At 51.0% G+C, this 101,027-nt stretch overlaps 8 protein-coding genes and 4 non-coding genes across 53 annotated transcripts; 4 read left to right on the top strand and 8 right to left on the bottom strand.

Moving 5' to 3' along the window:
- Window positions 1-413: 413 nt before the first annotated feature.
- TRAF4 (TNF receptor associated factor 4) lies at window positions 414-6,529 on the bottom strand. Its single transcript, XM_024235022.3, has 7 exons — window positions 6,247-6,529; window positions 3,231-3,282; window positions 2,548-2,652; window positions 2,316-2,477; window positions 2,070-2,231; window positions 1,827-1,982; window positions 414-1,546 (listed from the first exon to the last, which is right to left on the bottom strand). Exons 1-7 carry the CDS (start codon window positions 6,387-6,389, stop codon window positions 914-916), a joined length of 1,413 nt encoding a protein of 470 aa, XP_024090790.1. The 5' UTR covers window positions 6,390-6,529; the 3' UTR covers window positions 414-913.
- A 518-nt stretch (window positions 6,530-7,047) lies between these two features.
- On the bottom strand, window positions 7,048-24,931 carry NEK8 (NIMA related kinase 8). Of its 5 annotated transcripts, none has more exons than XM_063718558.1 (15): window positions 24,519-24,931; window positions 16,337-16,542; window positions 15,530-15,762; window positions 15,164-15,295; window positions 13,016-13,224; window positions 12,794-12,855; window positions 12,530-12,711; window positions 12,285-12,435; window positions 11,786-11,862; window positions 11,331-11,448; window positions 9,922-10,072; window positions 9,550-9,713; window positions 9,299-9,457; window positions 8,964-9,122; window positions 7,048-8,576 (listed from the first exon to the last, which is right to left on the bottom strand). In XM_063718558.1, the coding sequence occupies exons 2-15, from the start codon at window positions 16,470-16,472 to the stop codon at window positions 8,548-8,550; spliced, it is 1,962 nt and encodes a 653-aa protein (XP_063574628.1). In that variant the 5' UTR covers window positions 16,473-16,542; window positions 24,519-24,931; the 3' UTR covers window positions 7,048-8,547. The 5 variants fall into 5 exon arrangements, with proteins under 5 accessions (XP_063574628.1, XP_054392495.1, XP_024090789.1 ...); XM_054536520.2 differs by lacking the exon at window positions 24,519-24,931 and adding exons at window positions 22,232-22,392; window positions 23,139-23,307 and having other exon boundaries at window positions 15,164-15,762; XM_024235021.3 differs by lacking the exon at window positions 24,519-24,931 and adding an exon at window positions 21,627-22,221.
- On the top strand, window positions 23,669-26,148 carry TLCD1 (TLC domain containing 1). 2 transcript variants are annotated; one of them, XM_003778776.5, is made up of 4 exons: window positions 23,669-23,736; window positions 24,926-25,008; window positions 25,106-25,188; window positions 25,603-26,148. In XM_003778776.5, exons 1-4 carry the CDS (start codon window positions 23,684-23,686, stop codon window positions 25,984-25,986), a joined length of 603 nt encoding a protein of 200 aa, XP_003778824.1. In that variant the 5' UTR covers window positions 23,669-23,683; the 3' UTR covers window positions 25,987-26,148. The 2 variants fall into 2 exon arrangements, with proteins under 2 accessions (XP_003778824.1, XP_002827224.1); XM_002827178.5 differs by lacking the exon at window positions 23,669-23,736 and adding an exon at window positions 24,194-24,587.
- A 414-nt stretch (window positions 26,149-26,562) lies between these two features.
- RPL23A (ribosomal protein L23a) lies at window positions 26,563-32,126 on the bottom strand. Its single transcript, XM_002827180.5, has 6 exons — window positions 31,167-32,126; window positions 30,449-30,988; window positions 29,591-29,774; window positions 27,595-27,771; window positions 26,857-26,926; window positions 26,563-26,630 (listed from the first exon to the last, which is right to left on the bottom strand). The coding sequence occupies exons 2-6, from the start codon at window positions 30,471-30,473 to the stop codon at window positions 26,616-26,618; spliced, it is 471 nt and encodes a 156-aa protein (XP_002827226.3). The 5' UTR covers window positions 30,474-30,988; window positions 31,167-32,126; the 3' UTR covers window positions 26,563-26,615.
- LOC112129788 (small nucleolar RNA Z17) lies at window positions 26,744-26,815 on the bottom strand. The gene has a single exon (XR_002912141.1). It is a non-coding gene; the product is annotated as a small nucleolar RNA Z17 (small nucleolar RNA).
- Window positions 27,005-27,068, bottom strand: LOC112129779 (small nucleolar RNA SNORD42). Its single transcript, XR_002912133.1, has one exon. It is a non-coding gene; the product is annotated as a small nucleolar RNA SNORD42 (small nucleolar RNA).
- LOC112129787 (small nucleolar RNA Z17) lies at window positions 27,841-27,912 on the bottom strand. The gene has a single exon (XR_002912140.1). It is a non-coding gene; the product is annotated as a small nucleolar RNA Z17 (small nucleolar RNA).
- On the bottom strand, window positions 29,865-29,931 carry LOC112129778 (small nucleolar RNA SNORD42). The gene has a single exon (XR_002912132.1). It is a non-coding gene; the product is annotated as a small nucleolar RNA SNORD42 (small nucleolar RNA).
- A 65-nt stretch (window positions 32,127-32,191) lies between the features above and the next one.
- On the top strand, window positions 32,192-36,183 carry RAB34 (RAB34, member RAS oncogene family). 16 transcript variants are annotated; one of them, XM_054536553.2, is made up of 11 exons: window positions 32,192-32,352; window positions 33,156-33,234; window positions 33,476-33,567; window positions 34,415-34,480; window positions 34,572-34,673; window positions 34,768-34,832; window positions 34,964-35,015; window positions 35,191-35,248; window positions 35,345-35,435; window positions 35,567-35,674; window positions 35,757-36,183. In XM_054536553.2, the coding sequence occupies exons 1-11, from the start codon at window positions 32,207-32,209 to the stop codon at window positions 35,822-35,824; spliced, it is 927 nt and encodes a 308-aa protein (XP_054392528.1). In that variant the 5' UTR covers window positions 32,192-32,206; the 3' UTR covers window positions 35,825-36,183. The 16 variants fall into 16 exon arrangements, with proteins under 16 accessions (XP_054392528.1, XP_054392527.1, XP_024090787.1 ...); XM_054536552.2 differs by having other exon boundaries at window positions 35,191-35,272; XM_024235019.3 differs by lacking the exon at window positions 32,192-32,352 and having other exon boundaries at window positions 32,611-33,234; window positions 35,191-35,272.
- A 1,825-nt stretch (window positions 36,184-38,008) lies between these two features.
- On the top strand, window positions 38,009-46,812 carry PROCA1 (protein interacting with cyclin A1). Of its 20 annotated transcripts, none has more exons than XM_054536527.2 (5): window positions 38,009-38,938; window positions 43,548-43,631; window positions 45,455-45,590; window positions 45,866-45,994; window positions 46,089-46,812. In XM_054536527.2, the coding sequence occupies exons 1-5, from the start codon at window positions 38,848-38,850 to the stop codon at window positions 46,747-46,749; spliced, it is 1,101 nt and encodes a 366-aa protein (XP_054392502.2). In that variant the 5' UTR covers window positions 38,009-38,847; the 3' UTR covers window positions 46,750-46,812. The 20 variants fall into 20 exon arrangements, with proteins under 20 accessions (XP_054392502.2, XP_054392507.2, XP_054392503.2 ...); XM_054536528.2 differs by having other exon boundaries at window positions 38,402-38,938; window positions 45,866-45,985; XM_054536524.2 differs by having other exon boundaries at window positions 38,584-38,938; window positions 45,803-45,994.
- A 1,185-nt stretch (window positions 46,813-47,997) lies between these two features.
- On the bottom strand, window positions 47,998-88,184 carry SUPT6H (SPT6 homolog, histone chaperone and transcription elongation factor). Its single transcript, XM_024235017.3, has 37 exons — window positions 88,016-88,184; window positions 76,808-76,947; window positions 75,877-76,035; window positions 75,705-75,781; window positions 75,159-75,351; window positions 74,836-74,920; window positions 73,891-74,164; window positions 72,490-72,591; window positions 72,115-72,231; window positions 71,673-71,762; window positions 71,344-71,486; window positions 68,837-68,985; window positions 68,265-68,363; window positions 67,387-67,516; window positions 67,151-67,301; window positions 66,821-66,975; window positions 66,427-66,622; window positions 65,511-65,650; window positions 65,271-65,388; window positions 63,814-63,890; window positions 63,440-63,575; window positions 63,004-63,141; window positions 62,758-62,925; window positions 62,020-62,147; window positions 60,677-60,884; window positions 60,009-60,156; window positions 59,179-59,321; window positions 56,400-56,540; window positions 54,691-54,886; window positions 53,156-53,394; window positions 52,481-52,594; window positions 52,184-52,308; window positions 50,332-50,444; window positions 49,975-50,052; window positions 49,713-49,879; window positions 49,097-49,284; window positions 47,998-48,788 (listed from the first exon to the last, which is right to left on the bottom strand). The coding sequence occupies exons 2-37, from the start codon at window positions 76,914-76,916 to the stop codon at window positions 48,602-48,604; spliced, it is 5,181 nt and encodes a 1,726-aa protein (XP_024090785.1). The 5' UTR covers window positions 76,917-76,947; window positions 88,016-88,184; the 3' UTR covers window positions 47,998-48,601.
- A 5-nt stretch (window positions 88,185-88,189) lies between these two features.
- Window positions 88,190-99,671, top strand: SDF2 (stromal cell derived factor 2). Of its 3 annotated transcripts, XM_009251431.4 has the most exons (5): window positions 88,190-88,312; window positions 88,419-88,632; window positions 92,778-92,974; window positions 96,736-96,792; window positions 98,998-99,671. In XM_009251431.4, the coding sequence occupies exons 2-5, from the start codon at window positions 88,482-88,484 to the stop codon at window positions 99,283-99,285; spliced, it is 693 nt and encodes a 230-aa protein (XP_009249706.1). In that variant the 5' UTR covers window positions 88,190-88,312; window positions 88,419-88,481; the 3' UTR covers window positions 99,286-99,671. The 3 variants fall into 3 exon arrangements, with proteins under 3 accessions (XP_009249706.1, XP_063574636.1, XP_054392530.1); XM_063718566.1 differs by lacking the exon at window positions 96,736-96,792; XM_054536555.2 differs by lacking the exons at window positions 88,190-88,312; window positions 88,419-88,632 and adding an exon at window positions 88,912-89,040.
- Window positions 99,672-101,027: the final 1,356 nt, after the last annotated feature.

The following is a 101,027-nucleotide window of genomic DNA, read 5'->3' as shown; positions in this document are numbered from 1 at the left end:
GCCAGTTACTGTGATAAAAAGTATTTCACTTGACAGTTCTTTTCAATGAAATAATAATGCACGTAAAGTGCTTAGCAGTGTCGGTACCTATTACCATTAGACCAAGAAAGCCCTGCCTAGGTCTAGAGGCAGTAGTCTGGTGGGGCTGACCAGGGACTCCAGCCTTATGAAACATCCAGGCCATACACTTCCCGCATTTCATCGACAGAGGGCAGTAGCAGGGACCGTCTTCCACACGAAGCCCGATGCAGTTTTCCCGGCGTCCATCAGAGGGCGAGCCAGCAGGGCAGCTGGATCCTGGGGCCAGACCCAGGCAGCGGCCCTTCTCTGACTGGTCCTTTCTTTCTTTGCCTTCAGTTTGGTTGAGCCTCCCAGGGACCTAACCAACCCAGGTAAGTCAGGCTGGAAGCAAATTAATAAATACAATTCCAGATTTATTAAAAATCAGGGCTCCCCTGCTGTGCCCTCCTGGCACTAAGGAAATAAATAACCAGAGGGGCACAGCTAGGGAAAGGGGGAAAAAATCAGATCTCAAGACAGACTCTGAACTACCCTTTCTCCCTCCCCAACTCCCACCCCCTTATGGCTCTTGGGACATAGCACCTGAGCAGGCACCTCAGTCCAGGTAGAGTGTGACCGGCACCAAGGCATGTCTGCCCTACCCAAGAAGGGAGACAGGCCCTGGGGTCACTTGTTTCCAGCCCTTGATGACCCCAAGACCTGTTCCCCACAGGGGCCAGGGCGGAAGCACCAATTGGAGGCACCTGAGGGTGGTGGCTGGGGGAGGGAAAATGGGGTAACAGAACCTAGGCAGCAGAAGCAGCTGACGGGGGTCCGGCCCCCTCTCCAAGTTCAGCCAGTGCCTGACTGAGGTCATGCCCCATCGTCCTTTCCCCTCGAACCCCGCCTGCACTCAGCTGAGGATCTTCCGGGGCAGTTCAACAGCAGCACGGATGAAGACTGCATCATCCCGCACATAGTTTCGCTTTCGAATGTCCTGGTGGGAGATGAACTTGGGATAACCAAAGCCCAGAGAACTCTCATCCAGGGAGCCCCGCCATGTGCCCGGCTTCTGGAAATTCTTCCAGTTTGGGTCGGGGTGGAAGGTCTCGGTGACGTGCTGTGGTTTAGCCAGCCCAGGGTCGCTCTGATCCAGCAGGGAGAAGGTGACACGGCGGGCAAAGGGCCACTCAAGGAGATTGTCAAAGGCACCAGGCAGCACACGAATGTACAGCGAGAGGTGTGTGCCCTCGCCACTGCCATTGCCATTGAGGAATGCAGACACCTGCAGCTTGTAACCATACTTATGTGTGTAGAAGGCTGGGCTGAAGCACTCAAGGTTGGGCTTGGCCTTGGCCTCCTGTAGCCGTCGTCCATAGCTGCCAATCTTCCAGATGAGCACGCCATCACTGCCCACTGATAGCTCCTCCAGCTCTCGCCGAAGCTCCTGCAGCTCCTGCCGTTGCCGGCTCACCAGGGCACACATCATGGCCAGATGTGGCTTCACACTCTCCTCCACATGCCGTGCCATTGCCAGCTTAGGGCACTGTTGACAAAGCCCCAGGCCATGGGGGAAGGGAGGAGAGTTATCAGTAGGGGGAGGTCCAGAGAGAGGAGAGGAGTGGGTACAGGGTAGCAGGCACCCAGCTCTACGTGAGGAAGACAGAGGGTGTTAGGAAGAGGCTGGAGCTGGCAGCAGAGGGAAGGACTGAGGGTTTCAGAGCAGCACAGCAGGGACCACCAAGGCCTAAGTGGCATCAGGAAGCTGAGCCTCTGTCTAGGGCTTCAAGGGCGAAAGGGGGCTGACAGGAAAAGGGGCATCTCACCCTGTGCTTGCAGCCGGAGTCTTTGAATGGGCAGAGCACCAGGGCGGTGTTACAGCTGTCCTTCAGATGGCCTGGCAGGTCCTCCCGAGCCACAGTGCCCACACCACACTGGTTGGGGCAGGCAACAGGCAGCCTTGGGCACTGGTACTGGTGGCTCTGGGGTCACAGAGGCAGAGAGGCAGGAGTCAATATCCTGACTCCCTTTCACCTACCCTGCAACCCACAGTTCAGGAGGAGCCTCACCTGGATGGTGTCAAAGACGAACTCCTTACTGCAGTAAGTGCAGGGCTGAGTGCGCTTGGGGCACTCAGAGGTGGCATGCTGGGCCAGCAGCCGCCGCATCATGCGGGCACCACACTTATTCTCACAGTAGACACTCTCCTGGGGGCACATACCCTCATGGCTCTGTGGAAATGTCAGAGGGGCTGAGTTAAGGGATGCCTAGGCCATCAGGTAGCCCTCCTCCACATTCAGCCAGACCCCACCCACCTCATAGGCCTCCCCACTGAAGTCACAGCCACAAAACTCGCACTTGAGGCGCCGCTTGGGGCAGTCGTGCTGCAAGTGTGCAGGTAGATCACGGCGGCTCAGCTTCATGGGGCAGCGATTAGGGCAGGGAATGACGTTGAAGCTGCAGGTATTCAGGTGGCCCTGGGTGGGAAGGCTGCAATTAGTGCCTGCCAAGGGAGAGGTGGTGCCCGCCCTCACATCAGAGCCTCACCTGTAGATGACGTAGTGGCCCACTCCAGCGGCAGCCCTCCTCACTGTGGATGCAGCGGATAGGCAGGCCCAATACTTGTACTTCCAGCTCCGGGTCTGGGTAGATCTGGGGGTGGGGATGGGGGAACTGGCCAGGGTCAGAGCTGACTGCAGTGCCCAGTTCCCACCCCTAGACCCAACTGGGCTGGCTCTACCTCGGAGCCTGTAATAGCCTCTCTTGGGCTCTTTGCCCCTCTTGAGTCCAGGGATGAAGGGCACAGCAGGCAGCATCTGCTCTGATGCTGGGTCCTAACATGCCTGCACAGGACGCTTCCTTTGAAGAGGCAGCCAATCAGCCTGCTCGATCCCAGGCTGTCCCCGGGGCTCTGCTTCCTTCCCCCTGGTGGAGGGATACTGGCCCTCAGCCACAGGTCTGGCTTGCCACCGGAAGGGGAGGGAACACTTCTTGTGGGCACAGAGCAGCTCTGTGCACCCCTACAGGCTGGGCATTGTGCCTGCCCTCCAGGGCAAACAGGGGCCTCGTTTGCAAACTGGCCTGGTGGGAGGGAATAGGCTACCTTTGTGGAGGCGCACCATCCCAAGGCTTTTGGTTGACACTGGCCCTGAGCCCACTGGCTGCCAGCAGCTCCGGCCTCCAAGGGCAACAGACTGTGCTTGGGCTTCTTCCTGGCAGTGTGGACTCACCTTGGCATAGTCCAGAGGAAGCTGGTCCTCAGGGCACTTGAAGACTCCTTCACTGAAATGGGGGAGGGGCAGGGTCAAGGCTTCTCATTAGGGGAAAGGGAGGCCTGGCCCCACCCCCTCCACCGAGGCAGCCTCCCTTCCTCACCCGACCGGTTCCCAACCAGCCCAGGTGAGACAAAAGGGCAAGCAGAGGTCTGAGGGGCTCTACTTCCCCAGGATCCCAGAAGACCCTAGCCCATGCCCTGGGAAGGGGGTCTGGGCCTAGAGGAGGCACAGACAGCTGCCTCAGTCAGGACTTGGCCAACAGGTGGCAGCTGGCACCCCCTCCCCCAGGATGGCAGCTGGACTGGGAAAGGAACAGGCTGCACAGTTACCCCCTCCCCCTAGGTTAGTTTTCATTGGCTTGGCTGAAAGCTGACTGGGAGGGGGAACAGGGATGGGCTGAGATTAAGTGCCAGGGCTGCCCAGTCCCCAGGAAGGTCCTCTGCCAAGAACCAGGGCAAAGGTCAGCTTGCGGCCACCTTACCCTGCCCTGCTCCTTTGAGGGTGTGTCTCCCACAGAAAAGGGGAGGAAAGGCATGCTCCTTGGCACCTGTTTACACTCCCACCTGGCCCTTGCCACCTGCCTCTGAGAAGGGGTGGAATGCCCCCATTTTACAGATGAAACAAAGAGGCTTACAGGTGAAGCAGCACCTGGCTATGTGTGTCTGACTCCACAGCTCAGACAGGCTCTACTACACCACACACACAAGGAAGAGAAGCTGGGGCAAGGAAAAATGTCCAGCAAGCACAGCTAAGACTCTGGGCACTGCTCAGTGGGCTTCTGAAGCCTGGTGACTGTCCCCTCCTGCTAGCTGCCTGCCTTCTCCTGCACCAAACCCTACCTGGCTGTCAGCACCCAAGGAGCCTGTTGGCATGCTTCTTTCTGTCGACATGGCCTTGCTGACCCCAGCCAGGGCCAGTCGCACATGCCTGGTATGGCTCAGGCAGAGCAAGGGCTCACCCAGCAGGACTCAGGGCCCTGGGGCAGGGCATTCCTGGCAGGTCTGAGTCAGGTAGGTGGAAGGCAGGCAAGGATCGAGGCGGAACCAGAGCCCGCATGGGAGCCCAGTTCTAGAGGCACTCTCCAGGACCCGGGCAGTCCATGCCCCAACTGCCCCAAGGATTTCTAGCACCCACCTCCTCCCCTTGATCCCACTACCACTGGCCATGCTTCAATGCCAAAAACAATACAAGCACAGGCACTGAAGGGGTGTGTCTGCCCACAGGGCAACCAGCCTTCCTGGGCCAACCTAACAGCTCAGGCAGGAGTGGGGAAAGAGGGGTGGGCCCAGGGGGAGGGGGTCCACTTGGCTGCTTCAGGAATGTGCTGACTTCGTGGTTTTGGAGAAAGGGAGGGGATGAAGGCAAGTCCCTAGGCTTCAGGCAGAAGCTTAGCCTGCAGCTTGGGGCCCAGCCAGGGCTGTGGACACCCTCACTTGTGCTTGTACTATGGCGGGTGAGGAGCAGGGCCCACCCAACCACCTCTCTCCCCTTCAGAAGCCTCAGCAGCACAGCTCAGGCACTGGGGGATGGGGGACGGGCAGGGCAGAGGCTGGTCCAGCCTGTGCAGTGGAGGCCAAGGCCCAGGGAAGAAGACAGGATGGGGGGAGGGGGTGTGGGAGTGGGAGAGGAAGAGGGGATTTCCGGGAGGGGGAGGGGCAGAGAGGGGGACAAGAAAGTGGTGGAAGGAATCGGGCCTGACGGCCCCCTCCCCCGCTCCTTCCCCGAGGCAGTCAGGGTGGGTCAGCTGTGGGGGGGTGGGTCAGGGGGCTCAGCTGGCCTCATCTGGAACCCAGAGGGCCGGGGAAGAGCAGTGGCGGAGACAATGGGGCTGTGTCTGTAGGAGAGTAAATGTGTACACTGCCGAGAGGGAGGGGGCAGTACTGCAGCTTGTACCGGAGCATATGTGAGGGCAGGAGCCGGCCCAGGCTGTGGGGAACAGAAAACAAAGGGCCTGCTGAGATTTCCGCCAGTAGGAGCTACGGAGGACCGAGCGGGGGAGGGAGGCACGGAGGGAGGGAGCACTGAAGGCAGGCGTCTCTGAGGTACTATCCCTGCCGGGCCCTCGATCCCCTCGTCCCAGCAAACAGCCAGGCAGTGGCCGACTCGGCCTTCCCCTGCGCTCTGGGGGTATGACCTCCGAAGAGTCGGGGCTCCTTCACCCTGCTTCCCACACCCAGGCCTGAGGGGTTCCCTGCGTGAGCAGGAGATTCAAGACACCACAGGGCGCCCAGAAACTTGATGGATGTCCAAGAGTCAAGGGCTGACCTGCGTCCTGAGAGGGCAGCGGGAGTTCAGCAACAACACGAGTGCGACCCCCTTCTTCATGACTCATGGACCACCCGCCTTACTCCAGCCCCCGGGAGAGAGGGGAGCCGCCTAGAGGGGTCCTTCTTCGGGGGAGGATTCAGTCCTTCCTCCATTGTGTGATCATAAGCAGTCTGGGTTTAAATCCTAGTTAAGCCTTTAAGTAACTATGTGACCCTGGGCAAGTCGCAGCCTTTCTTTGAATCTCGTTTCATGATCTGTGAAATGGGAGAACAATAGCTACCGTTCTCTGAACGTTCGAAGAATCAAAAGAGGTTAGATGGGGGAAAGCTCCGGAGACTCAAACTGCCACGCGGGAGCGGGTTCTGTCCTCTTCCCCCGGGATTCAAAGTTCAAGGCTGAGGCTGCGCCGGCTCTCAGGTGATGGGGAAGGGCCTCTTCCCCTCCCGACCCCGCGAGAAGGCGCCGAGGGGTCTTCCGCCCCGGGCCGGGGAGTTGGGACCCGCCAGGACCCCTCGGATTCCTGCGGGGGGGGGGCCTCCCTCGGGGCTTGACGTCATCCATCCCCGTGACGTCACGGGGCGCCCCTGAGGTCACAGGGTCGCAGCTCAGACAAAGGCCCGCCTTGCCCCGGGCCCGAGCCCCTCCCCAGGCGGCGCCCCCCGCCCCGCCCCGCCCCCGCTGCCTCCTGCTCCCCGGCCCGCACCTGAGGAACTCCTGCAGGCAGGTGTCGCAGAAACGGTGGCCGCAGGTGGAAACCTGCACAGGCTCGCGCATGGGCTTCCCGCACAGTGGGCATAGCAGCCGTCGCTTGGGCTTCTCCAAGAACTTGTAGTCGAAGCCAGGCATGGCGGGCGAGCGGCCGGCACGGGCGAGCGGGGCCAGGCACGCGGCGGCCCCACAGCCCGCGCCTCGCTGGAGCGGCGCTCCCGGCTCCGGGCGGCGCCGACTGGCGGTCGCGGCCAGGGCTCGGCTGTGAAGCCCGCCCGCCGGAAGAGGGGGCGGGGCCGCGGCCGCGCGGTCCTAATGCGCGCCCTCGCGGCCCCGCCCACCCCCGAGTGCATGGTTTTTGGGTCCGGTGACCGCCAGTCTCGCCCACCCAGGGGAGCATGGGCTTTTCTTTCCCCTGGGGGAGAGAGATCGTGGCTCCGCTTCTCCCCAGAGCCCGCGGGCCCCGGGGGAGTGCGGGTCGGAAAAGGGGACGGGCCGCGCCACAAAGGTTTTCTTTTCCAGAGGCAACAGCTCGGCCTCCGGGGCCGTGAGCAGCCCAGGAACCGCGGCCCCAGCTTCCAGGTGCTAGGCAGCCGAAGCCTGGCAACCAGCTCCGGGGAGCCCAGCTGGGGCGGGGAGGCTGAACTGGGCGCTGGGCCAGAGGAACCTTGGCCCCAGCCTCCGGCTGCGCCCACATTCCTCCCTTGGCCGCAGCCCTGCCACCGAAGTCGGGCCCAGCCCAGTCCTGGGGTGCCTGGTCGCCACCCCCACCCCTGAAGACACCACACTCCAGGCAGGCAGCTGATATTTTTATTGGCTTTACTTCCTGTCCTCTGGGAAACCGGTCTGGTCCCACCAGCTACCCATTCTCTCAACTGTTTCTGGGGAAAGGCATGGGGTGACGGGCAATCTCCAGCGCGGATCTTTTCTGCAGCACTTAGTGGTTCCTGCCCTCCTGCTGGGGAAGAGAGGCAAGCCGACGTCTAGCAAATCCTGCCTCAGGATGAAAGTGTAGGGGAGGTGGCAGCACTCCCGGGGACCGCCCTGCCCCAGGCTATGCCGAAGCTAGGCAAGCCCAATGGCCAGTCCAGGCAGGCCCTGGCTTGACCTGCTCCAAAGCATGGAGATAGAGTCCCGGTAAGCACCAAAGACTTTTTCTTTGAGAGGGAGTCTTGCTCTGTCATCCAGGCTGGAGTGCAGTGGTGCGATCTCGGCTCACTGCAAACTTCACCTCCCAGGTTCAAGGGATTCTCCTGCCTTAGCCTCCAGAGTAGCTGGGATTACAGGCGCCCGTCATCATGCCTGGTTAATTTTTGTATTTTTAGTAGAGACGGGGTTTCACCATGTTGGCCAGGCTGGCCTCAATCTACTGGCCTCAAGTGATCCGCCCGCCTTGGCCTCCCAAAGTGCTGGAATTACAGGCGTGAGCCACCGCACCCAGCCTTATTTTCTTCTTCTTCTATTTTTTTTTCTTTTTGGTGAAGACAGCCGTCTCGCTATGGTCCCCAAGCTGGTCTCCCAACTCCTGGCCACAAGGGATCCTCCTGGCCAAAGAACTGCCTATGCAGGTGTGAGCTACCGCCGCCGGCCCAGACTTATTTTCTAACTGGGCTAGGGGAAAGGATAGGGTCTGTGTGGAGCTACAGCTGCCTTCAGCCTTTTTTGTTTTTTTTTTTTTTTTGAGACGGAGTCTGGCTCTGTCGCCCTAGCTGGAGTGCAATGGCGCGATCTCGGCTCACTGCAAGCTCCGCCTCCCGGGTTCACGCCATTCTCCTGCCTCAGCCTCCTGAGCAGCTGGGACTACAGGCGCCCGCCACCACGCCCAGCTAATTTTTTTGTATTTTTAGTAGAGATGGGGTTTCACCACGTTAGCCAGGATGGTCTCTATCTCCTGACCTCGTGATCCGCCCGCCTCAGCCTCCCAAAGTGCTGGGATTACGGGCGTGAGCCACCGCGCCCGGCGCGCCCGGCTGCCTTCAGCCTTTTTATGGCAAGGCTCTGGAGGCCACCCTGCTTCCAAAGGCTAGGTCTGACTTCTAACTCTAGCCAGGCTGGACCATGGGGACACTGACTGAAGGGAGGAAGGGGTAGGAAGGGCAAAGAGGTGGTAGGAGAACAAAGTGGTTGAGGTTTCCATATCCAAGGCCAAAAGCAGAGCAGGGGTTTTGCCAGCCCTGATACCCCATGAAGACACAATCCAGGAGACGGCTGCAAGTCATGCCTTGGGCACCTGCGCTTTTCAGAACATTCAGAGGAGAAGCAATATCAGGGTGGTCCAGAGGTGTATCCGGGTGCCTCAGGGGGGTACCGGCTCATCTGTGACCGCTGGAGGGTACCGAAGAGAAACCCTTGCAGCTTCTGAGGGCAGTGCCTCCAGAAATCATCACCCACCTCCCACTCCCACTGGGCCCTGGATTCTGGACCCTGTTAGGCCAGAAAGAGAGGTTCAACATCAACGGGACTCAGCAGTAGGAGAAAGAATGCATGTGAGCCCTGGGGAGCAGTGGAGGCAGCCCTTCCATGAGGCCCAAGAAGCACCTGCCTTGGCCACCCCAGGCAGGAAGCTTCAAGCTTTTTACCCGCAGCTTCTGCTTTTTTTATCTGGGGGCTAAAGATGCTTTTGGTGACGTGGGCATCTGTGAACACTGGGGATGGGAGTGTGGACAGGGGCCAGCTGGGCTGTGTGGTGAAGTGGGAAAAGTTACAACTCACGTCGAACAGCCAGGAGGGTGTTTCCATGGCAACAGGACACGGAAGTCACCGTGTAAGGGTGTGTCTCATCCAACTGCACTGGCCGAGGGAGTCCGGCATCCTCATCCCTCCTTCCCAATCGACCTCGCGCCCCTTTGCCCCAAGAGTACACTTCACCCTCTGCCAGGAAGAATCCCCAGGAGGGAAGTGGGAAGTGGGCACAGCCAGAGCAGGATCTCCCCTCCCACATTGCCAGGATGGCCCCTGGGAGGCTCCAGAGTCCAGTGGCCCTGAATAGCAACCCCCAACCCCCACTGCTCATGGCACTGTCTGCCCCCACCATGCTCAGTCCTCACCTGCCCCAATAGCTACAGTGAAGGCATCCCCGCAGGCTACCATTGCCATCTTGATGCCCTCAAGGCCTTGGACCTTACAGGGTACTCGACTGCCTCGGCGAGCATTGGTGCCCAACTGCCCGTGCTGATTGCTGCCAAAAGTGTAGCAATCACCCGAGGCTATGGGGGAGAGGAAGGAAAGGGGTGCTTCAACAGGGTACCAAGGAGACCATGAGTCCCCCTCTGACCTCTAGAGCCCAAGTCCTGCTCACCAGTCACAGCAGCTGAGTGAGCAGTGCCCAGGTCTATACTCAGCAGAGGCTCCTGGTCCAGGGGTGCAGAGCCTAGTAGTGTGAAGCTCAGGGCCTCCTCCACTTGCTGGTGGGGGACAGGCTCCTCCCCCAGGGAGAGGTGGTCCAGGCCCAGCTTGTTGAACCTGAGGGCAGAGCCAGGAGCCAAATCCAACTGACAGACAGTTTGGGTAGGAGCTGGTGTACCAGGAGACAGATCCCACCCTGGGTTGAACCAATAGCACCCTCAACCCCCTCAATTCTGGTCTTTGGTGAAAGGTAGGCAATGATGGACGGAGCACTTGCAGCCAAGGAGAGCCGGGGGCAGCTTAGTCATCCTGATGATCTATTCACCTGTTGCTCCCACAGGCTAGGGCTTGGCCAGGCACAGTAAGGATCATGGAGGAGTCAATGCCACATACAACTCGCTGAGCTTCCTGTCCTGGGGGCATGGGCACCTGCTGGGGGCAGCTGTGGGACTCCCTGGTGCCTAGCCCCAGTCTGCCTACAAGAAGAAACCCAGAAGGAGTTAATTTGAGCTTTAGTTGGGGTGATGCTGGAATGAGGAGGGCCCACTGAAGGGAGGGAACAGCATGAGTTCTCTGTTCTCTCAGTCCCAAATGCCTTTCCTAGGCCCCTCTGCTGGTTAAAATCCTCTTCCTTTATTTTTTATTTTTATTTTTCGAGACTGAGTCTCACTCTGTCGCCAAGGCTGGAGTACAGGGGTACGATCTTCGCTCACTGCAACCTCCGCCTCCCCGGTTCAAGCGATTCTCCTGCCTCAGCCTCCTGAGTAGCTGGGATTACAGGCATGCACCACCATGCCCAGCTAATTTTTTTATTTTTAGTAGAGACGGGGTTTTACCATGTTGCCCAGGCTGGTCTCGAACTCCTGACCTTGTGATCCACCTGCCTCGGCCTCCCAAAGTGCTGGGATTACAGGCGTGAGCCACCACGCCGGCTCAAAATCCTCCTTCTTTAAAGCCCAGTTCAGATGCCATCTCTCTCCTCCAGTTGACATTACTGTTCACTGAATTCCACACCTCTGCACCGGGGTGTAGCCCTGATGCTATCTGTTCGCTGGCATGCTGGCAATGTCATCTTTCTCCCACTAGACTGCGTCCTCCAGGAAGACAGGAACCCATCTGTGTCATCTCTAGTTTCAGTGGCCAGCCTGATGCCTGACCCAAAGAGGACCTCAATAAAAATTAGTAGATGGGTCAGGCGCGGTGGCTCACGCCTGTAATCCCAGCACTTTGGGAGGCTGAGGCATGTGGATCACGAGGTCAGGAGTTCAAGACCAGCCTGGCCAAGATGGTGAAATCCTGTCTCTACTAAAAATACAAAAATTTGCTGGGCGTGGTGGCGGGTGCCTGTAATGCCAGCTACTTGGGAGGCTGAGGCAGGAGATTCACTTGAACCCGATGGTGGAGGTTGCAGTGAGCTGAGATCACACCACTGCATTCTAGCCTGGGTAACAGAGCAAGACTCCATCTCAAAATAAAATAAAAAAATAGGTAGATGAATGAAATTTCCTTCATTACCTCATAAACACCTGAAGGAAGACACATCTCCATCTCATCTCAGCACCCAGCACAGGGTGTGCACATAGTTGGTGTAAAATAAAGGTTTGTTGAATGAATGAAGAGAATTTGAGAGAAAAGAGGGAAGAGAGCATGTGCTGTGAGGTGGAAGGTGGGTATGAAGGGGAGCAAGTCATGGCTGAGGATGCTGTGAGATGGGGCCTAAAGGCTGGAGCTTACCGCTGTCTCCACGGCCCCAGGCAAATAGTTCTCGCTCAGTGGACAGGGCCAGCACGTGAGAGGCCCCACAGGCTACCTGCACCATCTCATAGCCCAGCAAAGCCTCCACAATGGTGGGCTAGAGAGGAGAGGAAGCAAGAAGAAACTGGGCAAAGGGTCTGGAGCCATCTGGCTTCAACACCCCCTGTAGGGACAAAGCTGGAGGCTACACATTTTCAGGAGGTGGCTGTGTCTTTAACTCCAGCCATACACACTGCCAGGCGGGCAACCACTGGGGAAGCCTGGTTTTTCTGTACTTCCCCCGATGTAGGTGGCCCAGAGCAGGTGCAGCTGGGAAGCTAGAGGAACCTGTGGTTGGCTGGGAACTCCCCTGCCCCCAATCTGGTGTCAGCTCACAGATGTGGGCTCCCTGCCATCCCCCGACGTCCCCTCCCCAAGGTACATGTGACACCCACCTGGCTGATGTCAGTGAGGCTGCCGTGGCCTAGGCACCCATTGCTGCCACTGCCGAATGTCATGATGATGCCTCGGTCTGGGGAGAAGGGCAGTGAGGAAGGAGAAGGGAAAGAAGTTAAACAGTCTTTCCAGATAGCCCGGTCCTCCAGTGGGCTGCAGCAGCAAAATAAAGTTGGGGACCAGGGCTGGAAGGATGGGATAGGAAGAGAGAAAAGGATATGAGTCTCTTCAAACATATGTGACTTTGGACAAGTGACACCCTCTCTGAGCCTTAGCGTCCCCACTTGTCAAATGAGGATAATATAATAACTGCCTTGCCAGGCCTGTCTGTAGGGTAAAGGAGGTTGTATAAGGAAATCTCAATAGTTACTAGACAGAAGCAATAACTCGATAACTAGTAGACAGAAGCATTCATTAAGTGCGTGTTTTGCAAGAGAAGAGAGAAGGTGCTCTGTGGGGCCTGAGAGCAGGTCCCACAAGGTAGGCCCGACAACTCACCGGTCAGGCAGGCAGTGAAGAAGTCCCCACAGGCCACGTGCTTGATGGTCACGCCCGACTGGCCCTCCAGGAAACGCGAGATGAACTGGGGCTGTGGCTGCTCCACTGCCCCAGGGAGGAGACTGCCTCCGCCTGCACCTAGGGGTGGGGCCTGCAGGGGCAGGGGGATGGGCAGCACCTGAGCACCCCAACCCTGCTGTGGACCTACACCTCCACCCATCCAGGCCACCCCCTGGCCTGCTCACCTCCCACAGGATGAGACGCCCAGAGCGTGTGACGCCGGCTTTCTGCGTGCGCCCAATTGCCACCTGGACCACCTCTGTGTTGAGCATTGGCAGCCGCAGGGGGGTGCCCAGCCCACCACCCCAGGCATACACTGACGACAGTGGTGGTGGGATGGCTGGCCTCACAGGTCCCCGGGGGATACCTGCAGGTACAGCGCATGGGGACTATTAAACTGATGGGAATGGTGTGGCATCCATGGGGACTGGCGGCCTCTTCCCACTTACCTCTGCAGCGGACACTGGTGGTCCTGCTCCCTGTGCTGCTGGGGGCCACGGACTTCTCTGCCCTGCAGGACAGATGGGGGCCTAAGGACAAAGACCCTCCTGACATTCCTACATGCAGGAAGGGAGGACTTGCTCCAGGTTTCCCTCTGCCTCAGACCTCCTGTGCTCCCACTGGGTGCCCACACCCTGCCACCCAGGACCGCTCGCTCTCCCTGCACAGGCCTCCGCATGCAGACACTGCCCACGTCGGTGTGGAGGTTGAGGAGGGCACGGATGCAGAGGGGCTGTGCCATGATGTGGCTGAGTGGTGGCCGCTGGGCAGGCTCCAGGCTGAGTAGACTCAGGACCAGCTGGCGAAGCTCAGGGCTGTACCGGTCAGAGATAGGTGCAAAGGTGCCACTCATGATCTTCAGCACCAGTGCTGGCAGGTTCTGTGAAGGCACCAGGTTGAGAATTTGGGGAAGTGGGGGCAGCACCCCCCAGCTCCAGCGCCTGGTCTCCTGGGATAATAACAGCTTTGCCTGGAGGCATCATGCTACCTGACTTCAAACTATACTACAAGTCTACAGTAACCAAAACAGCATGCTACTGGTACCAAAACAGAGATATAGACCAACGGAACAGAACAGAGCCCTCAGAAATAATGCCACATATCTACAACTATCTGATCTTTGACAAACCTGATAAAAACAAGAAATGGGGAAAGGATTCCCTATTTAATAAATGGTGCTGAGAAAACTGGCTAGCCATATGTAGAAAGCTGAAACCAGATCCCTTCCTTACACTTTATACAAAAATTAATTCAAGATGGACTAAAGACTTAAATGTTAGACCTAAAACCACACAAACCCTAGAAGAAAACCTAGGCAATACCATTCAGGACATAGGCATGGGCAAGGACTTCATGTCTAAAACACCAAAAGCAATGGCAACAAAAGCCAAAATTGACAAACGAGATCTAATTAAACTAAAGAGCTTCTGCACAGCAAAAGAAGTGAACTACCATCAGAGTGAACAGGCAACCTACGGAATGGGAGAAAATTTTTGCAATCTACTCATCTGACAAAGGGCTAATATCCAGAATCTACAAAGAACTCAAACAAATTTACAAGGAAAAAACAAACAACCCCATCAACAAGTGGGCGAAGGATATGAACAGACACTTCTCAAAAGAAGACATTTATGCAGCCAAAGACAGATGAAAAAATGCTCATCATCACTGGCCATCAAGAAATGCAAATCAAAACCACAATGAGATGCCCTCACACCAGTTAGAATGGTGATCATTAAAAAGTCAGGAAACAACAAGTGCTGGAGAGGATGTGGAGAAATAGGAACACTTTTACACTGTTGGTGGGACTGTAAACTAGTTCAACCATTGTGGAAGTCAGTGTGGCGATTCCTCAGGGATCTAGAACTAGAAATTCCATTTGACCCAGCCATTCCATTACTGGGTATATACCCAAAGGATTATAAATCATGCTGCTATAAAGACACATGCACACGTATGTTTATTGTGGCACTATTCACAATAGCAAAGACTTGGAACCAACCCAAATGTCCAACAATGATAGACTGGATTAAGAAAATGTGGCACATATACACCATGGAATACTATGCAGCCATAAAAAATGATGAGTTCATGTCCTTTGTAGGACATGGATGGAGCTGGAAATCATCATTCTCAGCAAACTATTGCAAGGACAAAAAACCAAACACCACATGTTCTCACTCATAGGTGGGAATTGAACAATGAGAACACATGGGCACAGGAAGGGGAACATCACACACCGGGGCCTGTTGTGGGGTGGGGGGAGGAGGAAGGGATAGCATTTGGAGATATACCTAATGTTAAATGATGAGTTAATAGGTGCAGCACACCAACATGGCACATGTATACATATGTAACAAACCTGCAAGTTGTGCACATGTGCCCTAAAACTTAAAGTATAATAAAAAAATTAAAAAATAAAAAATAACAGCTTTCCCCTCAGGAGACTTCAGTCTGATGAGGAGACTCCCAGACTGACAGGGGAGTCCAACCTGGCTTTCAGTGATCCCTAGTCTGATAGGGGAGCTGCAGCTATATCCTCAGAAACCCCAGGATGCTGGGAAAACTCAAGTCTTGCTCTTGGGAGGGTCTTCTGGGAAAGCCACAGCCCTGCCCTCAGGAGCCCTCCGTCTAATGGGAGGCAAGACCTACTCTCAGAAATCCATAGTCTGAGGGACACCCATAGCCCTCCCCTGGGGTAATCTGATAAGGGAGAGACATGACTCAGCTAGAGGAGAAACCTGAAGTGGCTGGAGCCAAGGGCTGCTGGGCGAGGCAGTAGATTTCTCAGTTGTCCCCTGGAGGGTGCGTACACTCACCGCAGCCTCGAAAGCCCTCTTGAGGCTGGCCAGCTCGTAGAGGACACAGCCCAGGGCCCAGATGTCACTCTTCTGGTTGTAGGGCTTGCCCTCACACAGCTCAGGGGAGATATAGCATGGGGTACCCACCACCTGCAGGAGAGAAGCTGGGATCACAGCCCTGCAGGGAGGGAAGACCGGGGCTCTGCGCAAAAGCCTATTTGCGGACAGCTTCTTCTCAAAGCAAGCCAAGGGGCTTCCTCCTGCAGAACCATGCAAACAGGGGCTAAAGGGCCAAGGGTTTTTTAGGGGGAGGGGAGGAGGCAGGGTTAGGTCCTGGGCCTCAAGACTTCTAGCACCCTGGAGGTCCCCTCCATGCCCAGGCACCGTGTAGGCCTTGCTCTTGCTGCTAAGGATCTTGGAGATGCCGAAATCACCAATCTTGACGACCATGCGATGTTTGTCAAGCAGGATGTTCTGGGTCTTGAGGTCTCGGTGCAGGATGAGGTGGGTGTGCACATGATGCAGTGCAAGCAGGATCTGCACGAAGAAGTGCAGGATGGTCTCCTCCTCCAGCAGGGAATTACAGCGCTTTTGGATGAACTCAGCCAGAGTGCCGCCTGTGGCCCAAGGGACTAATCAAGATCCAGGCTTTCTCACACCTACGACAACCCCTCTCCGTTTTTTTTTTTTTTTTTTTGAGACGGAGTCTCGCTCTGTTGCCCAGGCTGGAGTGCAGTGGCACGATCTCGGCTCACTGCTGCAAGCCCCCGCTCCCGTGTTCAAGCCATTCTCCTGCCTCAGTCTCCTTAGTAGCTGGGACTACAGGTGCCTGCCACCACACCCGGCTAATTTTTTCTTTTTGTATTTTTAGTAGAGACGGGGTTTCCCTGTATTAGCCAGGATGGTCTCGATCTCCTGACCTCTTGATCCGCCCGCCTCGGCCTCGGCCTCCCAAAGTGCTGAGATTACAGGCGTGAGCCACCGTGCCCAGCCGACAACCCCTCTCCTTTTATGTATGGAACAGGGCACTGGGACCAGAGGACAAGGGGCTAGCCAAGGTCAGATAATTGGGACCAGAACTCTAACCCTTGGCCATGCCCATTCCAAGGAGGGAAGCCAGGTGATCTGTGTCTGCCTGTCCCAGAGATAAGAGGCCCCTCCAGCCAGGCCACTATAAGGAGGCTGGCCCACCTGGTGCATATTCCATGGCGATCATGAGGGCTTTGTCTTCTAGGAAGTTCTCGTAGTACTCAATGACATTGGGGTGGTTGAGCAGCTTGAGGACCTGGCACTCATTCTGGGCTGCCTGCCGCTCTTCCTTGGTCATCTGTTCCACTGGAATCTGCTTGATGATCACCAGCTTCTGGTCAGCCTTTCGCAGGCACAGGTGCACAATCCTAGGGATACGGAGGACAGGGACAGGTTACCAGCTGAGCCTCCAGCCACATATCAGGCAGGGCGGTGCAGCCTGGTGACTGATGTCTCTTGGAAGAGGGTTCTAGACTAAGAGGTCATCTAACCAAGCGCACAGAACACTGAGCTTGGGAACAGGAAGAACTGATTACAAGCTGTGTGGGACTTTAGTTTCACCACAGGCACTGTGAGGTAAAGTTAGTCTTGATCTCTAAGTTCCCACAGACTGCCTGGGTTCAAATCTGGGTGCCTCCTGTTACTAGTTATCTGGTTTGATACATTAATTGACATCATTGTCTGGAAAATGAAATGGGCCTCCCAGGGTTGTTGAGAGGATGGAATGAGAAAATGCATGTAAGGCACTGAGTGCAGTGGCCAGCACAAAGAAAATGCTCAATGAATAGAAGCCATTCATTTATTTTATTTTAATTCTGTGGTCAGTCTCCATAAAAGCAGGGACTACAACATTCTTGTTCACCACAATAACCCCAGTGCATGGCCCAATATTTAGCACACAATAGGCAGTCAATAAGTATTTGTTGAATGAGTGGACTATAAGCTGATCTAAGTCTCAAATTTTTACCTCCAGATCAGACTTCTCTTCTGAACCTCAGACTCAGATATCCACTTGAATGGCTCACAGTCATCCTAAATTTTAACAAATTCAAAATAAAACTCTTGATTCCTGCCTCCAAACCTTTCCTTGCTCAGTCTCTTCCATCTCAGTAAATGCTACCACCATCCTCCAGTTATTAAAATCAGAAACTGCCAAAATCAGAAACCTGAGGCAGGGCCAAGTGGCTAAGGCCTGTAATCTCGGCACTTTGGGAGGCCAAGGCAGGTGGATCACTTGAGTCCAGGCGTTCAAGACCAGCCTGGGCAACATGGTGAAACCCACTCTCTCAAAAAAAAAAAAAAAAAAAAAAAAAAAAAATTAGCTGAGCATGGTGGCAAGCCTCTGTGGTCCCAGCTGCTCTGGAGGATGAGGTGGGAGGATCACCTGAGCCTAGGACATTGAAGATACAGTTAGCCATGATCGCGCCACTGCACTCCAGCCTGGGTGACCAAGTGAGATGGTCTCAAAACAAAACAACAAAAAACAGACACTTGAAAATCACCCTAGGCCGGGCGTAATGGCTCACACCTGTAATACTAACACTTTGGGAGGCCAAGGTGGGTGGCTCACTTGAGGTCAGGAGTTTGAGACCAACCTGGCCAAAATGGTGAAACCCCATCTCCACCCAAAATACAAAAATTAGCTGGGTGTGATGGTAGGCGCTTGTAATCCCAGCTACTTGGGAGGCTGAGGCAGCAGAATGGCCTGAACCTGGGAGGTGGAGCTTGCTGTGAGCCGAGATGGCGCCACTGCACTCCAGCCTGGGTGACAGAACGAGACTCCATCTCAAAAAAAAAAAAAAAGAAAAAAAGAAAAAAGAAAATCACCCTAGAATCTTTCCTCCATTTCACACAAGCACATCAGCAAATCCCATTTCTACCTCTGAAATACTGTAAATCCACCCAATTCTCTGTGCCCTCTCTACATCCCTTGCCCTATAGTCATCATAATTTCTTGCCTAAAATACTGTATAACTCTCCAAAATGGTCCCTTTCACTCCTGTCACCCTCAAATCTAAATTCTACATGAACCAGAATGACATTTATTTTTTATTTCTTTTTCTTTTTTTTTTTAATAGATATGAGGTCTCACTATGCTGGCCAGGTTGGTCTTGAACTTGTGGCCTCAAGATATGCTCCCACCTCGGCCTCCCAAAGTGCTGGGATTATGGGCATGAGCCACCATGCCCGGCCCCAGAATGCAATTTAAAAATCCTACTATCCTGGCTAACACGATGAAACCCCGTCTCTACTAAAAATACAAAAAATTAGCCGGGTGTGATGGCAGGGGCCTGTAGTCCCAGCTACTCGGGAGGCTGAGGCAGTAGAATGGCGTGAACCCGGGAGGCAGAGCTTGCAGTGAGCCTAGATTGCGCCACTGCACTCCAGCCTAGGAGACAGAGCAGGGCTTCGTCTCAAAAAAAAAAAAAAAAAAAAAAATTGGGGCCGGGCGCGGTGGCTCACGCCTGTAATCCCAGCACTTTGGGAGACTGAGGCAGGCGGATCACAAGGTCAGCAGATCCAGACCATCCTGGCTAACATGGTAAAACCCCGTCTCTACTAAAAAATACAAAAAAATTAGCCGGGAGTGGTGGCGGGCGCCTGTAGTTCCAGCTGCTCGGGAGGCTGAGGCAGAAGAATGGCGTGAACCTGGGAGGCGGAGCTTGCAATGAGCCGAGATGGTGCCACTGCACTCTAGCCTGGGTGACAGAGCGAGACTCTGTCTCAAAAAAAAAAAAAAGAAAGAAAGACAAAATATAGAGGAATGGTCTGATAAGATTTTTTTATTTTATTTATTTTTATTTTTTTTGAGGAGTCTCACTCTGTTGCCAGGCGGGAGTACAGCGGCACAATCTCGGCTCACTACATCCTCCGCCTCCTGGGTTCAAGCGTTTCTCCTGCCTCAGCCTCCCGAGTAGCTGGGACTACAGGCGCGTGCCACCACGCCCAGCTAATTTTTGTATTTTTAGTAGAGAAGGGGTTTTACCGTGTTGGCCAGGATGGTCTCAATCTCTTGACCTCGTGACCTGCCCGCCTCGGCCTCCCAAAGTGCTGGGATTACAGGCATGACCCCCGCGCCCGGCCTTTTTGTTTTATTTTATTTTATTTTTTTGAGACAGAGTTTCACTCTTGTTGCCTAGGCTGGAGTGCAATGGCAGAGTCTCAGCTCACTGCAACCTCTGCCTTCCAGGTTCAAGCGATTCTCCTGACTCAGCCTCCCAAGTAGCCATCACAACACCCAGCTAAATTTTGTATTTTTAGTAGGGACGGGGTTTCACTGTGTTGGCCAGGCTGGTCTCGAACTCTTGACCTCAGGTGATCCACCCACCTCGGCCTCCCAAAGTGCTGGGATTACAGGCCTGAGCCACCGCGCCCGGCCCCTTCTTTCTTTCCTTTCTTTCTCTTTCTTTTTCTCTTGTATTATTTTTTTTTTTTTAGAGAGGTTCTCACTCTGTCAACCAGGTTGAAGTGCAGGGGTCTCATCTCAGCTTACTGCAGCTTCCACCTCCCATGCTCAAGTGATCCTCCTACCTCAGCCTCCTGAGTAGTTGGGACTACAGGCACATGCCAATGCCACCACACCTGGCTAATTTTTTAAGTTTTTTGTAGACAGGGGGACTCATTGTGTTGCCCAGGCTGGTCTCTAACTCCTGAGCTCAAGCAATTGCCCACCTTGGCCTCCCAAAGTGCTAGGATTATAGGCGTGAGCCACTGCACCCTGCCCCTTTTCAAAAAACTCTGCCAAGTCTCAGGATCACTCTTCCTCTTTAAAACCCTTCCTGGTGGCTGGGAGTGGTGGCTCACGCCTGTAATCCCAACACTTCGGGAGGCAGAAGCAGGTGGATCGCCTGAGGTCAGGAGTTCGAGACCAGGCTGGCCAACATGGTGAAACCCTGTCTCTACTAAAAATACAAAAAATTAGCCAGGCATGGTGGCACACGCCTGTAAGGCTGAGGCAGGAGAATTGCTTGAACCCGGGAGGCGGGGCTTGCAGTAAGCCAGGATGGTGCCATTGCACTCCAGCCTGGGCAACAGAGGAGACTCTGTCTCAAAAAAAAAATTAGCCGGGCGTTGTGGCGTGTGCCTGTAGTCCCAGCTACTCAGGATGCTGAGGCAGAATTGCTTGAACCCGGGAGGCGGAGATTTCAGTGAACTGAGATTGCCACTACACTCCAGCCTGAGCGACAGTGCAAGACTCCGTCTCAAAAACAAAAACAAAACAAAACCGTTTGTGGCAAATGAACCATTTTATCTCAGGTTATCAGGCCATAATCTAGTCCCCACCCTTGACAATTACATTTTATACCATTCTCTACCTTGCCCACTACATTCCAACTATTACTAGTCTTTTTCTCGGTTTCTTGAATGCTCTGTTTTCCCATGTGAGACATTTCACATATGCTATTTCCTTTGCCTGAAAAGCTCTCCCTTCACCTGCAGACTACTGGTCCTCATTCCTCAAGTCTTGGTCTTAAATCTCACTTCTTGCCTGTCGCGGTAGCTCACGCCTGTAATCCCAGCACTTAGGGAGGCCGGCGCGGGCGGATCACCTGAGGTCAGGAATTTGAGACCAGCCTGGCCAACATGGCGAAACCCCGTCTGTACTAAAAATGAAAAAAATATTAGCTGGGCATGGTGGCGCGTGCCTGTAGTCCCAGCTACTCAGGAGGCTGAGGCAGGAGAAGCGCTTGAACCAGGGAGGCAGAGGTTGCAGTGAGCCGAGATAGCGCCACTGCACTCGAGATCGCGCCACTGCGACAGAGTGAGACTGTCTCAAAAAAAAAAAAATCCAAAAAATTTAGCCGGGGGTGGTGGCGCACACCTGTAATCCTAGCTACTCGGGAGGCTGAGGCACAACAATTGCTTGAACCCGGGAGGTGGTGGTTGCAGTGTGCCGAGATCGTGCCACTGAACTCCAGCCGGGGTGACAGAGGGAGACTCTGTCTTAAAAATCAATCAATCAAGCAATCTCCCTTCTCAGAGAATTCTTCCTTGACCATCTCATATAAGTATTCTCCCTGGTAACGTACTCTACCCTCACAACCTGCTAATGACACTTCATAACTGCTATAACTTCTTACTTCATCATGTTTTGTTTATTGTATAATTTTCCCATAGTAAGTTCCAAGAGGGAAAAGACCACGCCCGTTCCGGTTCTAACTGTATACCCAGCGGCCAAAGCCTGACATACATAGCTGGCACTCAGTATTTGTTGAACGAATGAATAAAGAAGCTAACAGAACTCAGTAGGCGGGGCAATGGGCTTGTCAGGGGCGTGGCCTCCGTAGAGGCGGAGTCTCCCCGCGGGACTGGGACCGGAAGCTTGGGCGGGGCTTCCCAGAGTGGCGCTCACGCCTTGGGGCGGGACTAGGCGGGCGGCGACTTCGCGGGCAGAATTGGGGCTTATTTTCCCTATCCCTTAGCAATTTCCTCCCCCAGAGCCCTGGCTCACCCGAAGGCACCTCTTCCCACCACTCGGATGCGCTCGTACTTCTCCATCTCATTTCTTAGAGTTTCACTTCCGTCCCCCACGCGGCGCGTGCGCGGACCCACCCACTCGGGGCCCCGCCCCTTCACGGCGAGCGGCTTGCGGGGCGGAGCCGGCGCCCTAGGTGTGGGTTCAGCCACGCGTCCGTATTTGTGGGCCTGCACCACACACCTCCCGCTGCGACACGCCGTCACTTTTCCCCTCACGACCCTGCCCCACGCAGTGTCTAAGAATAGGGCAAGAAAATAGGGCGCGCCCCGCAATGGCGGGCACGGTACCCGCCCCTCCCACACATATATCCAGCCCTTGTAAAGCTTGGTAGACTAAAAGGATGTCGCGTTCCCGAAAGTTAAACCTCACAGGCCGGGAAGGGGTGGGAAGAGAAGATTGACCCCCTTTTTGCCCACGAGTGACGCTATTTCAGGAGAAAGCAGGTTCTCCTTGGCACGCAAACGATAAACACACCCAAAACGACCGAGACCAGCGCTCCTGGGAGAAGGCACCAGGGTTGGTTTCGTGTTTGTCTGGGGAGGGAAGGGGGAAATCCCAAGTCGTGCAAGTTGATTCACCTGGGGAGGACATGACACGGTCTCGGGCCGTCCCGACTAGTGAGCACCGCGCTCGTCAGCACTCTCAACTCCTCTTTCACACACACGTGCTGCAGGAGGGTAATCTGCCCTCAGTGCTCATCTTCCCGTGGGGGAAGATGGGGGCGGAAGTGGATCAGTACCTGAAAGCATCAAGGGGAGAAGGAAAGACCGCGGTTTCGCCGAGATGAGCTCAAGGCAAAAGCCTAGAGGCAGGGGGCTGGTTAGTGTGACCAGCTAGGCTCTTTACTGGAAGTGAGGTTAATTCCAGGTTCTCCCGGGCTCCTGCTCTGCGGGAGCTCTAGAAAAACTCAGTATTCGGCCAGGCGCGGTGGCTCACGCCTGTAATTCCAGCACTTTGGGGAGGCCAAGGCGGGCGGATCACCTGAGGTCAGGAGTTTGAGACCAACCTGGCCAACATGGTAAAACCTCGTCTCTACTAAAAATACAAAAATTAGTTGGGCATGGTGGCTCGCGCTTGTAATCCCAGCTACTCGGGAGGCTGAGGCAGGAGAATCGCTTGAATCTGGGAGGCGGAGGTTGCAGTGAGCCGAGATCGTGCCATTGCACTCCAGCCTGGGCGATAGAGTGAGACTCCATCTCAAAAAAAAAAAAAAAGAAAAGAAAAGAAAACCTCAGTATTCAGGAGGAGGATGGTCACTAGCTGAAGGTTAGCGTCCCTGTATCAGAGTGGGCAAAGGGTGTGAGGAAAGGGGCGTTTTATCTTCTGCCCCTGCCCTGGCACTCGCAAGGGTATCCAAACCCACCCATGTGGAATGACTGCTGGAAGGGCGCTGGCTCAGGCCGGTGTCGGCCGGCGGACAGAGCAGCTCTGTGAGCCAAGGGGAGGGGCGGGAAAGCCGCTCACCCGGGACACCCGTGCTCTCACCTAGAAACCGACTGGGCCTTGGTTGACCTAGGAGTCCCACAGGGGTTAATGTGTAACCTTGGAGCCATAGGGGAGGAAAACACTCAAATGGCTTGGTCCCTGGGTCCTGGCGCCTCAGGTTTTTGGCTTCTTCCTCCCGCCCGCAGCACCTTTCCCCTCCCCCGCTTCTTCCCTCCCCTCCTCTGTTACCACCCTCTTCTCCCTCCCCGCTCTCATCCCCGCTTAACTTCCCTCGCTGGCTCTCAACTGCTCCTCCTTTCGTCCAGAGTTTATACCTAAACTTTCCCCGAAGGCAGCTACCTCGCTCGGAGGCGGGAGGGGGAGCCCACGCCACAGTGAGGGCAGGCTGACACCTAGTGGCTAGGAGCCGCAACTGCCGCAAGCTACCGGCTTGGAGAGCGCGGGTCACCCCAGCAGTCCCGGCAAATCGGAGGTCTTGCTTGCCCAGCCTCCAGGGAGCCGGGCCGAGGGCCGGAACTGTCTGAGGGAGGACTGTGACAGCCGCCCGGCCCCAGGAGTTTAAGAGCGGGCGGGAAGAGGTGGCGATGGGTTACTCAGCAGTTCCCAAATGCCCACCTCGCGGGCGCGGGAGGGACGGGTAAACACGGGACTCCGGCCAGAAGACTGCGAGTGGTGCGGTAGGGGCACTGGGTCTGCACGGAGACCACTGTCGGACGCGGGGCTCCCGAGCCCACCCCAGGACCAGGACTTGGGGGGGTGGGCGTGTCGGGTCCCGTCCAGCTCTGCGCAGAAAGTAGAGGGCGGAGAGAGCTCTCGCGGTACCCGCCCAGGGCGGGGGAGCCGGTCGCCCGGGGAAAAGTGGGGACGCGGGTTAATGAGGCCAGGCGAGCGAGGGCAGCGGGGACTCCGTCGGCAGTCGGGAGGCGCCAGCGAGGGGTGCCTCGGCGACGACGCCCCCAGCACAGCTCCTAGTTACCCGAAGTCCGCGGGAGCCGGCCGGTGGCCGAGAGGCCGCGGGGACACCCAGCTCGCGCGGCAGCAGCGCCTGAGGGGCGGGGGCAGGCGGACGGGGCGGGAGCAGGCGGGCGGGGCGGGGGCGCGGGCGGCTGGGGGCGGGGGCAGAGGCCTCGCAGGGAGGGCGAGGAGGATCGAAGGGGCCTAGAGGGCTTCGCCAACTGTGTGGGGCTGGCGGCCGGCGAGAGAGGCGGCCGTACTGGACTGGCCCGAGAGGGACCCCGGTTCCCAGAACAGCCCTAGGAGGCGGCCTCGAGGGCGGACGGCAGGGAGGGCCAGCATGCCCCCACTGCTGCACCCCGCCCTGCCGCTGCTCCTGGGCGCCACGCTGACCTTCCGGGCGCTCCGGCGCGCGCTCTGTCGCTTGCCCCTACCCGTGCACGTGCGCGCCGACCCCTTGCGCACCTGGCGCTGGCACAACCTGCTCGTCTCCTTCGCTCACTCCATTGTGTCGGGGATCTGGGCACTGCTGTGGTGAGTGAGCGACTGTGGAAATGAGGTGGCCGGGGGATCCTGAGCGGGGAGCCGGGGCCGGCCCTTGTGTTACTACCCCCATCGCTCACCGGCGGGCTGAGGCCACGCAGTCTCACATGATCCCGTTTGGTATCCTACCCAACCAAAAGCCGCAGTAGCCCCAGGGGAGGGGGATCGCCCCTGGGAAACTGGAGGCTCTTGGGTTTTGCCCAGCCACTCTTAGCTTCCCAGTCAGCCACTAGCGCGAGCCCAGGCTCCCCTGGGGCTGGGGAAGGGTAACCGAGGTGAGGGTCCTTGAGGGTGCCGAAATGCAGAGCCTCCTCTTCCCTCCTTTCCAGTGTATGGCAGACTCCCAACATGTTGGTGGAGATTGAGACGGCATGGTCACTTTCTGGCTATTTGCTCGTTTGCTTCTCTGCAGGTAGGTCTTGCCCAGGAAGCGGGAGGCAAATTGGGGACAGGGAGAAGGAAGCTGCTTGTTCAGTTCTTCATGATCTCTTGCCCCATCCCTCCACTAGGGTATTTCATCCACGATACGGTGGACATCGTGGCTAGCGGACAGACGCGAGCCTCTTGGGAATACCTTGTCCATCACATCATGGTAAGAGAAGCAGACTATGTGGTATAGGCCTGGTGTCAGTAATCTAGTCTCAGCTCCACGTTTCTGAACCTGGGAGAAGGCCGTGTTTTCTTACCACCCGCCCCCAATCTGTGTGCTACTTCTTATGCTAGGATGCTGGAGGATGGCAGTCTGTGCTTGTTCACTGACGCCAGCAACCCATGATCTCACTGCCTCTTTAGACTAAACGTCACCCACAGCCAGAAGCTGTGAGCAGGGATCAAAATCTAGTAATGTTGAACTAACAAAACAAAGCATTTTATCCACTATAAACTATTATTCCAGGGGTAAATTTGGGATTTTCCAGCCCTCAATCTGATACCCACACCCCCCAAACTTCCAGGAAAGCATCTGCATCTGGGTTCCCTAATTCCTATTCTCCCTTCTTCCCTCTAGGCCATGGGTGCCTTCTTCTCCGGCATCTTTTGGAGCAGCTTTGTCGGTGGGGGTGTCTTAACGCTACTGGTGGAAGTCAGCAACATCTTCCTCACCATTCGCATGATGATGAAAATCAATAATGCCCAAGATCATCTCCTCTACCAGGTTAACAAGTATGTGAACCTGGTCATGTACTTTCTCTTCCGCCTGGCCCCTCAGGCCTACCTCACCCATTTCTTCTTGCGTTATGTGAGCCAGAGGACCCTGGGCACCTTCCTGCTGGGTATCCTGCTCATGCTGGACGTGATGATCATAATCTACTTTTCCCGCCTCCTCCGCTCTGACTTCTGCCCTGAGCGTGTCCCCAAGAAGCAACACAAAGACAAGTTCTTGACTGAGTGAGAGGCACAGAGCCTGGGACAACAAAAATGAACAAGGCTAGAAACAGCTTCACATGGACACTGGGACTTAGCCCCAAGCCTGGGTGTCCTCTGGGGCCAGCCTCTCCACCTTCTGAGCCTGCGCCCACACTGTTGAAAACACTAATGAAAGTACTCCTCTGAAGTCCTTGTCCTTTATTGGGCAAGCGGTGAGGGAAGCAGACAGACCGGTTCGACGTAGTAGATGGGTGTGTGAAGACAAAATGCTACCAGAAAGCCAGCCAATCCACACTCCCCTGAAATGCATGCTAACGCCCTTCAAACCCTGGGCATTGGTTTCATACACAGCCTCTTCCAGGGATAAAAGGGGTTCTTGTACAGCTTCTTGTTACCCTCAACCATGGAGGCAAGTTCTGAGTTCTGGTTTTCCTAGGACACTAACTCTAGTCACAAAGATCTCTGGAGTGATCACACATGGTGAAGTGGCAGGGTGAATATTTCAAAAGGATAAGTAGAACAGGAGTCTTGCCCAAGCCCTAGTCATGTCAGTGTCTGTGTGTGGCCTCCCAGCCCAACCAGAAATTGACAAAGGCATGTATATGGTGAAAAGATATATATATATATATTCAGAATTAGGCAGCTGGACTCAGTTTAGATGATCCCAATCTGAAAAACAAAAGGGAACCTCGTTACTGGAGTTGAAATATGAAGATTAAGCTGGAGTGTTATTTTTAGAAAGCAAAATGAGGAATGTGAGGATAAGGTTTGTTTAGGATAGGGGTGCAGTCAGTTAATTATGACTAATCAGCAAAAATCAGGCTTTGGTCACTAACATATGCATCATTTGCACCCAAGGGGTGAGCATTAAGGGGTTTGCAGGAAGGAAACTTACTTTGTTGGCAACATCCAAAGCATCGTAATCAGGAGCCAATCGAACATATGCCTTCTTCTCTCCATCAGGCCTAGGGTAGAGAAGGAAGCCTTAGTCCCTGCCACCCTCACTGCCCCCACACCCTTCCCCTTCCTCCTCCAGTCCTCCGGCACTTCAGTGGTTCCTTTGTTCATGTCATTCTTTTCCAATAATGATTTTTCCATCATTAGGCCAGAGGACACCATGAAGCCACAAAGCCAATTCTCTTATGGGAAACACCACAGGCCACATTAAGACTTAAACCAAGGTAATCTGCCACGTGTCGCACTCTAGTGGCCTTTGCCAATAGAAGTAGGGACCCAGAAAATGAGCACCAACCCCCAATCGAGTCCTAGAAAGCATTGCCTCAGGTCCACACAAAGGTCTGTAACTAAGGCAGCCTGTAATTCCTGCCTCAAGGCTCACACACTGCTAAACCTACGCCAAGTTTAAATCAAGGAACCTTCTTCCCCTGCTGAAAGGTCCAGGGGATTTTTTTTTTTTTTAAAGGGCCTTGCTTGGTTGCTCAGGCTGGGGTACAACAGGGCAATCATGGGTGACTCCTGGCCTCAAGCGATCTTCCTGCATAGCTCGGACTACACGTGTAGTCCTGCATTACTAGGACTATCTAAACATCAAAGAGCTTCATGAAATGCAGGGTTTTTTTTGGCTCCAGACTGCTGGTCCAGCCTGCTCCCCATCCCTTGAGGCCCAACTCACCGAATCAGGGTGTTGACCTTGGCCACATCAATGTCATAGAGCTTCTTCACAGCCTGTTTAATCTGGTGCTTGTTGGCTTTAACATCCACAATGAACACAAGTGTGTTGTTGTCTTCTATCTTCTTCATGGCAGACTCGGTGGTCAGCGGAAACTTGATGATAGCATAGTGGTCAAGCCTGGGAGAGGCAAAATGGGGTCACCTGGCCTGGGCCCACTCTTTTGGAGCCCAGAGCCAGGAGAGCCTAGGTGCATCAGACAACGAGGTACCAATCACTTTGTTCAGACTTTGGTCGCTTTACAGTGTCATCATCTGCACCCTGAAATCTAAGGGCCTGAAGCCCCAATCCCAGGGGCAGAACATTGTGCATTTTCTTTCTCTTGAAGGGCTCTTACACCTCAAGTGATTAAAGAATCATCTCTGGGCCAGGCGTGGTGGCTCATGGCTGTAATCCCAGCACTTTGGGAGGCTGAGGCAGGCTAATCACGAGGTCAAGAGATCGTGACCATCCTGGCCAACATGGTGAAACTCCCTCTCTACTAAAAATACAAAAATTAGCTGGGCATGGTGGTGCACGCCTGTAGTCCAAGCTACTCAGGAGGCTGAGGCAGGAGAATCGGGTCAGGGGCAAATTCTTTTTTTTGAGACGGAGTCTCACTCTGTCGCCCAGGCTGGAGTGCAGCGGCACGATCTCGGCTCGCTGCAAGCTCTGCCTCCCAGGTTCACACCATTCTCCTGCCTCAGCCTGGGACTACAGGTAGCCTGGGACTCAGCAGCCGGGACTACAGGCGCCTGCCACCAAGCCCGGCTAATTTTTTTTGTATTTTTAGTAGAGATGGAGTTTCACTGTGTTAGCCAGGATGGTCTCGATCTCCTGACCTCGTGATCTGCCCGCCTTAGCCTCCCAAAGTGCTGGCATTACAGGCATGAGCCACCGTGCCCGACCAGCCAGGAGCAAATTCTTATGCACAGCAGTGGCTTAAGCACAACTGTAACACAGCTTTCCCCACTTAAAGTCACACTCGATTCTAGGTCCAGCTTGGTGGGGGAAGGGGCAAGAAGACAGTCTGTGAACTGCTTTCCTGTATGAACACAGTCCACTCTTTCCATGAGGAAAGAGTAGAAACAGCAAAAACCCATTGGTACTAACTACTACCATGGCTCTACTCAAATCTGTGCTCCCTAAAAAGTCAGTTATTACTGGTAGCTCAAGTACTCAAGGGCCCAACCTTCTGCCCATTTCCCCCCAACCGTTCCTTGAGCAGTACGAAAATTGGGGAAAATGAATGGAAAGAAGCTTCTATACACCGCAGCAGGCCATAACTGCCAAATACAGATAATGGAATCCCCATTATCAATCAAGAATCAATCCACGTTCTCACCCTCAAGGATTGTTCCCTATAGCAGTAGGAGCTATGAGCAAGGAATCTCTGTATTCTACTTTATACTCCCCCCAACATAAGTTTTCAAACCGTGATCACATGTGAAGCAATAATTAACCTAACAAATTTTGAGAGACTCAGGGTTTTTTTTTTTTTTTTGAGACGGAGTTTCACTCTTGTTGCCCAGGCTGCAATGCAATGCAAGCTCCACCTCCCGGGTTCAAGCGATTCTCCTGCCTCAGCCTCCCGCGAGTAGCTGGGATTACAGACATGCGCCACCACGCCCGGCGAATTTTCTATTTTTAGTAGACACGGGGTTTCTACATGTTACTCAGGCTGGTCTCGAACCCCTGACCTCAAGTGATCCGCCCCCCTCGGCCTCCCAAAGTGCTGGGATTAGAGACGTGAGCCACCGCTCCCGGCCTCTGGGCTGATTTACAAAGAATTCCTGCCAGTTTTGTAAATACAGCAGAAACAATCTCCTCATACTTCCAATTAGAGAAGCACACTGGACACAATTTGTGTTTGAGAAACCATCACACAGAATGAGTGAATTTCCAAATTACCAATGGAGAATACCCAAATCTTTTCATGGGTACAGGGGACAGTACTGACTTGTTTCTCCTGGGAGCGCTCTTCCGAGGATATTTGGGCTGTCTCCGGAGTCGCAGTGTCTTCGGCCGCCGGAAGGTGGGTGACGTGCGGATCTTCTTTTTTTTGTGGCTGTGGACACCTTTCAACACTGCCTTCTTGGCCTTTAAAGCCTTCGCTTTGGCTTCGGCTTTAGGAGGGGCAGGAGCTGGGAGAAAAGGAAAGAAAACGTGGGTGCGGGATTTAGAAATCGGTCACTTCCGGCCCCAAGAACTGCAGTGGGCGACCCTGGCCACACGTGCATCAGTGGTTCCTTTGAAGACATCACAAGTGTCAGGAGATTAAAACTTTTCCATCATATGCACGATACCAGAGACGAAAGCGACCAACTCTAAGTAACTCCAGGGATACGACTATGAAACCAAGTAGCACTTAACGAACGCTTGATACTTTCCAGAAAATGTCCTACGAATTTTAGACATACCCCATCGCAAAACCACGCTGCGGAGAGGGGGGCGGGTAATGTAGCCCGGTTGAACATGAACCAGAAGGAAAATGGTTAAAGCTGAAGGCACTAATTCCTTACAGGCCCGGGGACATGGAGGGCCAACCAGTGGATGCGTGTAGCTTCCCAGAGCCGAATGTCTGGCCCTCCCTGGCGGATGATGCCTGTCGCGTTGCCTCCCCAACTCCCTCCACCGGAACTCAGCCCACGAGGCTGAGCCCACGCGGCCCACGTATACTGCAGCGTGTCCGAAACGCAGGAAGCAGCCCCAGAGCAGAGCCCTCAGGGCTTAGCCCAGCAGCCATATTCCCAATTCGTTCGCTCTGCGGCGCGGCAATCCCCGGTAAACCAGCTGCGGCCCCATCCCCAACACACACCTTCCTTCTTCGCTTTCGGCGCCATCTTGTGAAAAGGGTCTCCAATGCCCGTTCCCACGGGCTTATAGCGCCAAAGCTCACTAAAGACTCGCGATGCTTTGTACTTAGAGCTGATTGGGTAATTTGCAGAGTGGCGCCTTCTGGGAACGGTAGTTAGGTTTAATTTCTTTTTCGTGCGTGAACAAACATGCGCCACTCCTCCCCTCAAAGGCACTAAAGCTTCATGGGGGTTGTAGTTTTTTTTTGTTTGTTTGTTTTTGAATGCTCTGTCGCCCAGGCTGGAGTGCAGTGGCGCGATCTCGGCTCACTGCAAGCTCCGCCTCCCGGGTTTACGCCATTCTCCTGCCTCAGCCACCCGAGTAGCTGGGACTACAGGCGCGTGCCACCATGGGGATTGTAGTTTTTTGAAGACACGCGTTTATTTGCTCAGGCCAGCGGACGGCGTAGCCGGCTGTCGCTCGGGTCTGGTCCCGGGAGCTTCCCATCTTGAGCAACTGCCAGTCTCAGGGAAGAGGATTGCCATGCCAGGAGGCAGGAACGCTGCCAAGAGGAAAGAACACATTTGGATTGACTCGGGAGTTAGATACAGCTAAGTTCTAGAGTGCTGGAGCAGGATTTGCTCGGTCGAACTGAGGTCCAGAGAGGAATGTGGTTTATCAATAACACAGTGATTTGGTGGCAGAAAAAAATCAAGTCAGGGCCGGGCGCGGTGACTCACGCCTGTAATCCCAGCACTTTGTGAGGCCGAGGTGGGCGAATTGCTTCGAGCCCAGGAGTTCCAGACCAGCCTGGGCAACACGGCGAAACCCCGTATCTACAAAAGAATACAAAAATTAGCCGGGCGTGGTGGTGCGTGCCTGTAGTCCCAGTTCCTTGGGAGGCTGAGGTGGGAGGATCGCTTCAGCCCTGGAGGTCGAGGCTGCAGTGAGCCATTCCAGCCTGGGTGGCAGAGTGAGACCCTGTCTCAAAATAAATAAATAAATAAATAAATAATCCACTCACGAGGGGAAGAGTGTCAGAGGAAGTACAAAGCGGCCACACCTGCCCCTCTTTACCTGCGACACTGATACTGTCAGTTTTACTGTGTTTCCTGATAATGCACTTGAAGTTCTATGAAAATTCCGCACATTTCTCCAAGATTCCCTAGTTCTTCCTGTTAGTAACTTCACTCACCATCCCCTGCCCTAAACTAGTCTTCCCTTCCGTGTCCTGGTCATCTTTACATCCTCAAATTCAGCTCCAGACACAGAGTAAGGTTTCTTAACACTCAGGTTTGCTTCTCCTGAGGTGTGTGCCTAACCCATCCCCACTTGATCCTTTCTTCTTCCCTCTCCCCTTATAAAACCAGACATGTCCCCTTTGACGGTGAAATTGATTGTGCACTGCCCCCTCTTCTATCCTGCAGGACTTTGCACAAAGGAGAAGTTGTCCCTGGGGGATAGATTCCAATGCGGCCAGAACAATGAACACCCATACCAGAGGGGAGTCCCCGCCTCCCAGAGCGGAGACCACCCCAAAGAGCGGAGTTTCCGGGTCCACTTAGCCCTTCTTTAACCTCCCTCGAGGGAGGCAGCTTGATCTTCAGCCCTCCCACCTCACAATCTACACAGCAGCCTTGAAGGAAAAGACGCCAGACTTCAGACGTCTCTCTCCTCGGTGGGCACCTTATTCTAACCCTGGCACCCACTTCGCACGCTTCCCCTCCATCACCCCCACCCCCGACCTCCCAGGGCAGAAGGGCGAGCGGGGGCAGACTCTATGAGTCACCTCCCAGGCCTGGAGTTGAGGAGGGAAGCGCCGCCTCTCCTTGGGCCCCTTCTCTCCCCCTTTCCCCTCCCTGCTGGTTCCTGGCATCGCCAGATGCTGCGCAGCAGTCTCCGATTCCCCATCACCAATTGGGCTGGGTAAGGGTCCCTATGAAGGCGCAGCCGGGCATAGAGGTGCAGGGGACAGCAGCCTGGGGAGTCCCTATCTGGATAGGCTCCAGCCTGGGTGGGGGCGGTCCTGGTGCCCGGTGAAGCGTCAGAGGAGGGAGCCTGAGCGGGGCAACGCAGAGGGGTGGAGAGGAGGGGGTGGCGAGGGCGGGCAGCGAGGCCTGGAGCGGCCAGGAGAGGGGCGGGGGGCGGCCCTTCTCCAGGAATTTCCGGGGATCGTGTTACAGCGTTGGCGGAGCCCGAGCGGAGTGGGACTCAAGGCCCTGTAACCGGACTGGGCCCCTCGCCCCCTCCTCCAGCGGCCTGCGGGCCTTGGCAGCGCCGCCTGTGCCCACACTGACCCCGTGTGGCGGGGCCGCTCCGCGCCCCCGGGCAGCTCTGTAATGGTAGGGCAGCCTCAGCCCCGAGATGACGTCGGGTCTCCGCGGCCCCGGGTTATTGTAGGAACTATCCGGCCCCGCGTAATCGTAGGGTCTGCGCGGCCCCGGCCCCCACCAGACGGGACTCCCCGCCCCCAATTGGCGGCCGAGGAGTCTCCTCGCCCCAGAGTCATCTTCGGGACGCCCAGGGCCCGGGTGATTGTGGGCTCGCCCCGGCCCCGGGTGATTGTTTCATCTCCGTGGCCCGCGGTGGTCGTAGCGTCTCCAAGACCGCGGGCTCCCGTAGGGTCCCCGTGGCCCCGAGTTGTAGTCGGGACACCCCGGCCGCGGGTGATCGTCGGGTCTCCACGCGCCCGGGTCGCTGGCGCGGATCCGGCCTCGGCGCCTTCTCAGGGCGCCCTGCAAGGCCGCAGGCAGGATGAACATTCTGGCACCCGTGCGGAGGGATCGCGTCCTGGCGGAGCTGCCCCAGGTAGGCGCCGGGGCGACGTCGGGCTTCAGTCTACAGCCCGGGGTGTGGGCGGGGCGGAGGCGGCACCAGACCAGTTAGAGGACTGGGCCCAGACCAGTTAGAGGACTGGGCCCAGCCCTGCCACCCAGCTAGGCCTGGTGCTTCTGGGTGGTCCCTGCACTCCACCCCTACCCGGGCCGCTTGGCTGCGGGACAAGGGCCAGGAGTAGGAAGCTCCATTCTCTTCCATCCTTCCCACTAAGTGCCTGAGGAAGGAGGCCGCTTTGCACGGGCACAAAGACTTCCACCCCCGCGTCACCTGCGCCTGCCAGGAGCACCGGACAGGCACCGTGGGGTGAGTTAGGGACACCCACAACAAAGAGAGGAGGTCCCAGGAAACTCTGTAGTCATAGCGAGGGTAAACAACCACCCCCTTGGGGCTTCATTTCAGCCCCTACCAGCTATATGGTTATTTCCCCCTCTTTAAGCCCCTGTATCCTCTCCTTTTTTCCCAACAAGGTTGTTGTGAGTTCTATGAGATGGGGTTGGGTAGAAGGGTGGCAGCTGGATTCCTGAGTAGAGACTAAGGTGTCTGAAATGGGAAGGTGGTCACCTGCTCAGATCCCCACATAGCATCCATGGAGCCCCAGGGCAGGGGTCTGGCTGTGCTTACAGGGATGAGTCTTATTGTGGGTTTTAAAGGTAATACTGATAACAGTTGGCACCATTAATTAAGCATTTGCTGTGTGCCAGGCAGTGTTGGGTACTATCATTATTTTTATTGAATGGAAAAGTCCATCACTTAAGATATATCCTGATTTCAGAGACATTAAAATGCAGGGGGGAGGGTATCTTAGAATATAGGACATTTATCTCATTTTAACCTTCACAACGACCCAGTAAAATATATACTAACTTTACTTAAATGTTTAAACAGGCTTAGAGAGGCTAAATAACGTGTCCAAAGTCACACAGCTAATCAGTGTGAGAGCTGGGATTCAAATTCATGTCTCTCTGCTGCTGGAGCATAAAACACTCCTCCTCCCCAGCACATCTGTCCACGCAGCTGCCTGGGACACCTGGTGTCTATAATACCCTCAGCCTGGGTGCAGCTACCTTTCTGGACCTAGTCGGGAGCATTGGAACTCCCTAGGGTGAAAGAGCTCATGCCCGCTCCCCTTGCCCACTCTTGTGTCCAGCAGATTTAAGATCTCCAAGGTCATTGTGGTGGGGGACCTGTCGGTGGGGAAGACTTGCCTCATTAATAGGTAAGGGGGTGCTGGAGCTGAGCTGGGCAGGGTGGGGCCAAGCCTAGCCAGGTGGGCTGGCTCCAGATCACAGCATCTGGTACCCTCTCAGGTTCTGCAAAGACACCTTTGATAAGAATTACAAGGCCACCATTGGAGTGGACTTCGAGATGGAACGATTTGAGGTGCTGGGCATCCCCTTCAGTTTGCAGCTGTGAGTGCTTCCACACCCCTTCCAGCTATCCCTTCTCCCCAGCACCCACACCCCCCAACATACATACCTGTGCCTCACTCTTCCTTCCTCCCAGTTGGGATACCGCTGGACAGGAGAGGTTCAAATGCATTGCGTCAACCTACTATAGAGGAGCTCAAGGTAAGGGGCTGGGTGAGGTGGGGTAGCTGGGTCTCAGTGCACATGGCTTCTCATATGGAGCTGGAAGGATTGGGGAAATGAGCAGCAGTGAATTCCCTGTCAACCTGGGGCTGTTTCTGCCACTCTTCCAGCCATCATCATTGTCTTCAACCTGAATGATGTGGCATCTCTGGAACATACCAAGTATGTGAGCATCCTGCAATATAATGGGAGGCTCCGGGAAGAGAGGGTTCAGAACAGAGGGGTGGTCAGAAGAAGAATGCATGTAGGACCAGAGAGGGGGTAATTGGGCCTATGAATGTCAGCGGGAGGGGCCCTGCAGGCTCACTCATCCCTCACTTTCCACCTCCCATGGCAGGCAGTGGCTGGCTGATGCCCTGAAGGAGAATGACCCTTCCAGTGTGCTTCTCTTCCTTGTAGGTTCCAAGAAGGATCTGAGTGTGAGTGTGCCAGTGGGGGGACTTCCCAACTTGGTGAGGGAATGCCCCCCTCTGACTCTGGCCTTCCCTCAGACCCCTGCTCAGTATGCGCTGATGGAGAAAGATGCCCTCCAAGTGGCCCAGGAGATGAAGGCTGAGTACTGGGCAGTCTCGTCTCTCACTGGTGAGTTGGAGGCTTTAGGGCTCTGCTGTGACACTCTTGCCTGGCTCTCCTCTCACTGCTACACCTCCAGCTGTGCCCTGTGTCCCCAGACCCGGCACTGCCCCTGAGCACCTATCTGCTCCCTGTGTCAGGTGAGAATGTCCGAGAATTCTTCTTCCGTGTGGCAGCACTGACCTTTGAGGCCAATGTGCTGGCTGAGCTGGAGAAATCGGGGGCTCGACGCATTGGGGATGTTGTCCGTGAGTGCTTGCCTGGTTGAGGGTGGCAGGGGGCACAGTGAGCCTCCAATCCCTGCTTCACATATTTTCCACCCTTCTTTAGGCATCAACAGTGATGACAGCAACCTCTACCTAACTGCCAGCAAGAAGAAGCCCACATGTTGCCCATGAGGGCTGAGGAGACTGTTCAGAGACTGCCCAGCCCTAGGGCACTGTGCCACCCTCATTCCTCCAGAACTTGACCCCTGGACATTTGCACTGACTTTATCCAGACCAAAGAGCTGCCTCTTGGTGGCAGTATTCCCACAGAGGGGTAGCTGGGACCATGCTAGTCACTTCCTGCCCCCAGGCACCTTGCCAAAGACTGGATGCCCCCTACTCGTCAGGGGACTGTCCAGGGTGCCCAGTGGTAGTGGGGGAGAGTGTCTCTGTTCTTTTGCTCAGCCTGCTGGGCCCTTTGTGTATGAGGATGCTTAATGAATCCAGCCTCTCACTGTGCCTTATGCATTAAAATTTCTTTGTTACGAGCACTTTGGGGCTAGAGTTCTTTGTTGGGGATGATGGATGTGGAATGGGCATGACTGTGTGGCCATTTTGGCACTAGAGTCCCCTGGGGATGCTGTGCTGGCCATCCCTGGCCCCTGGGCAGGTTCAGGTAGGCTGGGAGCTGAAAGATCAGTTTGGGGGCTGCACTCGGCCCTCACTGGGTGAAGTCTGAATGGCTGGCTTTGAGAGCCCTTTCCCCTGATCCTTTCCCCACATGTGTCCTCCTACTTGGTGCTTATACCCAAATTTTCACCACTGGAGAATCTTTTTCTTTTTTTCACCCTTTTCTTGCCTTCCCTTTAAGAAATACTTTTCCAGGCCGGGTGCGGTGGCTCGTGCCTGTAATCTCAGCACTTTGGGAGGCCAAGGCAGGCAGATCATTTGGATTCAGGAGTTCGAGACTAGCCTGACCAACATGGTGAAACCCCCGTCTCCATTAAAATACAAAAATTAGGCCGGGCGCGGTAGCTCACGCCTGTAATCCCAGCACTTTGGGAGGCCGAGGCTGGTGGATCACAAGGTCAAGAGATCGAGACCATCCTGGCTAACATGGTGAAACCTCGTCTCTACTAAAAATGCAAAAAATTAGCCAGGCGTGGTGGCTGGTGCCTGTAGTCCCAGCTACTTGGGAGGCTGAGGCAGGAGAATGGCCTGAACCTGGGAGGCGGAGCTTGCAGTGAGCCGAGATGGTGCCACTGCACTCCAGCCTGGGCGACAGAGCGAGACTCTGTCTCATAAAAAAATAAATAAATAAAATAAAATACAAAAATTAGCCGGGCGTGGTGGTGTGTGCCTGTAACTCCAGCTGCTTGGGAGGATGAGGCAGGAGAATTGCTTGAACTCAGGAGTTACTATAACCATTAACTTTTCTTTGTTTTGTTTTTTTTTTTGTTTTTTTTGGTTGTTTATGCCATTAACTTTTAAATGGAGAAAGGTGACCAAGACCCTGGCTCCCTGTTGACATCTAACCCAGAGTTCCAGAGTAGCTGGAAGCACCTCAGACAGCTGGGTCAACAAAGGAGGACTTATGGCCTCGTGTCATCCTAGGAGGCTAAGGGGGTGTCCAAGTTAGAAGGCAGATTCTGGCTCCCAGTTGCCAAGTGCTCTGTCTGTTCCATTCCTGGTTCCATTCTCACCAGGATGGTTGGTTTTTCTGCACACTTCCCTTTTCCTGGCTTCCCCTCCCTCGCAGTTCCTAGACTCTCTAGAGCTACCACGGGAAGGAGGGTCTGGGCAGCAGCCCTACCCACTCCGGACTTGGGTCTGGAGGAAAGTGAAGGTGGGGATCAGGCAGAGCAATAGCAGCAGCAGCAGAGCCCCTGGATGATGGTGGAAAAAACAAGGTGTGGACCCCATCCTTTCTCCTCTTCATCCTGGCTTTGGAAGCTGGTGCCAAGAGAACTGGAGGGGTGGTGGTGCATGGAATGTCGGCGATATGGTGATAACTTATTTTCACACTCTCCTGTGATTATTTTTTCCATTTCTGTTCCCTCGCAGCACTGGGCTCCTCACCCTTGCCTTGCCTGTTAACAGATCTGTGTGAATCCAGCACCACAGTCCAGGTGTGGTGTTTGTGCTGCACCGGGTGTGGGAGTTCTGTGTTCCGTGTGCATGTTGTATTAGTCTGTGTGTGGTGAGTATATTTTGTGTGTGTGTGATATATGCATGTGCAGAGTGTGCATGTTGTACCTGAGGGCGTGAGGGGTGTCACTGGGATGAGGTTCCTATGAATGCAGCCTGCCCTGTTCTCCAGACTATCAGGATAAGCTTACGACTCTCTATAGGGCAGTATTGTCTCTAGAATAGGGTGTCCCATGGGGGCCAGGGGCGCGGAACGCTGCGGGGTGGCGCAGGGGCTGGGAGCCGACATCAGGTCCTCAGCCGGGAGTTAGGCCTTAGGAGAGGCCTGTGGGCGGAGAGAGCGGAAGCCCGGGCTCCACCAGAGGCGGAGGGACCTCGAAGCCCGGACGGTGGAGTGGAAATGGCGACGCCAGGACCTCCCTGGGCTCGGGATCCTCCCACCTCAGCCTCCCGAGTAGCTGGGACTACAAGTGCGCACCACTAAGCTAGCTAATTTTTGTATTTTTTGTAGAGATGGGGTTCGCTCCCTCGCCGGCGGGCAGAGGCGGGGCTGCGGCTGGGTTCCCAAGGGTCGGCGGGGCGGGGAGCAGGACGGGAGTGTGCGGTTTAGAGAATGGCCGGGGCGAGGCTATGAATGGGGCTGGGGGCAAGGCTCGTTTTAACACTAAGAATTGGGGCTACGATCTGGAGGCAGGGTGAAAATCTGGGGTTTGGACTGCAAGCTGGAACCAGAGATGGGTGGTGAGAGCTGGGCCTGTAAGGTTAAGGTCTGAGATAAAGGGGAAATCCTAGGGTTACAGGGGGAACAAAGAGGGGCCTGGGAGGCGCCGGGAGGCCCCGGATGAAGAACGCGGCTGACGCTGAGACCCAGCTGGGAAGACTACGCAGCCTGGAGCCGGGTTGGGGAGGCGGGCGGCGGCTGTGCCAGCATGAGGCGGGGTTAGGGGCTAGGCGGGGGCGAAGCCGAGACTGGAGTTCACGGCTGGGCCGAGGGCTCGGCCGGGCTGAGGCTCAGGGTTGGACTTCATGCAAGAGTCCTGTAGAGACGAAGACCTGGGCGGAGAGCGATGTGGGTCAGGACGACGCTCACAACTGCAAGATGGACTAAGGAAAAGACCGAGCCCAAGGCCTGCTCGTGGGATGACAGCAGGTGCCGCGGTAAGAGGGGCGGGGCAGGGGCTGGGGAGGGGCTGGGCAGAGGGCGCGGCCCGGCTCGCAGACTCCGAGCGGCGCACGCTGGAGGCCGGCAAACCGACAAGGGAGGTGAGCAAACCAACGAGAGAGGCGGGGCCCAGTGCTGGGCCGGGGCGGAGCTAGGGCCGGGGGCGGGCTCGCGTCGAGCCGCGGGCCAATGATTGAGGACTGGGGTCCTGAGGCCCTGCTGGGTCGCCCGCGGGTTGGGCGGGAAGTCTGGCTTCAGCCAGAGCTGGAACTCTTGGCTATCGGACTGGGTGGCACCGGGCGCAGGCCGCTGCCCTTGAAGCGCCGGCCTTGGCTGGAGCCCGTGGACCAGCGCCCACCCGGAAGCCGGGGCGGGAGCGGGCGGTTCCATCGACCCTGAGGGTGGACCAAGGAGACTGAGGGTTCCACGTGTGGCATCACAATTACCTCCGCGGCGGCGAGGCCAGACAGGCATTTCCAAGGAGACGCGGGCGCACTGCCCCTCCCTTGCTTCCTCCTCTTCCCTCCTTCCTCTCCTAGTTTCTTCCCTCCCTTCTCCTTCCCTCCCTTCCCGCCCTACTCCTTTCGGCTGCTCTGGTGCCCACCCCCAGTGCCTCGAGGACGAGGAGAGCTCCTCGGCCCCGCAGGACAGGGAAGATTCTGTACAGATGAGCATAACCTGTGAGTTCTGAGTTAGGCCTCTGTGCGCCGATTAACGCCTCACGGGGAAAGACGCCATAAGCCTCCCACTTTCTTTCACCCTATCACCCTCTTCATTCATTGTGTGTGTTGTCAGTCACTCCTGCTGCAGGAACTCTGGACTGCTGCTGGTCAGAGCTCTCCTCCTGTCCTCTGGAACTAAAGAGCAGATTGCTTTTCTCAGCTCTGAAGAGAGTTACTAAATTCGTCTCCCCCTTTGTCCTTCCTCCCCTCGTCTCCTTCACAAACAGAGCTGATGGGTGTCCCAGCTCTGGGGGAGCTAGTGGGTGGAGAGTAAACAGGCTCTGACTCCATGTGTGTGTTTTTTTTTTTTTTTTGAGATGGAATCTCGCTCTGTCGCCCAGGCTGGAGTGCAGTGGCGCAATCTCGGCTCACTGCAACCTCCACCTCCCGGGTTCAAACAATTCTCCTGCCTCAGCCTCCTGAGTAGCTGGGATTACAGGCGCGCGCCACCATGCCCAGCTATTTTTTTAAATTTTTTTTATTTTTAGTAGAGACGGGGTTTCACCATGTTGGTCAGGCTGGTCTTGAACTCCTGACCTCGTGATCCGCCCACCTCAGCCTCCCAAAGTGCTGGGATTACAGGTGTGAGCCACCGCGCCTGGCCATGTGTGTGTCTTTCATGGTGGTTCCTGAAACAGCAAGGTAGAGGAGTTTTGGTTCCTCACCCTGGCTGAGGCCCCAGCGGCATGACTTTAGGGTCCAGGGTGGATAAGGGAGGCTGTGGAGTCCAGATTGAGTAAAACCAGAGGGTGAGGAATTGGTAGCGTTGGAGCTGAAAAGAAGGTGCAGTAGGAAGTGACTGTGCCTCAAAAAAACACGTCCTTCCCGCTGTCTCACTCTGCTGCCCACGCTGGAGTGCAGTAGCACGATATCGGCTCACTGCAACCTACACTTCTGGGGTTTAAGCGATTCTCGTGCCTTGGCCTCCAGAGCAGCTGGGACTACAGGTATGTGCCACCACGCCTGGCTGATTTTTGGATTTTTAGTAGAGAAGGGATTTCACCATGTTGACCATGCTGGTCTCAAACTCCTGACCTCAAGTGATCCGCCCACCTCGGCCTCTCAAAATTCTGGGATTGCAAGCATGAGCCACTGCACCCGGCCTGGTAGGACAGGTTTTGCATATGGAGCTGAACGTGATTTATTTTATAAGACAGTCTCACTCTGTCGCCCAGGTTGGAGTGCTGTGGCTCTCTCAGCTCACTGCAACCTCTGCCTCGCCGGCTCACTCAAGCAGAATGTGGTTTTAAGGCTTGGCTGTGGGCCGGGCGCAGTGGCTCACGCCTGTAATTCCAGCACTTTGGGAGGCCGAGGCGGGCGGATCACGAAGTCAGGAGATCGAGACCATCCTGGCTAACACGGTGAAACCCCGTCTCTACTGAAAATACAAAAAATTAGCAAGGCATGATGGTGGGCGCCTGTAGTCCCAGCTACTCAGGAGGCTGAGGCAGGAGAATGGTGTGAATCCGGGAGGCGGAGCTTGCAGCGAGCTGAGATGGCGCCACTGCACTCCGGCTGGGGCGACAGAGCGAGACTCCGTCTCAAAAAAAAAAAAAAGGCTTGGCTGTGGAGCTTCACATACAGAATGACCTTGGTTTACAGGGGTGTATCCCCAGCCAACAGTACGTAGACAGGGCTGAAAGAGCATAGGCTATGGAACCAGGAAGACCTGGGTTTGAGTCCTACCTCTGCCGTCTATTAACATCTATCTTTGGACAAATTACTTATCCTCTCTGAGTCTCTGTGTTCTCATCCATAGAATGGGGCTGTGGTGGGGATTTAGAATCAAAGGCATATATTTTAGTTGAGACAGGGTCTCACTCTGTTGCCCAGGCTGGAATGCAATGGCGCGATCACGGCTCACTGCGGCCTCGACCTCCCTGGGCTCAGGTGATCCTCCCACCTCAGCCTCCTAAGTAGCTGGAACTACAGGTGTGCACCACTAAGCCAGCTAATTTTTGTATTTTTTGTAGAGATGGGGTTTTGCCATGTTGCCCAGGCTGGTCTCGAACTCCTGGGCTTGTGATCTTCCCGCCTCAGACTCCCAAAATGATGGGATTACAGATTTATGTCATTTCATTGGTGGATGTTGAAAACATGGAAGTTGATGAAGTTATCCAGGACATGCTTTTGTAGAGCCTTCTGAGGAGGTGACCAAGTCAGAACTCTTGTAATAACCAATTTAAGGCGTACAACAAAACAAGAGGAGACAGCAAAGGAGACAGGGAAGAACTCAAGAGCTGGTTAGAGAAGGAAGAGAAAGATGAGGTCTGCCATGGAAGCCCAAGGAACAGTTTGCAGAAGAAGGAGATTCATTGGTCAACAGGGTCAAGTGAGGCCGGGCGCAGTGGCTCACGCCTGTAATCCCAACACTTTGGGAGGCCAAGGAGGGCGGATCACAAGGTCAGGAGTTCCAGACCAGCCTGTCCAACATGGTGAAATCCCGTCTCTACTAAAAATACAAAAATTAGCCAGGTGTGGTGGCGTGCACCTGTAATCCCAGCTACTCAGGAGGCTGAGGCAGGAGAATTGCTTGAACCCGGGAGGCGGAGGGTGTGGTGAGCCGAGATCGTACCACTGCACTCCAGCCTGGGTGACAGAGCGAGACTCCATCTCAAAACAAAACAAACGAAAACGAAAAACAAAACAAAACAAAAAACAGCGTCAAGTGAGATAAGAAGCCCACTGGATTTGGCTACTGGGAAACTGCTGGTGGCCTTTGCCAAAGCTATTCAGATTGGGGGGCGGATGGCTGCCATGTTGCAGGTGGCTGGAAGAAAGAGGTGAAGACACTGAGCTCACTGAAGGTAGGGACTGGGCCGAGTGAAGCCCCTTTTCTAGTGCCGAGTGAAGCCACCCAACATATGTCCTCTGAATGAGTTAATCAATTTGGATTGAAAGGGGGATATGCAGTGGTAGGAGAAACAAGATTGACAAAGTGTTTTGTTTTATGATGTCTATAGCCTGTAAGGGGGGAAAAAAGAAGCCAGTAAAGAAGGAGAAGGTGTCAGTTCTGGCTGGGACCTAAAATATAGACGCTTTGGGCATGAGAAGGGAGGGACACCCTTTTCCCAGGCAAGCAAAGTTGATGAGGGTTGGAGTGTCCACAGATAATGGCGGTGAAATTATCTGCTGAGAGAAACAGTGGTTGTAGGAGTTTCCAGGAAGTGCTTAAAGTCATTCATTCATTCTTTTGTTCATTTAACAAATTTTGAGTACTTGCCGTGCTGTGGAAAACAGGAGGAGGAGCTGACCAGCGACTTGTAGGAGGATGACCAAGTGCCACTGAAGGCTTGCTGAAGACCCCAAGCAATCAGCTTCCCTTCCTTAAGCAGACCTCAAGTCCAGTGCCTCAAGGGATAAAGCTAGTTGTGGGAAGAAAAGGCAAAGGGGCAGACTCTGTCTTGTGGCTGCTAATGGCTGAGGGAGCTGCCACCCCAGTTGGAGGTCTGCTTAGGGTCATCCTCTGTCCAGGCTCCACACACCCTAGGACAGTTTCTGGAGCTGTCCCTCCTTGCCTAGACCCTGGCTGGCTCCTATTCATCACTCTAACTCTAGTGATGCTCCTTCCAAGAAGTCTTCCATAGTCCCCAGTCCTCCTTTCCAGTCCTGGTAGGTGGACCTTGTCCTGTGCTACCATTTCCCTGTCAGCATCTGCATCACATTACTGTCATGAACCTCCCGTGTCCCTCTCCCCTCCCCCTCTCCACTCCCCCTCACCGCCCCACCCCCCCACAACCCTTTAAGAGCAGGGACTGTTGTTTAATCTCTGCATCTCCAGGATGCAGCGAGGGCCTGACATGTGGAGCTTCTCGGGGTATGTTTGGTGAATAAATGGCACAGGGAGGGGGCTGCTGCCACCACTGCCACTCTGCTCTCTCAGATGTAAACAGGTTACCCAGATGGGAGAGAGGACATCTGCTGGCTGGTGTGGCGTCCAGCACTGATGTGTCTATCTTCTCTGAAGGTGGGTCCAGGAGACCTTTGACCCAGGGGGTCCTCATCACCCCTCACCTGGGAAAGCTGACACCTGATGGAAGCTTGGTCCTGAGGCAGGGAGGGAGGGAAGTGTGGTCCCATCCTCAACCCATCCCCTACAGATGCCAGAGGGGACCCCTTTCTCAAGGCCGCAATCACCCCATTCGTTTGTATAGAACTTTATGGCACATAAGTATCTTTGACATATGTGAATTGAGTCCGCACAACAACCCTGCAAAATTGGTATGACCACCATCCCATTTTGTGGATAAGGAAATTAAAGGCTCAGAGAAGTAAAGAAATTTGCCCTAGGCCACCCGGCTAGTAAGTGACAGACCCACAACTTGGGCTTAGGCCTGACTACAAGTTCAGGGCGCTTTGCCACTATGCTGCCCTTTGGCCCAGCTCAGCCGTGCCGAGGAAGGCCGAGGTGGTGGTGAAGTTTCAGGGTCCTGCCACACACCCATGCCTTCCTCATCTTCCCGGGGGATAAAGGGTACAAGAGGGGAGGAGAGAGACACAGATCACCCATGGGTCAGCGGTGTAGTGAGGACGCAGGACTTCACAGACTTGTGTGGGGAAGGGAAGGAGGAAGAAATGTGGGTAAGCCTCAGGCCAAGCTGCTGCACTGTGAGGCCACTTGGACTCACACCCACAGCCTGGGCTCATTCCTGGCTGGTGGCCAGTATCAGGTCTCACCCTAGTTCCACTCCTCGTGGGGGCTGGCAAAGGCACAATCCTCGGCCTGTTTGAGGGTAATCCAGCCACAGCACCCCAGGCCACTGCCTGTTCCCTCCCTCCCCTAGGGGTGCTGGGGAATCCGAGGTAAGGTCCCTTGTCCTCTGTCGGGTGAGTGAGATTCGGGGCTGTGAGAGGCGCAGAGTCGCCTCATGGGCTTACCTTTGAGATAGCGGCCTGAGGGGACAGCCGGGCCTTAGGCAGGGTCAGAGGTGAGGCAGTGGTGGTAGACTGGGGAAACTCTCCTGTCTTCAGGACTGGCATTGAGCTGAGCAACAGAGGTGGGGGGCCTTTCTCCAGGGCTTTTCCCTAACCCCAAATTCTCACCCCAGCAGCTTCTTCCTGTGCCTGGGAAAGGGGATGTGGTCTCTGTGCTGCCTAAAAGGGTGCCTAGGCTGGGGGTGGGTCATTCGAAAGCCTGGGGCTCTAGGGACTGGGGAGAGTGTGGGAAGGTGCTGAGTGAAGAGCAGGGAAAGGATCAAGAAGGGGGCATGGGAAGGGAGAGGAGTGAGAAAGGTGTCAGGAGGGAGAAAAAAAGGGGCTTGAAGAAGGGAGGAGGGGGAAGTGGGGAGGGAAGGATGAGTCAGAAGCTAAGGAGCATGATGCAGGCCTTAGCTCCTGGCCAGGCTGTGAGAGATCAGCGCGGGCCAGGGCAGGTGTAGGAACTGAGGATGCTGTGGCTCTGCTGCTCCTGGGACTCTGGGGTGCCATAGCAGGAGGGCTTTCTCCTACCAGGCGCCTTGTGGAGCAGGGCTGCCACTCATTGTGGGCAGCTGGGTGAGGGGCAGGCAGGAGCTGGTGGAGGCCTCCCACTGGAGGGAGATGAAGAAGGAACAGGGAATCACAAGACTGCAGGGGGCTTGGTAAGGGTCTCCTGTGTATCAGACATGGAACCAGACATTTTGCTGAGACATGGGGTTACTCTGGGGTCAAGTTACTACTACTGAAGCAGAAACACTTCTTGGGGTGGACAGCTGGTGGTGGCAGGTGAATTTGGTGAGGTTTTAGCTTGAGCTGTGGGAAGACCCAGAGGTCTGCGGCTGCTACTGATGACCCAGACCCCTGCCCCCTCAGGTGACTGCAAGGAGCCTGAGAAGTGCTGCTGGAAACACAAGCAGTGCACTGGGCACATCATCTACCCTTTCGCCTCTGACTGTGTCCGCCACAGCCTGCACCTACACTCTGTCAACCACTGCAACTGTAATTCTAGGTGAGGGCCCACCCCCTTGGGGGACCCATGGCAGAGCCAGGTCCGAACTTTCATTGTGGTCTCCCCTTCAACCTTTGGTTTGCCTCTTCAGCTTTGAATTGGTGCTGCCAGCCCAGTCCCAGCTCTGCACACCTTGCTCTGCTCTAAGAGAAATGGGGAGGAGGTCTGTTGGCGGCCTGAGGCAGGCCCAGCAGAAGCCCACTGTCCCTCAGGTTTCTGGCTCTGGGTCCCTGGGGGAGTGATGGGAGCCAGGCTGAGAGTCCCATGTGTGGCAGGCTGAAGGACTGTTCAGAGGATAGCAGCAGCTCGCGGGGCGCGGGCCCAACCTGCTCCCATGTCATCGAGTCCCCTTGCTTTGAGCTCACACCGGAGGAGGAGCATGTGGAGCGATTCTGGTATGGCTGGTGAGTGAGCCCCGGTGGGCTGATGGGGAAGGGGCCTCTACAGGGCACTGCCCCCAACTCTCTGTCAAACTTCCCCTGTCGTCCCTCCTCCCAGGTGCAAAAGCTACAGACCTGTCTCTGTGGCAGTGATCCACCATCCCCTCTACCATGAGTATGGGGCAGATGATCTAAATGAAGAAGAGGAAGAGGAGGAGGAGGAAAGCAAGCCCCCCATCCCAACGCAGGTGGGGCCCGCCACCGTCTCCCCTGACCTAGCCACCAGCATGGCCACTGGTACCCCTGACTCTGCAGCGCCCATCACCATCTGGCGCTCTGAGAGCCCCACCGGGAAGGGTCAGGGCAGCAAAGTGATCAAGAAGGTAAAGAAGAAAAAGGAAAAAGAGAAAGACAAGGAGGAGGAGATGGATGAGAAGGCAAAGCTGAAGAAAAAAGCCAAGAAAGGCCAGTTGACTAAGAAGAAAAGCCCGGTTAAATTGGAGCCTTCCCCGCCAGACGCGAGCCGATCATTAAGCCCAAGACAGCTGGCCAGGATGTCCGAGTCCAGCCCAGAAAGCCGGGAAGAGCTGGACAGCGAGGACAGTTACAATGGCCGGGGGCAGGGAGAACTGTCCAGCGAGGATATTGTGGAATCATCATCACCCAGGAAGAGAGAGAAGAACATAGTCCAGGCCAAAAAGACAGGGGCAAAGCCCTCACAAGCCAGGAAGGTAAACAAGAGAAAATCTCCCCCAGGATCAAACCCCAACCTCAGTTGAGGCCAGGGTGGTCAGGGTGCAGAATAAATGCCATCGAGCCTGTGGCTGGCCCTCTGCTGCTGTTCTCTCCCTCCAACCTGGCTGTTTGTTGCAGGGCAAGGGGTGGGCTCAGGGCTGCAGGGGTTTCTCAAAGGCAATCTAGCTTTCACAAAGGAAGCCCATGGGAAGGCAGGTGGGAAGGAAAGGAAGGGGCACAGCCCTATTTCTTCCTACCTGCTAGGACAAGGTGGAAGAGTGCATCTGGGGTGGGAAGGAGGGCTTCCCCTCTCTGCTGGGAGAGACCGGGCTGTGTGAAATCCACTTATGGGACAGGTAGTACTGTCTGCAGTGATACCCCCAATAAACGGAACTTTTTAACCCCCTCTGTGCCACTGTGCCTGGGCTTTCCCTCCTCTAAGTGGCTCTGCAGAAGGTGCTCGTGGTACTACCAGAGACTGACCTTCCCAGCTGGTGGTCTAGCTCCTCCCTTGTAGCCCTTTTGTGCTGAAGGGAGCTGACTTGAGTTCCTGGCAGAGCTGACCCCTTCCCCCAGATCTTGATGAAGAAAAACAAGGGGAGTGTGCCACATCTGGGCAGCAGTGGCCTTTTCTGACTTCTCTGCTGAGCCCCAAGCAAAGGAAAGGGAGCCCCACTCTCCCAGCATTGACTCACAGAGCTGTGAGACGAAGCCCTTGTGCAGAAACAGGGATGGCAGGAGTTCAGAACAAAAAATGCAGTGGGGCAGGAACACCTTACTGCTGAGAGCTTGCCAGAGACCAAGACCCAGCTGGGAAAAGGGAAGAGATGAACGGCAGAGGCTCAAGTTGAGAAATCCAGATTTACTTGTGGCCTTTTCTCCAGGATGCCAGAGAAGACCAGCAGGCATGGGTGGATGGGGCAGCTGTGCTGTGGGTGAGTGGGTATAATAATATCGGGTAACATTTGCGAGGTACCAGGCATTGGGCCAAGGAGCTTGCACACGCTGCCTTGGTCCTCACAGCAGCTGATGAGGCAGGTATCACTATCTCTATGTTACAGGTAAGAAACCCAGCTGAAAGCCAGCAGGAACTGGCACAGGGTCACCCAGCTGGGAAGTAGAGCAGGGATGTGCCCCAGGCAGTCTGATGCAGAAACTGCCTCTAGTCTATGAATCTTTGCCTCTGATGGATCAGAAGAGGGAGTCAGGGGAATCCTTGGAGCTCCAAACACTGCTTTGAAAGCCACCCCTCAAAGAACTGGAGAGTTGGAGAGAGAGGCTTTGGCAAGAGCTCAATAGAAACACTGTTTATTCAAATGACAGGCAGGAAGCGGTGGCAGCAGCAGGGGGGAAAGGGCAGCCAGGCAGGGGCTGGGCAGTGCTTCCCTGTGTCCCCTGCAATCCTGCTTGGACAGCCACCTGGCTGTTGGCATCTGGGTCAGAAATACTTTCCCTCCTCTCCCTCCTGCCCCAAACTGAATAAATAGCATCCCTCTCCCCACGAGAGCTAGGGGAGACTCATGTGCTGAGTTTGGTGCCCCAGTCATAGCCCAGAGTCCGGTGAGGGCAGAAGTTCAAAATGGCTTGTAGGGAGTAGAATACAAAACTATTCTACTCATTCTCACCTTCCTCTTCCTCCTCCCTGCCACACTCCCCTCCCAGCCTGGTCCCAAGACAGGTGGTCGGTGAGGGTCTGGAGTGGGAGAATTGTTGCCTAGCATACACTGAGCTCAAGTTCACAAGGCCGTCCAGCCTGTCACCCATCCAGGTTGACCACCAAAGAGAACGTCACTTCATGCCACTTTATGGACAGAAAAGGAGGGGCAGGGAGGGAGGCAGTGGGTGGCCAGGCCTTTCCCAGCCTCAGAGGTAACCAGAGTCCGAGCAGCAGGCCCCCTACCGATCCATCTCGTCCAGGAGTGGGGTGGCATCGCCAGCAATGGACATGGGGGTGCTTTCGATCATGGGGCTGGGGGAGGGCCGAGGTGTCAGCCGCTGCTTCTGTTTCCGCCGTTCTGCCTCCTTTTCTTGCAGCCACTGCTCCGCCATTTTCCCCCAGTCGATGGCTGCATGGCTGTTGGACCTGGGAGGGGAAGAAAAATTGAGATTGAGACTTTGCTAAAAGGAAGTCTTCCCACCAATCACTGTACCCTTGCGGAAAGGAACCTCATACCTATGGGCAGCAGCCCCTCTGCTGGGATGAGGGAGATACAGCAGCAGCTGGCTGCCACACTGCCCTCTTCTGTCTTTAGTCAGAAACTAGTGTTCCTGGCATATCATGTGGTCAGGGCCCTCAGGATCCAGAGCACCTGCCTATGCTAAGCCTTTCGGCCTCCTGACAACACCTGCCCCTACCACTGACCTGCACTGTGCCACCATCCAGATACTTACTTTGGCTGCTGCTGCCGTTGCCGGGAGCTGGAGGAGGGCTGGGGCTGGGCCTGGGCCGACTGCGGGGTGGTGCTGGCCTGGAGCTGGTGGTACTGAGGGGTGGTGATGGGCTGGCTTGGGGTCGTGTAGGAGTAGCTAGGGGTCATTAATGGTGTGGCCACTGGCTGCTGGGCTGGCGTTGGGAATACCTGGAGAAGCAAGAACAGTTAAATAGGGATGGGTGTGGGGCTTGTTTGGCCTTGCTGTGAATTCTGGGTAAGCGCAAGGGTGGGCTCAGCAAAGCTTTCCAGATGATCCTCCACTGAGTATGTGCTTCTGACCAGCAGTGGGAAGGCTGTAGGTCGGCACCGAGCACACAGTGGTGCTCACTGGTCCTGACCATGTCAACTTTCTAGCGGCTTGCGGGTTCCAAATATCCCAAAGGCCTGTGGAAAGGTTATGCCCTCTCTTACCCTCTTCCCCTTCAAATGGGCCTGAGGACAAGGAATATCTGTTGGAGACAGTTACCAAGGCCGTGGCAGCCCCATCTGTGCATGTGAAGCCCCTTGTGGGCAATGCGAGAGGGCAGTCTATGGGCCCCACCCTGCACAGGGAGCCTCCCCACCAAGCCACATACGTGGTAAGCACTGCTGCCGCCTCCACTGCCGCCATAGCCATACTGGCTTGAGGCCCACTGGGCTGGGGTGGCATTAGGGTTCTGTCCTTGGCCTGTCACCGCAGCAATGGCACTGAACATCTGTGAAGTCATGTTCTGAGGCAGGGCATTCACAGCCCGTGTCAGATCTGTAAGCACACAGAGGCGGGGAGGGGCATGTTAGAGGTGAAAGTTCCTTTAGCTCCATCCTTCCCACCTCCAGTCCCAGGCTCAAGCTCCTCACCTGCAAGGTTGATGTTGGCTGGGGTAGCATTGATAGAGGCAGGTGTCCGGGTCCTGCTGCTGCTGCTAGGGGTGATGCCTGCAGGAAGTGGTTATTTAGTTACATCCCTCCAGAAACCTATTTTTGGTTTCCCAATTCAGGGTGTAGAAGGGGCACTGAAGTAGGTGGAGGGAGGAAGGGAAGCTGCATAGGCACAGTGGATGGAGAACCTTCCTGATGCTGGGAGGCTGCGGGAGGAGTAAGACAGCTGCAGTGACAGCCTACTCCTCACCTGGTCCCCTAGGCTGGGACTACTCTGAGTCAGGTCCTCGGTGTTCCTCCAGCCATGTCCCTGAAGTCAGGAAGAGCAGAACTCACCTGGTACAGGATCCTGGTAGTGATCCTTAAACCATCTAAACAGTCCATTCACGGTTGGGAAGATCTGGCCCCGGTACCGGAATCCCTCTGGAGTCACTGTTACATATTCTATCCTGGGATTTTAGAAGGAAACATGCATCAGAAACCACTTGGGACCCACCACGAGAGTGACCAGAACAGATGCCCACCATGTGAAGTAGCCATTCTGGGTGCTAGGGGAAAGGAGAGATGACAGAGCCAGTCCCCAGGCCTGTGAAGGGAGGTGAGCAGCACATGGCAGAATATAGTCAAGACCAAGGAGTCAGTGGCCCCGTGTGCTGCATACAGGCTGCCGGAGGAAGGCTTGCTGGAGGCTGTGCTACCATACTGGGCTGCAGTATGAAGGCAGGATACTGCCGGTGAAGTGAGACGGAGGTTCCATAGTGCCAGGGTTGGAAGGGGCCTCCCAGAGCGGCAAATCACAACTCCCCTAAAGCAGGCATCTTTCTGCAATGCCTGTGGAAGGTGGTAGTCTGCCCTTGTTCAACACTTCTGAGAGTAGCAGATAGTAGTTAAGAGGGGCTCTGGGTTAGTTCCAGTTCTAGTTCTAGTTTTAGCTCTGCCAATCACCACATATGACACGCTGCACCAAGTTACTAAACTTGAATCTGCTTCATTTGTCCAATGAGGACCACAGCACTTAAGCCTATGGGGTTGGTGTGAGGATAAATGAGAATGCACAGAGCACGTTCCACAATGCCTAAAGCTGGGTTGTGCTCAATAAAGGCCAGCTATCAATGGCAACCAGATAATGCTACATAGTACACAGTTCTCATTTCTATTAGGCTGACACCTGCCTCCTAACTCTTCCGTAAGTGTTAATTCTGCCACACAAGGAGAGTCAGCTCCTTTACCCAGAAGCTATCATGCTGCACCTGGTCCTGGTTAGAGCTCCCCCCCCCCCACCCAGTTTGCTCAACTGTTCCTCATAGGACACAGTTTCCAGCCCCACTTGGCCCTGGCTGCTGGCCTCTGGAAGCACACTGGTGAGTCAACAGGCTTCTCAAGAAATGAGCACAATATTCCAGATGTGCCCAAGATGGCACACGGTCCAGTCTAGGGCTTCCTGTCATCTGGCCAGTGAGGCCCTACTAATGCAGCCTGAGCTGTGCATCAGGTAAAGCCAGTACAGGGATAAAAGCAGAAGTGCACACGGCCTTGGCCAAAGGCCAATGGAAGGACGGGGGCAGGGCTTAGGCAGAGAAGGCAAGTGTGATTACCAGTCTGTATCACAGACACAAAGACGCTGGTCTAAGGAAACTGGACTTTGTCCTCTAGGTTCAGGGTAAGCGCTAGAGGGACTCAGATAAAGGAATACCTCAGGAAGGCCAGCCTGTCAGTCACACAGAAGCAGGCAGAGCAGGAGACAGAGCAGAACAGGAGACAGGCTCTCCTGACCACCGCTTCAGTGTGGGCGGAGTGAGCACATTACAGCAACAGTGAGCCACTGTGTGCAAGCCCTGGTGAGGGTGAGGCAGGCGGGGGACAGGAGAGACCAGTGTACTGGCCCCCAGTTTCTGCAATCAGGTGAAGACTGTCTGGTGACTCCTGTCACTCTGTGGGAGGGAGAGGAGGTGAAGGGAACTCCTTTCTCACGGTGTTAAAGAAAGCGCCCTTCTTATGTGAATCCTTGCCTTTTTGCCTCGAAATCATCACCCTCTTTTCCCACCTCCAACCTCCACCTCTGTTCTAAACAGATGAGAGGAGAAAGGCAGTCCGGCAGAGCCAGAGAGGGCACTGCTCCGGGCCTCTCCCTCCCTTCTAGCCTGCCTATGAACCCCAGTGGCAGCACCTTCTCAGCACTAGTGCTCACCTGGGTTTACCCCGGGGCTGGTATCCCAGTAGGAACTTGCCGGGCAGTTCCTTGCAGGCACAGATGAAATAAGGGATGAAGGTGGGCTTCTCCTTCTTAGTTTTGATGAGCAGCTCCTCTAATTTCTGGGGGTAGAATGAGGGGGAGAGGTTGGGATAGCAGCATGCTTGGTACACAACGTCTGGTGCACACATGATGTACACTTCCTTCACCACCTGAGTGTCCCCTATACTGAAGGGAAAGCGTACATCCTTAAGTGATTGGCAAGTGTTATTCCTCAGAGGGCCCTGGGCTTACCTTGCGGTCCCCACCGCTGCAGTCCTGATAATACTTGTGATTCAGAAGATCCCGGGCGAAGGATGCCATGGGCTGGACATAGCGAGCAACAATCTCATCCAAATCTTCGAATTCCTGTGGGAAGAAGGTAAAGGCCCCATGTGTCATATCCAGAGCTGAGACTCTTGGCCCTTGATCAAATCCATCCAGAAGAGAAACCATGGGAGGGGATGGGCTTCTCAGTCCTGCTGAAGCCTCACTCCATAGCAAAGTCCCCTCAGCTTATCCATCTCTGTCATGTCCAGATATATTAGCTCACAGGGCATAAAGTCCTTTAAATCCTGACTTTGATTCTCCCCTAGTGCTTGAGAACAAGAGGAAAATTCACCAGATTTCTCTTCACTGAAAACAGAAAAGAGAAACTTGATATATGTGGGTGCGTACATATGTGTATTTTCTCCTCTTCCTCCACTAGCTCTCTCTCGGTAGACTATTTTAACATTTGGAGGACAGGGAAGGAGGGGACAAAATAAAATTGATATCAAATGACTCATTCCGCAAACCACCTCCCGTTTTGTTGCTGTGCACAGCTAAAATACCTATGACCCCAGTTACTAATGTCAGGTGAAGGCACCCTGAAGGGCGCCTTTCTGGAAGCAGGAGTGGGATGGGAGGCAGGCAGGCACTGGCTCTCACCTCACTGTTGATCCACAGAGTGGCTCCCAGGCTGAAGGCATTTTCCTTGCCCTCCTCCCGCACATCCACATGCTGGTAGATGCCATCACTGACTTTCCAGGTCACTGTCAGGTGGTTCTCGCCCTTGCTGCTTGGTCGGATAATCACATCACCCTGGTCCATGGTCTCCATCATCTTTTCTGCTTGCTTGAAATTGATATTATGGAAGGATGGGTGTGCGATCACTCTCTTGATGTATGCTGAAGAGGGCAGAAAAGCAGTACAGACTGGGTGATGGGGCTAAGAGCTGGCAGCAACAGGACAAACCAGGCCTTCGTTTCTTATTTATTTATTGAGTTGGGGTGCTCTGTCATCCAGGCTGGAGTGCCAGTGGCACAATCATGGCTCACTGTAGCCTCGAACTCCTGGGCTCAAGCGATCCTCCTGTCTCAGCCTCTAAAATAGCTGGGAATACCGGTGCACATCACCATGCCTAGCCCCCCTTTTTTTTTTTTTTTTTTGAGACAGAGTCTCATTCTGTCACCCACGTTGTAGTGCAGTGGCACATTTTTGGCTCACTGCAACTTCTCCCTCCTAGGTTCAAGCAATTCTCCTGCCCCAGTAGCTGGGATTACAAGCGCCCACCACCAGGCCTGGCTAGTTTTTGTATTTTTAGTACAGATGGGGTTTCACCATTTTGGCCAGGCTCGTCTTGAACTCCTGACCTCAAGCGACCCGCCTGCCTCAGCCTCCCAAAGTGCTGGGATTACAGGCGTGAGCCATCGCACCTGGCCTTTTTTTTTTTTTGAGACAGAGTCTCACTCTATCACCCACGTTGTACTGCAGTGGTGCAATTTCGGCTCACTGCAACTTCTCACTCCTGGGTTCAAGCAATTCTCCTGCCTCAGTAGCTGGGATTACAGGTGCCCACCACCACACCTGGGTAGTTTTTGTATGTTTGGTATAGACAGGGTTCACCATTTTGGCCAGGCTGGTCTTGAACTCCTGACCTTAAGTGATCCACCTGCCTCAGCCTCTGAAGTGCTGGGATTATAGGCATGAGCCACCGTACCTGGCTCCTGGTTAATTTTTAAATTTTTTTTTGTAGAGATGGAGTCTTACTAAGTTGCCCAGGCTGGTCTTGAACTCCTGGGCTTAAGTGCTCCTCCTGCCTTGGCCTCCCAAAATGCAGGGCTACAGCCATGAGCCACCCTGTTTGGGCTTAATTTCTGACCCACTATGGGATTCTGAGACTCTTTCACCTTCTCTGGGCTTGGATTAGGTGATATGAAGGACATGTTCACCTGGGCTCCTAGGACACTGTAAGAATGAGGCTTTAAGAGTCACAAGGCATTAGCAAAGAAAATGTGACCCAAAAGACTCTGGGTTCCAGCCCTACCTATGACTTTTTCATGACATCTCCAGGCCTTAGCACCTCAAAGCTGAGTCCCCACTTCCACTGGGAGACTGACACATGTGCATCCTGTGGCCTGAATCCTGCATTGGGAGAACTGCCAAGATTCAGGTTGCACAGAGATGGTGGGAGGCATACTCACTGGTCCGCTGCTGCTTCCGCTTCATGTCCTCCTCCTGCTTGTGGTCTGCAGCTTCAGCATCAAAGTCATAGTAGGTGTCTTTGGGCAGCTTCCACTCATTGTTCCTGTCCATGAGGTCTGATGTGCGGCAGGTCAGGTCTGCACTGAACTTCTCAATGTCAATCTTCATGATGCGGCAGTGAACAGTCATTCCCACCTAGATCCACAGAACATTTAAGCTGGAAGGGACAAAGATGATCTAGCCCGATGCCCTATTTCACACATGAGAAAACCAAAGTCCAGGCAGAAAGGTGTAAGGTGTAAAGTGACTTGCCCAAAGCCAGCTAGCTGCTGCATGGCAGACTGGGAGTTTGGGGTGGAATCTTGTCTGTAGACTACAGGCGAAGCCCTGCACTGATGCCTCCACTCTGGACAGGAAAACCAGCTGGAGCCTGCTGGATCTACCCTGTCCCTGGCACTCTTCTCTTCTCCCATGAAGTTGCTTAGTTACTGCTCCCAAGGTGCCATCAAAGGTTGACTCCCCCGACCCCCCCTTTTTTTTTTTGAGACAGTCTCACTCATTGCCCAGACTAGAGTGCAGTGGCATGATCTTGGCTTACTGCAACCTCTACCCGCAGGGTTCAAGCGATTCTCCTGTCTTAGCCTCCCAAGTAGCTGGGATTACAGGTGTGCGCCACCATGCCCGGCTAATTTTTGTATTTTCTGTAGAGACGGGGTTTCACCATGTTGGCCAGGCTGGTCTCGAATTCCTGACTTCAAGGAATGATCCACCTACCTTGGCCTCCCGAAGTGCTGGGATTACAGGTGTGAGCTGCCATGCCTGGCCTGACTTCCCTTTTTGAAGGGGAAGCAAAATAATAGCTGTTTTCTGTATCTTACCCTTGATATGAGCCCTTCTGTCTAAGTAGTGGCAAAAGCCAGTCATTCTGCGTCACTCTTCTCCTTGTGAAAAATCTCCCCAGCTTCACTTATTAGAACTATCTTTCCCTAGCCCTCCTAAGTCATAGTTCTCAGGGGTTCACAACACTCAGAACCAGTGAATTTGGCAGAGCTGGTACCAGCTATGTCACCAACTGGGTGATTCTGAAAAAAGTTGAATTTCTCTGACATAAGACAACATTTCCATTTCCATCAGCATGTGAGATTAGAGACAACACATGTCGATGTCAGTGCTGGTATCTAGTGGGTGCATAATATATGGCTGGAAAATTAACAGAACAGAAATGGAGCCTAGAGATTTCCTCCCCATCCACAGACACCATCTCAAGGTTCCTTCTGGGTTATCTGGTTCTGCCTAGAGGATCCAGAGGCTCCCTGTGCACAGGGACTGTGCCATGCATTATTTTCCACCCTCTAAAGCACTGACGCCTGGTCTTGGGAGAAGAGGCAGAGCCTTTCTGTTTCACAGCATGTAATGCTGGGCCCTGCCCTCTGGACTGAACTGCAGCTTCCCACACAGGAAGAGCCCTCTCCCAAAGGACTGGGAACTTGCTGAAATTTCACAAAGGCAGTGAACAAAAGCTGCTACTCATTCAAATGCTTCTCACCCTAGCTTCTTTCAACTAGTTATAAATCTTCCCTGAAACACTTCCCACCAGCAGCCACTGGGAACAGAGCCTAACTTATGGTGGGGACAGCCCAAAGTTAAAGACAGCCTGATCTGGGCAGCTGAAAATTGCGCTACGACCTTAGGACAGTCAGTCCTCTACCTTCACTCGTTCTTCCGGCCGCTTTACCACTTTGTCACTGAGGAATTTGGTGGGGATGAAGCCGGTGACACCATTGTCTAGCCGTGTTTTGACACCGATGGCCTGGCCTGGGCACGAACCGCTATCAAAGTGGTTCCACACCTGAAGAGGGCATGAGGAGAGGAGCTTGATTATCAAGATTCTGGAGATCACTCATTCAGAAAAGAGCTCCCAGAGGTGTTGTAATTTCTTTTATCATTGACACCTTGCACCATGATCTGAAAACACAATGACTTAGTCATCTGCCAAGACAGAATTTGAACATCTACAAAGTCCCTTGTCTCATAGCTGATGCTTGGCACCACTGGCCATCAGACGAATCTTTTTCTTTTTTTTTGAGATGGAGTCTTGCTCTGTTGCCCAGGCTGCAGTGCAGTGGCGCAATCTCGGCTCACTGCAACCTCTGCCTGTCGGGTTCAAGCCAATTCTCGTGCCTCAGCCTCCTGAGTAGGTGGGATTACAGGCATGCATCACCACACAGGGCGGATTTTTGTATTTTTAGTAGAGATGGGGTTTCACCATGTTGGCCAGGCTGGTCTCGAACTCCTGACCTCAGGTGTTCTGCCCACCTCAGCCTCCCAAAGTGCTGGGATTACAGGCGTGAGCCACCACACCTAGCCATCTTTTTCTTATGACAGGATCACTCTTTTGCCTAGGCTGAAGGGTAGTGGTGCAATCAGGGTTCACTGCAGCCTCAATCTCCCAGGCTCAAGTGATCCTTCCATGCCGGCCTCTCAAGTAGCTGGGACTATAAGCACACGCCCTCAAGTCTGGGTAATTCTTTTTTTTTTTTTTTTTTTGAGACAGTCTTGCTCTGTTGCCCAGGCTGGAGTGCAGTGGCGCAATCTTGGCTCACCGTAAGCTCTGCCTCCCGGGTTCATGCCATTCTCCTGCCTCTGCCTCCCGAGTAGCTGGGACTACAGGTGCCCACCACCACACCCAGCTAATTTTTTGTATTTTTGGTAGAGACGGGGTTTCACCATGTTAGCCAGGATGGCCTCGATCTCCTGACCTCGTGATCCACCTGCCTTGGCCTCTCAAAGTGCTGCGATTATAGGCGTGAGCCACCGCGCCTGGTTAAGCCTGGGTAATTTTATTTTATAGAGACAGGGTTTTGCCATATTGCTCAGGCTGGTCTTGAACTCCTGGGCTCAAGCACTCCACCTGCCTCGGCCCCTGAAAGTGCTGGGATTACTGGTGTGTGACTGTGCCCCATCCTCTTTTATGTTTATCCAACTTAGCTGCAACTGAGGCCCCTCCCTTTTTTTTTTTTTTGAGATGGGAGTCTCACCACCACACCCTGCTAATCCTTGTATTTTTAGTAGAGACGGGGTTTCATCATGTTGGTCAGGCTGGTCTGGAACTCCTGACCTCAGGTGATCCAACCGCCTCAGCCTCCCAAAGTACTGGGATTACAGGCATGAGCCACTGTGCCCGGCCTGGCCCCTCCCCACTTTACTTTTATTTTTATTTTTTGAGACAGAGTCTTGCTGTCGCCCAGGCTGGAGTACAGTGGTGCGATCTCGGCTCACTGCAGGCTCCGCCTCCCAGGTTCACACCATTCTCCTGCCTCAGCCTCCCGAGGAGCTGGGACTACAGGCGCCCGCCACCATGCCCGGCTAATTGTTTGTATTTTTTAGTAGAGACGGGGTTTCACCGTGTTAGCCAGGATGGTCTCGATCTCCTGACCTCGTGATCTGCCCACGTCAGCCTCCCAAAGTGCTGGGATTACAGGCGTGAGCCACCGCGCCTGGCCGGCCCCTCCCTTTTTAAAAAAAGGAGATGGGGTCTTGCTATGTTGCCCAGGCTGGACTCGAACTCCTGCGCTCAAGAAATCCTCCCAAATTAGCCTCTGATGTAGCTGGCACTATACGTACGTGCCACCATGCCTGTCTGCCATTTTGTTTTGACCCAGCGACCAGCAACCATAAGAAGTTTCTTTTTTTTTTGAGACGGAGTCTTGCTCTTTCGCCCAGGCTGGAGTGCAGTGGCACTATCTTGGCTTACTGCAAGCTCCATCTCCTGGGTTCATGCCATTCTCCTGCCTCAGCCTCCCGAGTAGCTGGGACTACAGGCGCCCGCCACCGTGCCTGGCTAATTTTTTGTATTTTTAGTAGAGACCGGGTTTCACCATGTTAGCCAGGATGGTCTCGATCTCCTGACCTCATGATCCGCCCCCGCCTTGGCCTCCCAAAGTGCTGGGATTACAGGCGTGAGCTACCGTGCCCGGCTGACCATAAGAAGTTTCTACGTCAGCCTTTTTTTTTTTTCTTTTCTGAGATGAAGTCTCATTCTGTCACCCAGGCTGCAGTGCAATGGTATGATCTCGGCTCACTGCAACCTCCGCCTCTTCGGTTCAAGTGATTCTCCTGCCTCAGCCTCCCGAGTAGCTAGGATTACAGGCATGTGCCACCACAACTGGCTAGTTTTTGTATTTTTAGTAGAGATGGGGTTTCACCATCTTGGCCAGGCTGGTCTCGAACCCCTGACCTCAGATGAACTGCCCACCTTGGCACCCCAAAGTGCTAGGATTATAGGCGTGAGCCACCGTGCCCAGCTATGTCAGCCTTCTCAGAAGGGACTTCATGCTAAACCTGTGTGTTTCCTATCCATCTTCCTTCTTTATGTACTTGTTTGGTAAGAGAATGATCTAGAACACCCTCATTTCTGATTCCCTTCTAGGCACCGAGATCACTCAACCAAGGAAATCCACTGAGCAAGATAACGCTGCAGCACACACCTCGCTTAGTTCAGGGAAATTGTCCTGCTGACAGAAGGGGCACTGCCACAGCCCTGTCTCATCATTGCGGATCGCCTGGTCATAGCTCTCACCCTGGGGACGCCTGTGGGCGATGCCAGTGACATTGCAGATGATGAGCTTTCCTGCAAGAAGGAAAGAGGATGGGGAGCAGGCTCAGAGAATGTGGAGAGAACTTCTTTCCACCAGCCTTTCAGTGACAGAATATCTGACTTCCTTCCCATCCTTGAAGAGGGAACTCTTCCTGATTTTTATTTATTTATTTTTGAGATGAAGTCTTGCTCTGTTGCCCAGGCTGCAGTGCAGTGGCGCCATCTCGGCTGACTGTAACCTCTGCCTCCCAGGTTCAAGGAATCCTCCTGCCTCCGCCTCCCGAGTAGCTGGGATTACAGGTGCCCACCACCACGCTCAGCTAATTTTTGTATTTTTAGTGGAGATGGGGTTTCACCATGTTGCCCAGGATGGTCTCGAACTCCTGGCCTCAAGCAGTCTGCCTGCCGTGGCCTCTCAAAGTGCTGGGATTACAGGCATGAGCCACTGTGCCTGGCCGTTCCCCTGATTTGATGATAGGGGAAAATAAAGCCTATAAGAAGACTAACTGCATGAAGATTCCACAGCACACTGGAAGCACATTTGACCTTAAATTCAGTTTTGACTTCCAGTCCAGGACTCTTCAGTCTTTTAAAATGCTCTCGTGGTCTTCCCCATGCACAACACAAACCTGCCTCAATCTGCTGGAACTGCTGCTTGGTTTGAATGTACACGGTAAACATACCCCCTGCCCCCAGTGAAAAAACGACCCCAGAATTTACCAATGTAGAAGGTCTCTGGTGTTTCTTTGGTTAACATATTGAAGATCTCCTCTGTGTTGGGAGAGCGGTAGGCTGTCCGGAGGTCCTTATATCGACAGCTCAGCTCTGCCCGGATGTCATAGAGTGTGATGTGTTTGTCACCATAGCCCTAGGGAAGAAGCCCATCAAGAAGAGCCTTGCAGCTGCCCCCCAACCTGAGCCTCAAGGAGTTCCAGGGAAGGGGCGGGCCTCTTCAGATGAGAGTAAGTTTCCGTCAGGGCTTCTTCTTTTCTTTCCATCAACATTTACTAAAGATGGTTTTCAAACTTAGCCATGAAACACTTTAATCAAAATGCTTTATGGAACCCCAATGAGTCCACAGATAAATGCAAAGCTGTGCTGTTAGAAAGGAGGAAAGGAGGCCTAGATGGAAACTGTAGTACTGATATCCTCCCAACCCCCTCCTGCCCCTTGTAATTATGGTGGCAATCTCTGAGACTTCCCTGGCTCCTTAACAAGCAGACCAAAAACTTCCTTGAGGAGCCCAGTAGAGCAGGGCAGGGAGATGAGGATCAAGTCTGCCATACTAACAGTATCAGGCTTTTTCTGCACACTCACTGCCCAAGTCTCCTACCAACCTGGCCACTTGGGATGGGTTTTCCTGCCGGGCCTTCCATGCTGTCCCTTACCTGCCTCTCCAGCTCTTCTGCAAAGGCATCAAGGTCCAGGTCTTTGAGTCGTTCTGGGTTTTCCAAGATTTCTTCAAGGGCTCCTGCAGGATTGGCATCCTCGGCTGATTCATCGTATTCCAGGGCATCCACTGCCATCTTCCTAGCCCACTCATAAGTCTCAGGGTGGACACGGGAGCCATCAAGGACTTCAATATATGAGTCAGTGCTGGAGGAAAGGAAGAAAAGGAACAGGATATAGAACGATAAGCTTCTAGTAACAACCCAAATGTCCACCAATGCGGAACTGGTTAAATAAATTAGGGCACCTCCATACAATGGAATACTATACAGCCATTAACAAGAATGAGGTAGATCTATGTGTGCTGACATGGAAAGATGGCCACAATATATTGATACGTGAAAAATGCACTGCAAAAACACTATGAACCATATGATCCCATTTTTGTAGTAAATGGGTAGTTAGTAAATGCATAGCAAAAATAAAATTTAGAAAAACTATAGTATACATAAAATTGTTATGGTAGTTATCTCTGGGGGGTGGGATTATGGGGGACTTCCACTTTCTGCATAATATTTCTATATGTTGAATTTTATATGATGAACTTATATGAGTCTCATAATAAGATAAATCAAGAAAGGGGAAAAAAACCTTTGAAAATTTGCTGATAGCTATTTTCCCCCATAAAGCCTTCCCAGGCTGGTCTTGCCCGTGCACTCACATGGACCTATGTTATTCGTGGAGTGTTACAGCAAAGCTGAGTGGAAAATGAAGTTTTAGAACTTGAAGCCTATTTCCCCACTGATTTCCATTACTGAATGAGGAGCTATGTGCCCGTGGAAAAGATCCTCCAAAGACTGAGTTGATAACTTCTGGAGAGGAAGAGGTCAATAGTGAAGTCCAAAGTCCAAGTGAATAGAACTTTCTCTTAATAACATCATCTCAAAACATACCAAATCTCTCTCCCCCTTCCTTATCTCTTCATACCCCCAAACTCCTTTTTCATTGCCCCTGCTATTCCCACCCTTATCTGGCCACAACAAACCATAATAATAAAAAAGCAAGTTTGTGTTTACTGAACAAAATCTTGTGTTTTCCATGCTTAATTTATAAGCTAAGCTGGTACTTTTTATGTTTCTCTCACACAAAAAATGTTTCACATAATTGAACCGATCTTTTCCATAGGTCAGGGGCTCTTGACTGAATAAAGTTCCTTACCTTTTCTTTAAAACATTTCCTAAGTTAAAATGGCTTGTGGCCCTTTGATAGCCCTAACCCCTGAAACCCAAAAACAAAGCCCACAAGGGAATTCCTCCTGCCCCATCCAGGCAGAGGGCATCACCTGTCCCCCAGGGAGGCCGTGTCGATCTTGAGGAAGCCAGCACAATTCATGAAGACTTTGGGACCCATGTGGCACATGGTGACCAGCTGGGTCCGGCTCTCGAGCCGGGTGTTGTTCTGCTTCAGGATCTGGGGGAGACAGCTGGACTGAGCCAGGGCAGTAAGCAGACCCCACCTTCCCAGACTGTTCCAGTCTCTATTAAACCCTCATAAAAAAAACTCTGTCCCACCCAGTATCTAGTTGAGCACTACAGCATGCTATCAACCACTCAGAATTAAAAAAAAAAAGTTTTGCTTTAAATGGGAAAATAATAAACAAATAAATGATGTTATACCTACACCAAAGACCATATACAACTAATGTATGGCTTATAAGTTACAAGTTAACACTAGTTGGCCGGGCACAGTGGCTCATGCCTATAATCCCAGCACTTTGGGAGGCTGAGGCGGGTGGATCACCTGGGGTCAGGAGTTTAAGACCAGCCTGGCCAACATGGTGAAACCCCGTCTCTACTAAAAATACAAAAAATTAGCTGGGTGTGGTGGTGCAAGCAGCAGTGAAGGGCACAGCTTTGGCCAACTGGGTCTGAAGTCAGACTCTGGACTCTCACTAGCTGAGTGATTTTGGACAAGTCACTGACCTTGGTCCTCCTGATCTCTCAAATTATACCGACAAAGTATATATTCATATTCAATGAAATGGCAAGTTTTAAAATTTCTGAATTCACTCCAATCCTACCTTCAGGAGGTGGGTCCCTTTCCGAGGTCCCAGGCCACAAACATACTGGATCAAGGCCTGGCTGTAAGGGTGGGCAATGGCACGGTTGACATCGACCCCGACCTCATTGACTCGGTTGATAAATTCACAGTACAAGGCGTTGAGCAGCTCCTCTTTCACCACATGCTCCTGTTGACATTCAGCAGGCAGGATTAAGGTCATTCTGCCTTTCCCTTCACCCGAGGCTGCCTGTCAAATCCTACTCACCTGCAAGGGGTGAAACTTGAGACACAGGATGTCTTCATCGGAACTGCACACCTGGGCAAATTCAATCAGAGGGTCCTGGATGCGCCGGGCCAGGGAGACGGCCTGTCTCAGCACCGGAGGGTAATCCCGGAACTCTGCCTAGAGTCAAACGAGGGTCAGCAGGGCCTTAAAATCCCCTTAGCTACAACATCAAGAGGAAATCCAAACCATTCTGGTTTGAATCATTTTCTCTGCTTCTCTGGGATCTTTTTTCCTGAGACCGATTTAATTTCTGGGACTCCCAATCTGAACCGTAACTTCAAAATGGAGAACTTCTGCATGGATAAGTACACAGGTACACTCCTGTGCCCTTGATAACCTTTGTTTCCCAATTTAATCTCTTTGGGATTAATAGCACTTGCCTGGGCAGGCCCTAAGGGTGGGGCTCCAGCATTACCTCTGACTTCTTGCTGTTCATATAGAGAATGGCCAACTCGTTGTCAACCAGCTCTACCCCAATAGATGACAGCTGCTGGCCCTGGTCCAGCTCATGTACAATGCGCTTCACATCTTCAATCAACATCTGGGCGTCCCTGGTGGGATGAATGTTGGTCAATGAATACGTTTTCTTAGGGATGGACAGTCTCATGACTGCCTTGGGGGTGAAGAGGTAGGGGAGGAAAGGGCTTTGAAGAAAATGAGGTCAAACATCCCCAGGGACACTCCCTGCACAAGCACAAGCCCTATCTGTTATGGGCATATGCCAGATTCAATAATAAGGGATGAGTCGGGTCACAGCCTTAAACCAGGTGTGGTCTAATCCCTACCTACCTGTTCTCTCCTGCAACTGTCACCACATGAGGCTTCTTATTCAGGAGAAATTTCTTTAGCGTTTCAATGTCTTGAGCCTGGATTGAAAGAAAATTGAAGCTGAATGGCTCTGAGGATGTAAAGATTTCAGGAAATTCTGTCTCCCTATGTTGGAGATCTTGTAAGAACTGGAAGTCTTCAGAAGCTATCTGGTCCAAGGTGCTACCAAGGAACTATTTCCACCTCTTCCTGAAAGTTGGCCAACCCTGTCTCTGCTTAATAATTCCACTGACTAGAACTGCACTCCAGTGGTACTAGCTGCCACTGGCTAGGTCGCAAGAATGAAGTTAGGAAACCATTCTTTTTTTATTGTAAACCAAAATCTAATACTTAGCCATTGGTTCTAGTTTTGATGAAGCAAAACAAAGAACTAGCAGCTGCCCTCTTTTGGGTGAGGGCCCTTTGAAAAGGTCAACATGGTTAAGTATATTTCCTTCAGCTTAAAGATGTCCAGTTTCTTATGATTTAGTTTCCAGTGCCTCACACTCCTGCATGTCCTCCTTTTGTGGCTATTTCATTTGTGGTGTGACTTTTGCTAAAATGAGAGTAGTTAGAACTATGATATTCTGATCTCCATTTCAAGATTTTAAGGGCTGGGTGCAGTGGCTCACACCTGTAATCCCAGCACTTTGGGAGGCTGAGGCAGATGGATCACTTCAGTCTAGGAGTCTGACACCTGCCTAGGCAACATGGTGAAACCTCCTTGTCTCTACAAAAAATACAAAAATTAGCCAGGTGTGGTGGTGCACGCCTCTGGTCCCAGCTACTTGGAAGGCAGGAGGATCACTTGAGCCTGGGAAGCAGAGGTTGCAGTGAGGTGAGTTCTTGCCACTGCACTCCAGCCTGGCGACGGAGCAAGACTCTGTTTCAATAATAATAATAATAATAATAATAATAATAATAATAATAAAATTTAAAAAATAGTTGTTTCTTAAGAAGTTTTTCTTTCAAGAATGGGGCTCTGTCAACAAAACTGAAAGATACTACAGATACCATTAGGATAAACAAAATTCAGAAATATACCAACCAAATGAATTGAAAGTCTTCTTTCCCTGGAAAAAAGAGACCCTGAAAGGCTAAAGCAGGGAAAAGGCTGGCTTCATGCCTCAGTGGCTTTCAGCTGCTGGAACAGCCTGACCCAGATGCTGGTAAGAAAAGAGGCAGTTAAAGCAACTCCAGAAGCACACAAGGCCTAGAAACTGGCCTCAAGCCAGAAGCAAATCCTGTACCAGATAACTTCAGTGCCATCTACTGATCATGGAAGTGAGGCATCCCAGGGGACAAGTCAGTGACCAGATCAGACACAATCAGTCTTGCATAGGATGTTGCTTAGACCATAAACACTTATCTCCACTGAATCATAAGACATACTCCAGATGTACACTTAGTATCCTCGTCCTCTCGTCCTAGCCACTTGCCTTCTTTTCCCGCTCTTCCTCTCTCCATGCAGTTCGCCGTTTGGTAAAATGGGGCAGTCGAAGGAAGTCTGTCACTTCTCCTTCACCATTGACCAGGGCGCAGAACACAGGGTGATCTCTGCCAGACAGACAGAAAAACAAGAGTGCAATAATCAGCAATATGAAGTTATGAATGAGAGAAAAATGAAATTAGGAAGACAAGTAAGAGATGGTGCTGGGGAGGCAAAAATAGGCTGTTACCTGGCAGAGGAGAAAGCAATGCCGAGGACTCGAATGCCCTTCCCTTGGTTCTCGTCCATAAAGTCGTCATCTTCTTCCACCTGCTGATCTGGTCGGTAGGGTGCCACTCTCAACCAATTGTAGAGCTTTCGACTACAGGCCTGGGGGAAGAGACACAACAGATATTACATACACGATGACATTATGGTCATCAGGCTCACCAAGTGTGCTATAGAAACACACTCATACACACATGTGCGAGGGTGTGTACTCTTATGTGCAGATGTTCCTAGCCATTGGCAGGCTTACCACCTGAAGACATATCTTGCTTGTGGAAACAGGAGAGTATACAGAGAACAGTGATATAAACAAAGAATGTTTGGATGAGTGGGGGTGGGGGAGGGAAGAAGCTCCTGGAGCAGAGAGGTCTTGGAGGTGGCCCCTGTGGCCTTGTTAGCATTCCCTCTCAGATTATGCTTCACCTGCCCCCTGTGTTTCTCCATTAGCTATGGGACTATTCCTAAGGGGTTCCTTCATGCCCAGCTATAGTTTGGGGAAATCATATGACTAAAAATCATGAGTCTCGGCCAGGCGTGGTGGCTCACGCCTGTAATCCCAGCATTTTGGGAGGCCAAGGTGGGCAGATCATGAGTTCAGGAGATCGAGACCATCCTGGCTAACACGGTAAAACCATGTTATTTTATACTAAAAATATAACATATTTTATACTAAAAATATAAAAAATTAGCTGGGTATGGTGGTGGGCGCCTGTAGTCCCAGGTACTCGGGAGGCTGAGGCAGGAGAATGGCGTCAACCTAGGAGGTGGAGCTTGCAGTGAGCCGAGATCACGCCACTGCACTCCAGCCTGGGCAACAGAGCAAGGCTCTGTCACCAAAAAAAAAAAACAAACAAACAAACATGAGTCTCTGTCCTCACCTTTATGACATATTCCTTGGCTTCAGCCAGCAGCTTGTTCTTGAGTTCTTTGGCCATCTGCACATAGAGGAACTGCTGTAAAGCCCGTTCGATGGCCATGGTGCGCTGCCGGTTCCACTCCTGCACCTGGTGGCTGAACTCATCTCGGTAGTAAAACTGTTTTATCTCTTCAAAATATGTCTGGTCGTTGCCATAGCTGAGAAGAGACACAAAGCTATGGTGTCAGGAATGGAGAAAAGGTGACACCCAATGTCCATGAACATTCTAAGCAAGCCAGAGACAACAGCCTGCTCAACTCTGAAATTGTGGTTCCCCACTCCTGAGGGGCCCTTCCCTCCACCAGACTCCTCACCAGGCCTTCCCCAGAGAGTCGCCAGCCCAGGGCTCTGCTTACCCTTCCACTCCCTTCATATCTATGCTGATGTCAATGGTTAGGAGCCCTTCGTCTTCAGCCAGGCATATCTTGAGAAACTGGTCATCTCTCAGTTCCTTAACAGGCTTGTTCTTTAAATACTTGAAGGAATAGGCATAATGGGCCTCATCCACATCCTGCACACATGAAGGGGGAATCATGAGCCTGTGGATGGGCTGGGCCAGGCCCCAGGAGAAAAGACAGCCTTTCTGCTTTCAGACACACAGCTCAGTGAAGTGGAAGGCAAGAAACTCAAGCCAATCGAAGAAGAGCTGGGGCGCATCTTGGATCAAAGCCCTTCACCCAGCTCACCTTTCTACCTTTCTTGGTGGGGGTTATATTTAGCTTGGCTCTCTCTTGGAAGGTTTGCCTCAGCACCTGCCGGACAAGGGGCTCACGGGCAATCTGCAGGGCTACCATGTAGCGGGCGCCTTCTAGCACAGCTTCTGGAGTAGGGAACTGGCTGTGGGGAAAATGGTGCAGCTACAGGACCAGGGTGTTGCGGCCCTCAGGCCCCTCCTCCTATCAGCCACCTGCTGCATGCCTACCTGCAAACGTAATCCTTGGCCAGCTCCAAGGGCTCTGCGGGAAACTGCTCTGTCTCGTGCCGCTGGTAGCTGTCCCGCAGGTTCTCCCCAAACTGCTCGGGAGTAAGCCCAAACTTTTTGGCCAGGCCATCTAAAGCAAACAGAAGAGTGAACAGTAAGGCAGCAGATGGGCTGATAAACCTCTTGGCTTTCAGAATCTGGAGTTGGAATTCTGGGAACTAGCCTTTTTTATTTTCCTGAGACGGTCTCGCTCTGTTGCCCAGGCTGAAGTGCAGTGGTGTGATCATGGCTCACTGAAGCCTTAACCTCCTGGGCTCAGGTGATCCTCCCACTTCAGCTTTCCCGAGTAGCTGGGACTACAGGTGTGTCCCACCACTCCTGGCTAATTTTTTCTGTATTTTTTGTAGAGTTTTGCTATGTTGACCAGGCTGGCCTCCAACTCCTGGGCTCAAGTGATCCTCCCACCTTGACCTCCGAAGTGCTGGGATTACATGCGTGAGCCACTGTGCCCAGCTAGGGCACTGGAATTTAAAGAGGCCATGAATGAGCAGGACCAGGTGGTCAAAGAACAATGAAAAAACTGATTTTAAACACTTGATGGGCTCTTATAAGGCAGAAGAAACAGAGAGACGGGACTCTCTCCCTCCAATCATGAGTTTCCCATTATCTCAGGAAATTAGGGACAGGCTGAACCATCACGTGGGGCGGGAATGGGTGTGGAGAGGAAGTATTTTTGAAGACCAGGTAATAGGCTGGTTCAGGATTGGATTGGTGACTGACCCAGATAGCCTTTCTTTTTCCTACCTACCAGTCTTTTTTCTGGGTAACTCCCCTTGCTCAGGCTAGAATGCCTAAATCCCAAAGCAGCTAGCTTTTACCTAGCCCAGCACTCTGGCAGATGGTGTACATGTCTCGGCGAGAGGCTTGCTTGAGCTCGGGCCCCCTCTGCTCCTCATCTTCTGCCTCATCACCTTCACCTGGGAAGAAAACATGGGGAGATTTAGGGTTCTAGTTTCCAATCACTCCCAAGGATCTGACACATTAGGAGAAAAGCCTCAAAGGGTACCCAGTGAAGGGCCTCCTTCAAGATGCCATGGGCCGTCGAGTCTCCCGGGTTTTCTTCTTGATTTTTTTTTTTTTTTGAGACAGAGCCTCGGTTTGTTGCCCAGGCTGGTGTGCAGTGGCATGATCTCGGCTCACTGCAACAACCACCTCTAGGTTCAGGCATACCTCAGCCTCCCGAGCAGTTGGGATTACCGGCATGTGCCACCTAGCCTGGCTACTTTTGTATTTTTAGTAGAGATGGGGTTTTGCCATGTTGGCCAGGCTGGTCTCGAACTCCTGACCTCAGGTGATCCACCCACCTTGGCATCTCAAAATGCTGGGATTACATGCATGAGCCATCATGCACGGCCATCAAATCTCCTGGATTTTCTTTTCCAGCACTAACCTTCTTCATCTCCCTCTTCCCTGACACGCTTCAGCTTCTTGCGGCTAGCTTTGGCGGCGTTCTGCATCTTAGGGATGTCTCGGCCATAATAAAGAAGAAAATGGTTGTAGACATCTTTCAGCTCATCCATTGATTGGACATCCTTTAGCCTGAAAGGAAAGAGACATAAGGTTTCAGTCATCACTGCAGAAAGGGTATATCCCAATTTGGCTACAAGAGGTCCAATTCCCAAAAGGCAGTATCCCAACTAAAATGGGATGCCAACCAGTTTTTTCTAATTATTATTACTATTGTTATTATTTTTCTGAGACAGGGTCTCATTCTGTTGCCCAGACTGGAGGCGGGATGATCACTTGAACCTGGGAGGTTGAGGCTGCAGCGAACTGTGACCACACCACTGCTCTCCATCCTAGGCAACAGAGAAAGACCATTTCTTTTTTTTTTTTTTTAAAGACACATAGCTGGGTGCAGTGGCTCATGCCTGTAATCCCAGCACTTTGGAAGGCCAAGGCGGAGGGATCGCGACGTCAGGAGATAGAGACTATCCTGGCTAACATGGTGAAACCCCCCATCTCTACTAAAAATACAAAAAACTAGCTGGGTATGGTGGCGGGGTGCCTGTAGTCCCAGCTACTTGGGAGGCTGAGGCAGATGGTATGAACCTGGGAGGTGGAGGATGTAGTGAGCCAAGATCGCGCCACTGCACTCCAACCTGGGCGACAGAGTGAGACTGTCTCAACAACAACAACAAAAAACAAAAACAAAACCAAGACACATGATAGCCCTAGACCACATCTTATTTATTTATTTTTTTGAGATGGAGTCTTGCTCTTGTCACCCAGGCTGGAGTGTAATGGCGTGATTTCGGCTCACTGCAACCTCCACCTCCTGGGTTTAAGAGATTCTCCAGCCTCAGCCTTGCGAGTAGCTGGGATCACAGGCATGCACCACCACACCCGACTAATTTTTGTATTTTTAGTAGAGACTGGGTTTCACCATGTTGGCCAGGCTGGTCTCAAACTCCTGACGTCAGGTGATCTGCCCACCTCAGCCTCCCAAAGTGCTGGGATTACAGGTGTGAGCCACCACACCCAGCCCCTTTTCTTTTTTTCTTTTTTTGAGACAGAGTTTTGCTCTTGTCACCCAGGCTGGAGTGCAATGGCACGATCTTGGCTCATTGCAACCTCCATCTCCCAGGTTCAAGCGATTCTCCTGCCTCAGCCTCCTGAGTAGCTGGGATTACAGGTGCCCGCCACCACACCCAGCTAATTTTTTGTATTTTTAGTAGAGATGGGGTTTCACCATGTTGGCCAAGCTGGTCTTGAACTCCTGACCTCAGGTGATCTGCCTACCTCAGCCTTCCAAAGTGTTGGGATTACAGGCATGAGGCACTGTGCCTGGCCTCCTTTTTCTTTCTTTTTTTTTTTGAGGTGGAGTCTAGCTCTGTCGCCCAGGCTGGAGTGCAGTGGCATGATCTTGGCTCACTGCAACCTCTGCATCCTAGATTCAAGCGATTCTCCTGCCTCAGCCTCCCGAGTAGCTGGAATTACAGGCGCCCGTCCCCACGCCCAGCTAATTTTTGTATTTTCAGTAAAGACGGGGTTTCACTGTGTTTGCCAGGCTGGTCTCAAACTCCTGACCTCATGACCCGCACGCCCTGGCTTCCCAAAGTGCCGGGATTACAAGCGTGAGCCACAGTGCCCGGCCCCAGCCCCCTTTTTCTTAAGAGACAGGATCGGCCGTGCGCGGTGGCTCACGCCTGTAATCCCAGCACTTTGGGAGGCCGAGGCGGGCAGATCATGAGGTCAGGAGATCGAGACCATCCTGGCTAACACAGTGAAACCCTGTCTCTACTAAAAATACAAAAAACAAACAAACAAACAAACAAACAAAAAAAAACACCAAAAAAAAAAAACCCCAAAAAAAACCCAGGATCTTGCTCTTTCACTCAGTGTAGAGTGTAGTGGCATAATCATAGCTCACTGCAACCTTGAATTCCTGGGCTGAAGTGATACTCTTGCCTCATCCTCCCAAGTAACTGGGACTACAGGCAGAAGCCACTGCGCCTGGCTTTGAGAAGCTATAATTCTTTTTGTTTTTTTGAGACGAAGTCTCACTCTGTTGCCCAGGCTGGAGTGCAGTGGCACGATCTCAGCTCACGGCAACCTCCACCTCCCGGTTCAAGCAATTCTCCTGCCTCAGCCTCATGAGTAGCTGGGATTACAGGCGTGTGCCACTGCTCCCAGCTAATTTTTTGTATTTTTAGTAGAGATGGGGTTTCACCATGCTGGCCAGGTTGATCTTGAACTCCTGACCTCAAGTGATCTGCCCGCCTTGGCCTCCCAAAGTGCTGGAATTACAGGTGTGAGCCACTGTGCCTGGTTGACAAGTTGGATTTCTAAGGGATGGGGCCCTGTGCTACACATTCTCCAAGGTATAACAATGCTCCTGCAGGGCCAGCCTTGGGTCTGAGGGCTTCCCATCATGGAATAAACACCACGTTTTACCTCTCCATGTCAGTGGTGTCCAGAGCCCGGATGCCATCAGCAAGAGGTTTGTCAGGGTCAGCAGAGATCTGTTCATACTGATAAGCCTGCATCTTCTCAAACAGCCGTGTTAGGTTCTCTTTACGGATCCGCAGCTGGGTCCACTAAGGTGAAGTAGGGCAGGAATGAGAGCTTGTGTTCAGCCCTGGAGACTCAAGGCTGCTCTGTTCCTTACCAGAAAACCTAGTTGGGGGGACTAGACAGGCCTGGGAGGTTTGGGTTTGTGGTATCCTGGCAGTAATGGTGCCTTCCCTGGCCTACACCTCTTGGGGGCCATGGATCCACATTACCTTTTCATCCCACTGCCAGACTCTCCATAGGTCATTGATGTGCAACTCAGGCTCCACATACTCCTTTCGATAGAAGGCAATAAAAGGCACCTAGGATGGCAAAGAGACTGCAGTCACTCAGAGAAGATAGATTTGCTAAGATCCCCTCTGTCAGTAGATAGTGACTTCCTAGAGAAACAGCTCCAGGAAATTCAATAGTCAGAAGCCTGGCCTCCCTCACAGCCCTTCCAGGGCCTGGTGCTTTCCTCAATAGGAGAAAATAAAGCTACAGACAGGGTAGCATTGTTCTTATGATCACTAGGGTCTCTGCTGATCCTAACACTTGTTGAGTCATGGATAGGGGATAGGAGAAGGGGGCTCCCACCTCATTTAGGTAACTATCTTTTCCCTCATCCCCTAACTAAATTTCTCACCAATGGGCCACCAGAGCTTGAGGTGTTACCTCAAAATGCTGATTTCGCATGAAGCCCAGGGCCTCTTTGATCTTCTGAATTGTGCTGGGCCCTTTCCGACTGAAGCTGCTGGCTGGCTGCCCTCGGTCTAGGTAATCACAGCTTTCCTACAGTAGGAAAATAAATAAATAGCAAGACAGTGTTTACTTGGTTTGTCTTACCATACAAGACTGCTTAATAACAAAGGATAACCTTTCTAGATGAAATCTAAAAAATTTTTCTCATATACACACACTTGTTGGGACTACATACACATAGTTTTCTATACCAGGCACACGGATGTATGAAATAGGGGAGGAAGAGCTCCCCATCTTGATGAAGTGTCTTTCGGTTCATGTCAAAACCTAAGGATCTTTTTTGCGTACCTGGAGAGAAATGGTTGGTGTGGCAAAAGCATTCCTGTAGATCCAGTCAGCTTCTTCTTCTAGTTCATCATCTTCAGCCCCCTTGACTGGGATGGAGCGGAGCTGCAGTGGATAAGACAACAGGGTGAGACTGACTTTATCTTGTGTCTCACTTAAGAAAAACATATACCTTTTTGGACAGAAACATGTGATCATCAAGTGCACATTTCCAGTATTGCTCTACAAATGCCATACCAGTGTTGTTCTGGCATGAAATAAGCATTTCTTTTTTTTTTTTTCAGATGGCGTCTCGCTCTTGTTGCTCAGGCTGGAACACAATGGTGCGATCTAGGGTCACTGCAACCTCCGCCTCCGGAGTTCAAATGATTCTCCTGCCTCAGCCTCCTGAGTAGCTAGGATCACAGGTGCCCGCCACCACGCCCAGCTGAATTTTTTTTTTTTTTTTTGAGATGGAGTCTCGCTCTGTTGCCCAGGCTGGAGTGCAATGGCGTGATCTCGGCTAACTGTAACCTCCGCCTCCTAGGTTCAAGGAATTCTCCTGCCTCAACCTCCCAAGTAACCGGGATTACAGATGCACGCTGTCACACCCAGCTAATTTTTTTTTTTTTTTTTGTATTTTAGTAGAGACAGGGTTTTACCATGTTGCCCAGGCTGGCCTCTAACTCCTGAGCTCAGGCAATCCACCCGCCTTGGCCTCCCAAAGTGCTAGGATTACAGGCGTGAGCTACCATGACTGGTCGCCCAGCTAATTTTTTGCATTTTTAGTAGAGACGGGGTTTCACAATGTTGGCCAGGCTGGTCTCGAACTCCTGACCACAGGTGATCCACCCACCTTGGCCTCCCAAAGTGCTGGGATTACAGGTGTGAACCACCGCGCCTAGCCATAAGCATTTCATAGTTTTTTTTTTTTTGAGACAGGGTCTGCTTCTAGGCTGCAGTGCAGTGGTGCAATGATGGCTCACTGCAGCCGTGACCTCCCAAGCTCAAGCAATCTTCCCACCTCAGCCTCCTGAGTGGCTGAAACTACAGGTGTGCACCATCACAACCAGCTAGTTTTTTGTATTTTTTGTAGAGATAAGGTCTCCCTATGTTGCCCAGGCTGGTCTTGAGTTCCTGGTCTCAAGCAATCTGCCACTCCGGCCTCCCAAAGTGCTGAGATTATAGGTGTGAGCCACAGCACCCAGACTGCATTTCACAGATTTCTAAAGAAAACAGTATTTCTAGAACCGTAAGCAAGGTAGAGTCTATCTTCCCTTCTCTAAGAGCTGGATTTCCCAGGCCCCGGGTGAGATGAGGTTCAAAGCCTGTGCTGGATACTCAATGCCAGACTTTTGCTAGATTATTTCTTGGCTACAAGGTAATTATGGATTGGTAGAAGAGCGGAGGCTGGTGGTTTTTTACCTGGAACCTCTCAGGCAGGTCAGTGGCTCGGATTTCATTGTCCTGATCTGTGAGGTGGCTGCTTTCTAGCTCACTGGGCTCATACATTTCAAAGATGCTCCTACGGCTCACACGCTTCTTGGTGGTCTTCTTGGGGCGCACTCGGATTTCACCCTCAGCCTCATCATCCTCATACTCATACTCTTCCTCCAGTTCTTCATCATACTCATTGTATTTCTCAAATTCATCATAGTCAAAGTCCACACCGAAGATTTCCTGGGCTTCTTGCAGGGCCCTGTAGGTGGCAGCAAGAGGCAGTTGGCTCAGGTTCAGGTGAGAGGAGAGAAATGCAGCCCTTGCATAGATCCTTTACTTGTCCCAAGGGAACTGAGAGGGTTAGGAGGAAGGTAAACAAAATAACCATATTCACTGTGGACGAAAGGCTTCATTGGGGGATATTTCTGGGCAAACTGTTGTATATGGAAGAATAAAAAGCTCATCTTTGGCACCTTCAAGTGACAGCAATCAAATAGCAACAGAGCAAACGGGTCTGTATCTTGCTCAGCGGACCCATCTTCTGCTAAGGCATTACAGTATTCCCTTAGAGCAAAAGCTTTCAAATTTGTAAATTGTGACACGGGCATTTGTCTTCCAACAAAATTATATTAAGAATGTCAATATATATATAATTGAATAAACATGGAGCTATAGGCTGAAGAGGAACGCTGCAGCCTTGCCCATGTGGGACTCTACTCCAATCCCACAGTAGCCCTAGAGTGCAGAGACAGCTCCCAGGGCTTCCAGAAGCAGTCTGAAATCACTGCCTGGTAGAGGTTATTTGAGGCAGGGAAGCAAAATGGCTGCAAGCTAGGAATGCCCCATTTTTGGCAAAGGCCTCTGACCTCCTCCTTCCTGACTGGGCCCACTCAATCACTTTATCCCCACCATGTACCAGACCCCACTCACGCGTCTGTGTATCCAGGAAGCTTTTTCCGCCACTTAGGTTTTTTCAGAGGCTGTCCATCATCATCCACAATGAAGTCGTCAATATCTGGGTAGGAAAAGGAGGGGTTGGGGCTCAGAGTCAGGGGCTCAGCCAGGACTAAATTGCTTTGGTTCCTACTATGTGAGTGGCCAGTGAGCAAAACAGAAGGGAAGCTCCTGAAAAGGAACTTCTTTGCATCAAATGCTGGGGGATGTAGCTAAAGAATGGTTTCCATCCTGTTCCCATGGGTCAGGAAATCCCAACACCCATCCAAACACTGGCTTCCCTGCCCAATATAACATACCTGACTCCTCATCATCTTCTTCCTCCTCCTCCGGAGGAGCCATGGGGGCCTCCATGGCCTCCTGCCCTTCTTCCCCTTCCCCATCCTGGAAGATTTCTTCCGCAATCGCTTCTTTTTCATGTTCCTCCTTGCCATATTCCTCCTCGTCATCGTCCTCGTCATCTGACATTTTTTTGACACGCCGGTACTTTTGCTAGGGGTGGGAAAACCTGCCTTATCAGGATCTGAGGAGTCTGGCATACGGATACCAAATCTCCAGTCTCACTCCCTTCTTCCCACAATTACTCTGACCAAGAGAGATGGGAAAGAACATGCTAAGTGATGCTCTTGTAGCCTCAAAGCCCATCCTTGAAACTTGGACAAGACTTTCTCTAACAGGCACCCAGATCTGGGATGCAAATCTAGGCTCCGTAGTACAATGATACCGAACACCGTGCTCTAATGTTCTCCAAACTGTCCTGCGTGTACCTTCTCACCCAGAGACATTGAAATTTCCAGGGCTTTTTCCTTCACCCCCCAGGGACAAAGACAAAGAATGACACTTACTCCTCTTTTGACTTTGACACCCAAATTCTCCTCAATGAGGTCAAAATCATCATCCTCCAGGCGGTCATCAAAAGAGGCTGAAGAAACAAAGTGTTGCCCATGGTGATGGGGTGGCCCTTTTCTGCTACAACCTCCACCCAAGCCTCACTTGAGCCAACAACAGACTACTCACTGCGTTTTCTCTTCTTGTGGCCAACATCATCTTCTGAATCACCAGAGTCACTGCCCTCATCCTCCTCCCCTTCATCTTCATCATCATCGTCATTGATAAAGCCTTTCAGGTTGCCTTGCTCATCCTGATCATCTAGGTTCTCCTCCTCCTCCTCCTCATCTGGAAGACATGCATGTTTGAGGCATGGAGACTGAAAAACAGGCTAGAGGTTCAGGGTAACTTGTTTAATGTGATTATCCATTTGATCTGCACCTAATGACCTGGGTGCCATGTTAACTCTTCTGCCTCATGTAAAGATGCAAAACACAGCCATTGACTTAAGAGTAGCAGCATCTGGAAAGAATGTTTTTTTCCCCTACATTCACCATCTGTCTTTGGGCAGGATGATCTTCCTGGTCACTTTGGCTTCTCAAAATCATTACTAGATTATTATAGCCACCAATAACTTTGTTTTACTCAGTTTGTAAACTCAGCAGCTATATTCCTTTTTTTGCCATAATTCCTTTGATAAAACTTGTACGTCCCTTTACCCCTTTGAAGTCATTTCGTGGTTCTACTCTGTTGACAATTCTAAAGACTGGGCTTGGCCAGAGAAATAGGAAACTAGGTGAATAAATATCAACAATGCTAGGTCTAAAAACAGAAAGTATTATATACAGACTTATCTATTGATTTATTATCAACCACCCCCCAACTAAAGTAAACTCCATAATAGCTGGATCTTTGTTGTTTTATATTTCTAGTTCCAGGCCTAGTGCCTGGCATATAGACAGATGCTCAGTTAGTATCTGCTAAGAATGACTGAAAGTTCTCAAGCTGGTACCTCATGTGTGATAACTTCTGTGCTGAGCCTGAGCCTTTCATCAGCAAGAATCCAACTATCCAAAGCTTAGCAATAGTGGGGAGAAGCTTGAGGCTGGGGCCTCCTCACCATCATCCTCCTCTTCCACAAATTTCTTGGTGACTCGGGGTACCACCTCGCCTTCATCATTGTATTCTTCCTCTGACTCCTCAGCCTCGCTTTCCACAAAATCAGACATTGCTGCAGCTTCTCACTCTGCCTGAAGACAACTAGGGAAAGAAAAGAGTGAAGGATAAAAAAAAGGGACACATGATTGTACAGAGGGCTCTTAAACCTTCCCACAAACTGCCTGTTAGCAACCTGCCACTGCTCTGCCCACTCAACATTCCCACTTGGGGAGAACAAAAGAAGAATCAGATGGTTCCAACTCTTCATTATCCACTCCTCCCAGCATTGCTTCTCTCATATGTACTTTTTTTTTTTTGAGGTGGCGTCTCACTCTTTCACCCAGGCTGGAGTACAGTGGCGCAATCTCCATTCACTGCAACCTCCGCCTCGCCTCCTGGGTTCAAGTGATTCTCCTGCCTTAGCCTCCCGAGTAGCTGGGATTATAGGCGTGCGTCACCATGCCTGGCTAATTTTTCTACTTTTAGAAGAGATGTGGTTTCAACATGTTGGCCAGGCTGGTCTTGAACTTCTGACCTCAGGTGATCTGCCCACCTTGGCCTCCCAAGGTGCTGGGATTACAGGTGTGAGCCACCGCACCCGGCCTCATACGTACTTTTAAAAAGAAGGCAAAAGCCAGGCTACTCGGGAGGCTGAGGCAGGAGAATCTCTTGAACCTGGAAGGTGGAGGTTGCAGATTGTGCCACTGCATTCCAGCCTGGCGATGGAATGAGACTCCATCTAAAAAAAAAAAGCCATTAGGCCAGGCGCGGTAGCTCGCTCCTATAACCCCAGCACTTAGGGAGGCCAAGGCAGGTGGATCACCTGAGGTCAGGAGTTCGAGACTAGCTCGACCAACACGGTGAAACCCCGTCTCTACTAAAAATACAAAAATTATCCGGGTATGGTGGCAGGTGCCTGTAATCCCAGTTACTCCAGAGGCTTAGGCAGGAGAATGGTTTGAACCCAGGAGGTGGAGGTTGCAGTGAGCTGAGATTGCACCACTGCACTCCAGCCTGGGCAACAAGAGCAAAATCTATCTCAAAAAAAAAAAAAGAAACAAAAAGAAAAGAAAAAGAAGGCAATTATACCAGACTTGTATATGTATCATCTCTCTTCCCCAGAGTTTTACCTCACTTACCATTTAAAGACAGGAATGGGCAAATGAGGAAAGAAACTAATGTAGGGACAATTAAGTGGGGATATGGTGGTAGAGTGGGATTATGTGATCTGCTCCTAGGAGGCTTGGAAACAGTAAGTGCCAACTTTATAAAAGGTTTCATATATTTACATACACTTTCATATATTTACATACACTATTCATACTTATTAGCAAAGTCAAAAGCAAAATCTCTTTTCAATAGATTAAACACACAAATACTTCATGAACTTGAGCCGATTTGTGTGAGTACTGGTTGGGAGCATTTGGGTCCAAAAAGGGCCTATTTTTATCATTTACTCCCCTTGCAGGTAAAAAATCTTGAAAGGCTTCCATGTCCTACAAAATAAAGGCAACATGGTTAAATGGAAAGACTGCTGGGCTCAAGAGTAGAAATCAAATCCTGGTTTCATACCCTATCAGCTAAACATAAACTTAAGCAAATTATTGGACACGCCTGAATATCACTCTCTTAACCTAGAAAATGGTAATAGCGCTACCTACCTTAGAGGACAGTTGAGAATATTACATGACATAGGGGAAAGAACCTATTGTTTCAAGATGGGTTAACTGAGTTTGAATTTGAATCCTGAGCCTAATTTTCCTTAGCATTCTGTAATTTTGTACCAACCAACCCCAACTTTATCTTCCACTTCCCTGCTTTCAGACTCATCCAAAGCCCGGAAACGACAGTAGGGATCTTCAAGAACTGTAACATGGAGCTTGATGGGCCTTGAGTAGGACTTAAAAAACAGCACACATCATCACAACAAGATTCCATTGTGGAACCCTAAAGCTGGCTGCTGACACACTCAGCATCACTCCTCACCCTGTCCAGTAAAACGGTCTATGGGATATATCCCATGTACCTTTCTCCCACTTAGACTACAAGCTTCTGGAAGATAAAGAACATATCCAATGGAGGGACTAATAAAAATCATGAAAACATAAATGGCAATACAAGAAGCATTATAAGGCACTCTGTGATTCTGTACCAGAAAAGCTATATCCCTTCAAGTGTGCTGCAACACATTAGCAATAAATCAGCAACTATTAAGTGTCTGTTAAATAAACTACTTACATCTTCATATTGCTGCCATCTTCCCAGTTAAAGATGGCAGTGGGAGGGGAGAGAAGAGAAGGGTGGCTAATGGCTACCTGAAGGTGCCTTAAGTTCTGTGGCTCTAATTCTCCTCAAAATTGCCCTTACAGAGCTCAATCAATACTATAACCAATGAACTTGAGATTAACTAAACTCAAGAAAACAAAACTGAAGGTATAGGAGGGAGGGGGAATGTTGAATTTTCGGTTGAGGTTTCAGATGCCATTCTTTCCACAAACCTAACTGAATGCCTACCATGTACATATACTCTGCTAAGAGCTGGGGATTTGAAGAGAATTGTTCATTTTCTTTCTTTCTTTTTTTTTTTTTGAGATGGAGTTTCGCTCTTGTTGCCCAGGCTGGAGTGCAATGGCGTGATCTCGGCTCACCGCAACCTCCACCTCCTGGGTTCAAGCGATTCTCCTGCCTCAGCCTCCCGAATAGCTGGGATTACAGGCATGTACCACCATGCTGGCTAATTTTGCATTTTTAGTAGAGAGGGGGTTTCTCCATGTTGGTCAGGCTGGTCTTGAACTCCTGACCTCAGGTGATCTGCCCGCTTCAGCCTCCCAAAGTGCTGGGATTACAGGCGTGAGCCACCACGCCTGGCCGGATTTTTCATTTTCAAAGAGTTGGAATGTCTCCTAGAGGGAGAAATATGAAAATAAGGACCATAAAATCATTTTATATATTACTACAGACACACAGAACAGGCATAGGAAGAGAACTGGACAATAAACTCACAACACACACACACACACAGAACCCAACCAAAATAATATGGGTCTCTCTCGGGTATTTTAAGCAATTTTTTAAAAAGTACCCTGAGGAATAATGCTTATTACACACCTACCAAGTGCCAGACACTAACAAATATCCTACTATTTTATGTCCCTATCAAGGGGAACAAGTATTCTATTAATCCCTACACTGTCCTATGAGTTACAGCACACTTCTCTCTCAACAGAGGAGGAAACAGACTCAGAGAGATGTAGTCATTTGTTCAAGGTGACAAAACTATCATCTGTAAGTGCTGAGGTCTGTCTGACTCTTCATGGTTGACAGTACCACAACTATCAATAGTTTTCAGGGCGTGGTCCAGGGGCCAGTCCCTCTGTTCTCTCAGGAGTGTAGAGGGGAGTTTTCCAGAGGTTATATGACATGTGGTCATCACAACAGACTGAATGCAAAAACATATGAGAACACAGCTGTATTCTGTTAGGGCAGACATTAAAACATTGTACTAAAAAACAAAAAATGTCATTCTTACTTAATTTACTTATTTTGAGACAGAGTCTTGCTCTCTCACCCAGGATGAAGTGCAATGGCACGATCCTGGCTCACTGCAACCTCCGCCTCCTGGGTTCAAGCGATTCTCTTGCCTCAGCCTCCCGAGTAGGTGGGACTACAGGTGCTCACCACCACGTCCGGCTAATTTTTATATTTTTAGTAGAGATGGGGTTTGGCCATACTGGCCAGGCTGGTCTCGAACTCCTGACCTCAAGTGATCCACCTGCCTTGGCCTCCCAAAGTGCTGGGACTATAGGCGTGAGCCACCACGCCTGGCCTATTCATTTATTTTTTAAGACGAAGTTTCACCATGTTAGCCAGGCTGGTTTCGAACTCCTGAGCTCAAGTGATCCACCTGCTTCGACCTCCTAAAGTTCTGGGATTATAGCCAGGCTGGTTTCGAACTCCTGAGCTCAAGTGATCCACCTGCCTCGACCTCCTAAAGTTCTGGGATTATAGCCAGGCTGGTTTCGAACTCCTGAGCTCAAGTGATCCACCTGCCTCGACCTCCCAAAGTTCTGGGATTACAGGAGTGAGCCACCACACCCAGTCCATTCTTACTAAAATGTTTTGTTTTAAAAACTATTATTATTTGGCCGGGTGCTGTGGCTCATGCCTGTAACCCCAGCACTTTGGAAAGCCGAGGCGGGCTGATCACCTGAGGTCACGAGTTTGAGACCAGCCTGGCCAACATGGTGAAACTCTGCCTCTACTAAAAATGAAAAATTAGCTGGGTATGGTGGCAGGCGCCTGTAGTCCCAGCTATTCGGGAGGCTGAGGCAGGAGAATTGCTTGAACCTGGAAGGCAGAGGTTGCAGTGAGCCAAGATGGTGCTACTGCACTCTAGCCTGGGTGACACTCTGTCTCAAAACAAACAAACAAAAAAACCCAAAAAAACTATTGTTATTCATAAAAAGTATTATTGTTTACTACTTTAAAATAAATCAATAAATATTTTTAAATGTCTCACTGAGTTTTAATTTTGAATCTGGTAAATATCAAAGGATATAACTCACATAAACAAAATGCCTTTGGAGTCCTAAATAAGTTTTAAGAGTATAAAAGGGTCCTGAGTCCAAAAAGTTGAGGAATGACTGTAAAGACCCTAAAGAGCTGCGGTATAGTAAGCCTAGGGGTTAGGGTGATGCTCTCCCATGCCCCCAAGATCTCTATCCTTAAGGTCATTTAGCTTGAGCACTGCCAAAAGTGAAAGTCTTAAACTTCTGCCAATTAAATCTGGAGCTCTAATTTTAATTTTGACATTGCTCCCCCTCAGCCCTGAACTGAGCCATTAAAAATAGATTTGAGTACGGCAGCCCCCACACATAGCTTGTTTTAATTAGGCTATCAGACCCACAAGTTCAATCTTTTAAGGCCTCAACATCTTCAAATTAAATGCCAGCTCCTGCAGACCAGATGCCCCTCAGCCTACTTAACAAAGAAACACACAGCCTACCTGATGAAAACAACAGCTTTCTTCTGTCTCAAGGGCAGCTGGTGCTCCATGCTGCACACAGCTTGGAAAGATAGCTGTGTTGTCTTTCTTCCCATCGCCTAGGTTAGCAATAAAGCACACACTATGCTATAGCTGGGGAACGCCTCCAATCTAGCTCAATACCAAGACTTCCAGTTATAAGAGGTGTGCCAGAAGCAATTCTGACTTGCTGCAACTTGCAGGAGCTAGATGTGCAGACTGCAGTGCTACTGCAGTCTGAGACTGACAAGCGGGAACTACTCTAAAGACACTAATGTATTTATTTGTACATGATTATTATTAATATGTGGTATCTATGATGAGCCTGATGTAGTCTGGATGTTGTATTTAGCACTTACGCTCTTAAAATTTTCCCCATACTCACACTGTAAATTAAATTTGCAACTGGAATAGGTCTAGAAGGGCAGTGGGGAGATGGAGGGAGAGGTTTCTCTAGGCAGAAGCACAGCTGCAGAACAAGATGTGGCTCAAAGGGAGAGGCTGGTGGTTACCATGACATTCGCTGGAAGAGGAATGGAACTGTGATCAGGTTGCCACAAGGGAGGCCCTCTGCAGTCCCTCCCTTTGAACAAGAAGTTGTAGGAGGCAATTAAGAGGAGACCAGAGTGAAAAGAGATCTAGTCTGTTAATTCCTTCCACTTTGCAGATTCAATTAATATTTGCTGGTTTTTTTTTTTTAGAGTCAAGCTCTGTGCTGGGACTTGGGTATACAAAAATGAGTAAAATATGCTTCCGATCCTGGTGAAGTTCACAATCTTGGTGGAGTTCACAATCTATCTCAAAAAACTTGTTAATAACGTTATGACAAAGCACAATAGGGTTATGTTAAGTTATATAACTGGACTATGAGAGCAATGGGAAGGTTGGGGAATATCTGAGAAAAGGTAATGCCTGAATAAAAGAGGATTTAAGAAAACAGTCTGGAAAAAGGCAACATGAGCAAACATTTAGGCGTGGTGCTCTGAAGAACAGTCCCAGAAGTCTAGGGTGGAGTTTAAGCTATAAGACATTCCACTTTGTCTTGTATCATATATATATATATATATATATATATATATATTTTTTTTTTTTTTTTTTTGAGACAGAGTCTCGCTCAGATACCCAGGCTGGAGTGCAGTGGCATGATCTTGGCTCACTGCAAGCTCCGCCTCCTGGGTTCACACCATTCTCCTGCCTTAGCCTCCCAAGTAGCTGGGACTACAGGCGCCCACCACCATGCCCAGCTATTTTTTTTTTTTTTTTTTTTGTATTTTTAGTAGAGACGGGGTTTCACCATGTTAGCCAGGATGGTCTCAATCTCCTGACCTTGTGATCCGCCCGTCTTGGCCTCCCATAGTGCTGGGATTACACTTGTATCCTATATTTTATGGGCAAGGGACTAGGACTATTCCAAAGGTATCCATAAGTGAATATCCAATTTGGAATTTCAAAACCTGAAGTTTAATAAATAAAAGTATTTAGAGTCTACTTAAGTCCTTTTAAATCTGGAATTCAGAACTCTTTGTAATTTAAAAAACCCTGAAAACCTAATTACATGAAGTCAAGATGTTAAAATACAGAAAAAGTTAATTTTGTTCATTTAAAAATATTATTTATTCGGCCGGGCGCGGTGGCTCATGCCTATAATGCCAGCACTTTGGGAGGCTGAGGCAGGCTGATCACTTGAGGTCAGACACTCGAGACCAGCCTGGCCAGCATGATGAAACCCTGTCTCCACTAAAAATACAAAAATTAGCCGGGCGTGGTGGTGCACGCCTGTAATCCCAGCTACTCAGGAGGCTGAGGCAGGAGAATCGCTTGAGCCTGGGAGTCGGAGCTTGCAGTGAGCCAAGATCATGCCATTGCACTCCAGCCAAGGTGACAGAGCGAGACTCCATCTCAAAAAAAAAAAAAAGTATTCCTTTTTTTCCCACATTTCTTTAGAGAAACAGGGTAAGGGCTAAAGAAGAGCACAACTGAAATATGTAACCAGATTCAGAACCCCTGCAACACAAAGAGAGATTAACAGTTACTGAACCTCGTGGTACACACATTGGGGAACGCATAGTTCCTGCTCTAGCACAGGGGTTGGCAAACCTTTCCTTTTCTCTATAGGGCCAGATCTGCCACTGTAGCACAGCATACATAATATGTAAATGAATGGGGGCGACCTTATTTGGCTCACAGGCCTTAGTTTGTGACCCCTGATTTAGAGAAGTGATGACAAGGAAAGCATGGGATCCTGTAATAAGACAACCTAACCTGGTTTTGAGGAAGTGACTTTAAACAAAGACCTTAAGAGTATGGAGGAATTAGTTCAGCAGAGGAGCTGGCTTCTTTGGAGATGGTTTGGGGAGTGATGTCGGAGACGTGTGCTTCTAGCACAACACATGTACTGTGACAGGTACAGAGAAGGCCCAGGAGAGGAAGAATGGTTCATAAGGGTTGGAGGAGAAGTCATAAGGATCTAGGCACTGGGAAGCCACTGCAGGGTTTTAAATGCAGAACTGAACTTAATTTACTTGCTAATCCAACAAAAACTTATTTATTATTTTCTGAGATGGAGTCCTGCTCTGTCACCCAGACTGGAGTGCAGTGGTGTGATTACATCTCACTGCAGCCTCCACCTCCTGGGCTCAAGCCATAATCTCACCTCAGCCTCCCAGGTAGCTAGGACAAATACATACATATATATATATATATATATATTTTTTTTTATTTTTATTTTTTGAGACAGAGTCTCCCTCCATTGCCCAGGCTGGAGTGTAGTGGCACGATCTCGGCTCACTGCAACCTCCGCCTCCCGGGTTCAAGCAATTCTCCTGCCTCAGCCTCCCAAGCAGCTGGGATTACAGGCGCCCACCACCACGTCCAGCTAATTTTTTCTTTGTATCTTTAACAGAGACGAGGTTTCACCATGTTGGCCAGCCTGGTCTCAAGCTCCTGACCTCAGGTGATCTGCCCGCCTCAGCCTCCCAAAGTGTTGGGATTATAGGCGTGAACCACCATGCCTGGCATAAATATGTACTGAATGAGTGCCTACCACATGCCAGGCACGTACAAGACTAGGTCCATGCCCCTAGGATGCCTGTATTCTGGTGCAGGAGACATATTGGCAACAAATAAAATAAACCTTGCTCTAAGAGCGAAGAAGGAAATGCATATTCTCATCTCACCTAAAGTGAGTTTACTTAGGCTGAGATGTCAATAGGTAGGATATGACCTGTAGAACTAGGAGGAGAGGTTCCAGTAGAGAAAGTGGGCAAGAACGTGGTATATAATAGGTGATGTCCTGAGGCTGATGGCAGGTGAAGGCAGCAGTCTATGAGGGAGAGGTATGCTCAAGCATACCATGGCGTAAAGGCCACAGAAAGTCACTGGAGAGTTTTAAGTAGGGAAATGACATGATCTGCCCTGATCCAATTCTGTTACATGGAAAATGAACTGGAGGAAGATCTGAGTGGAAACCAGGGAAAACTGAAGATACTGTTGTGGTAGCCCAGGCAAAAGATGGTGGTGGCTTGGAATAAGGTGGTAGCAGTGAAGATGGAGAATAGAAGACAGATTACAAAAACATTCTGGAAGTGGAAGTGACAAGACTTACTGAAAGACTGGGGAAGAGGAGTAGTAAAGGAGAAGAACAAAGATGATTCTCAGAGGTCTATCTTTGGTAACCCTGCAGATAGGAGCACCACTCAGTGAAACGGGAAGACAAGGTTTGGAATGATGAGAAAACCAAAACTTCTTTTGGCTATGTTAGCTTTGGGTGCCTAAGAAATATCCAAATGGAGATAATTAAACAGGCATTTTTGACGTGTGATTCTGCAACACAGAGGAGAGGGCTGGACTAGAGATTTAAACTTTGGAGTTGCCAACTTTCGGGTGGTAATTAAAGCCATGGGGCTGGATTACCTAAAGGGAAGCATGTAGAGGGCTCAGGATTCCTGTGAGAATTCCAACATATGTAGATATAGATATATTTTGAGATGGAGTTTTGTTCTGTTGCCCATGCTGGAGTGCAGTGGCACGATCTCTGCTCACTGCACCTCTGCCTCCTGGGTTCAAGTGATTCTCCTGCCTCAGCTTCCCAAGTAGCTGCGATTACAGGCTTGTCGCCACACTCAGGTAGTTTTTGTATTTTTAGTAGAGATGGGGTTTCACCATGCTGGCCAGCCTGGTCGTGAACTCCTGACCTCAAGTGATCCGCCCACCTGGACCTCCCAAAGTGCTGGGATTATAGGCGCGAGCCACCGCGACCAGCCCCAACATTTAGACATCAGATAGAGAGCAAAAGTGGCTAGCAAATGAGACTCAGAAGGAACAGCCAGAGAAATGGAGAAAATCCAAGAGCGAAATGTCAATAAAGCCAAGATGAAAGTTTGGCGACAGGAGTAACTATGTTGAATATTGCAGAGACAGAGTAAGATGAGAACAAAGTGTCCACTGGATTTGGCAACATAGAAGTCACTGGTGACCTTGATAAGAGCAACTTCAATGGAGTGGGCAAAGTAGATGCGGTGGCACTTGATTACTAGAAGCTGCCTCAGGAGGAGTGCTTGAGCTCAGGAGTTCCAGGTGGCAGTGAGCTATGATGGGGCCACTGCACTCCAACCTGGGCAACAGAGCAAGACCCTGTCTCCAAAAAAAAAAAAAAAAAAATGGAGTGGGCAGAAGAGAAGCCAGATTGGTATAAAATGAAGAGTGAATAAAAGGTGAGAAATTTGAGTTGGTACAGGTAGAAATCTATGAGTGGAAATTTAAAAAACTGGCAGGGTGGTTGGAGAGGGATGTGAAGGATACCAGAACATAATTTGTATGCTGATGGGAACAGTTACAGGGAGAGACAGGATTTGGTGACTGATTTTATTGGGAAATAGTGGACAGGAAGGAAGACAAGGATTACAGGCAGGACAGATGGTAGTGCCATTTATTAAGGTCAAGAATATAGAAGCAGGGCAAACGTATTTGCCTACAAAGATCATATGTTTCCACCACACTAGGTAGGCTTTCAGAGGAAGAACTGTAAAATTTGACTAAGCCTCTCCAGACTGTACCACTTTCTGATGTAATTAATCTCCTGATGAAGTTAAAACCTCTTAGAGTCGCAAGGCTCTGCTAATCCAATCTAGCAGCCACACAAGCCAAGTGAATAAAAATGTACTTGTACTGGTGAAAGGGACATTACTGGTGAAAAAGGGCTCTAAATTCACAGCTGATGGAAGAGCAGTCATATTTCTGTAATCAAAATACCAAAGACTTACAAACTGGTAACTTCCAGATAAACAGTGGAACCAGACATTTTTCCGAAGAAATTAATCAAATTCAATATTGTTTACACTCCCTAATGCTCATTAATGATGTAGCTTCATACACCCTTTTTACTTTTGATATTACAGTGAATTTCCATGGAAGTATTTTCAGAGATGTTAGGCCTCTGAAATAAGTATCAGTTCTTGCAACAACCCAGAAAAATTAACTTCTCCAGCTGGTTCAAAGGAGTGCCTGAGGAGAAAGGTAGAAACTAGAAGATAGAGTTTTGACTTAATAACTAATTTTGACGTTCATGATAGGCCTCTGGCAAACGTTTGAGGAAATGAATCTATAGAGAATGGACGGGCTTTAGGACTTCTATAAGACCTTCGATCTTTAGAAAGGGATGAAGGATGCCACCATCTACAAAAAGTTCTATTTGTATTATTCAGCAATATGTAAAGAGCTGGAATTTGGCATCGCCCTCTAGCCTGATGGCCGAGCTGCTGAAAGCTCCGTAGGATTCATATCCCCAGAACAAACAACTCGATCACCTGATCCTGGCTCAGAAGCCCCAGGTCCCTTCCATCCCCAATCCTTTCGCGTGGCCCAGTTTTAAAAACCTGCAGAGAGAAGGACGGGATGCCAGGAAGCCTGTTGATTCAACGTGCCACCCAATTCACGGGTTCCGGGTGTCACTGGCCTGGGAAAAGCTTTCAGACTCTGAGCAACTACAGCGCTTTCCTCCCCCTTCCCACCATAGAGCAGGGAAGGCCAGGCCCCCCCTTCTTCCCGCATACGGCTCCCCATTGCCTCTTCCCTTACGGGACCAGGCCCTAGGAGCCCGGTTCCCCACCTGACTCCTGCGAGAAACACGCTCTTCAGTCGGAACTTTACCTGTCTGAAGCCCGCCGCTCCTCCAGTGCGCTAAGCCCCCACCGAGGAAAATGGAGTCGTCGAACCGAGACTGGGAAAAGATAGCACTGACCCACCGCACAGCCCCTCCGCCGCCACCGCCGCCGCTGCTGCGTCAACGTGCTACGTCATTTCCGGCTCCCTGTCACCGAGAGTGGGCGGGCCATTTCTTGTTCTCCCTCCCGCTCTCGGAAGCTTTCGTCCCGTGGGTGCGAAAGGTAACCGAAGTGGCTCAGGAAGGCAGCTGTCACTGAGCCTCTGGAAGAGAGCGAGAGTATCGTAAGTAACCAGGCTCAGCCGGTTTCTCAGGCCGCTCTAGTCAAATAAACCATAAAGATCAGACTCGGGCTTCTTCACTTCCTTCTCTCCGTGGTTTCGCCATCAGCTTCCGGTTCCGGGGAGGGGCCGAGTTTTCTTCGAAGATTTGGGGCTCCGCGATACAGCTAGGATGGCGGTAGTACCTCTGCTGTTGTTGGGGGGTTTGTGGAGCGCTGTGGGAGCGTCCAGCCTGGCTGTCGTTACTTGCGGCTCGGTGGTGAAGCTACTCAATACGCGCCACAACGTCCGACTGCACTCACACGACGTGCGCTATGGGTCAGGTAATGCTGGGGACCGGGCTCGGGTGGGCTAGGGAGGCCTGGGAGGCTCTGGAGGGGCGGGGCCTATAGAAAATCTGAGGGTGTGGTCTGGGAGAGTTAGGGGTTCCCTGGGAAGGTTCTTCAGGTCTAGAGAGTCGGAGAACTGAGTTGTTCTAAGGCATCTTAATCGCAACACCACCTAATATTTGGTGAGCTACAGGCCAGGCACGTTACCTATGTACTTTTTCCGATTATTAACATTCTTGTAAGGTGATACTATTGTTATCCTCATTTCACAGATGAGGAAACAGACGCAGAGAAATTAAATCGTTTATTCAAAGCCTTGCAGCTAGCAAATGACAAAGTCGGGGTTCTATCCATATCTATCCAGGTTCAAAGCCTGCTTTAGAGACAAACAAGAAAATGACAGTAAGTGCTGTGTCTGAAATTTTAAAGTTACAGTAAGTACTGTATCTGAAACTTTAAACTCCAAGAGCTCACTCGTTGACTACAACCCTTTGTCTTCCAGCTCTTCTGCATCTTACACTTGCTCCTCAATTTCTATCTTTGGCCCCCTTCTACCCAAACCTTAACCTCCTTATTGTAAGGAACTTGGAGCAGGGACAGGAATTACAGAGAAAACTTTTTTTTTTAAGCGTTTGAAATTAAAATGTTTAGTAATAAATTATTTGTGGATTCATTCATTCAGCATAGGTCTTAATGAGTTCCTACTACATGGCGAGAATTGTACTACATACAGGAGATTCAGTGGTGATAATCAGTCAAAAAAATTACAATATAATAAAAACAGACCAAAAAAAGAAAGTCTTATCTGCCTGAAAAAAAAGATTAAAAAAAAGAATGAAGGTCAGCTAGTGAGATGTGAGAGGCATCTAAGATAGCTGGTAGATTTCTGTTTTGGATGACTGATGATGCTGTTTGCTGAGGGAGGAAAGAGTTCTGTCAGGTGGGCTAGTCTGGTTCATGATTCCCAAAACCCATCTGATCAGTTAGACTAGGCAAGGACGTGAGTTATCATCTCTGCGATGTCTTAATAATCCTAGCACCCATTCAGTGAACACCTACCATGTTGTCAGGCTTATTTTTTAATTTGTTTTGGTTTCCTACTTTGGATCTACTGAATTAGAGTGGAGGTGGACAGAGGCTTGGCAGTAGCAATCTGTAGGTTTAAAAAGCTCTTCAGGTGGTTCTGATGGACAGCCAGATTTGGGAACCAGGTTCAGTCTGGAGCTCAGAAAAGGGATCTGTGCTGAGCCTGAGATACAACATTAAATTCAACATCTTGTACAGACTGTGGTTGAAGATGTCAGGGTTGTAGATGAAATTGCCCAGGATGAACTGTGGTTCTTTATCTGGGATCAATTTGAATAACTTGAGAAACTTGTTAAAAATACAAATGCTTTTGTCCTGACCCTCAACAATTGTTTAAGAACTACGGGTAGAAACAGATGAAGGCCAGGCATAGAACTTTGGATAATCCCAAGGTATAAGGATTTGGAGGAGGAAGTGAAAGGTTGAATAGAAAGCAGAAAATGTAGGAGACAAAATGTAGACCATGGTTTAGTGAAGCGTGGCTGTGAGGACCCAGAGAGCTGTAAGGCAGTAACCAGAAGTAGGAAGGGAGACTTGGTTTGCCTTTTCTGAAAAAAGATATAATAAAGTCATGAGCTGAGTGGAAGGAGACAGTAGAAAGGAGCTGATAGTTGGCTACATTTACCTGTGTAATTGGCAGTGACACAATTACGACTCATTGCAGCCTTGACCTCCTGGGCTCAAGCAATCCTCACATCTCAGCCTCCTGAGTAGCTGGGACTACAAGTGCACTCCACCACACCTGATTAATTTTTTGCGTCTTTTGTAGAGATGGAGTTTTGTCAGTTGCCTAGGCTTGGTCTTGAATTCCTGGGCTCAAGCTATCTGCCCACCTTGACCTCCCAAAGTGCTGGGATTGACGGTGAGCCACTGTGGCCAGCCTCTTTTTTTTTCTTTTAAATATAAAAATTTTTTTTTAGTCTGGGTGTAGTGGCTCACACCTATAATCCTAGCACTTTGGGAGGCTGAGGCAGTTGGATTGCTTGAGCCCAGGAATTTGAGACCAGCCTGGGCAACATGGCAAAAACCCATCTTTACAAAAAATGGAAAAATTAGCCAGGTGTGGTGGCAGGCACCTGAAATCCCAGCTACTGGGAGGCTGAGGTAGGAGGATCACCTGAGCCTGGGAGGTCAAGACTGTGGCGAGCTGTGATCGTGCCACTGCACTCCAGCCTGAGTGACAAGAGGGACCCTGTCTCAAAAAAAAAAAATATACATATATATATATGTACATTTAGAGACTGCATTTTGCTATGTTGCTGAGGCTGGTCTCGAACTCCTGGACTCAAGGGATCCTCCCACCTCACCTTCCCAAAGTGCTTGGATTACAGGCATGAGCCACTGTGCCAGACCTCCAAGGATACTTTTTTTTGTTGTTGTTTGAGACAGAGTCTTGCCCTGCCACCCAGGCTGGAGTGCGATGATGTGATCTCGGCTCACTGCAACCTCCGCCTCCTGGATGCAAGCAATTCTTCTGCCTCAGCCTCCCAAGTAGCTGGGATTACAGGCGCATGCGACCACGCCCAGCTAATTTTTATATTTTTAGTAGAGATGGGGTTTAACCATGTTGGCCAGGCTGGTCTCGAACTCCTGACCTCGTGTTCTGCCCGCCTCAGCCTCCCAAAGTGCTGGGATCCAGGCGTGAGCCACCGTGCCCTGCTCAAAGAATACATTTATAATACTTGACCACTCATGGGAATTGGGAGCTGTAATGGCTGCTTAAAGTTGGCAACATAAAGTAGTCTCATTTTAATTGTGAAATACAAAAATTTTTTTGTAATAGTTAATGAACATGAATAATATTACAAACATGTTAAAATTATATGATTAGACACGTTAGGGGCTATCCAGGCTAGTGTGTATAGGTTAGCACTGCCTGTGCCTCAAAAAAGTCACATAGATTTGTGCTTTGGATATCCTTTGATGCAAATTCTTAGAATTTTCTGATATGACATACCCTTAAGTATACTTTATCATATAATAACTAGTATTATGTGGACACAGTTTGTATTTTCTTTTTTTTTTGAGACGGAGTCTGGCTCTGTCATCCAGGCTGGAGGGCAGTCGCGCGATCTTGGCTCACTGCAACCTCCACCCCCCGGGTTCAAGCGATTCTCCTGCCTCAGCCTCCCAAATAGCTGGGATTACAGGCTGCCACCACCACGCCCAGCTAATTTTTGTATTTTTAGTAGAGATGGGTTTTTGCCATGTTGCCCAGGCTGGTCTTGAATTCCTGGGCTCAAGCAATCCAACTGCCTCAGCCTCCCAAAGTGCTAGGATTATAGGTGTGAGCCGCCACACCCAGCCTAAAAAAATTTCACTCCTAAAGTGCTGGGATTACAAGCGTGAGCCACCACGCCCAGCACATTTTGTATTTTTTATAAATATTTTAATGTTGTGGAAGAAAAAATATTGCCAAGCATAGCATTTTTCTCCCCACCCCTTCTTACCTGTTTTATGACACAGGGCACAATATTGGCCATAGGCAAGAAGGGTGAGGCTGAGCTCACTTGCCGTTGTTTTTTTGAGGAATGGGTACCAAATTTATTTGTTAATCTCTTGCATTTGAAGTACACAGTCACATCCTTGGCCTGAAATTCTTTGCTGTAGCCCTTCACTGTGACACAATTGCAACCAACCACTTTATGAAGTTTTCCTTATCTATCAGTTTTACAAAGGCTTAGCCATTTCTCTGGTTTCTTAAGGTCATCAACCTTAATTGGGTTGATTTGGTGTTCAGCACAAAGGGCCACCCCTAGCTTGACATACATAGGTTCTTCACATTTGGATGCAAGCACACAAAGATGGGCTTGGCCCTTGTCTAAGGCTTTGGCAGCTTTGCAGGTTCCACCTGCTAGGCCATCATGGCTGAGGGCGGTCTTCAGCCTCTTGTAAAGCAGTATTAATATCCGTTACACCTTCAGCAGCGTGTCTTCCTTGGCCATGGTGGTGGGTTACAGGTGAAGGTGAATCTTGAGCGCACTCAAGCTTCTGTCTCTGAGCATGTTGTCCATGGCAGAGAAAGAGAGTTGCCTTTCTTTTCTTAACTGCAGGCAGTGGGCAGCAGTCAGTGACAGGTGTAACCTCTGTGGATGACAGCAACAGTTACTGGAGGATACGGGGGAAGACTGCCACAGTGTGTGAGAGGGGAACCCCCATCAAGTGTGGCCAGCCCATCCGGCTGACACATGTCAACACTGGCCGAAACCTCCATAGTCACCACTTCACTTCACCTCTTTCTGGAAACCAGGTGAGGTGGCTTTCGATGGATCATTGCTGCTCTGCATTACTCAGTCGGTGCTTGTTTGATCTCTTGGTTCTTAACTGTTTCTTTTCTAGGTGTAGATGTTCTCTTTTGTGCAGACCTGGGGAAATGGCTCTGTTTTTGTGTGGGTTTTTTTTTGTTTTTGAGACGAAGTCTCACTCTGTCACCCAGGCTGCAGTGCGGTGGCATGATCTTGGCTCACTGCAACCTCCGCCTCTGGGTTCAAGCAAGTCTCCTGCCTCCGTCTCCCAAGTAGCTGGGATTACAGGCGCATGCCACCATGCCCGGCTAATTTTTGTTTTTGTTTTTATTTTTATTTTTTTGAGATGGAGTCTCACTCTGTCACCCAGGCTGGAGTGCGATGGCATGATCTCAGCTCACTGCGACCTCTGCCTCCCGGGTTCAAGTGGTTCTCCCACCTCAGCCTCCCGAGTGGCTGGGACTACTGGCGTGTGCCACCACACCCTGCTAATTTTTTTTTTGTATTTTTAGTAGAGATGGGGTTTCACTATGTTGGCCAGGCTGGTCTGGAACTCCTGACCTTGTGATCTGCCCGCTTTGGCCTCCCAAAGTGCTGGGATTACAAGTGCGAGTCACCGCGCCTGGCCTGATTTTTGTGTTTTTAGTAGAGATGGGTTTTCACCATATTGGTCAGGCTGGTCTCGAACTCCTGACTTCAGGTGATCCACCCACCTCTGCCTCCCGGAAGTGTTGGGATTATAGGCATGAGCCACTGCGCCCAGCCGGTTTTGTTTTATAAGTGTGAAGAAAATTGTTTCTGGTCAAAGTGGAGACAACTAAACCAAATCAAGAAATGAGAAGGACAGACAGACTGGGTATACATTAGCATATCATAAATTCTGATATCCTGCAATAAAGAAACCCAATGTTTTCCAACTTGTAGTTTTTTTTTTTTTTAATGATGCTGACTAGTTACATTAGGAAAATAGATTTGCTTTTGTGTCACTATGTTTTTTGTTTTTAAACAGGGTCTCGCTCTGTCACCCAGGTTGTAGTGCAAGTGATGTGTGATCTTGCTCACTGCAGCCTCAGCCTCCTGGGCTCAAGCAATTCTCCCACCTCAGCCCCCACTACAGGCTCACGCCACCATGCCTGGCTAATTTTTGTATTTTTTTTTTTTTTTATAGATACGGGGTTTTGCCATGTTGCCCAGGCTGGTCTCAAACTCCTGAGCTCAAGCTATCTGCCTGCCTCAGCCTCCCAAAGTGCTGGGATTACAAGCATAAGCCACTGCACCCGGCCTTGTGCCACTGTTTTAAGCCTTGAGTTGTCAGGGGATGTAGACCCCTTAATGACTCCTTCCCTATCCCCAGCCCCGGTATGCAGTTTTCCCTATTAACATCTTACCTTCAAAGGGTAAATTTGCTATATTTAATGAAGCAATATTCATACAGTTTTATTAACTAAAGATTATAGTTTTTTTCTGATTCCCTTTGTTTTTTTTGTTTTGTTTTTTGAGAGGGAGTCTCGCTCTGTGCCAGGCTGGAGTGCAATGGCGCGATCTCAGCTCACTGCAACCTCTGCCTCCCAGGTTCAAGCTATTCTCCTGCCACAGCCTCCTGAGTAGCTGGGATTACGGGCACCTGCCACCACGCCCGGCTGATTTTTGCATTTTCAATAGAGACGGGGTTTCACCATGTTGTCCAGGCTGGTCTCGAGCTCCTGACCTCGTGATCCACCCAACCTTGGCCTCCCAAAGTGCTGGGATTACAGGCGTGAGGCCTCTGTGCCCGCTCCCTTAGTTTTTACCTAATGTTCTTTTTCCATTCCAAAATACCACATTACATATACTTGCCATGTCTCATTAGGCTGTTCTTGGCTGTGACAGTTTTTCAGGCTTCCCTAGTTTTTGATGACCTTGACGGCTTTGAGGAGTGCTGGTCAGGTGTATTGTAGATTGCCCCTCTGTTGGAATTTGTTTTTCTTGTGATTAGACTGGACTTATAAAGGGTTTCGGAGGAAGATCACAGAGGTAAAGTGCCATTTGTATCCCATCATATCAGGGGTACATACTATCTTTATGATTTATGACTGTTGATGTTGACCTTGATTACCTGGCTGAAGTAGTGTTTGTTCGTTAGGTTTCTCCTGTAAAGTTATTCTTTTCATTTTCCCCCTTTCCATACACTTTTTGGAAGGAAGTCACTATGTGCATTTCACTCTTACAGACTGGAGAGTTATACTCTGTCTACCTTAGGGTGGCATATCTACATATTTTATTTGGGATTTTTCCATATTGGGGATTTGTGTCTTTTCCCCAATTTGTTTATTTATTCAGTTATTTACATTAGTATAAACTTATGGATAGTTTATATTTTGTTATAATCTAATGCTGCTATATTTTGTTGCTCAAGTTGTTCCAACTTCGGCCATTGGGAATTCTTTCAGCTGGCTTTGTGTCCATTGGTAGTATCCCATTGTGTTTTTGTGTATATGTGCGTGCACTTTAAAGCACTTCTTTCCTTTCTGGCACCAAAAGATGCTCCAGGCTCATCTTGTTTATTTCTTGCTCCAGTACTAGAATCAGCTATTTCTCCAAGGAGCTCTGCTTCCTTTTATTGGAGAATGATATTAAAACCAAGTTCTAGGCCTTATGTAAGCTTGTTGCTACTGGAGTGTTTCTTTTAGGCCCTCTCACTTGACAGAATAAATAACTGTAGTCCGGGTGCAGTGGCTCACGCCTATAATCCCAGCACTTTGCGAGGCCGAGGTGGGCGGATCACGAGGTCAGGAGTTAAAGACCAGCCTGGCTAACATGGTGAAACCCCGTATCTACTAAAGTACAAAAATTAGCTGGGCATGGTGGCGGGAGCCTGTAATCCCAGCTACTCGGGAGGCTGAGGTAGGAGAATCGTTTGAACCTGGGAGGTGGAGGTTGCAGTGAGCCAAGATTGCACCATTGCACTCCAGCCTGGGTGACAGGGCGAGACTCCGTCTCAAAAAAAAATAAAAAAAAAGAAGAACTGTTACCTGTGTATGCTTACTCATGTATATATACGTATCTATAAATTTTTATTTGCATAGCCATCTGTATCTTATATATTAAGTTAAATGAGGTTTCTTTTTCTTTTTTTTTTTTTAAGATGGGTTCTTGCTATATTATCCAGGCTGGAGTGCAGTGGCTACTCACACGTGTGATCATAGTGCACTAGAGCCTCGAACTCCTTGGCTCAAGCAGTCCTCTTGCCTCAGCCTTCCAAGTAGCTGGGAATACAGGCATGCCCCACTGTGCCTGGCTGGGGTTCTTATTGATGTCTTTAGTTGTAATCCATTACCACATAGATCGTCCCAGCCTCCTCCCTGTGCTAATTTGTAAATTCCCACTCCAACAGTAGGATACCTTGTTCCTACCATCTGCCATCCATGTATTGAACTTCAGTTCAGTTCCAGTATACGAATATAGCAGTATCAGAATTACATGCTGGTGCCCTCCTGGGAACAATTTTATCAAGTAGAGTGTATACACACACACACACACACACACTTCTGAAATAATCAGTAATTTTTCAATTGCCATCGTATAGAAACTGAATATTTGGCCTTAAGGAGGATGGGATTTAGATGAAGAGTAGAATATAGAGAACTTGCTCTCTCTCTCTCACTGCCTTATTAGAAAGAAAGAAAGAAAAGAATGTAGAGAACTTGCTATGTTTTGCTCAGTTAATATTTGCTATCATTTAATTCTCACAGTTGCTCTGTAAGGTGATATTGTGATCATTTTATAGAGGAGAAAACAAAGGCTCAAAGGATTTACAGAAGAAGGGATCGAGTTGAGATTCAAGGTCAGCCTGACTCCAAGAGTCCATTCCCTTTTGAACTTGTCATTTAAAATCTAGTTAAGAGAATGAAGCAGTAATATTTAAAGTCAAATAACAAGAGATATAAAGTATTTTAAGGGCCGAATGTGGTGGCTCATGCCTGTACTCCCAGCAATTCAGTACGCTGAGGTAGGTGGATCACTTGAGGCTGGGAGTTTGAGACCAGCCTGATCAACATGGTGAAACCCCCATCTCTATTAAAAAATACCAAAATTAGCTGGGTGTGGTAGCACATGCCTGTAATCCCAGCTATTCCAGAGGCTGAGGCATGAGACTCGCTAGAACCCAAGAGGTGGAGGTTGCAGAGAGCCGAGATTATGCCACTGCACTCCAGCCTGGGCGACAGAGCGAGATGCTGTCTCAAAAAAGTAAAGTATTTTAAAGCCAGCACGGTGGCTCACACCTGTAATCCCAGCACCCTGAAAGACCAAGTGGGGAGAATCATTTAAGACCAGGAGTTTGAGGCCAGCCAAGGCAACACAATTGCCTACAAAAAAACTTAATTACCTGGGTGTGGTGGTATATGCCTGTAGTCTTAGCTACTCAGGAGGTGAGGCCGTAAGACCACTTGAGGCACTGCACTCTAGCCTGGGCAACAGAGCAAGATCCTAACTGTTTTTTTTTTTTTTTTTTTTTGATACAAAGTTTCGCTCTTGTCACCTAGGCTGGAGTGCAGTGGTGCAATCTCGGCTCACTGCAACCTTTGGCTCATGGCAACCTCCGCCTGCCCGGTTCAAGCGATTCTCCTGCTTCAGCCTCCTGAATAGCTGGGATTACAGGCGCCTGCCACCACACCTGGCTAATTTTTGTATTTTTAGTAGAGATGGGGTTTTACCATGTTGGCCAGGCTGGTCTTGAACTCCTGACCTCAGGTGATCTGCCCGCCTTGCTCTCCCAAATTGCTGGGATTATAGGCATGAGCTACCGTGCCTGGCCACGATCCCAAGTCTTAAAAAGAAAAAAAAAAAAAAAAAAAGAAATTCTGTTTTAACACTGTAATAGAAAATATAAGGCAACTATAGTATTAATTGCAAAATAAGTGTTTGGACCATAATCTTTTTTTTTCCTTTCTTTTTGATGCCATGACTCAATTAGGAACCATGGACCATAATCTTACAGCAACGAATTTTTTTCCTCCTACGTCCTTTGTGTGTTTCGTCTTTTTCCATGGTTCATGGTTTATTTTAAACAACACTGGAATGGCCAGGCGCGGTGGTTCATACCTGTAATCCCAGCACTTTGGGAGGCCGAGGCGGGCGGATTACCTGAGGTTGGGAATTCGAGACCAGCCTGACCAACATGGAGAAACCCTGTCTCTACTAAAAATACAAAATTAGCCGGGCATGGTGGCACATGCCTGTAATCCCAGCTACTAGGGAGGCTGAGGCAGGAAAATCACTTGAACCTGGGAGGCGTAGGTTGTCGTGAGCCGAGATCGCGCCATTGCACTCCAGCCTGGCCAACAAGAGCGATACTCTGTCTCAAAATAAATAAATAAATAAATAAAATAACAACACTGGAAAGCAGCTGAATTTTTTTTTTTTTTTTTTTTTTTTTTTTGAGATGGGGTCTTGCTCTGTCATCCAAGCTGGAGTGCAGTGGTATGATCACAGCTCATTGCAGCCTTGATCCCCTGGACTCAGGTGATAGCTGTAGTAGCTGGGTACCATAGGCATGTGCCACCATGGCCGGCTAATTTCTTTTTTTTTTGAGACAGAGTTTTGCTCTTGTTGCCCAGGCTGGAGTGCAATGGTGTGATCTCGGCTCACCGCAACCTCCGCCTCCCGGGTTCAAGTGATTCTCCTGCCTCAGCCTCCCGAGTAGCTGGGATTACAGGCATGTGCCACCACACCCAGCTATTTTTGTATTTTTAGTGGAGACAGGGTTTCTCCATGTTGGTCAGGCTGGTCTTGAACTCCTGACCTCAGCTAATTTCTTTTGTATTTTTTTTTAGGGATAGGGTTTCACCATGTTGCCCAGGCTGGTCTCAAACTCCTGGGCTCAAGTGATCTGCCCCGCTCAGCCTCCCAAAGTGCTAGGATTACAGGCATGAGCCTGGCCCCTCTGATTTTTTACTTCAAGGTGGCCTTCTTTTTCTTCCCATTGCCTCCCACCCCTTTTCAAGCCCTTGCCAGCCATGCTAATGTTACTACCTTCTGTATTTTCTAGGAAGTGAGTGCTTTTGGTGAGGAAGGTGAAGGTGATTATCTGGATGACTGGACAGTACTCTGTAATGGACCCTACTGGGTGAGAGATGGTGAGGTGCGGTTCAAACACTCTTCCACTGAGGTACTGCTGTCTGTCACAGGAGAACAATATGGTCGACCTATCAGTGGGCAAAAAGAGGTGCATGGCATGGCCCAGCCAAGTCAGAACAACTACTGGAAAGCCATGGAAGGCATCTTCATGAAGCCCAGTGAGTTGTTGAAGGCAGAAGCCCACCATGCAGAGCTATGAATCTAGAGGCTCTGAGCCACTGTTAATGCACAATGTTCACAGACGTCTGTTGCTGCCTCACCTTGGGATCCCTGTCACAAGTTCCTTGGGCAGTGGCCGTGTTACCATTGAGATGAAGATATACAACAGAAAATAGTGGCTGTGTTTGGAAACTTCAGCCCCGCATACTTGAACTAGTCACTCTCCCAGATTTGCGTGGGTCAGTTCTTTCTGAGTAGAGGACTTGCTGGTAAAGGGGCAGATGCTTTTTATTCATACTGATAAACTGAGGGGAACATCCCTCTTAGCTGGGAAACTTTTTACTCTTCAGGAGCTTGGCATCATGGACTGTTTATGTGATTTTTCCCCTATTTTCTCTCTCCAAAATGATAAAAACAATAATTTTATTATGAGTCACTGTGTTGTTATTTATTAGGTGTGCTATTTCATTAGCTGCTTAATCCTTGAGTCCTAAGACTCTTTGGAGACACTATGAAGCTCCAATGTGGGCCCTTTTAAGAGCTTTACTTGCATACAAACCTTTTCTCTCTCTACTTTGACTTTTCTCCAGGCATCTCATCTTTAATTGATCTTTGACTAATTATAGCTAAAAACTCTCAGAGAATACAGCATAATAAATAGCCAGTGAAATGTTTGCTTTGTATCTGTTACTGCAAATGAGAAAAAGGGGTAGAGGTAGAAAGAAAGAACCAGTATTTATTCACTGCTAAATACTAGGTACCATATTATAAATCTTTTTTTTTATTTATTTATTTTTGAGACAGAGTCTCGGTCTGTTGCCCAGGTTGGAGTGCAGTGGCACGATCTCGGCTCACTGCAAACTCCACCTCCTGGGTTCACACCATTCTCTTGCCTCAGCCTCCCGAGTAGCCGGTACTACAGGCGCCTGCCACCACACCCGGCTAAATTTTTTTGTATTTTTAGTAGAGACAGGGTTTCACTGTATTAACCAGGATGGTCTCGATCTCCTGACCTGGTGATCCGCCTGCCTCGGCCTCCCAAAGTGCTGAGATTACAGGCGTGAGCCACCGCGCCTGGCCTATAGATCTTACCTCATTTAATCTTCACAGAATTCATATAGGGTAATACTGCGTTTTTATCAGTGCAGCAGAAAAGTTGAGTAACTGCTTGAATTCTTTTTTTCTTTTTTTTTAATTTGAGACAAGGTCTTTGCTCTGTCACCCAGGCGGGAGGGGCACAATCGTGGCTTATTACAGCCTTGACCTCCTGGGCTCAAGTGATCCTCCTGTGTCAGTTTTTGATTTATCGTAGAGATAAGGTCTCACTGTGTTACCCAGGCTGGTCTGAAACTCCTGGGCTCAAGTGATCCTTATGCTGTGGCTTCCCAAAGTGCTGGGGATTACAGGGGTGAGCCACCATGCCTGGCCTACTGCCTGAATTCTTTTTTTTTTTTTTAAGATGGAGTCTCACTCTGTCGCCCAGACTGGAGTGCAGTGGCGCAATCTCGGCTCACTGCAACCTCGGCCACCCAGGTTCAAGTGATTCCCCTGCCTCAGCCTCCTGAGTAGCTGGGACTACAGGCGCCCACCACCACACCTGACTAATTTTTGTATTTTTAGTAGAGATGGGGTTTCACCATATTGGCCAGGCTGGTCTTGAACTCCTGACCTCGTGTGATCCGCCCACCTTGGCCTCCCAAAGTGCTGGGATAACAGGTGTGAGCCACCGCGCCCGGCCTGAATTCTTAAAACTAATAAATCATTTTGGAATAGGAATCCAGC

This window comes from Pongo abelii, chromosome 19, assembly GCF_028885655.2.
Source record: "Pongo abelii isolate AG06213 chromosome 19, NHGRI_mPonAbe1-v2.0_pri, whole genome shotgun sequence".
Lineage (NCBI taxonomy): Eukaryota > Metazoa > Chordata > Mammalia > Primates > Hominidae > Pongo > Pongo abelii.
The sequence above is the reverse complement of the archived record's forward strand: the minus strand, read 5'-3'. Positions and strand labels throughout refer to the sequence as shown.

What these genes read in the sequence shown, in the direction of transcription:
- RAB34 (XM_054536552.2), top strand. Translation starts at nt 32,207, where the DNA reads ATGAGTCACCTCCCAGGCCTGGAGTTGAGGAGGGAAGCGCCGCCTCTC. An exon ending in GCATCTCTGGAACATACCAA is followed by an intron (nt 35,016 to 35,190) that starts GTATGTGAGCAT and finishes CTCCCATGGCAG; the next exon opens with GCAGTGGCTGGCTGATGCCC. An exon ending in GGCAGTCTCGTCTCTCACTG is followed by an intron (nt 35,436 to 35,566) that starts GTGAGTTGGAGG and finishes TCCCTGTGTCAG; the next exon opens with GTGAGAATGTCCGAGAATTC.
- RPL23A (XM_002827180.5), bottom strand. Translation starts at nt 30,473, where the DNA reads ATGGCGCCGAAAGCGAAGAAGGAAG. An exon ending in GCCGAAAGCGAAGAAGGAAG is followed by an intron (nt 29,775 to 30,448) that starts GTGTGTGTTGGG and finishes CTTTTCTCCCAG; the next exon opens with CTCCTGCCCCTCCTAAAGCC. An exon ending in AAGGTCAACACCCTGATTCG is followed by an intron (nt 26,927 to 27,594) that starts GTGAGTTGGGCC and finishes TCTCTACCCTAG; the next exon opens with GCCTGATGGAGAGAAGAAGG.
- SDF2 (XM_009251431.4), top strand. Translation starts at nt 88,482, where the DNA reads ATGGCGGTAGTACCTCTGCTGTTGTTGGGGGGTTTGTGGAGCGCTGTG. An exon ending in CACCTCTTTCTGGAAACCAG is followed by an intron (nt 92,975 to 96,735) that starts GTGAGGTGGCTT and finishes ATCATTTTATAG; the next exon opens with AGGAGAAAACAAAGGCTCAA. An exon ending in GGATCGAGTTGAGATTCAAG is followed by an intron (nt 96,793 to 98,997) that starts GTCAGCCTGACT and finishes TGTATTTTCTAG; the next exon opens with GAAGTGAGTGCTTTTGGTGA.
- TLCD1 (XM_002827178.5), top strand. Translation starts at nt 24,394, where the DNA reads ATGCCCCCACTGCTGCACCCCGCCCTGCCGCTGCTCCTGGGCGCCACG. An exon ending in GCTCGTTTGCTTCTCTGCAG is followed by an intron (nt 25,009 to 25,105) that starts GTAGGTCTTGCC and finishes TCCCTCCACTAG; the next exon opens with GGTATTTCATCCACGATACG. An exon ending in ACCTTGTCCATCACATCATG is followed by an intron (nt 25,189 to 25,602) that starts GTAAGAGAAGCA and finishes TCTTCCCTCTAG; the next exon opens with GCCATGGGTGCCTTCTTCTC.
- SUPT6H (XM_024235017.3), bottom strand. Translation starts at nt 76,916, where the DNA reads ATGTCTGATTTTGTGGAAAGCGAGGCTGAGGAGTCAGAGGAAGAATAC. An exon ending in CTTCCTGGATACACAGACGC is followed by an intron (nt 74,165 to 74,835) that starts GTGAGTGGGGTC and finishes TGCCACCTACAG; the next exon opens with GGCCCTGCAAGAAGCCCAGG. An exon ending in AAGGGACCCACCTCCTGAAG is followed by an intron (nt 62,148 to 62,757) that starts GTAGGATTGGAG and finishes TGTCTCCCCCAG; the next exon opens with ATCCTGAAGCAGAACAACAC.
- PROCA1 (XM_054536524.2), top strand. Translation starts at nt 38,848, where the DNA reads ATGTGGGTCAGGACGACGCTCACAACTGCAAGATGGACTAAGGAAAAG. An exon ending in GGATGACAGCAGGTGCCGCG is followed by an intron (nt 38,939 to 43,547) that starts GTAAGAGGGGCG and finishes CTGCTCTCTCAG; the next exon opens with ATGTAAACAGGTTACCCAGA. An exon ending in TGTGTCTATCTTCTCTGAAG is followed by an intron (nt 43,632 to 45,454) that starts GTGGGTCCAGGA and finishes CTGCCCCCTCAG; the next exon opens with GTGACTGCAAGGAGCCTGAG.
- NEK8 (XM_054536519.2), bottom strand. Translation starts at nt 21,673, where the DNA reads ATGGAGAAGTACGAGCGCATCCGAGTGGTGGGAAGAGGTGCCTTCGG. An exon ending in GGCAGTGTCTGCATGCGGAG is followed by an intron (nt 12,856 to 13,015) that starts GCCTGTGCAGGG and finishes TCTGTCCTGCAG; the next exon opens with GGCAGAGAAGTCCGTGGCCC. An exon ending in GCCTCACTGACATCAGCCAG is followed by an intron (nt 11,449 to 11,785) that starts GTGGGTGTCACA and finishes TCTCCTCTCTAG; the next exon opens with CCCACCATTGTGGAGGCTTT.
- TRAF4 (XM_024235022.3), bottom strand. Translation starts at nt 6,389, where the DNA reads ATGCCTGGCTTCGACTACAAGTTCTTGGAGAAGCCCAAGCGACGGCTG. An exon ending in GGCCACTACGTCATCTACAG is followed by an intron (nt 2,478 to 2,547) that starts GTGAGGCTCTGA and finishes CTTCCCACCCAG; the next exon opens with GGCCACCTGAATACCTGCAG. An exon ending in ACTCCGGCTGCAAGCACAGG is followed by an intron (nt 1,547 to 1,826) that starts GTGAGATGCCCC and finishes CTTTGTCAACAG; the next exon opens with TGCCCTAAGCTGGCAATGGC.